Source organism: Mytilus galloprovincialis, chromosome 10, assembly GCF_965363235.1.
Source record: "Mytilus galloprovincialis chromosome 10, xbMytGall1.hap1.1, whole genome shotgun sequence".
In the NCBI taxonomy this organism is placed as follows: domain Eukaryota; kingdom Metazoa; phylum Mollusca; class Bivalvia; order Mytilida; family Mytilidae; genus Mytilus; species Mytilus galloprovincialis.
The window spans coordinates 11058092-11202270 of record NC_134847.1 but is presented as its reverse complement, the minus strand read 5'-3'; the positions used below and the strand labels follow the sequence as shown (position 1 = coordinate 11202270).

General features: G+C 32.6%; 4 protein-coding genes across 18 annotated transcripts; 2 read left to right on the top strand and 2 right to left on the bottom strand.

Moving 5' to 3' along the window:
• Positions 1-46417: 46417 nt before the first annotated feature.
• Positions 46418-97700, bottom strand: LOC143049829 (uncharacterized). Of its 15 annotated transcripts, none has more exons than XM_076223556.1 (20): positions 97008-97700; positions 84339-84442; positions 78032-78064; positions 76057-76174; positions 73538-73563; positions 72893-73033; positions 66726-66821; positions 65896-65954; positions 64658-64807; positions 61353-61436; positions 60512-60562; positions 56513-56612; positions 55831-55983; positions 53048-53153; positions 51648-51733; positions 50605-50677; positions 49372-49460; positions 48554-48623; positions 47828-47968; positions 46418-47268 (listed from the first exon to the last, which is right to left on the bottom strand). In XM_076223556.1, exons 1-20 carry the CDS (start codon positions 97440-97442, stop codon positions 47167-47169), a joined length of 2217 nt encoding a protein of 738 aa, XP_076079671.1. In that variant the 5' UTR covers positions 97443-97700; the 3' UTR covers positions 46418-47166. The 15 variants fall into 15 exon arrangements, with proteins under 15 accessions (XP_076079671.1, XP_076079679.1, XP_076079684.1 ...); XM_076223564.1 differs by lacking the exon at positions 97008-97700 and adding an exon at positions 89131-89342; XM_076223569.1 differs by lacking the exon at positions 97008-97700 and adding an exon at positions 86250-86357.
• Positions 97701-100055: 2355 nt separating this feature from the next.
• Positions 100056-112395, top strand: LOC143049828 (3-oxoacyl-[acyl-carrier-protein] reductase FabG-like). Its single transcript, XM_076223555.1, has 9 exons — positions 100056-100208; positions 100733-100866; positions 102389-102481; positions 103520-103605; positions 107090-107183; positions 108937-109006; positions 109547-109583; positions 110576-110639; positions 112134-112395. The coding sequence occupies exons 1-9, from the start codon at positions 100163-100165 to the stop codon at positions 112290-112292; spliced, it is 783 nt and encodes a 260-aa protein (XP_076079670.1). The 5' UTR covers positions 100056-100162; the 3' UTR covers positions 112293-112395.
• A 10949-nt stretch (positions 112396-123344) lies between these two features.
• LOC143049827 (3-oxoacyl-[acyl-carrier-protein] reductase FabG-like) lies at positions 123345-135902 on the top strand. Its single transcript, XM_076223554.1, has 9 exons — positions 123345-123426; positions 123885-124018; positions 124716-124808; positions 125901-125986; positions 127527-127620; positions 128506-128575; positions 131959-131995; positions 133190-133253; positions 135427-135902. The coding sequence occupies exons 1-9, from the start codon at positions 123378-123380 to the stop codon at positions 135583-135585; spliced, it is 786 nt and encodes a 261-aa protein (XP_076079669.1). The 5' UTR covers positions 123345-123377; the 3' UTR covers positions 135586-135902.
• Positions 135903-139815: 3913 nt separating this feature from the next.
• On the bottom strand, positions 139816-141061 carry LOC143048964 (uncharacterized). Its single transcript, XM_076222803.1, has one exon. It carries the CDS (start codon positions 140713-140715, stop codon positions 139900-139902), a length of 816 nt encoding a protein of 271 aa, XP_076078918.1. The 5' UTR covers positions 140716-141061; the 3' UTR covers positions 139816-139899.
• Between the last annotated feature and the right edge of the window lie 3118 nt (positions 141062-144179).

The window sequence follows — 144179 nt, the reverse complement described above, 5'->3', positions numbered from 1 at the left end:
CATTTTTTTTAAAACTTATGACAAATCTTACATATAAGATTGAAGGGAGGGGTACATATGCTGCCCTAAATATAGAAGTTGTGTTATGCTTAAATTCTTAAAATACTTAGTTAACAAGTAAACACAATGAGATACCACATTTTTTTCAACAAATTTTATAATTTTGAAAAATAAAAATAAATCGAAAAAAAGGGGGGTTGCACCATAACAAGAGTGATGATTTTTCATTTTGTACAAGTATATCTTCATTTATCATATATTCTCATTTAAAATTACCAAATTTGTGTCAGAAATGCACGTATAAATGGAAAGTTTTAGCTTTTTAAGTTCAAAATGTTTCAGTATTCATCTGTTTGGTAATCTAAATTTTGGTGAAAATTGACAATTTTTGACTAAAATTATTTTTTTAAAGAAAAAAAACCACACGACTTTCTTTTTATTTTGTTTATATATAGAATGTGGTCTTTCAAAATTTGTCAATGACATGTCATTATATTGTTGGTCTTGGGAGATAAACAGATTTAAAATTTAGGTGTTTTTGAAATTTTTCATTATCGAATTTTAACACATTTTTAAATGGTTGCTATGGAAACAAACTATTTAGTAAATTCAAAATTTTAACGTTTCTGTATAGTTTGGAGTTTTGTTTGTCAATACTGTAAATATTCATATTGTTTGAATTGATTAACTTTATTTCTATGGGACTTTAAATTCCCTTATTTTATATTTTCAAAAGGGTCTTTTTTTCACATATTCAGGCAAAATGTTGATTTGATGGTTACCATGGAAACGGGCATAATACAGGGAAATAAAGACAGAATTTTACTCATCTACCAAAGTTCTTATGATATAGGGCAAAACCAATTACTTCTGTGACATGTCATGAATCACCTTCTGCATGATTTTTACAAAGACCGGTACTTAATTACTTCGGTACCTTCTGTCTTAATATCTAGTGTTGAAGCTAATTCCTCGGTAACGAAAGAACGCTGTGTTCCTTCATCGAACAATATATTCGTATTCATTCCTTGATGTTCACTCCAAACGGGTGCTACGGCGGTTTTCAGTAATACGCTAGAACGGGATTGCATCGTGGACGAATAAAAACTTGTGGCAGTGGCAACAATTTCATTGTTGACTACGGCGTTAACTGACGTATCATATCTACTTACATTAGCGGTTTTATCAAAATACGATCTGCCGGTATTTTGGGTACATATACTAGTATGGTGATTCTTGTTACAGAATCTGCAACGAAATTGAGATCTACATTCACATGCGCGGTGCGATCCCAAGCAATTAAAGCATAAGTGCTTGTGTTTAATAATTGTTATCCGGTGTTCATAATCTGGAACTTTTAAGCATTTTGCGGGGTCGTGCATATCGTTGCAATAAATACAAGGTTTCTGCCGAATGTTTGTGCTTTGGCGGTAATCTAATCTATCTTGTGTTCGCGGGTAATCTCTCTTATCAGCGCTTGTCAATAATGACGCTATAGACGGTAAATGCTCATTTACTTCATCGGTTTCAAATCTATCTTGTATTTGCGTGTAGTCTCTATTATTGGCGATAGTCAAAAATGACGCTGTAGACGGTAAGGTGTCAATAAATACATCGGTGCGTTTCTCTCCGGCTTCTAAAATTGTGATTTCTTTCAATATCCCATATCTTAATCCTTTTAATTCCCAATTATCGGTTCCGTTTTCTCTAGCTAAGTTTTGTCTTACAGCTGACGGTAGCTTATTCAAGGTGATTGGGATGAGCAGTGCCCCATATGAATCTCCCGATCTGCCTAACGATTCTAGTCCTCTTATATATGCTTCTTGTTTGTCGTAATAATTACGGAGGCTGATAAGGTTGTATTGTGGTGCGGGAAGGTCTAACAGGGCTTGCATGTAGGCATTCGTGATTTTGTGTGGCTGACCAAAACGTTCTCTTAACAATTTTATAGCTTCCGTATAATTATTATTTGTGAGCGGTAGTCCATTAATACATCGAGCGGCTTCATTACCAAGTTGCGATTTCAAATATGTGAACTTCTGTATGTCAGTGAGTGAGGGATTATAGTGTACAGATGATTCGAACGAGTCCCAAAAAGTTTGCCACATGAGTGTTTCTCCTGTAAATGTAGGTAAGGTGAGTTTCGGAAGTTGGTGATTTTGCGTAACGTTGGGCGGAACATGGTACATTTGTTGTTGAACAGAGCTATACGTATTTTCTACTGAACTATGCTGATTTGTATTTTCCGTTGATTGATTACTCAGATTAGGTAAGGTGGTAATATTTGAAGTTGGCGAATTTGAGTATTTTTTACGAATGTGTCTTATTTTTGTATTCAGAAAGAATTTATACTCATCTGTCTGTAGAATTTCATCCTCAACATCCTCATCCTTTGTTAAATTAAGAATTTCTTCATTCAAAGCACTAATAATCTTCTGTTTTTGCGAAAGTGTTTCTAATAATTCTGTACTTTCTTCTATCTCCAAATCCTGCTCTTCTTCCGTTTTTCTCAAAAGTCTTGTTACAGCACTTTTATGGCCTGCTCTCACCGCTTTCAGTTTACTTTCCATGGCGTCACGGCACCAAAATGTATTATTATAAACAAATAAAACTCGATACTTTGCGTTGTGTTACTTTTTATGCTCAAACTCTATCGAAGGCGCCCATACAAAGGTACAAAGTAACGTCATAAACATACGACGTAAATACGGGAAACATAACGTTAACATTTGCATTATATTCTCAACACCATTATCCCCTTTTTTATATTCACTCTATGTAAATGATATAGAAATAGAATTAATCAAACAGGGTATTGAGCCATATGAAGTCAGAATGTTAAATTTATATTTGTTTATGTACGCAGACGATACAGTTCTTTTTAGTGAAAGTGTTATTGAGTTACAAAAAATGATAGATACTGTGAATGAGTGTTCAACACAGTATGGGTTACATATAAATCTAAGTAAGACAAAAATTGTTATTTTTCGTAATAGAGGTAAAATAAAAGATAACGAAAAATGGTATTTAAATGGTAAAGTAGTAGAAGTATGTAATGAATTTGTTTACCTGGGTTTATTGTTTAATTATAACGGTATATTTTCTGTAACACAAAAGACATTAACTGAACAGGGTAGAAAAGCTACTTTCAGCTTACTTAGCAAAACATATCATGATTTTTTTAATATAGAAACTTTACTATCTTTATTTGATACTTATGTTACAAGTATAATGAATTATGCCAGTGAAGTCTGGGGCTTTCATAAAGCCGAAGATATAGAAAAATTGCATTTGTATTATATGAAAAGAATTTTTAAAGTTAGAAAAGGAACTTATAATAACATGGTATATTTTGAGTTAGGCAGAGTGCCCTTGTATGTAAATAGATATGTGAAAATGGTAACCTACTGGTTGAGATTGTTAGACACAAAGAACTGTATTTTAAAACATGTATATAATGATATGTACGAATCTAGTTGTGTGAAGCCAAATGACAAGCTAAATTGGTCTTGTAAAGTACGAGATATATTATGTAAATATGGTTTTAGTGATGTTTGGTTTTCACAGAGAGTTAGAAACAGTCAATTATTTTTTAATGAATTTAAACAAAGAGTAATAGATAATTATATATCTAAAGGTTTATCATATTTTGAAAATTCGCCGAAATGTACTTTGTATCAGTATTTACACGATGGTCACACTATGCAATTTTACCTTAGTCGTCCATTAAACAGTTTGTATAGATCTTATATTACTAGATATAGAATTAATGCTCATGGACTATGTATAGAAACAGGTAGATACTATAGTATAGCCAGAAATGAACGTTTTTGTAGTATGTGTAATAAAAATGCTATTGAAGATGAATATCATTTTATTTTAGAATGTGATAAATATAATGACATCAGATGTAAATATATAAAGAGTTATTACTATGAGAGACCATCTACTTTTAAATTAGTACAACTGTTATCTGTTAGAAATGTCAAAGAGCTAAACAGCCTTGGAAAATATTTATTTTTGGCAGAAAAAGCACGTAATGGTTAGTTATTCAAATGTTTATTTTTAGTTTAATATGTCTATTCATTAATTTGTATAATTTGTGTATAAATGTTATATTATACTGTATATTATCTATTGGATATTTATATTGTGTATATCCAATAAGCAGTATTTGCTTACGGAAATAAAGTATTATTATCAGATTGATGAACGACAGGAAATTAATTTAGAGACGGCATTGCTCAATTTGCAATGAGTTTGACTGTTCATCTGGTATCTTTCGTCCCCGTTCTTTTTTCTCCGTCCGGGAAGTTTTATTCGTGAAATCAAACAACATCTTCTCAAACAGAACTTAAATATTGTTTGTCATCTTAAAACAATTAATCTAGAAAAAAACCAATGATTTTATATGCTATCTAAATTAAGCTCAAGGTATCACTACTATTATTTTTTCCTTTGAATGAAAATCTGTGCTATATTTGTCGTGGCTTGCAATTTAAGGTTTTTGTTTTTTAATTTAGCTCAGCTAGAACAGAAATTATTGGATATTGATATGAGATTGACTGCAATTGAAAAGCCAAATGGGACGAAACTGCGGGAGAGTGAAAACAGAGTGAGTAGCGATCTAGGTATATATGAATCAACACAATGAACAAATACATCTAATGTCTTTGTTTCTTACGTCTATCTTATCGAACTCTGTTTTCATATTTAGGAGGATAGATCGGCAAACCTCTCATTTCATCAATTGATCTAAAAAAATTAAAAAGATTGAAATTAGAAAAATAAAATGAGGTCGAACTCTGAACATTCTGAAATTCTATATTTATTTGAATTTCGTAAAACATAAAACTTTTACAAATCTATATATGCAAGGCTGTAAACCAAACTGAATATGCAATATCGCCATCATGTATGAGTGTAAGGGTCCATTTGTATCCTTTGGTGATGAATGATTATTGGTCTATTTAGATAATTAATTAATTTATATCTGTTTTTCCGGGTTATGTCTTGTTGCTTAGATGACTTAGTCAGGTATTTGAGACAGTCTTATAAGTTCATAGTTTATATGCTCCAACTGGTTTAAATACAGTCTTGTACAAGAAAAAAAAATTAATTTCTGAAAAACAATAGATAAGTATTACCTTACGTCGAAAACTGCTTTAACAAGTGTATGAAGATAAATGACTAGGCTCATTACTTCACAAGTTCTACTTGAAGAAGACATGTTATGATCAAAGATTGATTGATTAGTTACTGAACGTCAAGTATCTTCAATAGGAGAAGAAATCAGCAATAAAAATACAACAGTTTGTGAAACCATTTTTTTTGTAATTTATCTAAATGAAAATAAGTTTTTTATTCCCCTCGTTTAAAGAAAAGTAATTTATCTTTAATACGTGTTCATATCAACTTTATATCACATTTACATGTACATTCATGATATTAACACATTTGTACTTGTGCATTTTAGTTCAATACTTTTAAAAGATGATTTAATTTATTCCAGATACTCATACAACGTGTTACAATGGTGGAATCTCTGAAAAAACTAATAATGAATACATATGCGTCTGTACAAAGGGATTCATCGGTAAACAATGTGGATATTCAGGTAAGATATTAAATATAAAAACAAAATTAGTTCGGTGGGCCCGAAGCTCAAGTCTGGGTTTACTTTTTATTTGTGGACTAATTCTACTGGATCAGGAACGTTCAGACCACAAAAAGGATTATTTGATCCCTTTATCTATATATACTCTAGTTGTCAGAATTATTTTCAACGCAGGACACATCAAGACATATGATGTCCTGAAGTACTTGAGTTTGAATACGTCGGAAGAAAAATTATTATTCAACAAGTTATGAATACGCATTTTTAACGTGGTTGTAAGACTTAAAATTTTACTGTTAAATTATAAAGAGATTTACACAAATAACTAGCGGCTTTTCGGCAGGTTTAGGTATCAATGCTTGTGTTATAATAATTACCGTTTAGTAAGGAGTTATGTCGTTAAAGAATAGTGCGGTTCTCTGAATTGTTAGTAAGAGAAAGGAAACCTTGGTTGTGTATAGGTTTTATAAACCGTTTTTATGGCCCCGTAACGAAGTTGTCGGTGTCATATAGTTTTACCCTTGTCCGTAATTCTGTCTTTCTGTCATTCCGTCACTCCGTGATTCCACAACAAACCAGTATACGGAGTTTTTTCTAAACGCCTACAGATCAAGTTTAAGTTTCGTTCCACTCCGCTAATTTTTGCCGATATTACGGGTTTTGGACTTTGATAAAATGTTGAAAATCACAGTTATACAGACTTTTTTTTCTAAACGCTTTCAGATATTGTGATGATTTTTGGCATGTGAGTTAACCAAGATGAGTTACAGATCAATTCAAGTTTCGTTCTGCTCGGCTAATTTAAGCTGTAATTTCGGGCTTTGGAATTTTTTTTTTTAAATTACAGTTACTGAGCGTCACTGATGAGTCTTATGTAGACGAAACGCGCGTCTGGCGTATAAAATTATAATCCTGGTACTTTTGATAACTATTATTTGGACCTTTTTCTAAATACTTTCAGATATTGGGTTGATGTTTTGATTTTTTTAGTATGTGAGCTAACCATGATGAGTTACAGATCAAGTTAAAGTTTCGTTCCGCTCCTCAAATTTTTACCAATATTAAGGGTTTCCAACTTTGAAAATCGTTGAAAATCTCAGTTATACGGACTTTTTTTTATACGCCTCCAGATTTTGAGCTGATTTTTTTTATATGTGAGACTACCATCATGTTTGTGTCCACATGTGTAATTGAAATTGCAGATTTTTCAACTTTTTGAGACGGGGTCATTCGTGTCGCTTTGACACATCTAGTCTTAATTTATAGTGATGTCGTTTTTACACCGTGGTTAGGAGTTTAATTTGCTAGATTTACAAACGGTTTGTTTAAATACAACATCATAATGAAGGCATTAGTTGTAACATTGTAGAATAGATAATTCGGTTATCCAGGGAGTTTATATGTTGTAAACATGCTGAAGTTTTCATATATAAATAAGCAGGTTTACAATTGGATTTTTCGATCATTGAGATTAAATAAAACAAATCCTTAAAGCTGAGTTAAGTTGCAGTCATATAGAAATTTAAAACAAATTTGAATTTATAGACCTCTAGTTTCCCTTCAAAAGCTCAATATGACATTATAAGGTTTTGGGGTACGGGTGGCATAACCCGTTTGGTTCTTCAATGCCGAATTGAATGAGGTTATGAGTCTTAAATTTGCCATCTTCAAAATGCCATAACATTATTAAGGGATAAAAGTTGGAGTCCCAAATTTTATGTGAATTTCAAGATTTTTAGTTAGATAGGTTCAAAGTATGTTATTTACATTTAAAACACTTATGTGTGTTTCTTTATTAGCCAAAAAGATAATATATGCATTATGCAGAGATAATAAAGAAATTAACATCCTTGAAATTTTTGAAAAGGTTCGAAACCCGTGTTCACATGTAACGTTGTAGTCGTTTGTTAAGTTCTGAATGCATAACATAATAGAGTTAATCCTTTCATATTAAGTGCCCAGCTCAGGGCTATCTGGCTTGACCTTAAAGCATTTTTCAGCATATACATGAACGTAATCCATTGAGTTTGCCTTTGAGTTGATAGGCTAGTAAAATGAAATTCCCGGTGGTTATTTTTAGCAATTATTCTAGTTGATCATAATGTACGATAAATAAGTCCCAAAACAGAACATAACTAGAAAGACTATATAACAGAGGGATGAAAGATACCAGAGGGACATTCAAACTTTAAGATCAAAGAGACAACGCCATTGCTACAAAAGAAAAAAAAACCAAACAAACAAACAAACAAACATTAGTAAACAAAACGACAACAAAGAAAAAATAAGAATAAGCAACACGAACTCCAACAACAATAAGGGGTGATCTCAGGATAAAAATTGGAACAATGAACAACAACATTTGGGAAGATTGAAAACGACGTTCTGGATGGTAAAGGTTTAGGTTGTTATGGGTTAGGGTTGTTTATTCTTTAATTTTCTATGTTGTGTCATGTGTACTATTGTTTGTCTGTTTGTCCTTTTCATTTTTAGCCATGGCATTGTCGGTTTATTTTTGATTTATGAGTTTGACTGTCCCTCTGGTTTCTTTTGTCTCTCTTTTATATCCTTTTGAGGTTTAGAACTAGGATGCAAATAACTTGATGACGGTTCACGAAACGACAAGAATTTTTTTTTTAAATTTAATAGGTCATGTATTTGTTCTGTACCAATTGTTTACAAATAAAGGTAACAGTAGTATACAGATGTTCAAAACTCTATCGAACTGGATATAATGAATTTGAGATAGAAAAGTACCATGACACGTCTTATAATAATGTGAATTCACACTCAAATATAATAGGAAACAAACGACACAAAGGAAACACAACGTTAAAATGTAACACACACAGACACGAACTATAATATAACAATGGTCATATTCCTGACTTGGTACAGGACATTTTTTTTAAAGAAAACAATGGTGGGTTGAACCTGGTTTTGTAGCATGGCAAACCTCCCGCTTTAATGTCCATGTTATATATAACATATAAATGACACCACAGCATTACAGGACTACAATACAAATAAATAGGAGAACATATTTGACAAAGAAACACACGAATAAGAGCTAACAAAAGGCACCAAGTTTAAATTTTAATACCTCAGAAGTGCGTTTTATTGCAAAAATGGGGTAAAGATGTCACATATTTTCCCAGAATTTTGGCCAAAAAAAGACTGTCAATCCCCTAGAGGATACCTTTTCTGAAATTGTTTACATATATCTATCACGAATTCAAATAAAAATCATTTGTCTCTCGTCCATTTTTGTTTATAAAACTGTGTCAAAATGCGTATGAAAAAAAATGTTTTTAAGTATTCGACCGTACGGTGACATATAATTGTTAATTTCTATGTCATTTGGTGTCCTGTTGAGAGTTGTCTTATTGGCAATTATCAAATCGACCGCTACTCGACAAATTCTTGATCTCTTCTCGAGTGACTGGCTTCTCGATCCTAACTCTCAGGTAGAAAGTCAGATCGATGAAAACCAAGGTAGATCACCCCGAATATTCTTATCGATTGAGTCAGACCAGTCTCCCGATCGCTTAATTTGTCTTGATCGAGATTGATCGAGTTGGTCTGATCGGCAATGTGAACCTAGCTTTAAAGCTTTCGAACATGTTTTGTATGTTTTGGATTTCTCGAAAAGAAAAAAACACATCAATTTTGTCGTTGTTTCCGAAGGAATGAGCTGTCTTTAATTATTGACGCCAGAAAAGTGTGCAATGAGTTATTCTTCATTATTTAAGAAATACAATACTTCATACGAACTAGTCGTTGTTGTATGAGGTGAATACATAACGTAATACATGGTAATTATTTTTTTTTATTTTGGTTATACACGCAACTTAGTTGCTATTTGAAACCATGCTTTTGTTATTTTATTAGTAAAACAAAGTCAATTTGATAAACAAAAATATGGTTTTTGGCTGAGAGTCACTCGCCTGCTAGCTAGTATAGTTATACTGCCATTGTTAGACTTTGATTATTTCATTATATTTGGAATTTCTGCCTATTTTCTCATTCTAATGGGTAATCGATCCCTTTGTGTCCTTTCCTTTTTATCTAATCATTATATAATGACAAATGTTTAATGAAAATCATATGCACTATAAAAGTCTTGTCGACCGCATTTCGTTGAATAAAGAATACATGTTTGATTTCCATTTATTAAAAATTTACTTCTGTTAATGTCCCCATGTCAAAGACTTTCAGTACTTATTAGAAATGCCCCCAACAAATCGTGTAATATAAAAGTGTCCTGCCTGCACTTTCAAAATGTTTAACTTTCCCAAATGGTATTGAAATGTGTATTCACTCGAGATATGTTTGAAGAATTTTCTTCCAAGGGACAATATACAACCATCAATCAATCATATGAAGTGTCTAGTTTTACATTGTATATAATGTCCTTGTAGAAAATCATGCACTAAACAACACATCAAAATAAGGTTATATGTTTATCCCGACACGATTTATATGTGCCTGTTCGGGTTGCAGTCTGCCATACTATTGTATCTGATGTGCTTTTGTAAAATTCCCGCTGATAGCTATCAAATTGAGAATGGAAATGAGGACTGTAAAAAGGAGACAACAACCTGACCATAGAGCAGACAACAGCCGATATATAGAATTATCCAAAAAATGTCTTATGAGTTTTGCTGATTGTTACCAGTTCTTGTTCAAAACATTTTCGTTGTTGCATGGTAGACAATGTACTTGAAACCCCAATTATTGGAAGTATATTTATTTTTTTTAAATTCAAAAGATACTTTATGAATTATGTATAACCAACATTCTTAGTTTTCTCTGGAAGCACTTTTTGCAAATATTTGTTTCATAGTGTATTAACTTATATATTTTATACAGGTGGAAAAGACACATGTTTCATGGTAATTTTTCAAGATTCCCGGCAACACCGAAAATTTTGGTAGCATCAGAAAATACAACACGTCTTTCAATTCGTTATTTCAACGAGAACAAAATTCAGACTATCATTATGGACAAAAGTAATACAGAATATAATCTGAGTAAAAGTGTTTTACCGTCTGATGGGATACATGTGGCTGGAATAGAACTTCACTCAGATGAAGGAATAAATGTTTACGGATTTTACTTAAGAACCCAAGTCTCAGGGGGATATTCATCAATGCCTACGAGATTTGCCTCTACCAAATACATTATATCAACACTACCTGTATTTTATAAGTATAAAAATATGCTAGCACTTACACTGGTTTATCATAATACAGTTGTCAGTACATATTTGAACTTGAAAAGTGGTTCTATAACATATGACAACAAGCAGTATAGTTACAACGATACGATTAGAATAAGGTTAAACAAGTATGACACATTTCAGTTATCAGCTACATCAGACTTATCAGGAACCATGGTAACATCATCAAAACCAGTAATTGTTGTTAGCGGTAACCAGTGTAATATTGCAGTACCAGACAATATTCGAGCGGGTAGTTGTAATCCATTTATAGAATCAGTATTACCTACTGATCAACTAGATGATATGTTTATAACTCCGTATATATCTACACGTTTAAATATCACTGTACGCATACAGGCAGTAAATAGTACTAATCTAACTATTAAAACTGGTAAAAAGACAATATCAAAAACACTAAACGCAAGAGATTTCTTTGATTTTTATTACAACACGATCTCTTTTATTTCATCATCTGAAGACATACTTGTCACGTCATATCCACACGGGTTAAGTGAAGGCAAAGGAGATCCTTTTATGATGATGATTCCGGGTGTAAATCAATACCTTTATGAATATGACTTCGTAGTACCAACAGGGTTTGACAGCTACATAAGCATAATGGTGCAGAGCGATGCTACTGATGGGCTTTTCCTGGATGGAAATTCTTTAAAAAGTCAAAGTAGTGTTTTTAGCATTTCTGAAGGAATGAACAATTTTAGCACTTTCAGTCTGCCTATATCGACAGGGCTCCATCGCATAGAACATAAAAAGAAAGTACGGTTTGGTTTATGGATTTACGGCAATGGAGATCCTCGGGATGGTTACGGTTACCCCGCTGGAATGGCTTATAAAGCTTACAATTAAGTAAACTAATATTTTGCATAAACGAAATTGTGTTGTTGAGTTATAATTAAACATAACATAATGATTACCTTATTTCTCTACCTTGTCGCCGCGATATAGCCTTGTGCTAATGCGGCGTAAAGCAACCAACAATCAATCAAATTATTTCTCTACCTTTTTATTGTCACTATTTGATTTGTTTTGTTAATGATTTAACACCTCGAAGTCCTCTTTTTTTTCTCAATTATCAAATTTTCAGCACAGAACTGTATCTTAAAAATACACAACGGACCCATAGTGCACTATCAACAAAAATTATGTTATTCATTACAGCGCCATTATTTATATCAAAATCAGTTTTTTTTAATAATTGTATCTGGCAAAATACGTTTTAATATATATATTTCAAAACATTTAGTAATTCATAAGAATCATTAAACAAAAAACGAAATGTCATATCCATTAACTTCAAATCTTCAAAATTTGTTTAGGATTTTTTTTATACCTCAGACCATTGCCAAGCTTCAAGCAAGTGAACATAAAAAAGAAAAAAATAACAATTTTGCCTTATTTAATGTATAAACGTAAATGAAGCAAAGAACAACTATAAAACTACACATCAATCTGAAATAATGATAAAACCAAATGTTTGTGTTTGTGCATAGTACTCAATGGTCGATTAAATGTTAACCGACAAAAAACGAAAGAAGCAGAAGAAAAAACCCTATGAAACTAAGTTTAATTGAATCTATCAAGAAACACTTGTCATGAGTATTTTTGTTTGGTAACAACATAGGATCTTAGTTTTGTGAACCAACCAAGCTTATTTTATCGTCGAAGTCCCGTCTCAAGATCAAGGAATTTAGGCTCCTTGGATGAATATTTATGAAATTCCTTGAGCAATATTTTTGTGCTACGTTCTAAATAAATTAGTGACAGAAGAACACCCCTAGTCTTTGGTGGGGTTCGTGTTGTTTATTCTTTAGTTTTCTATGTTGTGACATGTGTACTATTGTTTGTCTGTTTGTCTTTTTCATTTTTAGCCATGGCGTTGTCAGTTTATTTTAGATTTCTGAGTTTGACTGTTCCTTTGGTATCTTTCGTCACTCTCTTACACCTGTAGATCACTTGAAAGACTGTTTGTTTAGAACATGCCATATTGCTCAGGAAGAGACTTTCATTTTCTGAAGACGAAATGGACTATCAGAAGCTATAACCTGTCTATCAATGAAGATTGTTCGGGAATATTAAGAGCTTGGAGATATTGAAAAGACAGAGACATATGCCTATGGTTAATATTTCTATGAATTATGATGAAGGGTTAAGGGAAAGAAGAATACGCTTATGTGTCGTATAGCGTTTAGTTTCGTGCAAAAGTTTACCATGTCATTAAGATTCATCGAAAGAAACGAAGAATTCTGATAACGTTGTTTTATTACTTATAGCGTGAATGGAGTCTTTATATCTTTAAAGAAATAGAATCTGAATCTATTTTTAAACATCAATCATTTTTAACACTCGAACTTGAACTAGTGTAGCCGATTTTTTTTGTTTTTAGCAATGAGTGTTTTCAATGGTCATGACTTTTTGAAAATATACACTACAAGTACAGATGAAAATCTATGCTAGCCTGATTTGAGATCAATATTGATCTTTTACTTATTTTTTTCGGTCAGATGAAAGCTGATAATTCTTAAAGATCTACTATAATTCGCTGTTTTGTGAAATTTTTGTTTTTAGTTTTCAGAGTTTGTAAATAAGTTTTACCCTGTACTATATTTTGAACATTAGCCTGTATATAAGATATAGAAACTTTAAATGTTATCTCCGAAACCAGAGTAATCAATCGAAATTTATAATTTTTTTTAAAGAATTTTTTGTGTTACAGTCCTTGCAATAAGTTTACAACTCCTTCCCTTATACAAATAACTTTACTATAGTATATAGTAACTCATATTTTCTCATATTTTCTCATATTTTCTATGCATTTCATTTGCACATATCTGCTCTTTCGTTTATTGATGTTAACTTAAGACAAGTGATTTGGAATGATTCGCCTTCTCTTTTAAATAGAAAAAAAGGGGGAAGATTTAATTAGTTTTAAGACTCTATTAAATGGAATGTTTTCCTCACAATTTCTGATTTATACTATAGATACACATATCTTAATCCGTTATTATCATAGTAAACATAATAGTACTTTTTTATTAGTATAATTTCCAAATGATGTGGGAGAATTTGAGGGTCGAAGCATTGTTGGAAATTTACATTGCACTTTCTGTCCTCTATTATTGTTATTCGAAAGCAGAGATTACTGTTATTCGAAAGCAGAGAGTACTTTATCTATAACGATAGTTATTTCGTTTGCCAGTAAAGTATTTTGTACATAGCAGATGATTGTTTTGAAGAGATACATCGACAAATTAGACTGTTCATTGACACAACTGTGGTGGGTAATAAGACAACGCAGTCCGTTCGGTCTTCACCAACATCCGAAGGCCCCGGCATGAAATATAGTAATGTATTTATACTTAAGGTGGCTCGGGACTTTTCGACTGCGCATAATTTCACGCATGAATTACAAAAGTATTTGTCGTAAATTCGATATAATTTTTTTAAATATTTTGATTGATTAACAAGGTTAAATCATTGTAGTTATGTGACTGAAAGAATATTTTCGTTATTATCCGTATTTGTTAAAGGGTCAAAATGACATTTCTTCCATTTTCACCATTTTCCCGCCAAAATTTGGGTTTTAAGGCAAATCATTTTTTTTCCTTATCGGTGACCTATGTTTTTTATTGGCTCATTCTTTGAAGCTATATTCCAGCTTTTCATATTACAGTTTTGGACAAATTGTCATAGAACGTTTTTTTGATATTCCGATAAAAATATATCAACACCTGTATTTTCCCTATCATTTATTTGAAAAATGGTCTCTTTTACATACCTGTTTAAAAGTAAAATTTTGAGCTTAAATGGTCCGTGACCCCCTATTTTTTTTCGACCAATTTGATTCATTTTCTTTAAAGAATGAAATAACCAAAAATCCGGCACTTCTAATAGAAACTTCGAATAGGCCCGAGCCACCTTAAGCGAGTACAAAATAAAATGAACATTACATAGAGCTATCAACAACAACAACTGAATTTCTGGCACTTGCGAACATGGTGGTGTCAAACATTTCTCAAAGCATATAACATTATCTTGATATGTTTAAGTTGTGTAACATCTATAAAAAACTATAAAAAAAAAATACGTTAAACAGACACGACTAATTTAATCATCGCAGAAAGCAACTAACAAAAAGCCATCAACAAAAAGCACCGATCAAAAAGAATATTACATATATTCATATATAGTTCAAATCTTACTACAATACACACATACATCGTGTTAAATTAGACTTAACTATGAAACAGTACCCTTTCAATGGTAGTAAGGTTTAATATTATAAACAACCTAAGAGAAGCATGATTGTTCGCTATCCTAAAATTCAAACATTAAAATCATAAAGTCCAATTAGTGTTCATACCTGTATAACATCACATATTCAGTCATCTTTAACTTGTTTAAAAATAGAACCAACATGAATCAGTTGGGATTGGATGACTCTTGCGTCTTATATAAAACAGACTCAACATATTGGTTCTGGTTTCATTGTTGAATATTTTATTCAGGCAGATATCAAGATCAGGTACGGTTACGGAAAAAAGATTATACATGTTTGCAAAATAAGTATTACCAATTTACTATGGTCGCTGCTAACGATCTTAAAATTCATTCAAATGTCTTTGTTTAATACAAAAACAAATATAAGACTGTGACAATTGGACGATGATAAATAATCTGTTGAAAAAGTGTTTATTTGTTTGGATAATGCAGTCTCATTTTATTTTTTGAAGTCGTACCAAAGTTCGTTGATCGAGCTTGCTGCTTTTAAGTCATTTGTAAATATCATTGAAATAATATTTTTTTCTCTTGTTCAAATTGCTTTTAATGACATAATTTAGTATGTTTAGCTAAACAGTTTAGCAAGCATCAAATGTATGTAATCTCTCAGTCAAACTTTGTTACTTAATCTTCCTCACAATCGTATCTGATGCACAAGTCCGTATTGTTGTATCTAAATGTACATTTAACTTTAAAAAGCCATAAAACAGGTGTAAAATATCCTAATGACCAACTTTGCAATTTTCACCTTTTCAAATAAAGGGTTCCAGTTTTTTCTATAGTTTTAATGTATATCGGCCCGATCAGTAATTTTACCCGAAAACACCCTGATCTGCACTCAACGTTTACTTCATGTTAATTTTCGGTGTCCTTGTAACAGACAACTGCACATCAAAATATAAAAAAAGCTTACAAAAAAACAAGGACTTGGCTTAATTGACTTTTTTGTGCTTTGCAGTTGCTCATATTCTACTCTGGTCATTCAGCTCGTTTTTGGTCAACATCAGAGTGCAAAGTCCGAATCAAACAGATGCACATGTCATCATTACTTGTATATATATATATAGATATGTGTGTGTTTAACTCAGTTATTTTATTGTTGTTGTTACTTTTGTTTATGTCACAAGTATAATGTTACTTATATGACAAATAAAGATTAGATTATTATTATTCAACAATACAGAGAACTGTATCATCGACTTACTTTTCGACATATTCAAAACAAGTAAAAATATTTTTCAATTATTTCTAGTAAATTAGATAAAAATAGAATACGTTTTTATCAGGACTGTGGATTTTTTTCCCTATTACTTGAAGTCAAGTGTTTTGTGAAGTCAAGTTGTTAGTGAGGTGAAGTGTTTTGTACTTTTTATCTGTAACTGTCCAACTCTTTTCAATAGAAACAAAGAGGATGAGTTTCTAACATTTATTTCTACTTCCTTTAAACGTGATGTTTCTACACTATTTTGATTTATACTAAAGATACATATATCTCTATCCGTCACCGATTGAAGATAGCAAAAGCTAGAGTATATTTTTACGTTAGTAAATTTATTTAATGATTCAAATTTTGAATTTATTTCTATCAATCAAAGAGCATATATTGATAAAACTATCAACATTTATAGTTCGTATCTTTTCGGAAATTTACAATACATAAGAATTCCTCCTTTCATATTATTCAAACGTAGTAAGTGAGTTATCTATAACAATGCTAATGATAAGTGCTAGTCAAGTCAATATCTTGCAAATAACAATAATACCTCCTATTTACAAACACATTACAATCGTTCTAGTTCTCTCATCAATGAAGATTCAATAAAACTGATCAGTACTAAAAAAACAATCATTTCAGTGAATAAAACTGCTGTTTTGTAAATCATTTACTACCAATTTAGTACATACACCACGGCCAACCCTAAAGGTTATTTCATTAATATTCATTTAAATGTCTTTTTGAAAACCGGGACAAAAGGACAGTCGTAATCGGCCTATGCAAAATGAATTAATTTCTTTATATAAGGTAGTCGTGTGTTGGGTTTTTTTTTATGTTATCCTAATTACTGAATCTTTGACAAATCAATACAAAATAACTGACCATTTCTAAGCCAATAGCAAAATAGGGGAAGCAAGAATCACCATAATGTCTACCAATACAAAAATAGTAGGACAAACATATAATATTCTGAACAGATAACTAATAAGTTAAAATTTTATACTATCTTAATTTAATATTACTTTCAGAATTGTTAAGGGCATTATTCGGTTTGTCCAGACTCCAGGTCGTTTATCTACACGTGTTTGTAGAAGGGAAGTTCGTTAGTTAGGAATGCTACTTCTCCATTGAGAGTTATATGTAAAATTGTGATTGAAATTAGGAATTTTCTCTTGTTCTTATTGTTTTTGATATAAGTATTTAGTTCATCCATTAATTTTGAGTTTGCGATGTCCTTGTTACAGACAGATTAACATTAAAGTATTGAAACACATTGCTTATAAAAATGACTTGACTTCTTAAACTTATCATTTTTGTGAATTGCTTTTGCTAATATACAACTCTTTTGATTTAGTTGTACTGTAAATTCAGAAATTATTGCGTGCATTTATTATTGCGATTTTGTCATTTTAGACTTAATTGCGATTTTAATTTTTACGATTTTGAGATAAGTCCTGTTTAATTCATATAAACTATTTCAAAATGCGAGTTTAAATTATTGCGTTTACAACTCTGTCGCGTTTTTCGCTATAATAAAAACCTCGCAATAATTTCTGAATTTACAGTAACCTCTTGTATATTGCTCAACATCAAAATGCCTAATCCAAAAAGGATGTCGTCCGTATATATAAATATATATAAAAGGAGATGTGTATATAAATGAAAAAAAGAACATGTTGTATAATTACCAATAAGACAACTCTTCATAAGAGACCAAATGACACAGAATTAACAGTAATAGGTCACGGTACAGCCTTCTACAATGCATCTAGCCCATACCGCATAGTCAGCTATAAAAAGCACAGAAATAACGAAAAACAAATATGATATACAGCAACCAACGACGACCACCGAATTACAGAAACATACATACATACAGAATGTGGCGGGATTAAAAATGTAAGCGGATTCCAACACTTCCCAAACCTGAGACATTGGTATGATTGCCAATTACAGGCCAAATAACGTACAAAATACAATGACTTTATGATTCACCAATACAGAAAACTGACTTATATATATTAACATAGTAGTCCACATCATCGTTTATTCTTATTAAAACAAGTTTACATCATATTTCAAGTGTTCTAAGTAAACTCGATACAAATAAAAATTAGTTTCAGGACTGTGAATTATATTCCTTGTAAACTAAATAAACTTTTTATCAGTAACTGCCCATCTCTATTTTTCAATGTTTAACTATTGTTCTGACCTCCTTTAAACGGGATTTTGTCCCCGCTACAATTGATTTTTACAAAAGATACTCATGTTTATATCCATCACGATCATAGTTTGCTAGATAATGAGATAGCGTTCAAATTTTTTTTTTACCTTCTAAATACTTACAAGTTGAAAATATCTTTCTAGACTTATCACCAAAAATATTTAAGAAGTCTTAATCCTTAAAAAATAGTAGATAAAGGAAGATGTGGTGTGAGTGTCAATGAGACAACTCTCCATCCAAATAACAATTTATTATAGTAAACCATTATAGGTCAATGTACGGCCTTCAAAACGGAGCCTTGGCTCACACCGAACAAAAAGCTATAAAGGGCCCCAGAATTACTAGTGTAAAACCATTTAAACGGGAAAACCAACGGTCTTATCTATATAAAAAACGAGAAACGAAATGCTTTACTCGTGCGCATGAAAAAACAAGTAAAAGCAACAAATTTTGTAATGTTTGGAGACTATTCTGGATCTAGACATGGGTTACGCCTTACTGATACTCTTCAACACTTTGAAACTAAATCAAGTCGGGTCCGATTACATTATTTTATGATTTGAAACCGCTTATAACACAGACTAATTGCTGCAAGAAGATCCATTGGTAGCCTGCAGCTGGTATCTGCTCTTAGGTTGGGTTGTTGTCCTTTTGATATATTCATCATAGTGATTTCCATTTTCAATTTTAATTAAACTGCAGAGACATGTCGGACTGTCTATCGGAGACACAAAGTCGACGATATAGCAAACTTTGGATGTTGATTTATATGATCGATTTAATGAGCTATTTTGAAAACAACTTGGACTGTCTATTGACACAACTTCAACATCAACAGCAACAATGCAGCCTTTATGGCCTTCAACAACAAAAAACTACAAAAATGACCCTCAAGGCCTAGGTAAAAAATTTAAACCAAACCAACACCTTTTTTCAAGCTGAAACATTTTGCGAAAGAATTAACAAAAAAATGCAACAATCAATGAGTAATATGCATTTACCTGACATCAGGGATGGGGTAATCGTAATCTGTAATCGTAATCGATTGTCATTGATTACTTTTTTTTTCAGTAATCGACTGTAATCTGTAATCGAAGATATTTTCGATTACATGTAATCGTAATTTAATCAATTACAGCAAAAATCATGATGTCATCATCGATTACTTTTCGATTACATTTCGATTACTTTAGTAAAATAGTTTGATGAAATATAACTTCCTTTATTAAATGAAAATATGTATGTATTCATCACTTCATAATACAGATAAAATAGAATGTACAAATGTATTGATATGACTAAAGAGTTTATAAACTGCCATATTTCTATCTATTGTCTCAAGCTGCATTATGATCAACCAGATCCCCAACCAAAATTAACTTTATATCTAGCTTTTGAAACATTTTTTTTATGTGCTTGTCAATAATTTAACTTGAGACCTTTTATATCGAAATATAAGAAAATAGATTTGAAATAAGAAAATATTTAAAATAAGAATTGTGTCTGAAGTTTAGTTCTGTATTACATTAAACAGTTAAAGAAGTAAACTTATTTGTAATAAAATTCCTTAAAGCTTAATTTCCAATAAGAGTTCTGTACTTCATTAAAGGAGTAACGTAGTAAGCTTAACTGTATTAATATTCATTAAATCATAATTTTCCACAAGAGTTAAAATTTAAGCTAAGAATAGATAAACAGTTGATTTCTTATAATGTTATGATATACATGTATACAAAAATTTAGAAAATACACACAATCCTTTTAACAATAAACCAATGGCTATATATTGAAAATCTTTTCAGAAATAGATATATATATCTCTTTGACACTATAAATATATATTGTTTATAATTTGATTAAATTATTAACAAACTTATTGTCTTTCCTAATCAGATAATCAAGTCTTCTAATCAATTAAATACAGACTTTTTTTTTCATTTCATTAACTGTATGTTTTTTTAATGAGATTTAAATTATTTTGCCCCAGGTTATACATTGTACTCTATTAGCAGTTTAATAACTTGTAATTAGGGTAGTTATCCAAGCAAAAGGATAAATTCTTGCATGTCATTATAATTATAAATTTTGATCTTTAGAATTAGCTGAACTAATTAAATGTATTTTATTTCGTTTGATATTTGTAGTTATCATTTATAGATGGAACTATTTCGTATACTGGGTTTGTAACAGTATGTATACTATTTATAAATTTGATGATAGGTGCATAAGGCACGAGAAAAGTTTTGGCGGTTTTTACGGGTGGGGTTTAATGGTACTATATAAAGTTTGGCATTTAAATGTATTAGTATCGAAGGTGCACGCAGTTACGTCGAATTGAAGTTGGTCACATAGGTATATATGCAGTTACTGCCATGTTTATTGTACGTACAGGCGTTGGAGGTATTAGCCGAGGAAAAAGAAACGATGCGAAAAAGGAACAATGTTATATGTCATGTATTTATATATTGTCTCAATCGAAGAAATATGTACAATAGAGTAAAATAAAATATTGTATCGCAAGAGAAAATAAGATGTTACAGCGAGCAACCAATCCTATATCTGTGTTTGTATTGTTTATAGCCTATTGAATTTAGAGATTAAATACTTTAAATTCGGACGAGCAGGGCGATTGAGAATTTAATCGTTTTACTTATTTATATTTTTTCAGAGAAATCATTCAACATAGTTAATAACTATGCTAAGAAAAACTGTTTTAATCAATAAAAAATTAGGTGATCGATTATTATTCGATTGCACAAAAATCCCTCATGTAATCTATTATTAATCGATTACATTTGTCAGTAATCAAATATAAGTAAAATTCAAGAAAACCAATAAAATATACGTGTGGATAGAAAGATGGTTGTTATATGCTAATTAATAAAATTGAAAAAGGAAATGGGGAATGTGTCAAAGCGACAACAACCCGACCATAGAGCAGACAACAGTCGAAGGCTACCAATGGGTCTTCAATGTAGCGAGAATTCCCACACCCGTAGGTGTCCTTCAGCTGGCCCCTAAAAATATGTATACTAGTACAGTGATAATGGACGTCATACTGAACTCCGAATTATACACAAGAAACTAAAATATAATCATTTGTTACTAAAACTTTGTTTGGAAATCGATATAAATTGTATGACTATTTCGAATTGTTCAGTTTCAATACAGTAATCAATGACTTTCACAACAAATATATAAATCTAAAATGCTTGTAAATTAATGTTTTCTTTACAAAAAACTCGATGAACTTGGGACATTTCACAATAAAAATCATACAGCGACATTTGTCATCAGAGTCAAATCGTTAACAAGCATACCACTGCCACTGCCCAGCTTAAAGCATCTTCCGAACATTTGAAAGTCCCTACCATGTACTGGTTACCGAAATTACACAAAAAACCATTTAAATTCCGTTTCATCTCCGCTTCCAGTAAGTGTTCTACTACTAATCTATCAGTGCTTCTAACCACCTCCCTTACTACTATCAAAGAACTGGTTATTAACTTTTGTAATAAAGCTTATGAAAATAATGGTATTAATTATTTTTGGAGTGTTAAAAATTCTTTAGAGGTTTTAGATAAAATACATGCTTTCAATGGTCCTTACAATTCTGTTGACAGTTATGATTTTTCTACTCTGTACACTACACTTCCACACAATCTTATAAAGAAAAAGTTTTTGTATTTGATAAAATGGTCTTTCGAAAAATCTCATTGTAATTTTATTTGCTGTAACTCATTTAAGGCCTTTTTCTGTAACGAAAAAAGAAAGTATGCTAGATACACTTACTGGAAATGTGAGGATATGATTGAAGCTTTAAACTTTCTGCTTGATAACATTTTTGTACGTTTCGGCGATAAAGTGTATCATCAGGTCGTAGGTAATCCTATGGGCACCAACTGTGCCCCTTTAATAGCAGATTTATTTCTATATTGCTATGAATCTCAGTTTATGACCAAACTCAGTAAAGACCCATCATTGTTACATTTGGTTGATACATTCAAAAATACCTACCGTTATCTGGATGATATTTTTTCGTTGAATAATCCAGAGTTCTCTAAATATACTTCAGAAATTTACCCAAACGAACTTACTTTAACTAAATCTAACATAAACAGCAGCAGTTGTCCTTTTCTAGATTTAGACATTTCAATTTCAAACGGGAAACTTCACACTAAAATTTACGACAAAAGAGACGATTTTTCATTTCCTATTGTTAATTTTCCTTTTTTAGACGGCGATGTGCCTTTGGCTCCATCATACAGTGTTTATATATCGCAACTCGTTCGGTTTGCCCGTGTATGTTCTGATGTCATAGATTTTAACGAACGTAATCAATGCATCACTGGTAAATTGTTGTGTCAGGGATTTCGATACCATAAATTACTTAAAACTTTTACTAAATTCTTTCATAGATACAAAGATTTGATTAGTAAATTTGGCTATACCTGTAGAAAGCTTATTAAAAATGGTATTTCACATCCTAAATTTTATGGTAATATTGTACTTAAAGCGAGGAAATCACTATGTGATCCTTGTAAACTCATCGAACCTTTAAACAAACTTATAAGTAAGGGTTATCGTACCTATATTGTAATAAGATCTCTGAATATAGTTCACATTGGCACTAATATTGATATTGTCATTAGCAAATTAAAACATAACTAAATTTCATTATCTTTTGAGGCGAGATGTATAGAGACACAGACACGTTAACTTTTATTTCTATAGAAGTCGCTCTTCACTATACTACTACCTGTCGATACATTTATTTTTGGCATTGCACAAGTCATGTCTTCTTTGACTATTAATGACGTTAAAATACTAAATCCCTGTGATGTGTTTTAATCGATTTTAGTCTCTGATGCATGGTTTTTATTATTTATTGGTTTTGGCTTTTAACTAGCTGTCATAACTGCGAGTACTCTCAAATCGTATTTTCTTGTTAATTCGACCTGTTGATACTGTTTATAATGCTTTTTGTTATTTTTTATTTATATGGATCTTGTCTGTACACCAGCTTTCATTATTTGTAATATCTTCAATTTTTCACTTATTCTTACAACATTTGTATAAACTTCAAGATTATAAAAAAAAAGGTTTATTTCTAAAGTGAACATTGATTAGTTAAATATTTTTCAGTCATGTCCTGTGTTTGAATTTGTTTGTTAGCTTTTTGGTCATGAATGTTTGTCTCTAATATTTAATTAACTGTGCATTTGTATTCAGAAATCGCAGATCAAATTTATTCGTTCATTGTTTAATCATACGTTTTTTGATTGAGTTAAGTCTGCCAATTGATATTTTATCGTATGTTTTTCTTTGTTGTGATGTTATGCTATTGTTTCAGAAAAAGGGAGAAGGTTTGGATCCATTAAAACGTTTAATCCCGCTGCAAATGTGTGCACCTGTCCTAAGTCAGGAATCTGATGTACAGTAGTTGTCGTTTGTTTATGTTATATATACGTGTTTCTCGTTTCTCGTTTTGTTTATATAGATTAGACCGTTGGTTTTCCCGTTTGAATGGTTTTACACTAGTTATTTTGGGGCCCTTTATAGCTTGTTGTTCGGTGTGAGCCAAGGCTCCGTGTTGAAGGCCGTACTTTAACCTATAATGGTTTACTTTTTAAATTGTTATTTGTATGGAGAGTTGTCTCATTGGCACTCACACCACATCTTCTTATATCTATCAATATATTTTAAATATCATATGAAACCTTAAAGTTATTTCTGTATCGTAACTATCTGTTCTTTGCGAATAATATAAAGCGGGATCATATCATGTTTTCTCTGGTCATTATATTAAATCAATTGGTTGTTGAATGTTAACTGATCGATCTTTTAGTCTCTGATACTTAGTTATTTTTAGATTTTCTTTGAACTAGCTTTCAGGAACTGTGAGTACATACACCTGGACTTTTTGAATTTTGACGTTAGGAATATATAAGTGAAGCCGTTTTCAACTGATTTGTATGGTGTGTTGATATGTAGTGCTGCAACATCACTGTCACAGGTTAAAAAAGGATTACGCGCTCACAAATATGTTAAACCTCGCCACATTATCTATGTCACTGTCCCAAGTTAGAGGCCTGAATGTTTGTTGTTGTCGTTGGTTCGTGTCTGTCATACATAAGAATTATTTATTTTTGGAAATTATATGTAACAGATTATACCCTTAATTTTCTTAATTGAAATGTTTCATATTCTTTATTTCGGGGCCTTTTATAGCCGACTATACGGTATGGGTGTCCTTTTACATTGCCAAAGGCCGTATATTTGCTAATAATTGCTAACATCCACTTCATTTTAACTTAATCGTATCGTCGTCTCATTAACAGTTCTATATATCTCTGTATTTTAGAAGTCCGTTTTAAACATAGAGTAAAATTTGCAAATAAATATAGAACTACCCATGTTTAACTTCTGTAGTTTACTCAACTGTTGACCGTTTTTTCTTTAATTGATTTTTCTTATACTGTACGAATCATTTGCAAAGGTAAAAGTTATATGAAATACACCAACACCTCGTTATCAATAAATAACGTATTTCCCAATATCTATATATATGCATTAGAAATTCTAGATCCCACCATAAAACCAGGTTCAATCCTCATTTTCGACATAATAATATGGATGTACCGAGTCAGGAATATGACACATTTTCCGTTAGTTTAGTTTAAACATATTTCATTTGCAAAAGTCGCAAAAGGGATTGGATATAAGTTTTTACAACATTAGAGACGTCCTCTACCAATATAAATTTAAACACAAAGTACATTAAATAATGACGAAAAAACATAGTAGGAATGCATGAAATACATACTACAAACGAAAATTAGAAATAAAAGAGAAAAAAAATACAATAGAATAAGGAATAATAATGAAAAAACTGGACAGGAGTTTAAAAGTAGAAATTTAGAATGTTAATTGATTGTTTTAATTCTTTGTGTTATTCTGATATAAAATTGTACAGACTTATAAATGTCTTTGTTTTGCTGAAAAGAAAGGTCACCGTCACCAGCTAATAGAAGCTCAATGGATATAGCATATCTGTCTAATTTTTAAAACAGTATTTCTCTTGCTTCGTTGTGAAAAGCGCATTCTAAAAAATAGTGTATACTATCCTTAACAGGGTGGCCACAGCTGCATGCGGGACTGGGTTTAATATTAATACAATGTAAATCTGATTTTACAGAACTGCACATATTTCTCAAACGTGTATGAATGATATTAAGTTATCTATCCCCACACCTAAAATCGGAAGGTGGCTGTATCAATTTGGACTTCATCTTTCGTTTGAAAATATTTATATTTTTGGACGTACGTATGTCGCGGTTAAGGCTATTCCATTCAATAGTAGTGGATGGGAAAAAGGATTTTCTAGTTATGTCTAGTCTATAACCAGGTACTACATAACTATTACTGTTTCGCAAATCGTAGTTAGATACTTGACCAACAAGTGAGGGCATTAAATCACAGAGATAATCCGGGGTAGTCCCATTATTTAAAGAATAGAACATATAGAGCTTTCTGGACTTTCTTCTGTCCACAAGCAATTGCCAGCCAGTTTCAAAATATATAGCTTCCCGACTAGCAAACACGGACAACCCAGTTATCATGGTTATAGTCAAGTCGATTTGTGAAATAATTGTTTAGATTATGGTAAAAGCATCAAACTTTGCAGAGTGTTATTTGAGATCCTAACTAACATTATAGCTATAGACCCAATTCAGAAAATCAAAATGGCGGCTCTGGCGGCCATTTCGAAATCATCTAAAAAAATAATAAAAATTATTAAAAAGATATAAAAAAAATATATAACTTTACCATTTTTGAAAAAAACCTTTCGTATATTCTAATGACAAAGACTATCAAATGAGGAAAATTGAAGTATTAGTGGCCATCTTAATAAATGTTTTGAAAACGTAAATGTCCAGTATATCATTATTCGCTATCCTAAATTGTTATTTGAATATATACTAAGTTTATTTATGCATTTACAACTAGTTTTGCTAATCATTTATTTATGACTGTTGCTATTCATATAAGATATATTCTCCAAGTGCTCAAATAAGGCATGCATATGTGACAAGATAAATGTATCTAAAGAATTACATAAATTCTTTTACTTGCAGTTTAACATGTAAGGCTTAGTTACATTTTACCACAAAAAAATACGTATATACAATATGAGATGTCGAAAAGTAAAAATAGGTAGGTAGTAAAATGACTGGAGCTGAAGAACTTATAAACAAATAGACTGGAAAGACTTCCGAAACACCAAGAGAGGACACGTGAGGATTTACAATGCAAAGCAACTATAAAAAGAGCAGACGAAGCCATTTGAGCTAGTAATCAGTCTTTTTTTGTTTGTTAGCATACAACTGTTTCAAGTTGATGAAGGCCAAGTAATGGGAGAAACACTCCAGAATCACAAGACAAAAGGCATTTATCCTGGTAAAGCAAATATTCAGATCAGAATATTTTTTGTCAGGAAAAAGTAAAAGTCTAAGATGAGGAACTGATTGAAAATATCAGTAATATAGCCAGACACAGTTGTGATGAATCAACAAGAACAATGATTGCGGAGAGTTGGTTTTTTTTCTTTTTTTTGTGATGAGGTATCTGACTATCATCATGAAGCGTCGACAATTATGATCAACAATAGAGTACGTGACTGTCACTTGAACTAATAACCATTGTTCTTTTAGCAAGACTCAGTGCTGGAGATTAATATTTCAGGAGCAGATATCATGCTAAATGTTTGTTATAACTGCACGACAAGGCAATAAGACAAAATTCAAAGACACAGAAGGAAAGTCAGGAATCTGTTATCCATGAAATGGGGCTTACCAAATTGACAGAAAACACTGACGGCTCACAGTCACAGTTTACTATCTTCTCCTGAGCTATTGCGGTCTTTTCTTTAAGGATCTCTATTATAATCCTAATTAAGAATATCTTCATTTTTTATATTTTCGTCAAGATGCGTTTCGGTTAAACAAATCACATCAGCTTCATTACTAATGTTTTCAACATAGTCTACTTTATTACGCATACTTCTAATATTAAGGTGAAAAATTGAGAAAAAAACACCTAAAGGATTCAAATGAACTTCTACATCATTACTTAGCATTATCAATAATAATATCACAAATGTTAACATTGGTTTCAATAGAAACAAATCAAGATATATAGAATAGCATAACGTCAAACATTTGCATTTCATAATACGCAAGAACAGTTCAAATAAATAAGTGTGTCTTTTTCTTAAATACATCATTTTCCTACAGAATACTGAATTAAGTTTACAGTGGAATTGACCTATCGACGAGCGATAATCTTGAATATCATAACCCATTGTCAAATACAAACATAGTTATACAAGAATTCGAGAGGTCTAACAATACAATAACTACATCTAAACAATATTTCGTCACTCCAGTCAAAAACATAACAAAACATATGAACAATAGTTTAGATTGTGGAAATAAATGTACAGGCTGTGGTTTAAAAAAATAGTTGTTGAGTAAACTTTGATAAAAAAAAAAACGAGAAAGCCAATAAATGCATGATACATCTGATTTTCCCCCCAAATGTAATGAAAAAGAAAGGGAAAAAAAAACCAACACATGTTTGTACAATTTTACATAGGGCGAAGAAAAATGAATAAAAAGAAATACTACATACTAAATATTTTAATTCTTTTAAATGAAGAGAAAAAGAAAAAAATGGTGTAAATTTTAATTTGGAATTAAATTTTCATATTTTGTCCTTGCAACTCAACATTGTTATTCGAGTGAACTTTTTTTTATAATTTTCGTTAGTTTGATGTATTTGTGATTTCGATTTTGCCAATTGATTAGGGACCTTCTGTTTTGAATTTTCCTCGGAGTTCATTATTTTTTTTGCAACCACGGTATCCTCAATGGTCTTGTCGCTAAGACAATAATTGGAATAATTGTATACCTTACAAAAACATATGCATTAATAAAAATAATCCTACAAAGACGATATAATACTAATAGTAGATACAGATCTTATGAATATATTCATCATATAATTAATTACTTCAAAATATTTTTTGAATTAACAGCTTCTTCGTCAACAGCAAAATCATAAAAATAGACAGTAACCATGGCAAATTACCGAATTCAGCAGGTTTATTTCCTATTCGACGAATGGTGGTCACGTGCTTATTTGCTTCAGTATAATACTTCCTTTGTTTTCATTGTAAATTAAAAGCACTACCGAAATTCGTGGTCATTAAATAGTTTAATGTCAAGTATTAAATTCGCCGGTAAATAAAGATGGCTGAAATACAAATGCAGAATTACGAAGAAATCAGAAGAGAAGATGATAACCATAAATACGTCGATTTAAAGATAGACGAGAAAAAAATGAAAATAAAACATGTGATAGTGCCATGGAAAAAATGGATAAAAACTAGCTGTCTGGCTCTAACCATATATATATTGTCAACTGGATTTATACTGACTGTTATCTATTTTACTGTTATAGGTAAGACAGAAATGAATAGAATTTAAACTGCGTGCATATTATTATTTTTGCATGTCCCGCCGGTATCTTTTTCTGTAGTATTTTTGCCAAGTGACTAGTTGCTACGGGTCTTAATATCTATTTTTATTAACATTCAAAATATCTTTCCAGAACATATAATTTGCCTCTAATTGAAGACATTGTTCTCCAAGTTGATAAACAAATTATGCATTGCAATAAATTACAATAGTGAATTAATTTATACATAATCGATGAGATGTCGATTTATAATATCGATATTTTAACAAAACTTTGCATTTTTTTGCGCTGAAAATTAAGAGGTGTATTTAAGAGGTTTTCTAATTGTATTTTTTAATCTAAGAAACAAAGAAAATTATTGTGTGCGACTGAAACCCTAAAAGAATATAAAAGGTGGCAAAGTATATCATTATTTTACGATAAATATCAAATGATTAAATGTTTAAACAATCTGCAATTTAACACATGTTATAAGTTTATGCATTGAAACCAATCTAATTGAAACTTGATATAGTTGTAAGGTTGTTTCTGCAAATGAAAGACCTATCATGTCATAGGTTTATGTTGTTGTTCCATTTCCCATAAAGTTATTTAAAGAACTTAATAATTTAATCATCAAACCGATTTAAATAGATTTATTTTTTGCAAATTATTAAACTGGTCTTTCAAATTGAACAAATGCTCTAATCAATTCGAACTGTTTATCATCAAAAACGCAAACGAACTGTACACAATCTTAACTTTATAGCATCAACTAATTCAATACGGTTCCGAGGATGCGATCATAATAGAGACATTTATTGTTTAACTGATACATTACTTTGACATTATATCCATGGGATATTTGAAATTAAATAAAACTTCCGTAATTCTTCTATGGGTATGTGTTTCCCTAAAGCCACACACAATATATATTTTGTTTTCATAACTTTAAACGCTTTAAATGCTTATATCTCATATATCCCGGTGAACTTGAAATTAAGGATACTACTGATACTAAAAGGACTACTTCATACATTGATCTTTTTCTCAATATTGACGCAGATGAACGACTTCACACGAAAATCTATGATAAAGGGGACGATTTCAACTTCCCAATTATCAGTTTCCCATTTCTCAGCAGTAACATACCCTCTGCCCCTTCGTATGGTGTTTACATATCACAATTGATACGTTATTCTCGTGCTTGTTACACTATACGGACTTCATATACAGGAGTGTGCTCCTTACGCAGACACTGCTCCAACAAAGTTATGAGGAGGACAGATTAAAATTGACACTCCGTAAATTTTATGGACACCGTCACGAATTGGTGGATCCATACGATGTGTCTTTGACCAAACTAGCTAAGGACATTTTTACCACATGGTAGATTGTGATTTGTCATTACGTCGTCTAATCTTTTAATTACCAAAACGTGACTTATTACCGATTGTGACTGTTTTGCTGAGTATGAATTCGCCTTCCTATAAGACGTGTTACGGTACTTATCTATTCCAAATTCATGTATTTAGTTTAAATGTTTAATGTTATATTTGTAATTCTTATCGGATTTTGTCAAATGTGTTCACGTCTTTTCTATTATATTCATGTGTTGTGGTAAAGAAAATTAATCACCGTCTTCATTGATTAGATTTTATTTTGTTCAACGTAATCTGTACGATGGTTTACGTTTGAAGTTAGATTCAAAACAAACCGGACATATAATATAGTTAATTGCTACCTTAGTTGGCTATAAATAAGTATTGAAATGTGCATTGTTATTAAATTTAATATCAGTATTTAGTTCAAATATAATCTTAAATCAATCCTTATTCTATCTTATTCATTCAAATGTGACGTCATTTTTCATTTTTTGATGATCTGTTTTACAAATTCAAATGTGACGTCATTTTTTTGTCATTTTTTACAATTTCAAATATGACGTCACTTGGCGTTGAGGTTCAAACTTATTCGGATGTGCTGCATTTCGTCGGGTTATGTAGTGTATTTCGGTTGTTTCCTGTAATTAGTTAATACTTCAGTTTTATCATATATCTTTTGTATAGTCATTTTATAAAATTTACTGTTTGCAAAAGTATAAATTATTCTAAAAACAGGGATGTTCTGATACAGAAAACCCTGGCCTTTTTTGGCACAACTTTTTTGAACTTTTGGTCCTCGATGCTGTTCAACATTGTACTTGTTTTGGCTTAAACTTTTGTATCTGGGCGTCACTTGTCTTGTGTGGACAAAATGCACTTCTGGCGTATTAAAATTTTAAACTTGTTGCCTTTTGTTAGCTATTATTCGTGTGTTTCTTTGTCAATTATGTTCTCCTATTTATTGATAGTCCTGTAATGTTGTGTTGTCATTTTAATGTTATATTTCACATGGCCATAAAAGAGGGAGGTTTGGCATGCCACAAAACCAGGTTCAACCCACCATTTTTTCCTTTAAAAATGTCCTGTACCAAGTCAGGAATATGGCCATTGTTATATTATAGTTCGTTTCTGTGTGTGTTACATTTTAACATTGTGTTTCCGTTGTGTCGTTTGTTTTCTCTTATTTTTGAGTGTGAATTCACATTACTATAAGACGTGTCACGGTACTTATCTATCCCAAATTCATGTATTTGGTTTTGATGTTATATTTGTTATTCTCATAGGATTTTGTCTAATGATTAGTCCGTTTCTGTGTGTGTTACATTTTAATGTTGTGTCGTTGTTCTCCTCTTATATTTAATGCGTTTCCATCAGTTTTAGTTTGTTACCCCAATTTTTGTTTTGTTAATGGATTTATGAGTTTTGAACAGCGGTATACTACTTTGCCTTTATTTAAATGTTATTTCAAAATCTTCCAAATTATTTTCATAGTAGCTTATAAAAGGTAGAAATATGTGTTTCCTAAAAGCAGCAATTCATTTATTTATATCCAAACGCTTCTCTAAAAGGAAACAGTAACTCTCAATTTTCATGGCATTACATTGCCATGTTTGTACCTAACTCAGTTGAAGAAAGCCTGTTTTAGAACTCTTTGAATTGGATGTATGAAATATGTAGCAGTGCGCTATTTACACGCTCAAACGAAAAACGGGTCTGTAACTATTCAACGTCAATTTGTATTTCTCAAATGAAAGAATAAGAAACCACCATTACACATTTTTGACCTGCTTATTAGAAATTAGATCGTATAGATCACAACAATTATAACATTGATGTAGGACAGGAAAGAATTTCTAGACGGTATCGAGCAATGAATTACGTTTTCAAAAACAAAAATGAACAGCAAATCTCCGTCATACTATGTATAAAAATGTGACAGCCAAAACGGATTGTTAAAAATTTGTTGGCATAAAATACCATTTTACAAATTGATTGATTTCGGTTCTCATAAAGGAGTTGAAATAAAAATTATTATTCCATTGCATTTGTATATAACTTAATGAAAAAAAGAAGCACGTAACTGATATAACTTATAGCTTACTATAAGGATTTGGTTTACCCCATTAACGATACTGTTTATATCACAGTCCAGTGTTCTCTTTTGAAAATAAAAAACACAATAATTTTTATGATAGTTAAATAAATTGTTTGGTGATTACCACAACAAATATTTTAACCAATTAATGAAAACCTAATTTATAGATTTTAATGAACGATAAATTGATAAGTTGCTATTTGGTGTAACACATTTTCCCTGGTTAAATTCAGCCCAGCTACAGCAGAAGTTTGCAGATATTGATATGAAATTGGCAGCAATTGAAAACATAAATGGAACCAAATTGCCGGAAAGTGAAAACAGAGAGAGCACAAATCTAGGTAAATATGGAATCATATCATACGGTGTGTGTAAGAAAGTTTAATTTAAGGATCAGTTACATTTTATGAAACTATCACATATCTACTTTAACCAGATTTGACGCAAAAAAGAATGTCGTTAGAGTCCAGTGGTATATTTTGCTGATGAAAGTGTATTTGTCTATTTAGGTTAATTCATTGTTGTATTATTGTGCACTTCTTAGGTGTCTCTGACTGTATCCTTATTTTTGACATGTTTTAAATCCCAATTTATATGATTTATCTAATTCACCAAAAGTTCTAAATTAGTAAAAGATTTAATAAAAATTTGTTGAAAACTTCTGATACAAAAATCACTTTCCCAAGTTTTTCATTAAAGAATCCTTAAACAAGTAAAGAAAATAAACATTGTAATTACTAGAAGTAATTGGTCATACAATTTCCAAAGAAACAATATTTAAAAGGAAATAGAGAGATTTTTATTTTACTTTAAAATGTTTTGAGTGATGAAGCCAAAACAAGAATGTATACATGCTATTTTCCTGAAGGGTATGTAATGCACGGCCTTTAATGCACTACATTTAATCTGCATGTTTTCATAGTCAAATACTATGATAGTTAGGTATCCCGAATAATCCAGTTGTTATATTTCACTCACTTGAATCGGTACATTATTTCTTTTGTATTGTTATCAATTTGATCTTTTCTAAAAGAGATAACGCAATATAATTTTGTCTTTAATACATTTATTATTTCCATAATTTGATCAATGCTTATTGAAATGTTCTCTGAAAACATTGTTTACATTAAATATCAAAATCATAGTTGAACAAACATGTTTATTTATGTATTGCCACAGATAGTTGACATCTCATTCATTATTCCAATTTCACATTCACTTAAAACATATCCTCACGTTATGGAATATATGGTGAATCATCTTTGTAATAGATCCCACAATTAATAACGAATCACATTTTAAGCCACAGAAACATGTTGGTTGAACTCACATTACATTCACTATATCTCCTACTTGAATTCCAGTTTTGATTTGTTTTTAATCTTTAACATAACTAAATCCCGTATTATGAAAATTGAATTTCCTTGAGTGAACAAAGCATTTTATGCACAAAAGTCATACTTATATTTTAGGAACACGTTTTATAAATTTAAATGTGACGTCACTTTGGGCGTTGCATTGAGTATGGCTAACAGTGCTGTGATTTTGTAATGTATTCGTTTTTATTCCATAGCTAGTCACCACTTCAGTTTAATAATGTATATCTATTATATAGTCATTTTATAAAATCAGGTTGAGCTATGGGTAAAGGTACACAGTAATACCCACATTCTAGTCTCAGTGACTTATAAAAATTAATTTTGTTTACAATGTAGATTATTTTTGCTTGATTTTCAATGTTTTGAATTGGATTTTGTCTTGAAATAGTCCATTTTCTGAAGAAATCGACATGAATTTTATTTTATATAATTTTAAATTTTTTTAGCAGGTAAAACATATGCTGTCTTTTCTTTGATATTCTGAAAGCATTTTTTTAAAAACTATTTTCAGGTATTTTATTTCACAATTTTATCATTAAATTCAGCTTTTTAATCACTTACTGATTTTTCCCCTGTAGAATTCATACAAAATATGTCGTTTTTGTGTATTTCATATTGCCATGGTTTGATCGTCTCTTATGCGTCTTTACTCGAACAAACGAACGTCTTATGCCTGAAATCTGTATTAAGTTTATCTATTATTAAAATATATTCAATCTATTCCAGACAATTGTACAATGACTTACAATGGTGAAATCAAAAAAAGGTGTAATAATAGTAACCAATGCGTATGTGCAGTGGGATACTTCGGTAAACATTGTGAATATTCAGGTAAGATATTAAAGGGGAAAATAACAGTATATAAACTTGGTCCGTTAGAAGCACTATTCTGGATAAAACTAAAGCAGAAAGTTTGTCCTGTAATATTTCTTAAACACATCAACTGCTTTTTGACAATAAATGACATAGAGCATTTTTCTAAGTTCAGTCTGGACAGGGGCATTTTGAACAATACTTTCTTTTTACTGTAGACATATCACTATAAGGTACTAAAATTACTGAGCTGATATAAATTATTACAAGGATCCTTTTGATTTGAAGGTTCGTAAAATAATATAAAGTTTTAATTTCGAGGTAAATGAAGGATTGAACACCTTACTTTCTGAACTCATTTTTTCGTCCTGTTCCGGCTCATGTCATTCGAAAGTTACAGGTAATCATAATTTATGTTTTTAGTGTGCGTCCTCTAAGTTAAGATTCTAGCTGAGGTAAAGGACTAGTGGCAATAAGGCCCTTATTTGGACCAAATATAACTGCATATTTAAAAATTATCCTACATAGTTTCAAATTTATTCTGACAAATTCATATATTTTGTAAAATTTTGAGATTTTCCTTGTTTTTCATACGTATATTTTAGATTAACGCATCCAATAATCAACTTTGAGAGCCGTGGTGTAGGAGTTAGTGCACCGGACTACTAACACAAAGGTTCCTGGTTCGATTGCCGTTCCGGGATGAAAATTTCAGAGACTTAATTTTCAGCCCTCCCTTGACATCATTTGCGAATATGGTCTTGAGGAAATGATGATAGTCCATCGGAAGGGAACTATAAATGGTTGCCCCGTGTTAAGAGAGAGCCTTATCTCTTGCACGTTAAAAACCTTGTAGATTTTCAAAAATGCAGACTAATGCCGCTACAAGGCAAATTGGAAAGGGATTACTATAAGTTGTAAAACTTGTATCCAAATCCACTATAAATAAATACGTTTAAACTAATCAACTTTGTATTTAGTGAGATTATGTCTAATGTTATAAAAAAGCTTCTCTTAATTTATTGTTTTGTTTCTTTGCTGCTCACAATGTTTCCACAATGGGAATGACGATTGAAAACTACTAACTTTCCGTATTTTTTCTCATTTTCATGAACAATGCATATATATTGACGTAATTGTGATGTCATCAGATAAATCATAAAAATTTCCTCATTAATAGTTCTTGATTCGTAGCATTTTTCAAACATTATGTGTCAATTTGGTATAGTTTTCAAACATTTCATTTTCTTCGGCCAAACACTGGCCTTAATGCCCCTATTCCTTTAAAGTAAATCTTATCTCGTATACAAGGAGTGACACGGCACCTTTCAACCATGCAAATTGAAGGTGTGAACTCAAAACAGGGAAGACAAATATCATTTTGTTAAAAAAAAAATGCAAGCATATGCATAAAATATTCCATATAAACCAGAATGAATTATGTATGACATAAACTTTATAGTTCTCTGTTGATTCTTGCAAATCATTAGTTTTATTTATTTATTATAGATGGAAAAGGCACAAGTTTCATGGTAATTTTTCTCGGATTGGGTGGAAGCCTCAAACCCAAAATTTTGGTAGCATCAGAAACTATGGCACATCTTTCAGTTTTCTATTTCAATAACAATCAAAATCAGTCTGTTACAATTGACAATATTAATTTCGAATATAATCTAACTAGTAGTGTTTTACCGTCAGATGATATACATTCGGCTGGAGTTGAAGTTCATTCAGATATCAGAATGAATGTTTATGGGTTTTTATATGACGGGGCACATTCTGAAGGATTCTTGTTAATGCCTATGCGATTCGCCTCTACACAATACATTATACCAACCACACCATATGGATATGGAAAAAAATATCTGGCGTTAACAACAGTTGATCAAAATACTACTATCAGTATAAATTTGAAAATGGAAAGTGGTTCTTTAACGTATAAAAGCAAGCAATATATTAACAAAGACATTCTTAGAATTGTGATGAACAAATACAACACTTTTCAGTTGTCACATACTTCTGACCTATCAGGAACCTTGGTGACAGCATCAAAACCAGTTGTTGCTGTCAGTGGTAATCAATGTAGTTATGCAGGACCCAACAAAGGTGCGGGAGGTTGTAGTTCATTTATTGAAGTAGTATTACCAAGTGATCAACTAGATAATATATTCATAACTCCACATTTATCGACACGGTTGAATATTACTGTGCGTATACATGCAATTAAAAACACTAAATTGACAATCAAAATTGGAAACAAAAATATTTTTAGAACACTAGACGCAAGAGATGTCTTGGAGTTTTATTACAGCACGATTTCTTTTATTTTTGCATCTGCTGACATTCTTGTCATGTCGTACCCACATGGTTTAAAGGAACGAAAAGGAGATCCTTTTATGATCACTATCCCAGGAGTAAATCAATATCTTTATGAATATGATTTCGTGGTCCCAAAAGATTTTGACAGCTTCATAAGCATAACGGTACAGAGCGATTCTATTAATGGTTTTGTGCTAGATGGATATTCTTTCAATACTCGAAGTGTTTTTAGTATTTCAGAAGGATTAAATCATTTCAGCACTTTCAGTATGTCCATATCAAATGGGTTTCATCATATTGAACATAGAAAAAAACTTCGATTCGGTTTATGGATTTACGGTAACGGAGATATTGACGGATACGGGTACCCAGCTGGAATAGCTTATAAAAACTTTAATTAAGTAACCTTCATAGGTTGCTTATAAAAAATGTTTAGTTTTCTTATAATTAGGCATTTCAGAAGAATTGAATCGTTCCAGAATATCAAGTATGTCCTATGTTATTAACAGGATTTTATTATATTGAACTTAAAAACAAGTTCGTTTCGGTTTATTGGTTTACGGCAACGAGTTGTTTCATAGACACGGGCACCAAATTGAATTGAAATAGCGTGTTCAATTTTCAATTAAGTAAACTTTACATTTTTCATATACTGATATTGCTTTGTTATCTTATTATTAAAAATTACGTAATGTCTACTTCTTTTTTTGTTTTGCTTGGTCAAACTTTTAAAACCTTATGTGATCATAAAAAGCTTACTGGTTCCATAATACAGGAAACATTTTTATATATTTTTATTTTACCGAAATAGTACTGACAATATAAATACAAAATGTCAAAACTATATTTTTCTATTTTCTAATTACTTTGATGTTTTATTTGTTTACCTTAAATCATTCAAAACCAGCAACCGGACTTCAAAAAGAAATATTTTTTGTCTCTTCATGCATGAAGGGAAATAGAAGTAAAAAAATACCAGAAATTGATCGACCCTAACGAAATCAAAACAGAAAAAAAAGTTTTCTTGAGGTCCATAAAAACTTGATTAACACCGTAGTTGGCTGTCCCAAGTCAGGAACTATGTTTGTAGTTTTCGTATGTCATATCTTCATGATCTTCGTCATTTAAATGTGACCCAGCAAATTGGACTATTTTCTGGATTTGTAATAAGATAAACAACAACACGACGGGTGCCCCATGTGGAGCAGAATCTGCTTACCCTTCCTTTGCACCTGAGATCAACCCCAGTTTTCTATAATGTGTCTTCTGTACAATTATTTGTCTGTTTGTCTTTTTAATTTTAGTCATGGCGTTGTCAGTACATTTTCGATCTATGAGTTTGACTGTCCCACTGGTATCTTTCGTCCCTCTTTTTGAACAATGTGGTGTTAATAGTAGATTCTTGCATATATTTTGGACTATTTAGAGAAGGATATGTTGTAAATGACCGACCTGTATATTGCATGGTGGGACTATTGGTCTTAAAGTTAGCTATGTCCTTGGGATGCTGTATCAATATATCTTCTACCCATCCACATTTAATCATGTGTATTGCACATGTTGCAGAGGGATATTAAATTACAAGTTTATTCGTATAATATCGTTGCATTTCATCGTATCACTGTGCATTTTACATGTTGTTATTTAAACTTTTAAGTCCTTCTTGTTTGTTTTCATAATAATCTTTTTACTTCTTATTCGAATTATTTAAAAAAAAAACGTCAGTGGCATGTTATTTCTGATTACAGTGCCACTTTTTTGTTCCATGTTTTCCCTGCAAACCAATGCGTATTATTGTGCATATATACTCCCTCAGGCAAAAATGACCTAAGTTGGAATTTGCTAAATTTGTGTGTTTCTACTGGTGACTATATGGGTCATCAATAGGTTCTTATACATTGTTATACTTTCTGGACTTTCAAACATTCGGCTTTGAGTGTTCCTTATGGAGGTAAATACAAAAGAGCGCTTCGGACGCATTTAATTTATAACGTGTTGTTTTAATTTTTTTCTGAGCATTGGCATGTGCTTGACGACGTGCAATATGATGCCACAACGTTAAGTGAATATATCGTCCTAGTTCATGACATCACGTATTCCACAACGTTTTATTTTCCCCCTTGAAATCTGTATATTCCGTCCGTTGTTTTATAGGTTCGGAGATACACATCAATTTTGATAAGATATATACAAATATAAATACCTTGTAGTTATAATCCAGTTAAGTGGCCTATTTACCTATACATGCAACAGAAGACCTATTCAATACATCTTTGAAACTTCAAATAAACTTAATAGATGTTTAAAGATGTTTAAAATGTGTGTTTTACTGTTAAGTATGTTTGGCAGGATTTCAAAAACGACCTGATGGGATAAGCTGCCTCATTGTTTGTAAAAGTTTCCTTACTTCCTGATTTGTTAAATGAGAGTCAATCGAGCAAAACAGTTCAAAATGGGCTTTATAGAATGGACTATCTACTGAATTCATTTTACCGACAAAACCAATTCATGTGGTTTAATATCTAGCATGTTTAGTACGACAAAACCATACGCCCAGTCCTATCAATCAAGCTTTTGACAGTATTAGATGGGCAATTAAAATTGCTAGTTAAATTTCTCCTACTGATTCCGATTTAGTGAAAAATATTCTGGAAGGTGCCAAGAGACGTCTATCAGTTCTGGAAGAAGAAGAAAGAGCCTTTATGTTTAACCCCGCAACATTATTTATGTATGTGCCTGTCCCAAGTCAGGAGCCTGTAATTCAGTGGTTGTCGTTTGTTTATGTGTTACATACGTTCATTTTTTTACATAAATAAGGCCGTTAGTTTTCTCGTTTGAATTGTTTTACATTGTCTTATCGGGGTCTTTTATAGCTGACTAAGCGGTATGGGCTTTGCTCATTGTTGAAGGCCGTACGGTGACCTATAGTTGTTAATGTCTGTCATTTTGGTCCTTTGTGGATAGTTGTCTCATTGACAATCATACCACATCTTCTTTTTTTATATTTTAACTCCAGACATGCTTCGCAGATGTTTGATATATTTACTGTGTTGATGAACTATATAACCAGCGTTCTATTTGAGCTTGTTTGTTGTCGTATTCTGTTTTTTTTTACGTGTGTCCGAATTGTTGAATCTTAAAACCTGTGATGTTTTATTTTATATTCAGAAAAGTAAAGCCGATATAAACAGAGATGATTATAGAATAGTTATTGTCAGAACTGTATCATATATCATGTAGTAGCATGCAGTGAAGTTTAATACAGAACGAATGTTGTTACAAGATAATTAACTGTTTAATGTTCTTGCTTCGATAATTCGAAACAGCTATATCCTACGACAACCTTAATATTTTTGGTCAATTCCCAGATGAAAAGGAAAGAGGAAAAAGGAAACAACTTGTGTCTGGTTCATTTAATTTTGCCATTTGATTAAGGACTTTCCGTTTTGAATTTTCCTCGGAGTTCAGTATTTTTGTGATTTTACTTTTTATCTATCGATGAAAATTTGGATTTCTTCAAAATAAACATCTTGCAGATTTGTGACTAACCAAGATATTCATAGGCTCCTATTGATACCTTGTCTATTAACTAATAAAGTTTATAGAGCAGATACTGAATTTGATTATTAATAATTTGAAAGTTATGTTAACCAACATATCAAATTGTGCATTGCATTACATTTCATAATTCTTACACGTAAAAATTTATTACAGGATATTTGGAAATTAAAAAAAAAATTTACTGTGTTGTTCTGGTACTTATAATACATAAATACTTTGAGGGATTTAAACTATGAACAGGGGAAAACCCAAGCGACTTCCAATTAGACACACTATTGAAAAAATAACATTAAAATGGACTTTTTATGTATTCATCATCCATTGACTGCAATCTGTATCATTATTCATTGCCTTTTATAAATGGAGGTATTGATGCTTTGGTGTATTTTTCTTTTCACAAAAGTTATGTGATACCGTAATAGTTTTCAAAGGTACCAGGATTATAATTTAGTACGCCAGACGCGCGTTTCGTCTACATAAGACTCATCAGTGACGCTCATATCAAAATATTTATAAAGCCAAACAAGTACAAAGTTGAAGATCATTGAGGATCAAAAATTCCAAAAAAGTTGTGCCAAATACGGCTAAGGTAATCTATGCCTGGAATAAGAAAATCCTTAGTTTTTCGAAAAATTCAAAGTTTTGTAAACAGGAAATTTATAAAAAAAAAAAATGACCACATTATTGATATTCATGTCAACACCGATATGTTGACTACTGGGCTGGTGATACCCTCGGAAGGAAACGTCCACCAGCAGTGGCATCGACCCAGTGGTTTAAAAAGTTATCAAAGGTACCAGGATTATAATTGAGTACGCCAGACGCGCGTTTCGTCTACATAAGACTCATCAGTGACGCTCATATCAAAATATTTATAAAGCAAAACAAGAACAAGGTTGAAGAGCAGTGAGGATCAAAAATTCCAAAAAAGTTGTGCCAAATACGGCTAAGGTAATCTATGCCTAGAATAAGAAAATCCTTAGTTTTTTTGAAAAATTCAAAGTTTTGTAAACAGGAAATTTATAAAACAAAATGACCACATTATTGATATTCATGTCAACACCGAAATGTTGACTACTGGGCTGGTGATACACTCGGGGACGAAACGTCCACCAGCAGTGGCATCGACCCTGTGGTTTAAATAGTTATCAAAGGTACCAGGATTATAATTTAGTACGCCAGACGCGCGTTTCGTCTACATAAGACTCATAAGTGACGCTGATATCAAAATATTTATAAAGCCAAACAAGTAAAAAGTTGAAGAGCATTGAGGATAAAAAATTCCAAAGAAGTTGTGCCAAATACGGCTACGGTAATCTATGCCTGGAATAAGAAAATCCTTAGTTTTTCGAAAAATTCAAAGTTTTGTAAACAGGAAATTTATAAAAAAAAATGGCCACATTATTGATATTTATATCAACACCGAAATGTTGACTACTGGGCTGGTGATACCCTCGTAAATTAGAACATAAACTAGTGTAAACAACTTGTGAACACAAATCTATATTATTCTATAGTTTTGCACTTGAAAAGCTGCTTTCATTTTTGATTGATTGACGAATTTAACTTTTCTTCAAGATATTCTAAATTTTAACCGGTATTATTATGACAGGTTCATTATATTCCTCTAACACTTGTTTTCCTATACTCTTTTAAATGTTTGAAAAAAGTAGCTGTCTCTGATTTGTTGACTTTGGAATTACTCCTTACAATACACACACGGCCTGGTAAAATTATCGATCCTTTAAATAAACTTATTCTAAAAGGTTACCAATTCAACACTGTAATAAGATCATTGAATATTGTTTTTATTGGTATGAAAAATAACTTTGTTATCAGTTAATTAAAAACAAACTAAATATTACTAGTATGTTTTATACATATGCACATTCATGGATTTCCAATATGTCTGACTGTTTATGACGTCTTTACACTGGATGTTGGATGTGTACGGATTGCTTCTTCAGTCCTAGATACTTGATTTTTTATTAATTTTTAATGACTTTGAATCGGCTGTCATTTAACTGCGAGTACTCTCAGACATGTACCTAGTGTCTTTTTGTTATTTGGATGTACATGTACCCGGCAACGTCCACTTGCATTTTTGTCCATCTGATGAGTTATGCCTTTTTCAAAAAATTTTTATAGTTCGTTCTTATGTTTTACTGTTATACCACTGCCTTAGGGTAAGTGGAGGGTTGGTTCCAGCTAACATGTTTAACCCTGCCATATTTTGTATGTATGGGCCTGTCCCAAGCCAGGAGGCTATAATTCAGTGGTTTTCGTTTGTTTATGTGTTACATATTTGTTTTCGTTCATTTTTGTGCATAAATAAGATAATCAGTTTTCTCGTTTGAATTGTTTTACATTGTCATTTCGGGCCTTTTATAGCTGACTATGCAGTATGGGCTTTGCTCATTGTTGAAGGCCGTAAAGTGACCTTTAGATGTTAATTTCTGTGTAATTTTGGTCTCTGGTGAAAAGTTGTCTTATTAGCAATAATACCACTCCTTCCTTTTTTGTATATACCAAAGATGGTAGGAATTCTAATTTAAATTGCTGTGTTTTGCTGTTTTGTCAGGTTTGTGTATCTTTGACACATTCCCCATTTCCATTCTCAATTTTGGAACTTTTGGATTATAGCTCTTCATCTTTTATATAAGCTTTGGATTTCAAATATTTTAGCCACGAGCATCACTGAAGAGACATGTATTGTCGAAATGCGCATCTTGTGCAGAAAAATTGGTACCGTTATTGTTATTATTATACCAAATCAGTGTTCTAAGACACAGGTCTATTCTTCAATGGTTGCCATTGAAACAATATGTTGTCTACCTTATTTACAGCACAAAAGCCTTTAAAACCATTTGTAGTTTAGTGAAAATGTAGAGAATCCAGTAAAACATAAGATTGTATCTTTGAGTAACTAAGTTTTCTCCAAAAATGTGGTAGAATATCAATAAATGGCGATAACTAATTTAAAAAATAGAGTAGTAATCATAATTTTGTTGGCTCAAAATTTTATTGCATCTCTTTAAGTTTTCAAAATTAAAGGCAAAATCGGGACTTATCATCAACAAGGAGCAACAAAGGCAATAACTGCTACAAGGACTCCGTCTCGCCTTACTAATTCAACCTTGACGTCTTACATTCTTATGCCATTACTTTTCCCCTTTGAATTGTTTAACATTTGTCATTTCGGGGCCTTTTATAGCTGACTATACGGTATGGGCTATGTTTGAAGGCCGTAAGATGACCTATAGTTGTTTATGTATATGTCATTTGATCTCTTGTGGAGAGTATTCAAAGTTTATGTTTTTTTTTTTCATTTTTGGCAAGTTAGACAAAACAACTTGGTCAAAAGTTTATTTACAAACAAAACCTCAATAAAGGATTGTCTAACAGTTTCAAGGTAATAGACATTTCAGTGTAAATGGTTTTACACTATTCATTTTTGGTGCCTTTTATAGTTTGCTGTTCGGTGTGAACCACGGCTCCGTGTTTAAGAATGTACTTTGAACAACATTAAAACGTCTCTTTTTTTCGTTCATTGATTTCTGAAAAAAAAACAAGCTTCGTGCATGTATTGTGAAATCATGCATGGAATTATGGAATCGTGATAAGTTTTTTTACGGTTGATTAGGGCTAACAACAAAGATTTACTTGTCGTGCAATCTTAGGTTGGTCTTCATTAATACCTGATTAATCTCTTCTAGATAAAGAACCAGAAGAAGAACCGGCAACCAGTCGAAGGTTGTATGTAAATGTTTTTGCTTGTGCTGTTTAACATTCAATATTGTGAAGTCACTTTTATTCATGAGAAACAAATGTTCGTGATTATATGTAAATAAAGGCAGCACTATTCAATTGTCATAAATGGATTAAGCGAAAACAAATCCAGCTTTCAAACTCAAACCGAGGGAAACACTTCAACTATAAGAGAAATACAACGGACCAACGAAAATACTGAACTGCAACAAAACAATCGGTAATGTACACACAAATAAACTATTTGATGACAACTGCCATATTCCTGACTTGGCACAGCACATTGTCAGAAATAATTGTGGGTTTAACCTAGATTGATGGTTAGCAAAACCTCTCGCTTATTTGGCAATGAGATCAATACCGAAAAAATTAAAACATTACGTGACAAGAATACGATACAATTAAACGCAAGAATACTAGTACTCAGGACAGAAAAATACATAAATATATTTAAGTTCTACATTACAACAAGTAAACCAGAGAATTACAACGGGCACCTCTCATGAATTTATTGCAGTACTGCAAGAGACCACAAACGAAGTATAAACCGCGCCATGCAAATGTACCAACGCCACAAAAAAATATTTCTTTGATACCATGAATTTAAATGTTCAATAAGAGACTGTCATACAAGTGAGAGGTTTAGCTAGCTATAAAACAAGGTTCAATCCACCATTTTCTACATTTGAAATTACCTGTACCAAGTCAGGAATATGACAGTTCTTGTCCATTCGTTTTTGATGCGTTTTGTTATTTGATTTTGCCATGTGATTATGGACTTTCCGAATTGATTTCCCTCTGAGTTCAGTATTTTTGTGATTTCACTATATACATATTTTTCGGCGATTAAACACTTTGATTAAACAACGCAATCAATACTCCATTTTAACATGTTTTTTCCTGAATTTTGATATAAGTTTTCTTTTAAATAGATAAATTGATAATATATGTAATAACGTAAACATATTGCAAAAGTGGCGGTAGATACCATTTGTCGATGAGAGACCGACGAACCCATGGCAAACTAAAAACCGAAAAAAACTGTAAAAGAACGAACAAATCTGCAAAACACTCTTAAGACAAAAAAACACACACCACAAAGAACGCTAGAGGCCATAATTAAACGCTTTTTTTTGTTCATTTGGCTATTTTCGGCCAACCAATTTTTCAATTCGATAAAGCTATTGTGGAATGATATAATATTCTACTTAAACAAATATGTAATGAGTCATACTTCTCTGTCATAACTCTAGAATGGATTGTATGGCCAAAACTCCTCTCAATTCCACGGATATACATTAAAAGTTATGTTATACTAATTAAAACACCATGAAATACAACTTGATACACGTGCACATAGCAGTATTATTGGAATTTTCAGGATTTTGATGCTTCTTTAAATACTTAAAGATTTCAAATGTTTTCCTTTACTTTCAGACAAGCTTTTTTTCAAGAATTGTTAGGACACAAACGCGAATAACTAAAGCATGTAGTAAATTCGAATCATCGGAAAGCATGATTGCAATATTGTTAGGTTTTCCCTAAAGCTGCAGGGATAATAGTACTCTGAATATGAAATAATACATTTTATAAACTTTTTTGGGGAGGATCAATAAAGATATTTGACAAAAAAATATTGGGTAATGTGTAACATTAAGATTCAGAAGAAAATTAAGAGAGAAGATTACGAAGCCACTTTCAAAATTACTGGATCAATACCTACATATATTATATAAAAAAAACAGGTAGAGGAGGAAGATATTTCTATCTTCAAATGCATCTTTGGTTGATGTTTTGCCTGCCAGAATAAAGTATGTCTATATGTGTAAATCTTGAGTCAGGAAAACTGAAGAACAAGGCATGTTATTGATTTAAATTGTCTTGTTAATAGTAGTTCAATTATGTTTAATGCTTCTCTTCTCAACAAATTTCTGTAAAACCACTAAAATGTTCTTATGTTATTAAAATAACAGTCCTGTGGTAAATAAAAGAAAATCAATTATTTTCAAAACTTTATTTTACGAACTTTACAAGTACACTTAATTTTAACAAAGGTCATCATAAAATTGATGTCAGCATTCTATCAAAATGAAACGTAGACAAATCATTCTCAATTTAGTATAGATGTCCAAAAAACGAAGAATAAAAAATGAACATAGGTATATTTTGGAATTTTTATAGCGACATCATTCGTGTCATGATTAAGTACCCAGAATCCAAGAATGATGAAATCTATTGATAACTAGTATGAAAAAAACATGTAATCATAATGTAGTTCAATACGATTATGAAACAAATGTACTTATACTGTAATTTGATCATTTCCAACTATTAAGTAAATTCCTATTCAAAACATCTCACATGCGGTATTACTCTATACATTTGATCTGGTATTATCAAAACGGCTACGTAATTGAGTGGGGTAATTCATGAAAAAATCAACAAAAATACAAAGTAGTGTTACTTATCACCTGTGTACTTCCCTTCAAAAGAAAAATGATAAATTATTACTCATTAACTAATCATACAAAAAAGTATACAAAATAATAGCTTGTTTTTAACATGGATATAATAAATACATGGTTTGATAGAGCAATCAATACATCACAGAAATAGCATTGTCATAATTCTACAATACTAAATGAAAGACAGTTGTAGAAATAGTTTATATCACAGTTGAAAGAGTTTTGGTATGTCTAAAAGTCCACATCTGAGTTGAGCGTTATCAGTTATTGATTTTTTCTATGGTCACATTCGAGTTGGTTTGGGGAGTTTTTCTGTTTTCCGTAATGATAAAAAGTATGGTAAGTGAGCGAGGTACTCTACTTTTGATATCTGAACACCATCAGCCTGAAAAAAATAATATACATAATAATAACTGATTGTCAAAACGAAAGGTCGGCCAATTCAATTAGAAATATGTAATCCTGGGGTCTTGTACATCATATCATTTAATTCACGTGGACATGTCAACCAAGAAAATATAATATTTTATGGATGGAGATCTCAACTGATTGTAGGGTATTTAAATTTTTTCAAATGTCACACAGTCGGGATGACCTCTGCAGGCTTACACTATTTACAATACCATTCAAATCATTTTGAAAATACAAATAAGCTAATAAGTGGCCTAGTGATAGGTATATCAAACAATTATATTGGAAAATTATCAAATGATAGAAGTCAGGATGTACCTCGAAAGCAACTTGTATATTATTTAAATAATTTTGATATAATAAGTTAGCTTATATACTCATATTAAATTTTAAAAAATGAAATATTTCATAATAACAGAATAACACAGTATAACACATGCCAAAAAGTCTTTGAAATACTACCAAACATTTACTCAAGCTGGTCAATTTTATTTGTGGTCATGCAAGTACAGTAATAGAATAATTATCCATACCGGATCTACAACATCTATTATAGTGTTCCATAACTGTGTTTCAGAACGTAGGTCTGTCTCTATGGCTGCACAAAGTACTTCCTGTAGCGAATCTGTTGATATTATGCCGCTCTGATGCCTATCTACTGTCTGGAATAAATCCTAAAAACGACAATAAGAAATATATTAACATAAAACTGATTCATACAAGTGGGAGGTTAAGCTAGCTTCAAAATCAGTCTTAAACCATCGTTTTCATTGGAAAATGCATAAACCAAATCATGAGTATGGCAGTTGTTTTTCTATTCATTCCATTGGTTGATTAAGCTTATTATATAATTATATCAGTTGAAGGGACTAATTTATTAAAAATTTACCGTGGAGTTTGGTTTTGTTACTGAACTATATCTACTGATGTTTTAATTGAATAAGTAGTCAACAAAGGTCTATCCACATTGATCAGACACTTTTGTCATTGCGTGTGTCAAACCCAGCGTTTTTTTTTTTTTTCTAAGCTAAAATTGATTACACATTTAAAATATGTGTTGAATATTGCGGGTGTAAATACCAACGTAATACAAACAAAGCTTAACTAAAGTAGTTCTGCTTAACATGTCTACGCAAAAACTTATAAATAGTTATCAAAGGTACTAGGATACCTTTCCATTGTGAACTATTGGAATTTATTTTGAGAGCTAAATTGGGAACTGACTGGACCTACTGCTTTCGTTAAACAAAGATACTTACTATAAAGCTAACTATATTATGATGAAGTTCGGAAAAATCAAGACAAGTGAATGCCTCCTTTGCAGCATCTCTGCAAAAAGACAAAAGTAAGACGATTCAATTACTCTATACCATTAAATTGGTCTATTGACTGTGCATGCATTAGTAAGTTTAAACATTATCATTACCATTACATATGTGCAATGTATATGATTGTTCCTTTAAGTTGCATCAATGTTTTCGTAAAATATTTATCATAATTTAAACAATACGTGGCTCACAATGTCATGTGCAATAAACCTGTAAATACAGGCACTATTATGGGTAACTAATTCATATTCGAGTATTCGGTTTATTAGTGTATGAACAGCCTTGAAGTATGCCGTATTATTTGAATTAAATATAATATATACATCTATTGTTTATAAAATTAGCTGTCGATAAAATATTGAACTGTTCAACATACCAAAGTTTGTTTACCCCCCACCCCCTCTTTAGCAGAGTTTGTCTTACTAATATTTGGCACAATTTTCAAAATTATCGACTCTTGATACTCTTTACATTTGTACTTAAATTGGTCTTCCTACTGTTTTAAATTGAGCGCCGTAGTCAAAATGCGCATCGTTCAGAGTATTATCTTTTTAGACTTGTATCTTTGATCAGTTTTTTTTAATCCTTTTAACCTTTTAAGTTTGTATTATATAACAAAGCAATTCCAACTTTAATCTTTGGTTCTGATATAAAGGTGCAATAAAGCTGTTCTTAACCAGAGATATTTTTTTCTTTGTCAAATACATCTTCTAAAAAAAAGAGGTGTAATCCTTTATACGTGTACTTACTTTTGATCATTGACCACCTTCGTTAGAGCTGACATTGTCATAAACTCTTCTATACCAAAGAATGTACTAGAACTTGTTATATCATAAACCTACAAAAAACATACTGAATTAAATTTGACGAAATGGATAACAAAAACAGTCTTTCAATATATAATAATTCAAAAAAGTTATCTTAAATGCAAAACATTTGACAAAAAAAAGTTAATAATATCGCAGATGTATTGTTGACTTTTAAATCAATATTTTATCCTATGTTTATCCGTAATAATGCGACTTTTAATTCAATCTATTAGTTATAAATCAGGTACGTATGCACTCGGCGTGTTGACCAATTTAAAGGAAAGGAATATCAACCCTTAAAGTTAAACAGCTTTTACTGATTTGATCCCGAAAAACATCATTCGTATAAGGTAAAACCGATTAATCAAATAGGTTAACTTAAAAAAATATTTTTAAAAAATCGCTCGCTGCCTGTTTATATTATCTTTTCATATCATATTATATATGGCCGTTTAATCTCATTGATTTTTTTTTATTGAGTTGAGCCATTCTAACTGATATGTTATAGTGTGTCGTTCTATGTTGTGATGTTACACTATTGTTTTCGAACATGGAGAAGGTTTGTTATCATTAAAACGTTTAATCCCGCTGCAATTGTTTGCACCTCTCCTCAGTCAGGAATTCGTGGTTGTCGTTTGTTTATGTGCTTCATAATTGTTTCTCGTTTCTCGTTTTTTAAAAAGATTAAACCGTTGTTGGTTTTCCCGTTTGTATGGTTTTACACTAGTAATAATTTTGGGGGCCTTTATAGCTTGCTTTTTGGTGTGAGCATAGGCTCCGTGTTGAAGATCGTACCTTGACCTATAACTTTTATAAATTGTGACATGGACGGAGAGCTGTCTCATTGGCACTCATACCACATCTTCTAATATCTATATATAGATGGTTAATTAGATGACGCCTATACTAAAATACACACATGCATTGATAATTGTTTACTTTATAATTTGGATGCCCGTTTTAGTATTTTTAAATCTAATAAAAGAATTTGAATCAAATCGGGAACTTGAATTTGAAAACTAATTCCCTTTCAATATTAGTTTTTTGTACCATTGTCCTGGCTCAGCCTTGGTTTGCGAATTTATTTTTTTTGAAATGCACATTACTTCTATTAACATTTTGCATGTAATATCTTGTCGATATGAAATACTCGGTTTGTTAGTATTTATTTACCTGTTTAAGAAATCTCTCCTGCGGACTTGATAATCTTGGTAGCTGTGTTTGTACTTGGTTATACATGAGATGCCTATAAAATAGATGTGTAATACATAAATTTAAAATGGTGGGTTGTATCAACATAACACGAACTGAGAGAATTAACAACACCACACTAGCATCTATATTCGCTTAAGAGACAAAAGGGAGAAAGTAATGAATTGAACAGATATAAAAAGAGAATATAGTAAAACAAAACACTAACAAATAATAATACATACTTTTGTATTGTTGAATATCCTTTGGCAAAGCTTGCAAAATTAAAACAAATCCATATAAGAGGGTCTGGATGGGCGGGGGGGGGGGGGGGGGGGGGGTCTGTTATTCTGTAAACATTTAATTTTTACCCGTTTTTTCTCTAATCTTCAAAAAATTAACTCCTTTTTTCTCTAATCTTCAAAAAATTAACGCCTTTTTTCTCTAATCTTCAATTTTTTTGCCCGTCATTCTCTAATCTTCATTTTTAAGGGCATTATTCTTTAATTATCTAACCCCATCCTAACCCTCATATAACGAAATGAATAAACAAAAGCGCCAAGAACATGTGACATAGAATTATCATAATTGTAAACAAAACAAAAATAAAATCACGACTTCTTTCTTATTTAAGAAAAAGATAAAAATTGGACGACATATAACTTGAAAATGTCTGACCTCTTAAAAAAGAAACACATATTATTACTATGTTAAAACAAACTCCGCACGAGTCCGTCATTGTACACTAAATTCTATATATGGACATGATGTATGATAAACATAATTGAACGAAGGAAGGCTTAAAGCCAGGACAGACTTATTGCGTTTCATTAATGAGAATATGCTTAAGTTGACTCATTCTATGCATGTTTGACCTTACTAAGCAGGCTAAAATAGAAGCACATTAAGCTTTATGTTAATACTTTAATGTCAGACGATCATTATGTATCCTTTGTCTTAAGAATGTAAAAAGTGAGAGATGTTTGTATTGATTTTGATTCAGCATTTCAGATTCATATACATACCCGTCTGAATCTGTATCCAGTTTTTTAAATGTTTCTTTTAATAGTTTTTGTTCGTCCTCTGGAAGTTTTCTTGAGAGTTCTGATCCCTAAATCAGAACGTGTAAAGATAATGAAATAGTATTTGGGTCTTACATTACTTGACAAATATTAAAATAGGGGAAATCTTTGTAGCAGACAAAACGTGCTTTGTAACCTTTAGCATTATATATAGTAAAGAGATCAAAAGTTACAAACACTCTTCTTCAATGAACCTGAAAATGAAAGATTCCAGAAATTCTTTCACTTAGATTTGATATAAAAGATAGTAAATTATTCAACATTGATATAAGTTGTAACTAGCCGACGTATAGTTGAATTCTAAAACATAGAATACATAAAATGCATAATTGATTTAGGTACAGCAGAACAAGTCGAAACTTTTTTCATCAAAATTTATTAGCAAAACAAATCGAATCGATAGCCTCCTGTATTAATTTTGATTAGAAAATACTGCTAAAACACAAGATTCGATCATGGGTTAATTATGTTGTCTCTATTTAATTTTGTTTGTTCAGAAACTGCCATTTGTTACCATTATAAAACAACTCACAGTAGGTCGCAATTAAGGGAGGGGACACACTACACTTGATGAAAGCGACTACATTACACAAAACAAATTATTTTTTATCAGTTATGTTTAATAATTGTGAACTTATTTTATTGAACGTTATTGCAAGACTGTTGCCTATACCTAAATTTCAACCAGAGCTTGATACATGTAAGTTTTTTTTTTTACTTTTCATTCACATATTAAGGAGTTATTTTTTAAGAGGACAAACACAACTTTCAAAGATTATTTTGATATCTGAAACATTTATTTATTGTGATCATATAAGTAATAGTATTTGATAATGTCTTCTGATGTATTGATTCAGAAGTGGACACATCATAACTTCATCTTAAAAAAAGCAAATCACATAAATATAATTGAGAATGGAAATGGGGAATGTGTCAAAGAGACAACAACCCGACCATAGAGCAGACAACAGCAGAAGGTCACCAACAGGTCTTCAATGCAACGAGAAATTCTCGCACCCGGAAGCGTCCTTCAGCTGGCCCCTAAACAAAAATATACTGGTTCAGTGATAATGAACACCATACTAAACTCCAAATTGTACACAAGAAACTAAAAGTTAAAATAATACAAGACTAACAAAGGCCAGAGGCTCCTGACTTGGGACAGGCGCAAAAATGCGGCGGGGTTAAACATGTTTGTGAGATCTCAAACCTCCCCCTATACCTCTAGCCAATGCAGAAAAGTAAACGTAACATTACACAATTGCTTTTTTTCCAAACTTCGAAAGAACTAAGATTTAGTTCATTCATATTTCAAATGACGAGCCATAACATTAATTAATTACCTTTAATGGATTAGGGGTAGCAGGTTTAAATGGTGTTTCAGGTTTATTAAGTAAAGATGCTGGTCTGTCTCTGGCTGTTTCTAATGCTTCAATCTCATCATCCGCACTGTAAAGAAAACAGGTGAATAAATTTTATTGTCGAATTCAATATGACAGTTGTTGTTCATTCGTTTGATGTGTTTTGTCATTTGATTTTGCCATGTGTTTAGGAACCTTCTGATTGAACTTTCCTCGAAGTTCAGTATTTTTGTGATTTTACTTTTCGCCAGTATTAGCTCAAAGAGGCATTCAGAACGCATACGCCTTTAATGGTTTTGAACTCATTTCTAATCCAGACTTTAAATAAAATATAGTGGTATAATTGCTAATGAGAAAACTCAACAATAGACCAAATGACACAAAAATAAACAACTATAGGTCACCGTAATGCCTAATACAATGAGCAAAGCCCATATCACGTAGTCAGCTATAAAAGGCCCCGAAATGACAAAATGTAATTCAAACAATTCAAACTAGAAAACTAACGACCTAGTTTAAGGACAAAAAATGAACGAAAAATAAATAGGTAACACATCAACAAACGACATTCATAACTTATACAAGAGGGACGAAAGATACCAAAGGGACAGTCAAACTCATAAATCTAAAACAAACTGACAACGCCATGGCTAAAAATGAAAAAGACAAACAAACAACAGCACACACGACACAACATAGAAAACTAAAGAATAAACAACACGAACCCCACCAAAATACTAGGGGTGATCTCAGGTGCTCCGGAAGGGTAAGCAGATCCTGCTCCACATGCGGCACCCGTCGTGTTGCTTATGTGATAACAAATCCGGTAAATAGTCTAATTCGGTAGGTCAAATTCAGGAAAGGGAAGGGGATTGTAGTTACGACGTAAGGAACATATCCGATATCATTTGTGATACGGTTATTCCATAACGGTCAACCAACTCGTGATGGCGTCCGTAAAATTTACAAAGGGATGATTTCAACTTCACCATTTTGAACTCTTGGTTTAATAGCTTCCTTGTGAGCAGCAACCCTCTATCAAGAAAATCATGATAGGAAATGCAAGCACGGGAATCAATTGGGAGATATATACCCCGTATGCAGGTGCTGCTGGAATGTTGCTACTTAGAAATGGAAAGTTCACAATTGGAAAGCTGAAATCATCTCTTTTGTCGTAAAGTTTTGTTTTCAACCGACCCTCATTGTCAATTTCTAGATGTAAGTCAAGATATGAAGCCGACTTAACTGTATCTGTAGTATCCTTTATCTCTAGCTCGATTGGATAGATGCGTTCCACATAGTCACCAAATTTTGAATTATTTAGTGAAAGAACCTCATCTATATAGCGAAAAGTAGAGTTAAAGGATAGTGCTAACTTCTTATCTTTCTTCCTAAGAAGTTCCTGCATGAAGTCAGCCTCATAATGATAAAGAAACAAGTCAGCAATTAGAGGGGCACAGTTTGTTCCCATTGGAATGCCGACAGTCTGTTGAAAAACACGTCCTCCGAACGTAACAAATATGTTGTCAATCAAGAAATCAAGCATCTTGATAATATCAGTTTCAGAGAATTTTTTGTTCGAATCAGAGTGATCCTTTACAAAGTAGGATTTATCCCTCCCTAAGACAAGATACTTGTATCTACGTTGGCCATTCTTTTTTACGAAGCAAAGCAATACCAACTCTTTCTATTTGTCTTTTAGTTTGGAATGTGGAATACTAGTGTACAGAGTAGAAAAGTCAAATGTTTTAATACTGTTACAAGATGAAAGAGAGTTAGATTGTATGTACTCTAAAAGATCTTTGGAATTTTTAAGTATCCACATCTGATTCACGCCCCCTCTAGAATAGGCAGTTTCACAATAACTTTGAACAATTTAGACGGGTCTACCGATATCTTGATGTTAAATAATCAAGAATTGTTGGGCATACACAGAAGTGACTAAGTGGAAGGAATTTTTTTTACCATAACTTCCACTGTTAATTTTATTTCTGATTTGCAAAACACATTCCGTTGCTCAACGAGGTTTGAAAAGTAAGAGAAGGGGCATGATTTCAGACCAGACACAGGCACGTGTTTAAAGCATTTAAGTCAAAAAGTCGGTAGGGCCTAATGAACGATGTACAAGATAAATCGTTTACATCCACATAAGCCGTAAATAAGCAAAAGACATATAAATGGTCACCGTATGTATTCAGCAACTGACAGATTTTCATACAATAAGTTCTAAGTGAAATTTACTGAAACAATCAAAGAGCTACTATGAACATAGTCCAAATAATTATGACGTCTTGAAAGGCTATTATAATTTTTTTCTTTGACGAGTCGAAGTAAGGCGTCAAAGAAAAAAATTATAATAGCCTTTCAAGACGTCATAATTATTTGGACTACTATGAACACAAATCAAATATGAAAATAAGATCTACGTTAAAATTCTTCATTTTTTTATGTTTGTTTATCATGTTAATATAAAACATGTATTATTAAATAATTTTCATAAGATTATAACCATAATAAGTTACTGTGGATTCATTAATTTTCGTTGGAATACCAATTTTCGTCGATTTCGTGGGTACAGGGAAACTAACAATTTAAATTTTAAATATTCAGCGAATTGCACATTTTTCTAAAAAAAAAAAGTGAATGCAGACTTTGACAAAACCTGGAAATTAAATATCCACGAATATGCAAGTGTTTTTCAAACCACGAAAATTGGTACCCACGAAAATAAATGAATGCACAGTATAACTTTATTTATTACGTACAGATCAGCTTTGAGATCTATTTCCGAAGGATATGGATCCTTCATTGGTTCCAAAGGTCCTGGTGTCTCCTCTGTAACATCGTGTGGTAACCGTGGCGTTTGGCTTGCCGATGGAATGTCTACTCGTTTTACGTTTTCACTCTTTGGAGTTACCCTAAATCAGACGAAAAGTTCTCGTTAATGACATAACTATATTGAATTTCTTAAAAAACTTCATTTTAGGTTTGTGTGAAATTATTTTCAATTACATCATATCTATTAAACACGTCTTCCTGTTCACGAAACTATTTGACCCTTGGTGGGTGCGTTATGAGACAAAAATGAAACGATTCAAATAAAATTTGATATTTAAATCAATAAATGATTTTTTTAAGTGTATTGTTCCCTTATACAGCCAATTGTGAAGACTTTATTTTTACTTGGTCATCAAATTTCTTAAGCATTTTCCCATTAACCAATCAAAATAAAGATAGAGATCTTTTAACAAATCAAAATAACGTCAGCAATGCATTAACCAATCACAATAAAGATAGAGATCTTTTAACAAATCAAAATAACGTCAGCGATGCATTAACCAATCACAATCAAGATAGAGATCTTTTAACAAATCAAAATAACGTCAGCGATGCATTAACCAATCACAATAAGGTACAATCCGAAAATAATCTTTTAAAACTACTTACTTCAGTCCTTTTTGTGCATTACTGTCTGGGAAACCTGTGTAGTATTTATCTTTCTGATGTATATTTGTTCTTGACCGTCGGAGGTAAGCGGGTGTCATGCCTAAATCAATTATAATTAGAAAAAAAAAATATCTTTTACTATAAAAATTTCTATTCGTGTCAGGGAAAAAGATAATTACTCTAAAGAATTCGTTTGGATTTGAAATTAAATTTTACGAAAGAATAGTCGTTCGAAGAATTTTGTTTTATTCACTTGATATTGAAATTAGTCGAAAGTGACAACTAACTTTATTGTAAGTTATCGGATCGAAATGCCATTGACTGCGACATAATGAAAGGATATAATATTGAATATCCATACTTCGTTTGGACAATCACATCAATTATATAAACAATTTTGTTTTTTTTTTTCTGCGTAAAATAAGCATTTAATCTTATCCCTATTGTGTGTAAACAACGTAAAATAATAATGCATCGAGTTATTGTCGTTGATTTTTCTAGATCGGATGTGGTCGAAAATGCAACGTGATTGAGTAACTGATATTAAAGGACAGGCAAAATAATGAAACCAATTTATTTAAAAAAAATGAAACCTCTACGAAATATATAAGTCACTTATAACCCGTCAAAAAAATTAATTGCCTGTGCTAATACAATTCATACTCAGATTCGTATCCTTTTAATTCAAGCACCCTCAAAGTTAAATACAAAAACAATTTGCATTTAATATTTTTCTTAGATAAATTTTAATTTTAAGCATGTAGTTGATTGATTGCTGCTATCTGCATTACACACATTGTATATATATATACTAGAATAAAATGCAAAGAAAAAGACTAGACTAATTCGACCATGCTATTAGTACGAGTAATTAAGAAAATAGAACCACAGTACTTTCAGAAGTCAATAAATAATGCAATGAAATGAATGCATGCAAACAAATATCATAAATGGTTATTAACTTTCATAATTGTTAATGTATACTTACACAGAATGCCAAATCGATCGTAATTCTTCATCTGTATTTACTCTACTCAAATAGTTATCTATTCCATGTATTTATCTTTTGGTCATTTTTATACCTCGTTTTAATGTCACATTCATTTATTCGAGATGTATGGAGTTTGAAAATGGGTTAATATAAAATATATACGTTAACTTGAATGGCATTATCGTATTACTTTAATATTACCACAACGTTTAAACCTGTAGAAAGTGTTGGGAAGAAATCTTAAAGGTATATGCTTGAATGCATTCAAGTGTTAATAAGCTGCAATTGTGTAATAAGCAGAATTAAGGTCATGCTTATTAACAAAAAGAAAAGATTTACCTGTTTAAATCAGAACTATAATTTTATTCATATCAACACTACAACACACAACTGTGTTCACAATTAATGTTGACAATAAAACGAAGACACGCACGTGAACATTAAATGTTGATACACACAGTTAACTAAAATACCATTCTGTATACATGTAATATTCTTAAAGGCATACAAGATTTTATAATACATTCCACAATGCAATGCAGAATTTATTTGTCAATTCATATATATCCACATATCTCTCTTTCTTTCTCATTCCTTCGACATCGTCTTTCAATTTTTTCTATTACTACGTATTGTCCATCTATCATTCTTATTTTTCTCCTATTGACCTTTTTTTGCTCTAGAGTCTTCAATAATATTACTAAAACAGGGATCTTTGAATTCACATTTCTTTTACAGTAATTCAATATCGTATTGTTGACACAAGGAAATGCTACCACAAGGACTATTCTACTTCTTTCTTGTGGTTTACTTGTAAAGGCAAGCATACATGTATAAATCTGTTATGACTGTATACACAGTTTTGACTACTGGATCCCGAATATTGTCATGTTTACTTTTTATGTCTGTTTTGGGTTGCTCTTCCAATTTTGTCAATATAACGGAAATGTCATCTACTTGTATACAAGTTAGAGGTTTATCTAGCTATAAACCCATGTTTTATCAACCTTTTCCCAATTTTTCCTCGGAAAATGACAGTATCAAGTCAAGAGCATGTTCTATATGTCGATAACGTTTGATTTTAACGTTTTTATGATCTTAATTTACCTTTGAGATTTTTAACTAACGGAATACTCAACAAAAAGTGATTTACAATAAAAGTAAGTCAATTTCAAATAAAGTCTTTAAAAGTAATGACAACCGAGAATCACAAGAAGAATAATTCATCAAAATACAAAATTATTCTATAAATCTTTCGTTACAAAACTGTAGTCGAAATGATCAATCTAAACATAACTTTAGAACAAACAAAAGTCTGATAATTGTATACTCTATACATAGCACCAGGAAAATATACAAGTAAAAATTAAAAAAAAAAAATAAAATAGGATTATTTTCTTGCAGAAATTTGTAAAAAAAAATACGTTTACACTTTCCCAAAAATAATTGAATATCAGAATAACCTGCACGCTCTGAATAAAAATCACATCAAAATCATGCTGTAAACAATACTGATGTACCAAAAATTGCACCAAACAGGATTAACCATGTATGTACATTATACAAATAAATGCAAGCAAAGTGCAAACGTGCTGAAAACCTACATTTTCAGCGCTATTATTGATAACTTATAAGCACTTGTAATGGAGCTGATAAGGCAGTGATTTAAGCAAAGATAACCAAACTATCTCTGTGCAAAGCAGATGAAAGTAACTTATAAATCTAATATAATGTTTATGTGAGGTAGAAAGACAGGCCTACATTAAGAAAAAGTGTTCGTTTTCATTCATTTTGAATATACTGGTACACTGAAACGTATGTACAGTTTTCAGTTAAATACGTGAACAAATGCTAACTTTGTAACCAAATTACGTTTTGAGAATTGAGATTATGCTCGTTTACAGCACTTAATTATAAGAAGAGATAAATATGCAGCTTCAAATAGCATATAAATATTTAATAAACATTCGTGTTTCAGTAAACAGAGACTTCTATAACAACTCGAAATTTCCTTAAACTTCTTTCATCGTATTACCCTACTAATGTATTATTAAAGAGCTTGATATTCGATTACCGGAAGGACGAATGCGTAGTAGTTAGACAAACAAGGCAGTACACTTACTTATTTGTCATAGTTAAGTGTATACAAAATACATTGATATTTTCTCCCATAAGACGTTTCAGATTCTTTTGTATAATATATAGTTTTAAATAGAGAACTATGATACTAGACATATCCAGGAAATGCAAAGCGTTCACGTATATACAACTGTAAATCCTGAAATAAGGTGTTCTCCGTGTAAAGCAAATTTCAAACAAAAGCTGTACTTCCAAACAAGAATATGCAATATGACTATAATTTGGAGGGGCAGCTTCATATGGATTTGTTTGTTAAAAAAGGTTTCTACAAAAAACATAGTTGAAGGCTGTTGCATTTCTTGAATTCACAACGACTTTACATAACACTAATGTTGTTTGTACATCAAAAGAAAAGAACTTAATATACTGTTCGTAAATTAGATGGAAAAGCCCTTCCGTCATATAATACTGTTGTAAATTAGATGGAAAAGCCCTTCCGTCATATAATACTGTTCGTAAATTAGATGGAAAAGCACTTCCGTCATATAATGCTGCACACAATGCTGATTAGTTTCACAATACTGGAAAGTGTGGAACAAATGTACCTGACCGGATCACTGATCGTGGTGTCCATGGTCCTTCTTCGGAAAATCTTTCAACTCTTCCTGGGTTAAACTGTTGCACTTTTGAGAATAGTGGCGATTTCCCATCAACTACATTCAAAATATACGACTTAATATCTTTCTGCTCTCTTCTGATAAACTAGAGCTAAATGAATGTTTAGTTCAATCTACTAGTAGGTAAGCATACAGCAGGTGTTATATTGAGCTAAACAAATATGCGACACTCCACATCAAAAACAAGAACGTAAAAAATCTCGTGCGTTGAAGTCATCATTGTTTTAATGTGCGCATGCGTTATATACATACACGACATTGTTCTCTTGTTCGACAAATGACCGATTTTATTTAGATCTACAACTGTAACAGAAATTTTAATATCGTGATTCCATTTAAAAAAATCAACAAATAATAGCATAAAATACAAGATTGTGATAAAACTCGAGGACGAAGATATCAAACTGTTTAACTAAGTATATCTACTCCAAACAAAAAGTCTGCAATTTGATGCGTTACGTCAACCTGACACCAATACGTTACATCTATATTTTCGAAATCGTTTAAAAGGTATAAGGGGCGTATAATAAAAAAATTGATCAATTCAGATGAAAAAATCATACAAACGATTTTTAATTTTAGATATTTGATTTATTACAATAAATTAACAGTCTTAGTCTTTCCTTATTACATTCCAATGATGACTTTCATTTCGACTTGAACAATACAGAAAAAGCTTATACACATACATTGCAACAAAATTTTCCCGATATTTGTGCACAATTCTATTTAATCTATTGCATTGTTCTTCAATAAAAAAATTCTATACAAATGACATGACATCCATAACTTATAAAAGTATGATATCTATGTCATTAGTAAAAGACAGTTATAGGTTAGATTTAGTATTTTGTACTTTAGGAATGTGTTGCTGCAAGTTTTTATAGTAAAACTAAGGCTTAAAAGCAGAATTTAAAAAGTGAAAACAATCAAACAATATACAAAGACAACATGATACATAAAAAATATATTTATTGCCATCACCAAAGTTATACATAGGGCGTTAGCATCAACCAAACAGCATGATCAATCATTTCTTTCTTAAAGTTCAAAATGTCAAAGTTTTTTTATGAACGACTTGATAAGATCAAACCTGTTGGTATGCTTATTCTAGCTTTAATTTGATCAACTGTGCGCTTTTCTTTGGACAGTAAAACTGGAGACGATGAACCAAGGCCTGAATGAGGAAAGAAAAAGCACCTGGTGAGTTGTAAATTTTTCCAAACAAAATGAAAAATATTTCATGATTTAATGTTGAATTTTAGCAATATGATTTCTAAGTTTCTTTAATCATTCATTCATTATATTATTTCACAAATAAAACCAACACGATTGTTTTAGTTCTTTGAAATATCATGCCTGTGATTTGGTGAGCTATATCGCACACTACGTTTGGTTTCAGAACGAATGCATACATCAACGAAATGTTAACATTAAGGCGTTGTAAATGTCGCTAACCAGGTCTAAATATTTACTGTATTCTCAATTGCTGTTTATCTGTTAAAAGGATATCAAATAGAAAAGTTAGATACTATATCGTCAGAATCTATATTTCCCTTTTTGATGTCAGCAGTACTGTCTCTCTTTGGACATTTGTTGTAAAGTGGCGAGAGAGGAATATTTGAGTTAGTTTTATTCCTTTTAAATAGATTTTTAATATAAAATTAAAAAATCAATTTGTATTTACATGATTTTCATCTTGATATGAGTCGAGTTCACTTTAATTTGTAAGAAAAAATCCATCAACTGGTTATAAAAAAAAGAATTGGTCATCTTCGAAACAGAAAGACGAGTGTCAAATAACCATAAAATTTTAAATATATTGTCTTTCCAGTAAAGGTCCAGACTAAGTTGGGACACTAGTAAATGCTAACTCAAGTGAGTTATTTAGAGGGGTATTTGTTAGAGTACTTAAAGTGTCTTGTAACAAAACATATCAGACATTTATTATAGACCTTGTCATTTAAATAATTTGTACATTTTTTTTCCATTTCGATCTGAATCCAAACACTATTAGGGCCAACAGCATATTTTTGTTAAAGTTCACTCTCAGCCTCAAACATTAGTGCTCGTATGTTACATGATAGCATTAAGTTATTACTCGATTAATTTAACTTGAATGGATGTAGATGATATTGATACACAATCCTGGGATATTCAATAAAAAGAAGAAAAATAATGATGCTTGCAATAGTTATCTAAGATACCAGGATTATGATTTAGTACGCCAGACGCGCGTTTCGTCTACATAAGACTCATCAGTGACCCTCATGTAAAATAAAATTATAAAGCCAAACAATTACAAAGTTGAAGAGCATTGAGGATCCAAAATTCTAAAAGTTTGCAAATGCTACTTCACCCTTACGAGTATCTACCCATTGATTTCGATTCATTTAAGGGGATTCACATGTATATCGGGAGATCATCTTTGGCTAAGTAAGTTGTTTTAAATGATATGTGTGAGCAGCTGTATACACTGCTACTTTTGCTTAGGTACTATTTCTGTACTGAAAATCTATAGTACTAGACATTTGCTTTTAATATTAAGTACTATTTCTTTACTTTAAAATTATTGTAATATTTAGGTACCTGTATTATATAATACTTGTTTTGTCTAAACATTTTGGTATAAAAAAATATCCACAGTGATCCCAATATTCCATGTTTGAAAATCATAACTTTAAGAGATATGAAATAGACAAACTTTCAAAGTGCTGAAAATTTAACGGTGTAATAACATTAATAGAAATATTGTATTACTTAAATTTCAAGCACAAATGAAGTACTGTTAAACACAGATACCTAACTATTACAATAATTTTAAAGTAACAAAATAGTACTGAATATTAAAAGTAGATTTCCAGTACTACATTTTTGGTACAGAAATAGTACCTTTGCTAACGCTGCTGTGTACAACTGTTTCCTGTATTCATCAATGCTTATTCGATCAATCCTGTGAAACAAAATTGAACTGGGGATGATTACCCTTCTGGACTATTTAAGATCTTCTCCGGTTTTTGATTGAGTTTGTGTTGCTCAGTCTACGCTTTTGATGTTCATAATCCTCGATTTATATCCAGCCACACCCAATCAAGTTAAATTCCAATAGGTTATGATGATTAATGTACGTTTAACGTTGTTGTGTTTACACAATATGAAAATTATTAATTTTATTTTGGTATGATGTTTTCTTTGAAATAATAATACATTAAAACTAATTATATACCGTCATTTTAAGTTCAACCAAATAAAACGAAACTCTTAAGAACAAGTTTAATGTCCGTATATTGATTAAATCCACATACCCATTAAAGAGTATTTCTGGGTTAGGCCTGAATATAGATGATTTCGATAAAGTCGTTGTTTTACTGAACATAAAGGTTTGACCTGGGATATTTCTTCTATTGTTTGCTATCTTTCGTTTTGTCAGATTTTTTATGGAGTTCTCCTTTTCGAATTGTCTTGGAGTTTGGTATTGTTGTTATTCTTGTATACAATATTTTATAAAACCGATAAATCACGTCAATTTTGCGCCCATGACTTGAGAAAATCAGATTACAAAAATAACCCAGAAGTTCTCTTTCACTTAATTTACTTATAATTGGTTACTCACCCTAAAATATCTCTCCTCCAATTTTGAACATCATTTACTCGAATACTATATCATTCTCAAAAGTCACGTGATAATAACGGTCGTCCATTGAAAATATAATGCTTCTTCAATTCGCTTCAATCACATATAACTGTTTAGCCATCGATATGTAAATGAATGACGACACGTTTAAGATGTAACGAATTAATATTTAAAGTGCATAATATATATATGTATATATAAACCTGTTTTGGCATGGCTGCTACGACAACATAATGCATGGAGGTTCAATTTCAAAGATAAAAAAGTTTTATACTATTTTTTTTTATCATCTTGTCAATATATAACCTTCGATTGACAAAATTTGAGCTAGAGTTACTTCACTTATGTCACCATGTACGAGGTATATGTGAATAAATTCCTTCATAAACTTTTTGACTCACCGATAGACATTAGAATGTTTTTTTGACAACTTTGATTTCATGACGCCTATTTACGATAAAGTTATCACGTGACATGATATCGATAAGTATTGTTTCTTCCATAGAACATTCCTAAATTACGTTGCCATTGCAGTCATGCCCAATCAGATCGGACTCATTCAGTAATAGAATACATTATCGATGTTTGAACGAAGATGATAAGCAGCATCTCAACTCATTTTGTTATTGCTTGCATTCATTTCACATGCTATGTATGGTCTATTTTTAGAAAAGGAAGAAAGTGTTAAAATGCAAAAGCAGAAAAAAAACAGTGTTATTAGATACAACCACACCACTCAAATGATTTGATTCAACTGTAAGTACCTATAGTCGAAGATCTATTACTAATTCGTGGTAATTGGCTCTCATTTGCTCGTTTGTTTCCGATGTTTGTTCTAGATTTTAAGAAACCAATATCTGTATCAATTGTGTGTTTTGGAAGACGTTGAAGAGATGCAGGTGCAGAACTAAATACTGAAATGAAGAAGAATCACTACATATAAACATGAAATCATCTTTTGAGAATCTGTAGTTAGAACGTCCGGATTGTAAACGGAACTTCATCATTTTTTTTTATAATATAGGGTAAGGAAATTTGATTAAGAACAACTTCACTAAAACAATTATCAAATAAGCCACAAAATGACTAACGTGTCTGAATACTACAGGGTCTTAACGCGGTTTACAGAAAAGGAAATGTTGGGAACCAGGACAGAATAAACGACAGAACAGAAAAATAGGCAAAAAAAGAGAAGAGGGTAATTTTATGATAAACTACAAAGAATGGCGAACAGTTGGCAAGTATAGAGAAAAATTATCTAAAAGACTAAATTATAAATCCAGACCCTCATAGTTTGGACATACGTCAAACAAAAAAAGCCAAACTTTCTAAGATACATAAAAAAAAGTTAGAGATATTGTACTTTTATTCCTGGAAATATTCGCTTGACATCGTTCACATATGTCACTAAAAGGTTATTTCCGCGATTTAAATACAAAACAATTCCAGATTTTATTATCTTGAACTCTTTAAAACCTTATATAAAAAATACAAAGAATTTACAAAGCAACCGTTCATGAGTTCTGTAACACACAGGTAAAAGTCATTAAGCATATTTCAGACTAATGCGGAGGCACACGCAGGAGGGAAAAGGGCGGTAATACCACTTTGGAAAGGAATGAAGCTATTTTGGCGTTCCTCCGTATATCTTTCAACACTCCGCATAGTTTGTAAAATTTGGTCTTGTTGGTCAACTTGTATAAAAATGAGACATCATTCTCCAACTGATTCACAACTATCATCGCCATTGGTTTGAGATAGTATTATATTAAAAGGGCACTAGCATAGAATTCTAATAGAAATTAAGTTCGAGTATTTTTTCATCAAGTTAGATAACAAAAAGCACACAGATCTATGTTATTTTCTATCTAGCTTAAGGTTTTTTTTAAATCAAAACCTCGATTTGTGTCCCGGTTTTGCACAGTTTTCATTTTGTTTCAATAATTAAAAAAGTCATGATCAAACCGGTGATTTTAGAAATCGAAGCTTGATCTTTACTTACAGTCGTCATCTTCGTAATCTAAAGTGGGTTGTTGTCTTGGCTTTAATGATGCATGCTGACTGAAAATATAAAAATATACTGTAAAGTACGATGTTTTAACTTGGGAGTCTCAGGGTCCAATTGATATAAGCATTTCATGAACTGTATCACTAACATGTCAACACTGAGGTTGGGAGTTTCGGGGTCCAATTGATATAAGCATTTCATGAACTGTATCACTAACATGTCAACACTGAGGTTGTGAGTTTCAACAACATACGTGACGGGGAAGTACGACTTCCGTCTTAATTAACCAGGATTGCCAGTTTTCCTGTCAAAGATCGGTGGTTAACTATGGATTCCGCCACAAATAGAAATTGACCGATATTTTGGTCAGAAATGCTGTAAGTGAATATAAAAAACAACAATCATTCAATAAATCGATGTGCACATAGTTATAAAAAATGCATATTCATCATGCTCGTTGATCATCATGTTTGTCGACCCCCCCCCCTTTCCGGTCGACCTCTTTGATTGGGTTTATAGTTGCAATATTCTGAATATTGTGTAAGTGGATCATGTCGATATTAACTTGTAAGAGAGCAAGATTTCATATCAGCGTTTTTTAGTACTTTTCGTTCCTCTCATCATCATCATCAGCAGCAATTATATTCTGAATGTATTGATATTTTGTTTTTGTTTCAATATATGGAATATATGTTACTGGGCCTTGTTAGAACAGCAAATAAATGACAAAAGTCAGCACATGGAATAGTAGACAGCTAGCGGAAGTAAACGACGATCCAACTAAACACGTAATGTATTTAATGACAATGGGATATTATACTCACTCTGGTAACGTGAAACCTCTCCCGTGGAACAAGTCACGTGCATTCTGTGGCATTATTAATGATTTCAGCTTTTGTATTTCCCTTTGAATGTCGAATCTACAATATGAATAAGAAAATCATATTGAAACTTATTTTGTATTATCATACTTTATCACATGTAAGTCACTCACTAAACTTATTTTGTAAAGATTTTTTTTTTCGCTAGAGAGGTGAGAAAGTTTAACAAGGAGTGATTAAAAAAAAATCAAATCGAAGATAAACAGACAATTTCATGGCGTGTCGTGTCAGAAGTCTATGAAGTTGTTTCGCACAAGGCAGTCGTTTTGTCTTGTCCAAAGTCTGACGTTTTGTCCCGGTTTAATTACAAGGCAGTCGTTTTGTCTTGTCCAAAGTCTGACGTTTTGTCCCGGTTTAATTACAAGGCAGTCGTTTTGTCTTGTCCAAAGTCTGACGTTTTGTCCCGGTTTAAGCACAAGGCAGTCGTTTTGTCTTGTCCAAAGTCTGTCGTTTTGTCTTGTCCAAAGTCTGTCGTTTTGTCTTGTCCAAAGTCTGTCGTTTTGTCCTGGTTTAAGCACAAAGCAGTCGTTTTGTCTTGTTCAACGTCTGTCGTTTTATCCTGGTTTAAGCACAAGGCAGTCGTTTTGTCTTGTCCAACGTCTGTCTTTTTGTCTTGTCCAAAGTCTGTCGTTTTGTCCCGGTTAAAGCACTAGGCAGTCGTTTTGTCTTGTCCAAAGTCTGTCGTTTTGTCCTGGTTTAAGCACAAAGCAGTCGTTTTGTCTTGTCCAATGTCTCTCGTTTTGTCTTGTCCAAAGTCTGTCGTTTTGTCCCGGTTTAAGCGCAAGGCAGTCGTTTTGTTTTGTCCAATGTCTTTCGTTTTGTCCTGGTTTAAGAACAAGGCAGTCGTTTTGTCTTGTCCAATGACTGTCGGTTTGTCCTGGTTTAAGCACAAGGCAGTCGTTTTGTCTTGTCCAACGTCTGTCGTTTTGTCTTGTCCAAAGTCTGTCGTTTTGTTCTGGTTTAAGCACAAGGCAGTCCTTTTGTCTTGTCCAACGTTTGTCGTTTTGTCTTGTCCAAAGTCTGTCGTTTCGTTCTGGTTTAAGCACAAGGCAGTCCTTTTGTCTTGTTCAACGTCTGTCGTTTTATCCTGGTTTAAGCACAAGGCAGTCGTTTTGTCTTGTCCAACGTCTTTTGTTTTGTCCTGGTTTAAGCACAAGGCAGTCGTTTTGTCTTGTTCAACGTCTGTCGTTTTATCCCGGTTTAAGCACAAGGCAGTCGTTTTGTCTTGTCCAACGTCTGTCGTTTTGTCTTATCCAACGTCGGCCGTTTTGCCCCGGTTTAAGCACAAGGCAGTCTTTTTTCCGTTTCGCATGTTAATTAGCTTTTAATATATGTGTGCCATTCCTATTTGAGCGTCCATAGAGTGAACATGGGCAATAACTCGAAAGTAGATCGAAAAAAATATTCCCTTGAATTTAACAGTTGTAGGTAATTAATCCTACATTTTATGGCAGTAAAACCATTTCTGTGTCATAGACATATGTCTTGGGTATTTCAAAACACCATTATTTTTTATTTGGGATTTCTATAAAAAATTTTGTAATCTTGAGGTTACATGGTGACTAAACCTTGTACACAGATAAAATAAGGGGAGAAATTTGATTGGTTAACTTCCAATGATGGTTATTTTCTTATATGCAATGAAATGTTATGTGAATTTTTTTTCTATAGAACTGGACAGGATAAAACTTTTCTCATGCCAAGTATTTATTCATTTGAAACAAGGATAAACTCTGCACATTTTTTTGAAAAGTGCAAATTTAACAAAGACTAATAGGGGAAAATCAATGGTGGTATTACACCTTCCAACACATACAAGCGATATAAAAAGGGGTTTTCAACCATATGTCTCCATACAAATGCATTTATAAGTTGTCTAAAAAAGGGGGTTACAACCGCCAATACATCCCCGTTGACACACCACTGATTGCTAATTAGATAACTATACACCAGAGTCCACATTACAGTGGATGTTAGCAACAAAAGGTTATCACCTAATACTATGGATATAAGCAACAAAAGGTTATCACCTAATATACTATGGATGTAAGCAACAAAAGGTTATCACCTAATATACTATGGATGTTAGCAACAAAAGGTTATCACCTAATATACTATGGATGTAAGCAACAAAAGGTTATCACCTAATACTATGGATGTAAGCAACAAAAGGTTATCACCTAATATAACTATGGATGTAAGCAACAAAAGGTTATCACCTAATATACTATGGATGTAAGCAACAAAAGGTTATCACCTAATACTATGGATGTAAGCAACAAAAGGTTATCACCTAATACTATGGATGTAAGCAACAAAAGGTTATCACCTAATACTATGGATGTAAGCAACAAAAGGTTATCACCTAATATACTATGGATGTAAGCAACAAAAGGTTATCACCTAATATACTATGGATGTAAGCAACAAAAGGTTATCACCTAATACTATGGATGTTAGCAACAAAAGGTTATCACCTAATACTATGGATGTTAGCAACAAAAGGTTATCACCTAATATACTATGGATGTAAGCAACAAAAGGTTATCACCCAATATACTATGGATGTTAGCAACAAAAGGTTATCACCTAATACTATGGATGTTAGCAACAAAAGGTTATCACCTAATACTATGGATGTAAGCAACAAAAGGTTATCACCTAATATACTATGGATGTTAGCAACAAAAGGTTATCACCTAATACTATGGATGTAAGCAACAAAAGGTTATCACCTAATATACTATGGATGTAAGCAACAAAAGGTTATCACCTAATATACTATGGATGTTAGCAACAAAAGGTTATCACCTAATACTATGGATGTAAGCAACAAAAGGTTATCACCTAATACTATGGATGTTAGCAACAAAAGGTTATCACCTAATATACTATGGATGTAAGCAACAAAAGGTTATCACCTAATATACTATGGATGTAAGCAACAAAAGGTTATCACCTAATATACTATGGATGTAAGCAACAAAAGGTTATCACCTAATATACTATGGATGTTAGCAACAAAAGGTTATCACCTAATACTATGGATGTAGGCAACAAAAGGTTATCACCTAATATACTATGGATGTTAGCAACAAAAGGTTATCACCTAATATACTATGGATGTTAGTAACAAAAGGTTATCACCTAATATACTATGGATGTTAGCAACAAAAGGTTATCACCTAATACTATGGATGGAAGCAACAAAAGGTTATCACCTAATACTATGAATGTAAGCAACAAAAGGTTATCACCTAATATACTGTGGATGTAAGCAACAAAAGGTTATCACCTAATACTATGAATGTAAGCAACAAAAGGTTATCACCTAATATACTATGGATGTAAGCAACAAAAGGTTATCACCTAATACTATGGATGTAAGCAACAAAAGGTTATCACCTAATATACTATGGATGTAAGCAACAAAAGGTTATCACCTAATATACTATGGATGTAAGCAACAAAAGGTTATCACCTAATACTATGGATGTAAGCAACAAAAGGTTATCACCTAATACTATGGATGTTAGCAACAAAAGGTTATCACCTAAATTACTATGGATGTAAGCAACAAAAGGTTATCACCTAATATACTATGGATGTAAGCAACAAAAGGTTACCACCTAATACTATGGATGTTAGCAACAAAAGGTTATCACCTAATACTATGGATGTTAGCAACAAAAGGTTATCACCTAATACTATGGATGTACTACTATGGATGTAAGCAACAAAAGGTTATCACCTAATATACTATGGATGTTAGCAACAAAAGGTTATCACCTAATACTATGGATGTTAGCAACAAAAGGTTATCACCTAATACTATGGATGTAAGCAACAAAAGGTTATCACCTAATACTATGGATGTTAGCAACAAAAGGTTATCACCTAATATACTTTGGATGTAAGCAACAAAAGGTTATCACCTAATATACTATGGATGTAAGCAACAAAAGGTTATCACCTAATATACTATGGATGTAAGCAACAAAAGGTTATCACCTAATATACTATGGATGTTAGCAACAAAAGGTTATCACCTAATATACTATGGATGTTAGCAACAAAAGGTTATCACCTAATACTATGAATGTAAGCAACAAAAGGTTATCACCTAATATACTATGGATGTAAGCAACAAAAGGTTATCACCTAATATACTATGGATGTTAGCAACAAAAGGTTATCACCTAATATACTATGGATGTAAGCAACAAAAGGTTATCACCAAATACTATGGATGTAAGCAACAAAAGGTTATCACCTAATACTATGGATGGTAGCAACAAAAGGTTATCACCTAATACTATGGATGTTAGCAACAAAAGGTTATCACCTAATATACTATGGATGTTAGCAACAAAAGGTTATCACCTAATACTATGAATGTAAGCAACAAAAGGTTATCACCTAATATACTATGGATGTTAGCAACAAAAGGTTATCACCTAATATACTATGGATGTTAGCAACAAAAGGTTATCATCTAATATACTATGGATGTAAGCAACAAAAGGTTATCACCTAATACTATGGATGTAAGCAACAAAAGGTTATCACCTAATACTATGGATGTTAGCAACAAAAGGTTATCACCTAATATACTATGGATGTTAGCAACAAAAGGTTATCACCTAATATACTATGGATGTAAGCAACAAAAGGTTATCACCTAATATACTATGGATGTAAGCAACAAAAGGTTATCACCTAATATACTATGGATGTTAGCAACAAAAGGTTATCACCTAATACTATGAATGTAAGCAACAAAAGGTTATCACCTAATATACTATGGATGTAAGCAACAAAAGGTTATCACCTAATATACTATGGATATAAGCAACAAAAGGTTATCACCTAATATACTATGGATGTTAGCAACAAAAGGTTATCACCTAATACTATGGATGTAAGCAACAAAAGGTTATCACCTAATATACTATGGATGTAAGCAACAAAAGGTTATCACCTAATATACTATGGATGTTAGCAACAAAAGGTTATCACCTAATATACTATGGATGTTAGCAACAAAAGGTTATCACCTAATACTATGAATGTAAGCAACAAAAGGTTATCACTTATATACTATGGATGTTAGCAACAAAAGGTTATCACCTAATACTATGAGCAAACAATCATGCCGTATATCAAGCTACATGAGAAAATAACAAATTCTGCCATTTAGCAAGAAAACAGATGGACATTTCAGAATGATCCTGTACATCTCTATGAATAAGAAGATCTGGTATAGTCGCCAATGAGACAATTTTCCACCATGCAAAGACCTAATGACGTAGAAGTATGCAACGATAGCATTAATGATATAAGTCTTCATTCATACAAACGTGCAGTGATTAAATTTGTGACGCATTAACTTAACTGCAGAATTACACGCTTAACTAATTAAAAATTTATATTCATAGTATTTACGTGAATGGTAAAAAGATACAAATTGTGTCGACACAAGGTATATCTAGAGGATTAACCTTGTGACATATTCTATCAATCTACAATCAAACGGGTTACAGAATACCTATTGTTTGTAAACACACATAAAAGATCTTTTAACTAAAAAGTTCATCTTTAAATCCCCTTCGATACCGAGTTGACCATTATGTGCATTAATTAAAATCATAAAGGTGGATAATTATACTACTGGAAAAATTACAAAAGAAAATTTAATCTTATAGACTACCGCGTGGAGGCTATTATTCTATATTTTTTTCCATTTAAATTAGCATGTTTTAATTATAATTTGATAGCCTTTATATACACTTCTAGCCATTGATATGTATGTAACGTATGGGGTTGCCCTATATGTATACCACCTTGAATATCCCTATAACATCAGCTTATTATATCACCTTTAGTTTCTCCCTATGAGCGTTAACTTTGAAGATTGAAATAGTAAAACAAATACCTTGTTTTTTACCAATTGTAATATTTTTAACGTAATTAAAACAATATTTGTTTTGTGTAATATTAACCCCCTTTATTTGTTTATACTTACTTAACATACCATTTGAGATGTTACAAAAGCAAGTTTATAAATTAGGCAAAAAAAAGGGCTTCCTAATTGACGTTGAACCACTTACCGTTCTGTCAGGTCCACTCGTTTGCCTCCCATTAACAAATCGAGTTGTGCTCTATGAGGAAGAACCTCACGTCGTCTTTTTATGCCACGTAATTTTTCCATGTATTCTAATTCGGCCCTTAGTCTATCACGCTGGCTCAAGCTACAATAATGGGGGAAATATTGTTAATATAAAATTAAGAAAATGTGGCATGGTTTCCAATGAGATAACATTCCACAAGATACCAAATGACATAGAAATTAATATTGTTTTTTTCAAATAAATTTTAATTATGTAAGAAAATGATCAGAAACAGTCACGGTTGCAATATATACTATATTTCTTCCATTTACTTGAGGATATTAGTATCCAGTTTTTTTCATGTAAATGCGTTATATATAATACTAACTTATCAAAGAATTATATTTTACTTCACACATTAGATAATACTGAAGTTCTCTCAAATTGTTTACGTTTCCATTAATCTTCTTTAAAATATTTAACAAAAATTTAAATAGTTATATAACTTTGCCTACTTTCAAAAAGTATCAAATGCAATCTTTGACCATTCATTATAGCTGCTGAATATTGCCATTATAATGCACGTGTACAGACCCAGAGTTGACTAGTAGAACTAGTCTCATATACGACAATTGCTATACTTACGAGTCTAATGTTTTTGATCCTGCCCACTGAAAGAAAAGAAAATGAATAATGTGTTATGAATTAGATGATATATGACATTATACATGTAAGTGTGGTATAAAATTTAATTATAGGCATGCATTGATTGGTATGTTTCGTGTTAAAGTTGTGAATCTTTCTAAAATTATAAAATGTGATCAAAGTATGTATGGTCTATCACTGTTATGGATCAGGTAAATCTATGAGTAATTTTTTAAATAGAAAAAATAATGAGTTGGACCTAGGTAAAGGGAAATAACTCTCAAAATCATCAGTTCGTTTGTGTCAACCATTTTCATAAATATATTCTAAGCTTCAAGGTTACATAGATTATTTCCAATCTGTTTTCGGTAAATGCTTAAAATATACATACATGAAACTTTTTCAAACGCATCACTGATTTAAAGTGTTATCCCCCTGAACTAAGGTCTACCCAATTGTGAAATACGTAAACATACACTTTCTGTGCCTATTTATTAGAGGGCTTGATATATACATGTCTTGAGAAATTTTACTGAAAACACATTAAACTATTAAATATAAGTTGTTGATAATAATTTGCATCAAAAGGTAAATGTTCGAATGAATATTGCGACGGTATGCCGTTGCGAATTCAAGACGGCTGCCAATGTGAATAATATTTTAACTGAATCTTTCAATAGCGCGATAATCTGAACCATAAACAGTAATGCCTTGACAATTCAATTTATTCACAAAACACAAAGTGTTGTGAAATATAAAAGTCGTTTACTTAAAACCACACTTTACTAGCATCTATACAAATGTGAGCATGTTCTACTATACCTTCAGAGCGCCATCTGTCTGCAATAATAGAAAAGTCAACTATGACAGAATGCAGTGTTAGAGGGGTATATGTGTTAAGCGTCTAATGGATATAACAGGAAAGAAGAGGCAAGCTTTCTACAGATACATGTAGGAGGTTCTGGGTTGGTGTAGGAGAGGGGGTGGGGGTAGGATTACATCATTTTTTGTATTCTATAATTTGTCATGTCATTTTTCTATATTTCAACTATACTGTCATATAGGACATTAAATTATCTTGCAGATTTACTATAAGTTATATATTTTTTTAATTGTTCAGATGACATTTAGTGGGCAACACATAAAGGGAATAACTAAGGAAATAATTTTAATGACTATTTTTGACTATATATTGCAAATAATTCATGCGATCTAGATTTATTGAGTACCAAACCCATGAAGAATTTTATTCACTTGTAAACTGCGATTAGCAATACCATGAAAGGTCATAAAATTATGAATTTTGCAATTAGGTTTAAGAATTTTTGAAGACGTCAAGAAGGAAAGGTTGCGAAGTTATATATACAACTTTCACATAGCGTATGATGATACCTTTAATAGTTCATAGTTTAATTTCAAATCAGCATGTACTTTTCGGTAGTATTTGTAAACTTTAAAAAAATAGGTTGTCCTTTTTCCTTTTACTAATAATAGCTAATAATTTATTTACAATTTATCAGATGAAAATTGAACGTGTGGGTTTTTTTTTATGAATTACAGACAGTATACAAAAACATTAATGTAAGTGTGAAATGGAACAGGCAATAATACACCAATTGAATTTATCGACCCTTAATCGCAGAATAAATCTTCAATGGTATTTGTATACGTCGAGTAACAAGTAAAGAAACTACAAACATATATGACAGATTATAACAAGAGAGCATTCTAATACATGTAAGCTCTAACATAGCAAACATGTATATACTAAAGTATTTACATAGATTAGTGTGAATATAATTTCAAATTGCTTGCTAAATGTCCGATGACGAAGAGTTGATAAGAATTCAGGACGACGTTTTTACAGAAAGATATGTTCCAGAAAAACAATCATGATGAATAATGAATAATTTCAAGTGAACAAATGCATTGTAAAACTTATTAATTCAGTCAAGTGTAAAGACATGTAGTGATGTGTTTTAAGTTTTAACAATTTGTGTATTCATCCTTAAAGCATCTAAGCAATAATTCTACCATTTTTTAACAGTAATATTTTCCAAATGGGAGACAGTATCTCACAATTAAAAATAAATTAATCCTCGAGAAAATTGTACTCGAAAATGTTAAACCTAAATATTCGCTTATATGAATTATATAACAACAAAAAGAATGAAAGAGTAAACGCAAAAATTATTCTGCTTACATCAACTGAATTAACATCTATTTATGTTCTCATGACTCTATACTCTACAAGAGTCCATGTTTTATTGGAAATTATTCTTAAGAGTAACACAATGATATCAAAATTATATATGCCATTCACAGAAAAACACTTAGTCTAGAAATAGGTGTTTATAGTATCCCAAAAGGAAACGTATGACATAATGTATACAACGTTTATCGTAAGAGCTAATCTGAAATCATTTCAATGATTTTTTTAAACGCTGTGTAACACCTGCATCAATTTTTATTCCTACTGAAATGAGATACATCACAATACTATTTGCAACTCTACTTACTTGATATCTATCTGTATGTAAAATAACTCCACGTTTTGCTCCTAGGGTATATTCATATCCAGCGAACGAATCTAAGTGACGTTTTGGAACTGTAACTTTTTTCAGTAATGTCGAAGACCTAAATAACAGTAGAAACATATTAAAGTAAGCATTACCTTGTCCGTAGGTTGTGATTGTCTTATAGGAACCAGTTGCCGTCCTGTTACAACTAATGATTTGTTCTCTTTTTGATAATAGGGGCACCAGTACCTTGTCTCCATTTATATCCAGTTCCACTTTCCAAATGCACAATATATTGACATACGTTCATTAAAATCTATTGCATTTTTTAAAAATCCCATTTACATTCTATTTGCTCAGATTTTGACTTTGTTTGCATTGGTGACATAAACCCATTTAACCATCTTTACACAATATATAATAGATCTTCTATTATACATAAATTATTCAGTGTTATTGAATTTTTATATTTTCTTTTAATCAAACAGTTATAAAATTTAAAGAGACAACTTCAGTATTTTTTTCTCTCTAATATATAAAGCCTGTAATATAATGCATATCGCAAGACATGGATATACGACACCCAAAGAGGGGTTCGTGGGAAAATTGAAATGCTGACTTATGCTGACGGAACGATACAATTTACATCTATATCAAATGATGGTAAATACAGTTGCTTATATCATTAACATTTATGTCCTTTAAATGAAATGAAAAAAAACTATAATAAAAATAATGTTATTCATAGTATTATATACTTTAAAAGTACTGGAATTTCTTGATTTCTAATACGGTATCAAACCTTTTACGAGGTTTTCTTTTAGTATTTTTTTTTTTATCCCCGATTCCATATTTGTTTTAGATAATATTTACGTAAGTGGACATTTCCCCCCTCAATCGGAAAAAACAAATACGAAATACATTTAAGTAAGCATCACGCAAACAAATTCACACTTTACTGTATCAGACTCTTAGATATTAGGATAGAAATTGTGTGTACGACAGACGCGTTTCGTCTATAAAACTTTAAGACTCATCAGTAATGCTCGAATCAAAAACATTAAAGAATAGGCAAAATAAAGTACAAACTTGGAGAGCATTTAGGACCCAAAATCCAGAAAGGCTATCGAAAAAAATTCTAAACTGTGTATTTAAAATTATAACGATTTAACCTTTGATAATTCAATAATGCAAGTCAATATTGACGGTACATATAATATGCTTTTACTAATAATTATGTAGCCATTTTAAGACTCGCACAAAAACACATAAAAACATATAAAAAGACATATGTTCAAATTTCATGCGTTTAACAATATTATAAAAAAAACCATCAAATATAATTCCAATTAAATTAAAAACTATAATTAACATGCTGTTAACGAAATAGTGTACATGCATCACAATTTAAAAGTTTGGTTATCGTAATAGTTTCCGAATTTATTGGAAAACAGGAAACCTTACAGTTTGTACATTTAACTTGCATTGGATTTAGCAGCGTTTCTCGATAACTAGTATTATTTTTCCTATAAAAGCTACGAAATTAACCTATTTGAGCTAAACAGTACGAATGCCTGTATTCCAAGTTAAGCATGCTTCAAAGAAACAGCTCATGTTTTACTCTTTTTTTCCGGTAATTTTAATAAAACGTCTTTTTGAATAAACACCCCAGCCAAAATGAATGTTGGCATTTATGCCCGTCCACTATGTGGGTAAGTACAAAGCACCTAAATGATGACTTTCAGCCACACTATAGTCTGACATGCTTTTTATTTTATTTTACAATAAGAATAACATACTTAGAATTTTTCCTTTTTCAATATTTTTAACAAAATCAGAAAAAAAGGTGTCCACGATGCGCTAAAACTGCGAAATCGACATCTGTGAAATCGACACGAGTTGAACTATTTACATTTCACACATGTTCCTCAGTTCTTAAAATGTCTTGTTATATCACGCACTCCATTATACTTACTCAGAGTCCAAACCATGGTAGCTATACGGGCGCCTATATGTGTTACGAATACATTATGAAAAAATTAAAAATTGTACTCTACATGGTATGGGCAAGCAATATTTATATCATCGGCATTTTTTTAATCTGATAGTCATACAGATCATGTTTCCACACGTCACTTTAAGGGATCTGAGTAATTATGTAAATTCTACCTTCTTTCCAGGTTCGACCAATGATTTTTCGACCAATAAAGTTCTAGTCTCAAACATTTTCAAGGTACGGTACCATTGCGAAAAATCCCGAAAATGTATTCAGAACAAAATTAAAATGAAATAGAGCATTATGGAGCATTATGGAGCATAACATGGATACATGATGTGTATTCCCATCTGGTTGACTTATATGTATATGTATATAATAACATTTATTATAGTGATCTTTATAGATCACTATAATAAATGTTCTTGTGTAATAATATATATATATATAAATACATGCATGTACCACGAAATGTAACATAATAATAAGTAAAACATATGTTCTTTCATTGACTTATTGCGTAATTATAAAGCAATAGATATAACTCAAGTTCAGACATAATTATATGCCTTCATTGTTTTATCCCTTTACAAATAGTCTTGAACCAATACCGTTCAAACTAAGCAATCATGCAAACTGTATCCCACTTAGCATGAATTCCTTTCTCCAACAAGCTCCCACAATAATGAAATCATTAAATAAAGTAATTTCATGATATGCATGAACCCGTTTTGCTAATTTGCAATCCATAAGCATAAACATAAACTTGATAATAAATATTTAGTAAATAAATGTTATGCTGAAATGGCAATCTTGATCTGAACCGATCTGCAAATACTAGTACCCCCCTCTCCCTCCCCCAAAAAATGAACAGATTAGAGGAAACTACGTCTGTTCGGATTTTTTTTCAGAGTGCACACCGGCTTTTGAATAAGCAATAGCGAAATGGCCAAACAAAGAATGACACAGATTTTGATTGTTGGTCAGCCGAAGGTCTTGCAGCCGATTGCATTGAGTGTGTAGGTAAACGTAATATCTTTTGTTAAATTCCTTGCTAGCTGAACCGTGAATTCATTCTTAGGTTAGTAAACTTACCTATTTTAAGAGTAGACTAGTCTGATAGATAACCAATCTATCTGTCTGTAAGACTAGGCTATTTCGAAAAAAGGTAGTATATCTTAACTCATAATGACTCCACGGTTCAACTAGCAAGTAAGCTAACCAAATATATTACCTTTACCTAAACACCCAATGCAATTGGCTGTAACACTAATTGACAATCAGTTGACAGATGGTCAAAATATTCGACCATGATTTTATTCATCGTTTTAACTTCAGGCCCTTCAGATTCAGATCAAAATGGCCTCATGAGCATAAAATCTATTTACATCGGCTGTACATTAAATTCAAATACATGTAAGCAAGTATAAAGCCTCATTCAAACAACAAAAATTATAAACACAAGCAATTGATTATAATGACAGGGGAATAAACATTTCGTATAACAATATATTTTCTTACATGTAGGTTTGTCATATATAAAAAGACAACACTTTGAAATGGACTCAAAAGCTTAATATGAGTCTACTGGATAGGGGCTTTCCATTTCTTTACTTTAGTTTTTAACCATTTTCCCTCTCCTTTGTGTTTAAGGATGTACTTAGGTGAGGTTAGGTGAAAATTAATAAATCAAGAATTTAAAATTGATACTAAAAGCCGGTAGAGCATTCGAATTCATTAAGGAAAAAAATAGCTAAAAAAATCATAGGTCATGGACCTCCTTTTCAAGATATTTGAGATTTAAAATATGACGGGAAAAGGCTGACACGGACTTTTACCTTGTATTTGCATTGGTATTATTTGGGTCTCAAAACAAAATAAGGAAAATCAAGAATCTGCTATAATTTTGGTAAATGACCTTTCATGAGATAAGTCTTATATTAAAAAATAAATGGATGTTATGGGTCAAAATATTTTACATTGTATTGTATGTAAAAAAAAACAACAAGGAGTCCGACAAAATTCCAAAACCTCACCACACCTAAGTACATACATCCTTAATAATTTTTGTATAATTTTTGTCCATTTTTATCTTTCTGTAAACCCCACCTGCACGCTTCTTCTGTAGAATTACTGCTGCATACATATCGAAAGACCTGATAAAAACTGACCGCCACAAAATAGCCCAAAAGCGGTGCTTAAAAGTGGGGTTAAAACATCACAAATCAAAAATCAAATAAAATTATATTGACAGATTTTATACTAGGGACGGTAATTTCTAATAAATTGGAATGAATTAAGAAAAATGTATGCGTTATTTTCATAACAACAATTTGCTCATTGTCCTTTGCAGACTCCACTCTGAGTGATAATCAGACCAATGAACTACGTATTAGTAAAGACGACTTAAAAGACAGAAATTACCGTTTCTTCCTTTGGTATGAAATACAGAATGTCGTAAGTTTGAAAAATATCTTGAATACATTATAAATAAGGCAATTAAGAGATGCTGAAATGTTTTAACAATTATAATTGCAGTTTTCATTTCACGTATGTTCGACGATTAATAGTTCTTGATTTCCCGGTGCATTATTTTTAATAATTTTTTTTCAATAATGCGTTTTTTTAATTTATCAATACGTTGCTTACAGGGAAAAGATCATGATTTAATTTCCCCTTTTGACATTTCAAAGTTTATCTTTTGGCTAAATATCTATTTAACTTTATTAATTATTAAATAATATTTCGGATATATAGATATATTGGAAAGGACAGTTAGTAAATGAAAATTAATAATTAGTTCATCAATTATTACCGTTTGTACCTTTGAAACAAAAAGTAATATCATTTACTGTAATACAACATTCTTAACATTCTTAAAGTCTGATATTAGTGACTGTTTGTTTGAATACAAAAGCATCATGTAAGTACCTTGTATATCTTTCATTCCAAAGTGAGACATTTTATATAAAATATTTGTATATACAGTTACTGTAACATAGTACATACATGTAGATACTACGCAAAACAAGAAAATTATCAAATTCTTCAACAATATTGAAATATCTTCAAGATATAAATTTTGTTTAAAAATAATTCAATCCAATTCATTTGAAGGTTCTTACGGGTGTATTGGCGAACTATAATATTGATATAAATGTAATATTGAACTTATTATGTGGACAAAAGAAAGAAAAGGAAATGGGATAATAAAACTTCAAAAATGTTTTTATTTAGTTTTTCAACTTTATTAATCAAATTTTTTTTTTCTTCAATATTTACAAATGCACCACTATAAGGTAGAGGGAATAAAGGGTTAAGGATGGTTTTTTTTGTCATCTGCTTGACCAGAATATTTGCTTTTCTCAATACATTAGGAATCCGGCAGAATATTTTTTTTACAAACACCCCCTCCTTTGAAGTTAAATGGTCATTCTTTTACGAGAAATTGATATTTTTCTGTTTGTTTTGTATTTATCTTGCATGATTTAACACAAGTCTAAAAAAAATACTCAATATGTCACATCACACTTCAATCAAATCGGCACAAATAAAAATGTTCATTTCTTAAACAGCTTTTTCGCAGCAACAAAATTTAAAATGCTGAATCTTGAGCAGAGCATAAAAATTAGTTAACTATATCTAAATCAGTTCACAGCAGTAAGAAATTTACCGTTGGAACCTAAAACAATTAAAACAACAGAAAATTTAGTAAAAATTATAGTTGCTGAATTCTAAGCAGAACATAACATTAGTTAACTACGTATATATATATATATATATATGTAAATCAATTCTCAGCAGTAAGAAATTAACCGTTGGAACATGAAATAATTAAAACAACAGAAAATTTAGTAGAGATAGAGTTGACTGAATTCAGGAGAAAGCAGCACAGAAACAAAGTTAACTTCGTATATATATTTAAATCAATTCACAGCAGTAAGAAATTGACCATTGGAACATATTAAAACCATGATTATACATTTGGAAGAGAACATAAAAAGTAGAGGACAAACAAGCTCACAAAATAATAAAAAGTAAACCACGTCGAACATTTAATCTTAGTATGTACTACATGGTTTGGTATACATGTTTTTTAAACCAAAGGAATTGAACATAAATAAATTAAAACAACAGAAAATTTAGTCGAGATAGAGTGTATACACTTTGAGACCCCCAGACGTTTAAATGTATGCAAACATTAGACATGTGTATACATTAAGCATAAACTACAGATAAATAAAAGACACTCAAGTTTGACAAGCAATTTAAATGATTAAGGTATTTAAATGAAAGATTTGATAAATAAGTATAAAATACTAATCAATAAATAACCAATGGTACTTTAAATTGTATAACTATATCAAGGCCTTTATATTAGCAAGTCACGGGATTTGAATCATTAAAGCATTTTATATCATTTATCAACTAGAGCTCATGTCTGTCACCGAAGAATGTATTACAAGCATTTCGAATATAGCATTGCAAGTTAATCCTCCGATTAAATTCCATATCGACAAGCATCTACTCCGCAACTCAATCCAAAAAAAAAGGAATAAAAGTAAGTTTCCTTTGTGCCAAAAATTAGTGCGTGCATTTGCACTAACACTCATTTGTTCAAGTGATACGCTTCCGCCAGCTGTTTCCAAAATGCGTATTGTAAAATTTTGTATAGTAATTGGTGCGGCAAAATTAGAAGAGCTATGCCATGAAAATGTTTCGATTATTGTCCAGCATTGTACTACATGTTGTTGCAAAACAACCATTTATACATGTAAATCCATTACAAACGATCTTGGTGATAAGATAATTGTGTTTCGTTTCTTTCACATTTGAATTGGACTATTTACTTTCAATGGAATAACTGTACCGTTTGTAAGTCAACAACTGAGTTCCTCGAACCAGAAGTAGTGCAAAATTGAGATTTAATATTTATCATAGTATGAATGTAAAAATTAGCACAAAAAGAGTTCCTTCGTGCTTAAAGTTTTATAATCTCAGCTTGCCAAATTAAAGAGTTCCTTCGTGCTTTTATAATCCCAGCTTGCCAAATTATAAAATATAGAGTATATAGAATGTTAATTTATTATTTGTATCGAATTATTTACACTCGTATTGTCATTTTCAATAAAAAGACTTTTATCAGTTGTAAATGTGTTGATTATCGCGAACTGAATAAAATATCGAGTGAATTATGTTATCCTTTCACACGAAAGAACATCTATAACATACAGACATCCAGTTTGTAAGGATTTAAAGACTAAATCTTATGAAAAATGATATAAAGTACCCGTCGGTTATTTTGATATCCTATACAAATATATAATAAGGCAAGTATTTCTTTCAAAAAGGTTTAAACATACTCTCTTAATTATTGTGAAATTTGAAAGTGAAAATTAAAAGTTAATTTGTACTAATAACTTCAGAACATGATTTTACTTTTGGAAGAGGACTTAAAAAGTAGAGGACAAAAAAGCTCACAAAATAATAAAAAGTAAACCACGTCGAACACTTAATCTTATTCTGTATTACATGGTTTGGTATTCAATTCATCGAAATAAACAGTGAAGAAGCAAAGAAAAATTTCAGATTATTTTCAAAAACTAGCATACTAATTTGAAGGTATATCTGTTTGATTAAATTTTTTCTGCTATATCTCTTAAAATATTTATTTGGAATTTTTCAAATAACTGTATATTCAGTACTGTCTTAAGCTTAATATAAAAGCTTTCTTGTGTCCTTCGTCATGACATGCGCAGTTGAACAAGCATTTGAATCTAAATACATATAATAAATCATAAAATGCATCAAAGTTTATCTGCTCCATTTTGAAGCACATATAATTTCTACTGTATTAACTCCTACTTGCAGATTAGTATCAATGTATTGAAGTTGTGACATGCTAAGATAACCTTTCCTCATATGTAAACTTTAAGCTAAATCATATATCCCTAATACATGGATGCCCCACTCGCACTTTCAATTTCTATGTTCAGTGGATGGTGAAGCTAGGGTCAACACTCGGAGTTGGCATTAAATATTATAAGGAACATGTGTACTATATATGTCTAGTTGTATGGACTGCAACTTCAAAAACTACTAGTTCATGGACTAAAACCTTTATCTAAAAAAAATAACCTACAAATGTAAAGTGGTACAAACGGACGGACGAACGAATGGACAGACGGACAGATGCACAGACTGAAAAAAAGACACATAATGCTCCAAGGTGGTGCAAAACAATGTTTATTTAATACTATTTCATTCATAAAGCATGCATACTTACATAAAATTCTGAGGTTGGTAAGGTACAGGATCTGGGTTAACATTGTAGTCTACATCATCGGATTCTCTCGGGCGCCCAGTACTGGTGTAGGACATTTGCCGATACTGAAAACAAAAGTATGGGCATGTATATGAAATAAGATCTAGCATAATAGTTTATGAGAACACTATCTAGCTGAAGATGCTATAAACAACTATAAGTCACTAAATGACTTTCAAAGAGCGAAACGGATACATGAAATTTAAAATGGAAATGGGGAATGTGTCAAAGAAACAACAACCCGACTAAACAGCAGAAAACAGTCGAAGTCAACCAATGGAAAGTATATATAGCAAGCTATAAAAAGTCCCGTATGAAAAATGCGAAACAATTTAAAAGATAAGAACTCACATCTTGCGTATCTTGTACTAATGAATATCATGTTAATATCAGATTTACAGAGTAAATTCTAGATATTCGATCTTGGTGACTATTTATATGTGAGAGGCGCAAGGAGTTTTTTTTCTGGATGTTAGGTTTAAACCTTTAGTAATATTTGCTGGGAAATTGCATTTGGGCCTTCATTTTTTCGGGAATTCGAGATTTACACCTATCGGAACTCAGGAATTAACGATTTTTAGGGATCCGGCAAAGGTTAAGAACGTTTATGTTTTTTCGGGAATTCACCTCAGTCTGTATAAAATATGAAATACAGCAACCGACGGGTTTAAATGAAATGCATGCTCGACTGATTGATTTATTGGCGTTTAACGCATCTTTCAGCACTGGTGTGCTCTTTGACCAGTTTTTATTGGTATAGGAAACCGGGGGAAAAACGACCTTATTTATGAAAACTGAAAATCGCGGTCAATTTAGTTTGGAAGCGAGCACACCTTCCACATGCGGGATTAGAAATCACAACCTCACTGTTGACTGGCTAGTGATACAGTAGTTTTTCTACTTAAAATACTCGAACACCGAACTCTTGGAACGCATGACCCTGGCTTTGTACAGTCATTTACAGAATATGATTTGATTTTAGCTTTAACATGTTTAGAAGCGCATTATCCTGATCTATCCTGATCTGGAGTAATTATATTATATTTAACAATATAACATATAACCAGTTCAAAAGGATGTACATGTATTTTAAGGATTCTTGAAGTTTGGTACATTTTTGAAAAAAAAAAAAAAAAAATCTTACGAAATGCCGGTCTATTGTACCAAAATTTTAATTTTGTCATCTTTAATTATGTTTTATGGCATCGACCGTTTCCCTTAGCCCATAAACAATAATGAAATATTAGGTATAACTTCGAGCGTACCGACATTGTCGAGGTCGCGTAAATCCAAACCGAGTGAAAGGTTCCATGGCAATAACAGAAACAGAGCGTTATGTTACTACTCTTAGAATAAAAGAGATCACACAATCATATTTAAAAAGACATAAAATAACTAAATATGGCTCTTCTTTAAAGCGAAAATACAGGAAGTCATCAAAAAAATTAAGTACAAAAAACAAACAAAAAATATTTTAAGACTATGAGTATACATCCCTACCTCCGGCACTTTGAGTTTAGTCCCTTCAAGAATGAATGTAGTGATTGGCCCAGACTGACCAATCGTCTGAGGGTACAAATCATGGATGCTTAAAATAGGGTCCTCCATCATCTCCATCATTTTTATACCCTCTTTCCATCAACACAGTGTTAGTAAATCGACATTAAAACTATCCGTCGTCTCAATGTCGGCCATTTTGAATTTGTATTGTTTCTCTGGCTACAGTTCTTTGTGGACTATGAATAAGTTATAACAACGATTGAATTGACTTATAAAAAATGTAATATGATATTTAAGATCTTTGTCAGCAGTCAGTGCATGACAACGAGGCTGAGATAATGAACCTGTCAATTTAAAATTTAAATTGTTTACCTTCGTGGATTTCCGTACTTTGTGGAAGTAAATCATTCCATAAACGTTTGATGAAATTGAAAACGATGTTACTTTTGTTCTGCAGTATCAGTAGTTATAAAATATGCATAATTGCCGTATTATGACTAATGAATGCACTTCAAAAATAATAAGGTGAGACGAAGAAATCGATATAAAAAATAAAATACAATTGAAAAAATGAAAAAAAAATAGAATTTCCATCCATGTCAACCGGTTTAAAATTCAGATTACTATTAAAATTTCTCCCTATTTCGATTTTTTCTCATTAAGTAATTAAAGAAAACATAATTTAATCGGCCATTGGCAGCGTTAAATTAAGACTAATACGGTAATTCATAGCAGCAAAACGTCAAGATAAGTAAAATTAACTTTATAAATTTTGCAGTTTTATTGATTTATGTCAAGTTATATCTAAACAATTTAAATTTTTCAAAGCAATAAAATGAAATATTGTTTGAATTTTAACAAGTATAACACATGCAGTTACTTGTAAGCGGAAAATTATATATACATGTTGTAACATTAAAAGTGTGAACAAATAGTACTTGATTTCGTTTGAAGACCACTTAATGTATTTTGGGTTATTTTAAGGCTTCCGCGTAAATCATAAAATCTATGTGGTAAAACATAGCTTGATAAGGTACTTATATACATACCTACAAGTGACATGTTACTAGTATGATAAGTAAAACATCTTAATACGGGATATAATAAAGAATCAGTAAACTAGATCGAATATCACAGTAAGAGACGGATAAAAAAAAATCGTAATATTTTTTTCTCTCCAAGAGTAAATTACAAATACGTGTCTCATGTTAATCTATATGCATACAGATAACGCAATCTCTAATAACAATAGATATAAGAAGATGTGGTACGAGTGTCAATGAGACACCTCTCCATCTCAGTCACAATTTGAAAAATTATACCATTATATGTCAAAATACGGATCTCAACACAGCTCATTGGATCACATCGAATAGAAAGCTATAAAGGGCCCCGACAATGATTAGTTCACGCCTTTCTGAGAATATCTAATAACTCAAGTCTTCAAAAATTGTTTCGAAGGTTAAAAAATCTTATAATATTAAATATTTCACAAATTCTAAGAGGACGCTGATGTATTTTGTTTCGCTATGTATACAAATTGGCAAGTCTTCGGAGCAAGTAAGAGTCTGCCTATGGTATATTACCTTGCCTTTGGTTTTACCCGTGCAATGAACTTTACGTCTTTTCCAGCTTTACTGTGTTGTTAGATTGCTGTTAATCGATGTATGTTCAAGATGTTATTTTATATATTCTCAAGTGTATGCCAGGATGGATCTTTGAAATAAGGTCAACATTCAATTTGATTATCTCTGTTTAATAGAGTCGTTGAGTAATGATATATTTATTTTCGTTCGACAAATAAACTTTTGACATTTTTCTCAACTGATTAAATATCGCACCGTTTGGCCTTGTCAAAGTGTGCGCTCATTCGTGGGACATTAATTTGAAGAGAGCAGAAAAAAAGTCATATAACAGTTTTGAATAAACTCATCATAGATACCAGGACTAAATTTAGTATATACGCCAGACGCGCGTTTCGTCTACAAAAGACTCATCAATGACGCTCGAATCCAAAAAAGTTAAAAAGGCCAAATAAAGTACGAAGTTGAAGAGCAATGAGGACCAAAACTCATAAAAGAAGAGTGTTTAGTTCAAAAATGGTCAAACCAACACACCATATTATAAAGATCGCTTTGTTGTTGTGTATTTAACGATCAGTTGCAAATATATCATGAATGTCAATGCGAGCATAGTAATTATAATAACTTCTACTTTTTTGAACTTTGGTGGATAGTTCCTATACCACATTTCAGCCCTTTTGAATATAACCAACAGGGAAAGGCGAACAGACAAATAACAGTTCGTTAAACACTAAACAGACGAGTTTTTTTTAAATACTACCATTAGGCAACATCATTTTAAAAATCAACTGATTGTTTTAATCTATTTATCATCAGTTATAATACATAGATATAGGAAGATGCATGTGGTGTGAGTGCCAATGAGACAACTCTCCATCCAAATAACAATTTAAAAAAGTAAACCATTATAGGTAAATGTACGGCCTTCAACACGGAGCCTTGGCTCACACCGGACAACAAGCTATAAAGGGCCCCAAAATTACTTATGTAGAACCATACAAACGGGAAAATCAACGGTCTAATCTAAGAAAAACGAGAAAAGAGAAACACGTATAAATTACATAAACAAACGACAACTACTGTACATCAGATTCCTGACTTAGGACAGGTGCAAACATTTGCAGCGGGATTAAACGTTTTAATGGTACCAAACCTTCTACCTTTTTCTGAAACAATAGCATAACATCACAACATAGAAAAACACAAGATAACATATCAATTGGCAGGCTTAACTCAATCAAAAAAACGTAAATTGATAGTCTAATTTGAAAAAAGAAGAGACCTAGCTAGCTCAATGGCAATGGTCTAACAGTCAATCAATACTGTATCAATACTGCATCACAAGCCTGTCAACAATGAGGTTTTGAGTTCGAATTCCGCACGGGGCAGGTGCGCTAGACTCCAATCTTAGTTGACTAGATCTCGAAAGTCGATCGTTCTAACCGGCTTCCTTCACCAATGAAGAATTACCGCCACGAATTTGCTCATAAGTGCTGAAAGTGACTTTAGACAACCATCAATCAATCTATTTGAAAAAAAAAAAAACGAAAATTTCAAAAACGAAAATGTTAAAAAAACGCTTGAAACATGGCACAGTAATTAATTTTCAATTTGGTGTGTGAAACTACAAAATGTAGACGAGTAATGAAATGATACGTAATCATGGTTACCTGATTTTCATAAAGTTTTGAATCCTGACTATGTAGAGATGGCAATGTGATCGGTCTAATAATATCCTCAGTTCGATCTCCATGTTTGTCAGGCCACTTTTTAGATCCTTTTACACATAGAAACCCTAATTTCTGCGTCATGACTCCAGCCGAGTCATTTTGAAACGGATACATGAATATTCACATCTGTTTTTACTATCTCTATGTTCACAAGGTAAACTGATATAGCTGTTATATCATTTGGTTATATAGTATTTTGGTTTAATGTCCTTGACGAAAACATTTTACATATTGAAAGATTTAAAAGAGCATATTGTCAGTTATTTAATTTTACTTTAAATATATATAATTATCTATAGAAACCGTTTAAAGTGACTAGAAATGACAAGGTAATTAATGTGTGTATCGATTACCTAATGGCCAATTACGGCGTAACATCTTGCAATTGGAAAAGAGGGGGAGGGGAGTTAATAGTACCAATAAGGTATGAAATAGCGGTTCATTGGGTATAGCATGTCAATATGTATATATTATATCTTACGTTTTATAGCCAATCTTTAAACTGTTAAATGAAAAGAGGACATGGTTTTCGTCTTAATTCTAAATGTAAAATGAAAATGCTAATGTCTGATCTTGCAATCGTAAAATAACAGACAACAACGTAATGTCTACTAAAATAAACAAATATAATTATATAACTTGAGTTTAAAAAAAAAGCAGTGAAACTTCTTGATAATGTAAACATAAACACCTGGCAGGATTGTCAGCTTAACAAAAAAAAAAAAAAACTAAACTAAAAAAAAAAGGATAACGATGGTGGCATTTTGTTTTCCATTTTTTGATAGAATAAGTAAGAAATGTATTTGCATTCGGCAAACCTCGTCAAATTGCATGAGCTACCCTACGATCTGTCGAGATTTTACTGAATGATTCATTTGGTGCACATTCATATGAATTCCTTTCTTGGGCTTTTCCTTGAAACGTTTTCTTAATATTTTTTAAAAGTTCAAATTGAGTGAATGTAAGCAATTGTATATGCAACTGTTCGGCCCCAGTTTAAATATCTAGAAATGATTTCGAAACAAGGCTTTCAACTCCCTCAGGCAATGACCAATCTTGAACTACATATTTCAATGTACACGTATCGTTCAGCTGCACAGTCACACGGTACAATCGTATGTAAACAATTGCAAATTCTTTAATTTCAATGATAGATATAGTGAAAACATGAAAGATTTTAATGAAATAGCCGATATGTATTAATTCACGCCACAGAATCCCTACATAAAGTACATTAAGATGCAAAGGATTATCAGTAGGGCACATACATGTACACGTCTTGTAGCTCATTGCAAGACCAAGAGGGTCTCTATCGTCGGTTAAAAGTGGAATTATATTCTGTACTAGATGACATATACCGTTATGCCTTGAAGAACTAACATCTATCGTCGGTTAAAAGTGGAATTATATACTAGATGACATATAGCGTTTCGCCTTGAAGAACAAACAATATAAAAAAGGTCAATCTAATTAAAAACCAATCTCTCATCGCTCCCGTTTTCTGATTTGTCGCGTGGGAGATCTAACGAACCCCGCTTTGAGGTCACATCTGAGTGAACTAGAAGTTATGAATTTATAATGATATGCAAATGAGTTGACGACGTATCAATAAGCCAATCAAAAAGTTTATGGATTCTTTGGACTGACGATTTCTTCGTAAATAAAATGAGTTACATCCCTTTACCTCACAATAAACTTTCAAGAACTTCGAAAACTCATTTTCATTGGTCGAAAAAGGCACACCTACGAGGTCACTCACATGTGACCTCAAAGCGGGTTTCGTTAGATCTCTCACGCAACATATCAGAAAACGGGAGCGATGAGAGATCGGTTTTTAATAAGGTTGAAAAAAAGATCTACATGCATGTATAAATGTCTACATGTGTAAATGTATAACAGGTATAAATGTTTTACAAATATCGTTATGGGTTGAATGTGGATCAAAATGAGGTACTAATATATAACGTCCTTATATACAAGAGACGACTTCAGTAAATATTAATCCGATTAGTACATAAAAGGTTATAAGTATTATTGTTGATCATAGATTAACCCAAGGTTTCATGTAAGTAATTGACCTACATGTCCTAATCGCAGACGTCAATATCCAATAGATTAAAATAACAATGATGATAATATTTACCATAATAATAAATTGATTTAATTCCTATGATAAAAAAACCGTAGAATTAAAATACTGGAATACTGCAATCGCTCCAGTTTAATACCATTAATCGAAAGTACGTCCATTATTTGATGTATGAACATATTTACAAGTAATTAACCAGTGGCGTAGGCAGGGCTGAAATGATGTGGATACCGAATTTTTGGGACCATTTTATGCATATTTTTTTCTGACATTTTCCCCGTATGCTAGAATCCGACACTGACTAAATTTTTGTTCAATTTCAAAATACCCACCAAAAGATATTTTATTTCCAACACCCAATCCTATATATATTCGACAACTCAAAATCAGACCAATTACAGCGGTACATCTGTACCCTCCTTTCCCGAAATTTGAGCCTCCGAATGGGGTTTTGATTACTTATCTTGAAGTGATACAGGGGACATGTAAATACCGGTCATCAGTCTGTCCGGTCTTGTTATCAATGTCATGTGTACAATTTTTGCCATTTTTGTGAAGTAAATATCATTAGCAATGTCTTTGACACTTGCGAAAATAATCTTAAACAATTATGCCCCTTGGAAATATAAATTATAATGAAAATCCCATTGCATTTGTTCTGAAGCACTTATTTCTCGAGATATTAATTATTTTTTTATTTAATGCCCTTGTATCTTGGATAGATAAAATATGTGCGATGCGGGGACATTGGGACTCTGTTCTTTTATTGAAAATAAAATTAATATTTGTACCTACATGTAGATGAAAAGGGTATTTCTAAGCCCAGGAATGATAAAACTCCATGATCACGGGGAACGACATCAGGGTATGATGGTGAAGTTGTTAACATTAATATGTCATCGCTCTGCTTGGCTCCATTTCAGACCAAACATGTCCGCGGGTCTACGTATCTTTATCGTCTGCGCCTGCCGTAGCTGACTGTCACAAACAGAAACTGGGTGTATCTGTGACTGTGAAATGTGTTGGCCTGGAACCACACACATACAATAAACAGTACGACAAGTCTGCACGGACTCTGACTCTGGGACTAGCTCTTGTAACAAAAGACGACTCTGTATAGCGCGATGTACAACTTAATAAGTTCAGCATGGAATACAATTGTACAGAGCTAGAACTGCTCAGTGCAATACTAAATCTGATCTGTCACATCAAAATAACAACATAGTTTATATAACAAACCAAAATTACTTGAATAGACTTGACAAATATTTCTCTAAATGAGTGAGAAAATTCAACTAAGGGATTACAGAAAAATTAACACATATATGGGTCATTTTCAAAAAATGTCGAATTTTGAAATTGAAAAATTTATTAAAAGTTACTTATTCAAACAACCCTCTACATAAGCAAATCAGAACAAACAGTACTTTAAGAACAACATATTAAAAGATGCAATCTTAATGATGTTATACAAGAATATCTTGAAACATTTTTTGATCGGTGGTACAATATTTTGTCTATCCTGTTACCATTTTCAAAAGACATTTTGGGTTATTAAGAAAAGGTTTAGATAAAATGTTAAGCTTGTTTTACGTAGCCAACTAGATGGTTTTCAAGAGAATAAACTTCTATTTATATTCATTATTTGAAATAATAGATTATTTGCCAATTTTCCAGGTTGTACTGAAAAATGCCCCTAAAAAATGGTTTTCAAAGGTTGTAAAAATTACCACCAGTAATGCAAGTCTAAAATAGCAATTTATATTGTTCGGCTTTTTTTCACCCTTTAAAACAAACCCAACATCAAGTAAATCCCTCATAAGTTAGTTTACTTTTCTCTTTATTTCATTGGAAACAGGAATGTACGTTTCTGATATATCACTATATAAAAGTCTATCCTGTTACCTTTTTGTCTATCCTGTTACCGATATCAGTATTGCACATGCAAATGCTTAATTAGGAAGATTAAGACGTTATAACCTTAAGATGAGTTCAAACAACGAAATATTTCATTCCTTTTGCACCTATATGCTAAGATAAAAAATTTAACGACGTTTTTGTCTACAATTGTCTATCCTGTTACTGTAACCATAGCAACCATAGTAACAGGATAGACATAACAGGATGGACAAATTTCTTCGTTTTTGATTGCTGTTGTGAAATAACTACTCCCTTTGGTGACGTGACTATGGTTTTCTATTATGAATTTGGTTTCAAACACGTTATTGCAATGAAGTAAAATGTCGCTAATTGAAAAACAAATTAAAACATGAAATTAGATTAGCTTAATCTTCTAAACTTGACTTAAATCTTGCACAATAAAAATAACAAAATCCTTAGTGAAATATTGCAAATATAACAGTGATTTTACAAAATCTTTTATAAAATGTCCGAAAAGTCTCAAAATCAAATTTTTGTTCATTTTCCCACTCTGACATGACGACGCGCAACGACATTGACTTTTAATGATTTTCTGCCGTTTTATCCTTCATGTTTACATAAACTAAATAATCCTACAGGAAAGACTACGCATACTGTATCGGGAATGATTAGACACTTTTCTCATATCCCTACCCATGTTACATTCGGATACCATCATGTGGATCTGCTGCGATCACTGTCACATGTAATTATATAGTTATTTAAAAAACATTTTTTTTTTTGGGTCAAAATGATGTGGATGCTTGAGCATCTGAGCATACATGCAAGCTTCGCCACTGTAATAACCTTTATTCAATTTTTTTTTAATATTTGTATATCCTTTGAAGACAAAATGTTTATATCCTTCGAACATCTGGCCAACGGCAGTACACATCCTTACTCAAAGTCGAACCAATTTAGCACCTAACCTTCCAATGTGTTAATTTCACATTTTTTACTCAATTATACAGTATATACATGTACATAGCATGTGTTATTTAACGTAAACACACTAGTTATTACTTGTGGATTTCATATCAGCTAGTTACACATTTATTTAATTTCTATTGTAAGGACTTTGAGCTTGCTACCAGTAATTGTAAGTACTCTCAGATCATGATTTCAGCTCTCCAATCGAAAAAGTTCTATTTATACAGTCTAGCAACATGTTACCAGCGCTTGCATTTGGTACATAAGTCTTTTTTTAGTTGACACGTATTACAGACTAGGGGAATAGCTCTGGTAGCATGGATGGAGGCGATTACATACGGACACATAAAAACACGTCAGCTTCCATTTCTACATTTTAATCAGACAAAGATGATCAACAAACATAAATACAAAATACTGACAAAAGGGGAACAACTCTCTCTTACAACAGAAACATAATCTGACCATACATACTGATATGTACAACACACTATATTCCAGGGATCATTGCCTTTCAAATCATATGTTTTTCTTTTGCCGTATCGGAATAACAAGTTATAATTTGTATGTAAGTTTTCGATTTAAAGCTTGGCTGCATTTGCGCAAACTTACATCAGTCTTTTGTTGAAATCGAATTGTTACCCCTATAAAATGCCTTTCGGTTGTAGCATTGTCGGACTGTTGTCACATTGAAAGAAATCCAACATCTCCTTTTTATTTTCCGATTTTTTTGTCAACGAATAACACTTTACAGCTAACTGAGAGGGTCTGTGTGGGATTAGCAGTATAGAAAATAAAAGGCAATATCTGCAAAAAACAAATGTCAAAAAACTAAAAGAATAGAAAAGATAGGCCAACAAATAAAGAATAGAGATTAACGTTGTGCTATGATAGTGAAAAAATGGGAAAACATATAAAGTATTAGAAGAAGGACACACAGAATACAAATATGAAATGTCTCTATCCATAGCCAAACACTCGTTCTAATATTAAAAAAACAAGGAAAGCTGCAAATAACATTTTTTGTTCTCTTAAGTCGATAAAATCTGGATATTTTTCTATTTAAAGCCGCTGCATTTATTTGCACGTGTCCCTAACCTGTTATTCAGTTGGTGTGGTTTGTAGATCTATGTGGTTTGAATGGAAAGTTGTCTCATAAATATATGATCTTCTTCTTTCTAAAGATAGCCTCCAAATGTATTTTTGTATAACTAGATTAATGTCTCATCGACCTATTTTTCTTTTACTTGATTTATTATGAAACTATACTTTATTAAGTTTCTTCGTGTCTCTAGTAAGAAAACAAAATAGTCGTGTTTTAGGAATTTGCCCGGTAACCGTCTCAATGTTAAACAGTAAGAATTTTAAACTAGTTAATATTGGTATTTTGACAGAACTATATCCGTAAGCTTTGAGACAAATCAATAATCACAGAAATACAATCAAGGGCAAATATTTAATCATGGTATAAGCTTACTGATAATGGGGAAATGTTTTTCTTAAACTTAAATTTATTAAACTTTACAAGCTATATGATTGTTCTTCGGGTTATAGGAATAAGGTTAACCTTTAATAGTAAATATCTGTATATCTGCAAGTCATATAAGTAAACATAGTAATTTTCAGATTTCAAATTTAAGTTTTCTGAACCGATTCGAAGAAAAAGGGAGATAATTCAAATTTTTTACTAAATTTCGTTCATCTGTTCGTTTTGTCACATATTTGTCACATCGTTAGGAAAACGAATAAAAGGAGGCGTCAATGAGACAACAACTTACTTACAAAAAATGTTTCTTTCCGAGTCTACTGCACTAAAGTAATTACTATTTAGAACTGAAAGAGGCTAACGTATTAAAACTAAAGACAACTTTGAAGAGAAACATGACTTCGGACAAGTACATCAACATATAGCAGGTTTAAACCATTTGTTATATCTCAACCTTCCCTCCTCTAATCTAGATCTGTAGACATGCACAAGGTAGATAGGTAAAAAAAACATATGAACAAAATAAAAGCAAGATTATAAACACTTTGATGACGATATACTTGATATTAATATAAAAAAAGAGGTTTTCAGGTAAAAATGCAGAAGTTTTCGGGAATGAGAGGGGGGGGGGGGGGTATGCGAATGCCTATCACAATAGCTTCAAGCAACCAGGGAAAATCTTTAAGATTTATCAAAATTCAAAATGGTCCTTTTTCTTTCGTCTATCGTTCTCTTGTTTGGGCAAAGAAACTCTGGTATTTCTATTACGACGACATTGTATGTAAATGTATGACAGTTATATATTAATGTCTACTTATAAAGACTTGTTATGGGATACCATTTTATTTAGAAATATATTGGCTGAAAATCTCTACCCGAAAGCACGGACCTTAACCTATTCCTAGTTAACGAAATTCCATTCGCAAATGAACCTTAACCTTGTACCGACACTCTCCGCTCTAAGTCAGTATATCGAGTGCACTATATATTTGTGAAGATGAACGGAGTTAACTCTGCGATAAAACTGATCGAAGGGTTGAAGTATAATCTTCAATGGGAAATGTCAACAAACTATTAATTGACCTATATCAGATCTATACTAGTGTCTGTTCAAGATGTAATGGATAGCAAATCAATATCTCTTCTTAAAAAGGGCATTTTATGAGGGCACTGGCTACTGTCAGAATAGTATTGTTACATTCATAATTAATCGGTTCCTCACCCAACCATGCATTCCAGTAATTAGTCTCCAATGTAGAAATGTAGCAATAACATTTTCTTATTGTTACATTTCAATGTAACCGTAGCCAGCGCCTTTTATAAAACCTATAGCCCTTAGGGTATTTTAAGAGTTACTGAGAATAATATAAAAAGATGATTAAGAGGTCTTACCTTGGGATTGATGTTAGACACCCGTGAAACCGACAGTAACGGAGCTGATAAAGAAACAGGAGGCAACTGAACATCCTCAAATCTAGCTGGCTTCATTGGTGATGGTGTTTCATACGCTTTACAAATGTCTGTAATATTGGTTTTCCAAGGAGTAACACTTGTGCCTCTCACAGTAATAACAGTTGAACGAGACGTTGTTCCTGTTGATGGAGAGTCACTGATGGCAGAATCCCTGAGGTTCATCGGAGATGGACCTTTCCATAATTTTCGTCTTATTCCATATTTCGGACTATGTTGAGGTCCATGAGAACATAACCATCCAGACTTATCAACTTTTGCCTTCGCAGGAAGTGGCTTTAGCGGAGAATTCTTCTTTAACACATTATTCGTTGTTACGTTTTCAACGAATGTGTTAGCCGGTTGTATTAATTCCATATCAAAAATATATCCCGAATCGATTTAAATCTATACGGAAAATCCAAACGTAAAGATAATTTTCTTAAGACATAGAATGTATATCTATTATGTTCCGAAGTGACAGGAGGGATTAAAATATATCTGCAAAATCGATTTCAGGTAGTTGTACATTGTCGACATTTCTGTATGTCGATTTCGCCATTATGAAATTAACAAACAAAGTCTTATATGCATTAATTTAAATATTTCTTTTCGAACTGTAGATAATCCGTATTTATGTTGGCATGTGTATTGCTACATACGCATGCGTGAACTTCCCTTTCATGACAGAAAAGTGTCCGCAAAGAGGGATTAGTTGTTATTGATTCAAGGAGCTTTTAAATTGAATAAAAACTAATATTTGAATAATAAAACAACAATTAAATTTACTTTTTACATTCGTCAGATATAGAAATGTACAAACTAAGCTTATTTGATGGAATTATACCGTTTTAAATTTTTTCAATAGAAGTTTCTGGTTGTTGACTTTTAAATGCATTATTATATTCATAAATTCCGACCGAGCGTGTCAATTTATACATACTTAAGATGCATATTGTTTAGTTTTCACTTATATATTATACAAATAAACAAAATAAATGACTCTCCTTGACTTATGAGGCTTACAATACGTAAATAGAATTATAAACCCACCAACAACTGATCGAAGGATGGATGGATGACTGTTTCTAGTCTAGAAGCAATACATAACAATTAAGGGGTCAATTAAGTCAACGATAGAAAAAAAAAACGATAAGTCAAACAATATTGCCTAGAAAACACAAAAAAAAACTTAATATTGATCAATATGGACGTACAGCACCCCAAGCCGAAAGAGGGGGACTTATTGCACTACAAGGGTCGTCAGTTCATGCTCCAATAGGGACACCAACCAGTGGCAGATTTAAATGTTCGTTTTTGACATATTAGTAACATCGTTAAAGGAAAACAAAAGCTGAAGCCCGCTTTAATTTCGGTTGCTGGATTTTTTTACTGTGTTGAAGAACCGTAATCTGTTTTCTGCTCTGTTGTCGAGTTGTTGTTTCTTGGATACATTCCCCGTCTTCATTCTCAATATTACAGAATGGTTGGTTTTTTTTAACCCTCATCGGACAATTATGCCCCTTGTTCCTCTTAGCCTGGATCCGCTACTAACCACAACCTCTACTCGTAAATTTCTACCTGCGATAAGTCATATTGTAATAAATCATAATGCACTGGTGTCATGTGCTGTTAAACATATCGTGTGTCAAATCTTAAGGGAGTTGGCTTCTCAGTTTCAAAGTAATTAGCTTTTCAAAACACTAGTTTATATTGAAAGGGGATTAATAAAGGAGTCCAAAGAGCAAAAAAATATATAGGTTACCGTGCTTGTTTTCGAGATATTAGCCATTGAAATTTTGGCGGGAAAATATTCTCTCTTGACTTTTCATAGCTTTATCATCGACAAGTTGAAGCTCTCAAAAACTGTTTAAAAGTAATTAAAATTTTATCAGACTTCAACAGAATATAAAATAAGTATAAAAAATCAACCATAAATTCAAAGACCAGTAAACAGTACATCCTCAAATTTGAATGTTTATAGACTTACAAAAAATGTACTTCCTCTTTCCTTCTAATATCAGTGACGGATCCAGGGGGTAAGGGGTCCGTGAGTTGGAACACCCATCATTTTTGACGATCATTTCGTAGAATTGGGACACATGGTTACCCCCTTTTTATCCTGGGTTGGCACCCCTTCTTCTGTAAAAATGGCACCGATTCCAAGGATTAGATCTAAAACGAATATCATCGCATAATATTTATCAATTTCGCTTACCATGAATGTACGGAATAAATAATAAATAAAATGTACATGTATGTATTAAATTATTGTATTTTTATTATCAGCATATTTTAAACATGTACCATGTCAGGCGCGGATACAGCTATTTTGAAATAAATATTCACATAAATAAAAAAATAAATAAAAAACTAGCAATCATAATTAACAAGCAAAACAAAGAAATCTAATGAAAAAGGGGGGGGGGGGTGTTCAACTTCAAGACCCCTTCCCCTAGATCCGCCAATGCAAGCAGCATGACGCGATATCTTCCATTACATTATACATGTTATACATGTATATACTTATAAATTAAGGGCCTAGCAATCAGAGGCGGATTTAGGGGGGGGGGGGGGGCAGGGGGCCCGCCCCCCCCCTTTTTGGGAAAAAAATTGGTTGCTTATATAGGGAATCACTGAAGCGTGACTGGAGCGGGCCCCCTCTTAGGTCAGTCAGTGGGCCCCCACTTATGAAAATTTCTAGATCCGCCACTGGCAATATTAGAGAAGTAAGCTTCTTATTTCTTCCTCCCAGACCGGAGCTGGAACCTGTACTGTTCACTTCATTCTTTTACGAAATTACGGATTCATAGTGCAGCGATAGTATCATACCTTATCTTCTATTTTAAGTATAGCTGATAAAATTCAGCTTTCTTTTTATCTAACTTCATTCTATTTTTAAGAATTTAAAAAATATATTTTTATTTCTTATTTACTCACATGTTATAAATATTTAAATCCCGTTTAGAACCTCGATCAACCTTGAACCATATATAGTGTATATGTAATGTTATAACGAGAGAAATCTGTCGCAAAAGGTGAAAATAGTATTTATATTGCGTATAAAGAACTGGTAATATTATTACAGTTAGAACAAAATGGCATCACTCGGGAGACTAGATGGAAAGATTGCACTTATCACAGGTAAACTTGTTAATATTTGTTGTTTCTTTAAATCTATTTATATAATCCGGCCCTCAGTCTTCATGGGTTTGTTGTTTAAATTTGTATGGTAGGCAAGTTTTACATTTATTGTCCTGCTTCTATGTGCATATCTCGATAGGCGTATTATATCCTTGTTAGCGTAATTTTGATTTTTCTGGTTCTGTAACAGAAAAATAATTTGATATAGTTATATATATAAGATTAGTGACAATTTTAAATCTGCAGAATTCACAATGACTGTAAAAAAAAAGAGTCACGGGCTAATATCACCCTCTCGAATTTAACTGTTAAGGTCTATGAACAATAGGAAATTAATTTAAAAGCAAAGTTAATACACGCTGTATTGGTGAGTTTTATTCTTGGTTTGAAAAGACGAATCCATCCGGAGAGGCACTCCGAACACACACATTTCATCCAAAACAAATCATCACTGACAATTAGGGACCAAACTGAGTCGAATATTATTTTATTTATTATTAATAATTATTGTTTTCGTCTTTCAGGTGCTAGTTCTGGAATAGGCCAGGGAACAGCCATTTTGTTTTCAAAACTTGGAGCAAAGTTAGCAATCACAGGAAGAAATGATGCTAACCTGAAAAAGACCGCCGATGAATGTGAGAAAAACGGCGGAGTGAAGGTAACATATAAACAAGAGGTCCGGATGAAAGTTCTACATTTCATTATCATTTTGTTCTATTTTATTTTAGGCCTATTACTTAGTATTCTCTCTTTTTTATTTAAGTGCCTTGTTTTCTTTTCTTAATTTGTGTGACCCATTTCCTTCTATTATTCCACGTCCTGAGTATTAAACTAAATTTTGGTACAAATTCTAACACTATCCCACGGGGGTGGGGGGGGGGGGGGGATAACTTCGACATTTATTTGGTAGGGGTGTGCCATTTTTGCCTCAAAAAACGTACCCATTTTAATATATCATTCACTGAAATTCAGTACCTATAGTTATATAAATATTTAAGAAAGAATGAACTATACTTATATACAATATTTAAAATATGACCCATACTTATATAAGCACTAACTCATCAAATCAGGGGACAAATTTGCGGGATTCATTTGGGAACTTATTTGAAAGGTGAACTTTCAAATGAATTGATTTAATTTAATGCCTCGTTCACACGTACATGTATTAGCCAATTCTCATTAGAAATCCACTTTTGTTAATACGAATTAAAAGTTAACGTCGTTTGGACAGTATAAAGTGATTTTGACGCGTATTGTAATTCGAATTAGAATTGACGTTAGGACGTAAAACGTTTCGAATGCGAATTAAACTAATTCGAATTAGTTAATGCGAATCGAATTCGAATTACGTGTGAACTCAGCATAATATAATAATTGACCATTATTAATGTAAGATTCTCAATAGCATATTAATATAAAGGTATTTTTGGCACATCCCCGTATACCCAATAATAGTAAGTTACCCCCCCCCCCCCCCCCCCGTGCACTATCCATACTCTCTTACAAGCATCCACTATTCACTTTTTTAAGGTGTTCAGTAGGACATTTCGGTTATTTCAATATTTCAATACCATATCTCTAATAATTCACTAGCTTTCACAAATAATATGAAAGTTCAAAACTCTGGATCCATTACACGATATTTCAAGACATTTTGTTCTATGCTTTACTCTACATTCAATAGACTCGATATTGTTAGATAAAGTTATCTTTCTAGTTTGACTTGTTTTACATTGTTATTTCGGGGCTTTTTAAAGCTGACTTTGCAGTATGGCTTTGCTCATTGTTGAAGGCCGTAGGGATAGTTGCTAATTTCTGTTTCATTTGGTCACTTGTGAAGAGTTGTCTCATTGACAATCATACCACATCTTCTTTTTTTTTATATTGTATAAATATTATACCAATTGTTGAGTTTAGGAAGTTAATTTTTTAGAATAACATGTGCGATTACAAAATCGAAAGGGAAACTCGTTTGATTTTACCTTTTATTTTAATGAGAGAGAGAGAGAGAGAGAGAGAGAGAGAGAGAGAGAGAGAGAGAGAGAGAGAGAGAGAGAGAGAGAGAGAGAGAGAGAAAACGGCGAAAATATAACCTGTATAAATAATATATTTAACGAAATATTATTTTTTCAGTGGTATTTTTAATCGCAGTTTAGAATTATAATTTTTTTTTCCAGCCATTAATGATAGTAGCTGATTTGTCAAAGGAGGAGGACACTATTCGGGCTGTGGAAGAAACTATTAAATTTTATGGACAACTACATGTTCTTGTAAGTATAGAAGATGATGTTTTATTCCCATTAATGAACTCACAAAAAATATATGATGGATTAAAGAAAACAAGTACCGGAACGGAAACGACCACTGTACGGAGTATGTGTTGAACTTACATGTACTCTATGCGAACAGATCCGATATCCCATGACCTGAATATGAAATTAAGATTTATTGTCTTTGTATTTGATCCTTGACAAGTTTTCGCTGTCAAGAATACTTGCATATTTCGATGTATTTTGTTTTCTCTCGTATAGGAATCTTTTAAATCTTAACTAATTGTTAAACCATTAAAATATCGTTGTTGGAGACAAAGGGCAGCTTAACAGAAATTAAATAAAATTTCAGAGAATAATTTCAATATCATGCTTTTTTACTTTGATTAAATAATAAAAGAAAATATTCGATCCATACAAACTTTTAAGGTCTGATTCCTTTTAATTGTCGGCTTTGGAATATACTTTTAAGTTTACAATCATGCTCTTCGTGTTAAAACACAATTTCGTTTTGCGCATATGTTGGACTCACAAAAAAGACATTTATTGTCGAAATGCACAACCTGAGAGTGTTCTGACTTAATACTAAACATTTCAATGTTTCATGATACGTGAAATTGGTAAAACTATATTTTGGCATAATTAAACATGTACACCATTTCAATGTTTCAAAATACGTGAAATCGGTAAAACTATATTTTGGCATAATTAAAAGTGTACACCTGTTCAGTGTTTCAATAAACGGTCTGTATGGTACAAGTACAAGAACACTCAGGCTAATTTTGCAGAGCTTGTATGCTGATTTAAACACAAAAAAAACGAACTCTTGTGAAGAATTATCTCATTGGCAATTAATCATACCACATCTTCTTGTTTCCTAGTTGAAAACACAAAAAGGATATTAATATCAGGCGCCTTACACGCGGATATAACCTTAAAAAAGATACACAGAGTGTTTGCATTGATTCTGCTGGAACATATCTTCTCTTAACGCTTATGGTTGTTTTTGAAATTTAATTTTTGTTTTTGTTTATCAAGGTTAGTTCTGCGGGGATTGTGGAAGTTGGGAGTGTAGAAACCCAAACATTAGAACAGTATGACAAAGTTATGAATATCAATGCAAGGTAAGATTGGTTTTCAATATAATTCAAAACTTTCGTAGTTTTTGTCGAGCCTGCGACTTTAGTTGCAGAGAGGTCGACATAAGGATAGTGATCCGGCGGCGGCGGCGTTAGCTCACTTCTTTAAAGCTTTATATTTTAAACTAGAACACACCCGCGAAATCGCGGGCATATACAGCTTGTAAACTGTTGTAGGATGAATTTTTGTAAAAGATATTATGACTGGAGAATTTCATATAAGGTATCAAAAGCCCGCTCCCTTTTTTCCGCAGTCCGTTATGTGTTTCCTTTCTGTTAAATTCAATTATTTTTGGTGTTTCTTGCCTTATACCGCAATTATTCTTCCCCTTTGCTACAATGCATTTTTTGGTAAAAGTCAAATTAGATTAAAAATTTGCATCGCTTCAAACATGAAATAAATGAAACTGCTTATAGACCATTATTATTCTAATAAAATGTGCTTCTAGGACAATCCATTAGTGCTTTTCCTTTTGAGAGCCCTACTAACATGTCAATGGTAGGATTTAAATCTCGTATAAATGACTAAGGCTCATTTGAGGGGTGGTCTGAGGGGCCCTGATACCGAAATCCCCGGGCTTAAAAACATGAAATCCCGAGGTGCGTATTTTAACGAAATTCATATCCCGACATCCCGAAATAAAAAAAAATGTTCCCGCATCCCGTAAAGATCAACCCCGTAACCCCGAGCTATAAAAACACCCAATCCCGACGTCCCGAATAAGTCCTGCCTCCCTCTAATCTCTAACCTACTTTCATTTTGGCCAAATCACTACTTTCACTTTCAACAATAAATTTGTATGCCCCATTTATGGAAATTATATTGTCTAGTCTGTTCGTCCGTTCGTTCGTTCGTCCGTCCTTCTGTCTGGCTTCGGGTTAAAGTTTTCACTTTCAACAGTAAATTTTTATGCCCCATTTATGGGAATGATGTTTTCTAGTCTGTTCGTCCGTTCGTTCGTTCGTCCGTCCGTCTGTCCCGCTTTAGGTTTTTGTCGAGGTAGTTTTTTGATGAAGTTGAAGTCCAACCAATTCAAAACTTAGTAAATATGTTCCCTATGATATGATCTTTCTAATTTTAATTAAGAGATTTTACCCCATTTCATGGTCCACTAAACATAGTAAATGATAGTGCCGATGTGGCATCCGTATACATGCACACATTCTTGATCATTCTTCTTTCCACATGTTTTACTTATTTCAATATATATGCAACTGGTATATGACCCCTTAGATAGTAAATATTTCAGAAAAAAGCCGGTAGACAGAATACAGAGAGTCTGTATATTATAGTAGTATAATCGTAGTTTACAGGTGGATAAATGCGAAAACATAATTATCTCTAAGGAGGTATAATAGTTGTAGTTCTTGCGATCTAAAAACCATCAGATGGAGAACGCTCTGATTGGCTTATTTATTTTTCATTTTTGTAATCTATCATACGATTGGATGTTCTTGTGTATGTTTAAAACTAAACTGGACCCCTGCTGTTGTTTCAATCTTATCTACACTTTGTGTCGAAGTATCAATCAGCGGGTGGCCAGTTAAGTTTAAAACCGGAAGTCTGATCTATGACTAAAAGTCAGTCTGATAACGGAAACAATATCCGGACACCTATTTTGTCGTTTTTCTCCCAAAATAACTCAATCTGAATAATCATAAGAATGGATGACAAATGCGACTATGCCTGTTACCTAAAGTACACAGAGGCATGATGATTAATTTATTGTGAAAGGAAGAGTAGCGACACACAAAATGAGGTCTTCTCGTTTAATAGTATAGAAGGTGAAATAACTGGATGCTTCATAGTTTGTATATAGATGCCTCATGTTACCATGTTTCCGTCAGTCACATGTCCAATGTCCTTGACCTCATTTTCATGGTTCAGTGACTACTTAAAAAAGTTATGTTTTTTTGAAATGTTAAATTCTCTCTTATTATAAGTAATAGGATAACTATATTTGGTATGTGCGTACCTTGCAAGGTCCTTATGCCCGTTAGACGCCAGTTTTCACTTGACCTCGACCTCATTTAAGTTTTTGTGGTCAAGTCCATAACTAAGATAATATCAGCAATGGGTCTTGTATATTTGGCGTATGGAAGGACTATAAGGTGTACATGTCCAACTGGCAGGTGTCATCTGAACTTGACCTCATTTTCATGGTTCAGTGGTTATAGTTAAGTTTGTGTGTTTTGGTCTGATTTTTCTTATACTGTATGCAATAGGTCTACTATGTATTTGGTGTATGGAATGATTGTAAGGTGTACACCATGTCTAGCTGGCAGGTGTCATCTGAACTTGACCTCATTTTCATGGTTCAGTGGTAAAAGTTCAGTTTTTGAGTTTTGGTCTTTTTTTTATTTTATATATATATGCAATAGGTCAACTATATTTGAAGTATGGAAATATTTTATGATCTAATTGCCAGTCGCGCAAGTTTTATTTGACCATGACCTCCTTTTCACGGTTTATTGCTCAGTGTTAAGATTTTGTGTTTTGGTCTGTTTTCTTAATCTATAAGCAATAGGTCAACTTTATTTGTTGTATGGAAGAATTGTTAGTTCATGTCTGCCTGACATTGTCCTTCTGATCTAGACCTCATTTTCATATGGTTCATTGGTCAATGTTTAGTTTTCTTGGTCAGTAATCTTAAGTTTATGTGACAGTTGTAATAAAGCTTTATATTTAGGACTATCAACATAATATCAATGATTAGTAAAGAAGGCGAGACATTTCAGCGTGTGCACTCTTGTCTTTAACAGGGTTTCATTTTATTACATGTATTCGTTTACTTTATTACACAACTATGTGTTCCATATTAAAAACTTTTATAAATCGTTCTTATTACTGTAAGTCAGAGTTCCATACCACACAGCTTTGTGTTCCATGTGTATTCACGTTTTCATTTTGTTTCTGTAGGCCAGTGTTCCATACTGGTTACACAGCTATGTGTTCCTTATTCATTCACGTTTTATTCATGTTTCTGTAGGTCAGTGTTCCATACCACACAGCTGTATATGTACTATAGTTCTAAAAACGTGTATTAGTTCTTGTGTCTGTACGTCAGAGTTCCATATCGAAAAGCAATGTGTTCCCAATTCATTCACGTTTTATTCATGTTTCGGTAGGTCAGTGCTCCATACTGGTCTCACAGCTATGTGTTCCATATCTATTCACGTTCTACTCATACGTGTATTTATGTAGACCAGTGTTCCATACCATACAGCTTTGTGTTCCATTTTTATTCACGTTTTATTTATGTTTCTGTAGATCAGTGTTCCATACCACACAGCTTTGTGTTCCATTTTTATTCACGTTTTATTTATGTTTCTGTAGATCAGTGTTCCATACCACACAGCTTTGTGTCCTATATTTATTCACGTTTTATTCATGTTTCTGTAGATCAGTGTTCCATACCACACAGTTTTGTGTTCCATATTTATTCACGTATTATTCATGTTTCTGTAGATCAGTGTTCCATATTACACAACTATGTGTTCCGCATTTAGAGAAAACTAAAGGCAGCATTGTAATTGTCTCAAGTGTTAACGGTATACGATCGGTAAGTCATTTGTTTTCAAATTAATTGCAACTATAACAATTATCATGATAGATATTGGAAGATGTGGTATGAGTGCCAATGAGACAACTCTTCATCCAAATAACAATTTATAAAAGTAAACCGTTATAGGTCAAGGTACGGCCTTCAACATGGAGCCTTGTCTCACACCGAACAGCAAGCTATAGAGCCCCCAAAAATAGTAATGTAAAACGGTAAAAGAACAACCCGTAGCCGTAAAAATACAATATTAAAAGTTAATGAATAAATCGGACTAATTAAAGAAAAATTTCGCGATTTCGCGTTTTCACCCTATAGAATATGAAGGGCGAAAACGCGAAAACACGAAATGCTTTAACCGGCCACCATAAAAATCATCAATTTTGAAAAAAAAGGTTTGTCATATCCTACACAGGTACATTAAAATGAGAATGATTTTGTCATTACGTATACTTGAGCGTCTGTGTGTATGAAATCTTTCGTTTAGGAATACCAAGAAATTTCTTTAATTAGTCAGATAAATTTATTATTTTGTATGTATTTTTATGGCTACGGGTTGTTCTTTCCCATAGATGCAGACTATATAATTCTTTGCTTGCGACAGACTATATGTTAATCAACATCTTGGAGGCCTTATGCAATTCTTCGTCTTACCTTGGCTTCAGAGATGCAGAATCAACAATAAAGGAGGGGGGTAAAACATGTCAAAACCAAAAATGTTTAAATAACAATTTATAAAAGTAAACCGTTATAGGTCAAGGTACGGCCTTCAACATGGAGCCTTGTCTCACACCGAACAGCAAGCTATAGAGCCCCCAAAAATAGTAATGTAAAACGGTAAAAGAACAACCCGTAGCCGTAAAAATACAATATTAAAAGTTAATGAATAAATCGGACTAATTAAAGAAAAATTTCGCGATTTCGCGTTTTCACCCTATAGAATATGAAGGGCGAAAACGCGAAAACACGAAATGCTTTAACCGGCCACCATAAAAATCATCAATTTTGAAAAAAAAGGTTTGTCATATCCTACACAGGTACATTAAAATGAGAATGATTTTGTCATTACGTATACTTGAGCGTCTGTGTGTATGAAATCTTTCGTTTAGGAATACCAAGAAATTTCTTTAATTAGTCAGATAAATTTATTATTTTGTATGTATTTTTATGGCTACGGGTTGTTCTTTCCCATAGATGCAGACTATATAATTCTTTGCTTGCGACAGACTATATGTTAATCAACATCTTGGAGGCCTTATGCAATTCTTCGTCTTACCTTGGCTTCAGAGATGCAGAATCAACAATAAAGGAGGGGGGTAAAACATGTCAAAACCAAAAGGCAAGAACAACCCGTAGCCATAAAAATACATACAAAATAATAAATTTATCTGACTAATTAAAGAAATTTCTTGGTATTCCTAAACGAAAGATTTCATACACACAGACGCTCAAGTATACGTAATGACAAAATATCACGTTTTTTCACGAAATATTTATAAATTTTTAGTTTTAAATCATCTAAAAATATTTTCTCCTCGCTTCGCTCGACACTAAATCATCAAGAATTGAAGATAAAAAAAACAGCTGATCCTCTATATGTTAGCATATGCCTTACTAAGATTTTTTTTATTACCATCTCACCTCATGTTTTTCGACATTATGTTAATAGTCAATGGAAAGGCCTATAAACAAGATAGCATATATATTTTGTTGGCAAAAAAATGAAAATAAACACATTTAAATATTTGTTTTTCAGTTCCCTGGTGTCATAGCTTACTGTATGTCAAAAAGTGCTGTAGATCAGTTTACAAAATGTGCAGCCCTAGGTAATTATTGTTATGTATTCCAGAAAAAGAATTGAATTAAAAACTTGACAATAATTGGTATTTGCTTCCTCTCCGCTTGACATTCGCCATATGTATTTGACAGTGAGAGCAAAGACTGCTCACCCGGAGTAAAAATGATATTTCCGGATATGATGATATGTTTTTATGTATAAACTGTTACACATTATAAGTTGTGAAACAGTTCGTTTCGATCCTGCATGATCAGGGTATATGTTAAGTACAAAATGTGTTTCATGTTTATATCACATGAGTATGTTCACGTCCTGTTATGCATGTTATATTTGCCACTAGACGTTCTCATAAAGTCTTTAATTCATCCAGTAAAATGGCTGGAAAAATAAGATATCAAGCAACGAGATATCAATTAAACATGCTCGAACATCATTCTATTATGAACTGACACGGGGAAACAATTCAGTATTCACTTAAGTGGTGAGGTTTAATGGGTTGATCTGTTTGACATTGGTATGCTTCAACATTTTTATGGAAATGTAAATGTTTATGTAATTAATTTTTCAGAACTAGCCCCAAAGCAAATTAGAGTAAACAGCGTAAAGTAAGTTTATCTTTAATATGGAACTGTGATTTTTTTAGTATTCAATTGGAATTCATTCTACATAATTATGGGAACCTTCTGCACAAGCAACAAATAGTTACAATATATGAGTTTAAGTCTATAAGCAATGACAAAAGGCCATCTGTTTGTCAATGTCATCTTCGCTAGTTATTGAACTGGTTACGATCCACTTCCCTCCTCTCCTCTTTTCTTAAATAAATATCATTACCTTGTGTCTCCGAAATTCTATCTCAATCCGCCGAGGGTGGAGAGGAGGGAAGTGGAATGTAACCCTTGAGTAGCGAAGATGGGTCAATGCATGTTAATGATACACGAATTCCATGCCATATATCAAGGCTCCAATGTGCAACGTTGAGCAGGATATGGTTACCTTTTTGGAGCACTAGCTGGAAAGAGTCCTGGGTTTTGGTGGGCTTCTATAGTTTGTTATGTTGTATTTTATATACTGTGGTTTGATTTTCGTTGTTTTTCTTCTTTTTTTGTCACGATATTGTCAGTTTGTTTTTGACTTATAAATTTGAATATTATACCTTTGGTATTTGTTACCGTTTTTTTTTAATAAAAATTAATGATGTGCGCTTTGAACAATAACATTTTCAGCTACCATGATATTAATTAGTGCTATTATAATAAATGAGATTCTCGAATTAACTGTAGGAGGTAAGTCATGTCTTTTAGTATGCAACACTCCACCTTATTAGATGATCTTTCAATGGAAGGAATAAAATTCTATGAGTGTTGATTTTAACGACCTTAATTATTAGGGTCTTGCTCGGTCGGTACTGGAGCAAATAAGTTACGGGGGGATGTAGGCCGTACATTGACCTATAATGGTTTTATACTTTTATAAATTGTTATTTGGATGGAGAGTTGTCTCATTGGCACTCACACCACATCTTCTTATATCTATATTTCTAACTGTGCAGAACAGTACTTTACATACTTTTATTGTAATTTTATTTTTTGAACAGTCCAGGAGTGATAAAAACAGAAATACACAAGAGAGGTGGAATGGATGAAGAAGCTTATCAAAAAGTATGTTAACACAAAATTTCATGGGCGGAACATTTGGGCAAGTGTTTCGGGTTTGTGTGCGAGGTCCTCAATTGTATATGCACAATGTGAATGGTTTGATATTAGGGTAACGTTTTATCTAAGGTCAAACTTACTTGATATTTTTTTTTCGAAAATTGAAAAGACATTTGAATGTAAAGTTAACTCTTTACAATTGTAATATATATTGACCCAATAAGATATATATGGGTACAGTAAATTCCATATGAGTGAGTGTGAAGGTCGAATCCCCATATATCTGGATTTACTGATCCATATAAACTTCTTTACCATTCTAACATGTTAGGCATTCCATCTTAAAATTTATTATTCCTAGGAACAAAGGATAACACAGATTTTGAATGAAAACTGGGGAGGGGGAGGGGGGTTACAGAAGTTGGAAGATTCTTCCTGTGGCTAAGTAATGGTCTTATTTGGAGCATACGGTCTTACTATTTTTATGGCCCCGTAACGAAGTTGTAGGTGCCATATATAGTTTTACCCTTGTCCGTAATTCCGTCATTCCGTCAATCCGTAATTCCGTAATTCAGTCATTCCGTCAATCCGCAACAAACCATTATATACAGAGTTTTATTTCTAAACGCCTTCAGATATTGGTCTGTTTTTTGGTATGTGAGTTAACATGATGAGTTACAGATCAAGTTTAAGGATGTTTGCTTGTCATGAATTTTTGTCAGATTTTCGAAATCCTCTGGTTTTATCCATTTGAATGCCTTAAACAATTTTGCCCATGAACCCCCATTTTTCTTTTTATAAATCTTTTACATGTATAATTATAAACAATTTGTAAAAGTTTTATAAAATTTTTATTTTTTAGTAGTTTTTGAGAACTCTAAGTGGTCAATGATAAAGCCATGAAAAATCAAGAGAGAACATTTTCCCGCCAAATTCCAATGGCTAATATCTCGAAAACAAACACATTTTTTTGCTTTTCTTATTCCTTAATTAATCCCCTATCAATATATACTAGTTTTATGGAAAGTTATTTATTTTGAAACTGAGCTGCGAACTTCTTTAAGTTTCCTTCCGCTCCTCTAATTTTTACCGAAATTACGGGCTTTGGACTTTGATAAATTGTTGAAAAGCACAGTTATACGGACTTTTTCCCTAAACGCTTTCGGATATTGGAATGATATTTGGTATGTGAGCTTACCATGATGAGTTACATATCAAGTTTCGTTTAGCTCCGCTAATTTTTGCCAAAATTAAGGGTTTACAACTGAGGAAAATTTTATTATTATAGTTGTTTACAGTTATACAGACTTTTTTTTATACGCCTCCAGATTTTGAGTTGATTCTTGATATGTGAGACTACCATCATGATTGTGTCCACATGTGTTATTGGAATTGCAGATTTTTCAACTTTTTGAGACGGGGCCATTCGTATCGCTTTGACATATCTAGTTCATATCTTCATTTAGTAATGTCCTAATAATTTGTGACGCTTTTTTTCAGTTTTTGGAAAGGACAAAAATAACACATGCTTTAGGAAGACCGGGAGAAGTACAGGAAGTAGCTGGTATGATTGCTTTTTTGGCTTCTGACGATTCCTCCTTTATTACGGGAACACAAGTGCCTATTGATGGTGGAAGACATTGTATATGTCCTCGGTGAAAGGAGAGTTTAGTAACCAAGCAATAAAGAAGAGACAACCAACATTGTAGTACAACATGTTCTTGGTTCATCAATAAATCATTCCTTCATTTAAAACATTAAAGCTTTTGCATATTGTTTTTAGATACTATTTCAGTCAACTTCTTATAAGATATACACAAGAAGATGTGGTATCATTGCCAATGAGACAACTCTCCACAATCTTGAAATCTTAAAAAAAAAGAAGAGACCAAATGACACATAAATTAACAACTATTTGTCACCGTTCGGCCTTCAACAATGAGTAATGAGCAAAGTACATACCACATAATCAGCTATAAAAGGCTACGAAATGACAAATGTAAAACACTTCAAATGAGAAAACTAACAGCCTTATTTATGCACAAAAAATGAACGAAAAACAAATATGTAACACATCAACAAACAACAAGCACTGAATTGCATGAATATACATATATACAGGCTCCTGACTTGGGACAGGCACATACATTGTACATACAGAATATGTCGGGTTGAACATGTAAGCGGGATCCAAACCCTCCTCCTAACCTGGGGCAGTGGTGTATCAGCACAACATAAGAACGAACTATAAAAGCCAATTTATCAAAAAAATATTATCCAATGTCAGGCTAAAAATTGTGTAGATCGTGAAAAAAACATGATATTTTGATTTTTTTTTACCAAAGAAGTCCCCCCCTGAATGTACCTGCACTGCGAGGTAAGTTTATGCAATGAGGTAAAACGTGATCTCCGGTATTTGTCGATTGAACTTTAACTTGCATGGTTTTTTTAATCAAAGATGTTCAAATAAGAAGATATTCGTATTGTTTTGTCATAGATTATACCGTTATTTTTCTCAATTCAATTGTTTCATATTTTTCATGTTGAAGCCTTTTTCTTGTCGTCTACACGGTATATTTTTTTCTCGCGGTTGCCTGTAATTGCTTACAATACATTCTCTTCATTTTGACATGGGTGGATAATTGTCTCATTGTCAATCATACATGCACTACCTCTCCTTATTTTTATATTTCACGGAATGTTGTTATATTTTTGTACGCTTAGCGCGCCTCAATGAAATACACAATACGGAATCTGTCTTTTAAGCAGTTTATTTAAGCTATAATCTACAAGTGTTTAACTTAATTGTCCTTCATTGACAAGTAGTCTCAAAGTCTATGATTTTTTGGAAATGATCAGGTATAATTTTGAGATTGATATCATTTGATTATCTGTTGCATTGTAAATATCAATGATGAACAAGTGTTCCATACAATTAGTGGAAGATATTAGCAAGCAAAATCCAGGGAATTGTGCAAATGATGATACAAGCATGAAAATTAGCACGGAGCATAATTATGATATACTTTTTAAGAAAAAACTGCTGGCCATGAAAAAAAAATAAAATTTCAAGATGGCCACGGACTTTTCAAAAATGGCTGATTTCTCAAAATCTTTCTTCAAAAATACTTATTTTTCTACAAAACTTGTCTGTTCTTTGACCTTATTTTAGTGAAAAATATTATATGGTTTAGTGGCGACATTCCTTGCATTTGACGTATTTAATAGAAATAGATATTAGACTCTTGCGCATGCGCGAAAATGTGACAAAACTCGCACATAAACATTTGAACTATTTACTATTTACTTGGAGCTTTTGGATTTTTAATGATATTATGAACTGGTTTGATAAAATTATTTAAGGTTATGAAACAAATACGTTTATCTATTTTGCGCATGCGCAAACTATTTATAGACATACAGAGCGATTTGCACCCACTACCAGGACACACTGATGTAAATCATAGATCATGTAACAGAGGAGGATTTGAATTTCGTAAACAGATCTTGGTCGTCATTTCATTCCTCTTAAAAAATATACTCTTCTATTCAAGTAACTGTTACTTCTATGATGCCACTGTTTGAAAACACGCCCATTCAGTTGCATTGATCAATCATACGATGGATAGGTGAACAAAGTGGTTAAACTGTCAAAATCCCGGCCAATCATCAATTATAGCTGCAGATCAACCACTCTTGGTATTTGGTAAGTAAGTTCAGTATTTGTACGGAGAAGATAAGTTTATCGTTATGTTTGGTGGAATGTACATTAAAATGGCTTGTAAAATTCATGGAAATGTATTGCCTGAAAGTGGATGGACTAGGCCTCACTGAAGCCGACATTGCAACACCTAGAGCGTCATATTATTTTCATATATATATTCAAATGAACCTAGGTCTAGACAGATATAACTGCGTGTGTTTTGGTTGAACCATTGATGTATAAACGCAGAAAATATATCTCATAATTCTGTGTCGTTCGATTATTTGATAGACTGGTGCAAGGAAAGAGGGTCATCTCGATCACATTAAAATATCTGTTGTTCAATTATGAATTAAGAACTTTTGTTTACTCGGTGGTACGCCCATTTTATGAGTCAGATATCGTAACTCACGAACAGTCCATATCAAGCATGATACCGTATTTTTTTGTCCAGATCATGAAAATTATGTTCGCCGGTTATAGATCCATCTCCAAGATATGGATTTCCTTCACGAGCATCACCAACAAGGTGCCCATGGTAATTTCACTGTACGTAATAGCAGCAAGTTTTTTTCTTATATCACAATTGATCAGGCACAAACACAGAATAATGCAATTGTGAAAGGCGATGTTGGTGCCACCGAAGATCCCCTTGAGACGGTGGATGGATAGATGAATGTCAGTAGACTGGTAGATGAATTTGAACGAAATAGTGGTTTTAGTCATTCTCAAACAGATAGACGACATCATGAATACTCTACGAAAGCACCAAAGGATTTTTTTTAAAAGAGTCAAAGGCTTTCTAAGGTGATGACCGAGTTTGGAAATCCATCTTCTGATTTTACTTTTTTCTAGAACAGTCGTAAGATTTGTACAACATTGATTTTTATAAGGAAATTATTGACTCGGAGGCAGGTGAGATATGTTTATAAACTCCAAGGTATTGGGTCCGAACAATTCAAAGATCTTTTAAAGTAAATGCAAAACGAAGGAATATCTGCTTTCTAAAACCAAATAAAAAAGAACAATTTCCTATTGTAGCCGTAATACTGGAAATGGCTATGTCAAAAATCCAAAGCTGAAGAACATGAAAAGTGATTGCGATCTCTTTCCTAGACTTTTCATTTCCTGTCAAAGTAGACAGTTTGACTTGGAAGACTTTTTTATCCATGAAAACAAAATTACTTCTCTGTTTTTGTCTAAGGATGTCACTTTCGTGTTGTTCGTGTTGTTCGTGTTGTTTATTCTTTAGTTTTCTATGTTGTGTCATGTGTACTATTGTTTGTCTACTTGTCCTTTTCTTTTTTAGCCATGGCGTTGTCAGTTTATTTTCGATTTATGAGTTTGACTGTCCCTCTGGTATCTTTCGTCCCTCTTTTTAAACAGTGTTATTATATCGCAGCAAATGGGTATACTTGAAACATTGTGCGATTTGCCATCAACTGATCCAAATCCTAACGCATTTACCGTTTGGGGGCCAGCAATGGTCAATTCCAAGCCACCACGTGCAAAACTATTTGATGATTATGCAATCGATGTCATACTGCCTCACATAAAACATTGCACCGATAAGTATTGCAGAGTAGACATTGTATTTAATTTAAGGGCTAGAACGAGAAAAAGGCAAGGTACTGGTGCTAGACGGAAAGTTGTTGGTTCTGATAGAACTTCAAGGATTTGGAGTTGTCGTCTTTGAGAAGATGACACCAAAACGGAATTATTCAAGTTTGTTGCCGACAGAATTGCTTCTTTAGAGACTTATAAAAATGTTAATATTACTCAAGGTGAAATATTCTTTGAAATTTCAATATGGATACTTGATCATACTTCCCATTTATCCCTTTATAACTAAGAACAAGCAGATACACGTATGTTTGTCCATGATAAGCTTGCTGCTGAAAATGTTTGATAAAAGTAATTTTAAGTAGTACTGCTACAGATGTAATAGTATTAGGATTGCAGCTCTCGCAGTATTAGGTATGGACAAAGTGTGAATAGGTTTTTGAGGGAATAAGAACTTTCGATAGCTTCATGTAGCAGCTGCTATTATTTCCTTCTATGCATTCTGTGAATGTGACACTGTGTCAGCATTTGGTGGGAAAGTGAATAGGTCAGCTTGGCAGACATTGGAATTATTTCCAGATGTAATGGATGTTGTTGCTCGCTTAAGTTTTGAATGAAGACAGATACCGGGACATCATAGAAGCATTTGCTTGCATCATGTACGGCAACATCAACATTTGCTGTTAACAAGGCACGATTTGAATCTTTTGTCAGGAAGCAGCGCCCTTATGATCCTATCCCCGCTACATCGAAAGAGAAGCATATCAAGGTGGGTTCAACCGGGTGTGTGCATTCGACAGGTACACATACCAAGTCATGAACACTGGGTTTGGATGTGAGAAAAACAAACACTGACAGATGGAAACCAAAATGGACTTCTTTGGCTGCATTTGCACCCTCGTATCAAATACTTTTGAAAGTGGATGCAAAAAATGCAGCGTTGTTGATAACTGTAAACGATTCCGTTCTGGCCTACCTTGTACGCGTTTGTGTGTTGGCATTTGTCAGATAATTATCCGGAATGCCGACTGCCTTTTCTAACCAAACTAGGTATTTGAACTTAACGAATTAACTGACATCTCTTTTAAATTAGAAGAAAATGAAAAAAATGAAAAACATAATGAAATTTTAAACGTTTTTGTCGCCACTTTGGAACCGGAAGTTACTTTTTCGTCGTGTATGTATTGTGTCATCGTACTTTAGGAACAGTAATCTACGTTTTATAAAAACTTGCACTGGATTATACCTACAACACAGCTTTCAAGGGACTCACGAAATCTAGCCGTTTTCAACGTTTTTGCCACCATTTTGGAACCGGAAGTAACTTTTTCGTGTTATATATATTGTTGCATCGTACTGTAGGAACTGTTATTTTCGTTTTATCAAACTTTACTTTGGAGTATACCTATACAACAGCTTTCAAATGATTTACGAAATGTAGCGAATTGGATATGACGCCATTTTTAAAATGAGCGGTGGCCATCTTGAAAAAATGAAAATTTTTGATGGCAAGCAGCTGATTTTTTTTAATTATCGTTTAGTCAACCTCTATACCAAATTTCATGCTTGTATCACGATTTGCACAATTATCTCCACAATATCTCCCACTAAATGTAGGTATAGTATATTCATTCCTTTTGATTTTTTGTGGGTTTTTTTCTTGATTTTTTGTTGTTTATTTGTTCCGTTTGTAATGATTTTTCAACGTTTGGTACTTGTAATATTTGCCTTTAACAGTTTTGGAACACAAGGGTTTGAACAGACATTATAGGTTAGTCTTTATATATCATGCGTGAAGGAAATTTAGTTCAACATTATGTTGTTTTAGTCTTGTATTAATATTCTTAATTTAACAAGCAAATTATTGTTTACAGAAGAACAAAACCAATCCTTGCATGTTATTTTTTATATGATATATATACACTCATATCTACTGTAAGGCTTGAACAATAAATAGGAATTGTTTACTCATTGGAGGATCCAGGAGGGGGGGTTCCGGGGGTTGGAACCCCCTTTTTTGGACGAGCAATGCATTTTAATAGGAGCATATAGCTGGAACCCCCCTTTACTCTGGGTTGGGACCCCCTTTTAAAACGCCCCTGTTTCTACTTCCGATAATAAGAATATAGAGTAAGAATGAAGGCCGTAAAACAAATCAATATTTAGTATATTTCAAACAGACTATGAGGAATCATAAAGGGATATCAAGCGCGTATCATGATCCATTATGAAAGGGGTCAAACACCCAAAGCACCCGTGTGGGTCCATCAATGGTGAAATGAATATGGCAATAAGGACATAACTAATTAATATCCAAAATGTTTGTATAAAATATGTCGGGGAAGGCGTGTGAATTAATGGTAGGTATCTAGGCAGGACACACAGCTATTATATATTTTGTTTAGCCTAATATATATTCATTGAGAATGGCTCGAGGTCGCAAAGTAATTGTCAAGGTAAACATGGTATAGACCAGTCATATATGTCTGATAGTCTCAAACGTAAGAAGTTTATCTGTGTCCGACAGAAAGGTCAATCAAAATGTCATGAAATAAACATGATACTCCAGGTCATGGTACATATTGACCGTCCCATGTCCGAGGTTAATTAAGGTCCTAATGCTTCAGATTCTCAAATAAGGCCTATAATAAAATGTTTGAACAGGAATTCTTATAGTAATATCCATTTAAGTTATTGAAAAGAAAAAAAATATATATATATCTGTTCGTAGTTGATTCATGACACCAGAATTCTTAATGGGGCATTAACTGTCAAATTAAGGATAACTGATTTGATTCAAATACTCATATTTGATTTACAATATACTGAAACCAATACCCGAATTACAAAAAGTATGAAATAGATATTTATCAACGCATAGACTCGATAATATATAACAACATTTCGTGTCTATTATAGTCTAAACGCCATATATAATTAACCATCGAGATGACTATCAAAGACAGCCGACGATCAAATAACCGATATACACATACATATAAAAAGATTGAGACCACGTGCAATTGAATTTTTCGAGATGTCCATGTTCTAGGTTAAACAAATAAGTTAATCATCATTTTTACCTGTATAAGAATGATTTCTTTTGTTGGTCTAACTAGTCAACAAAATGGTTCATGTTTGGTTTTTATACACTTTCAGTGTTGACACTTTTCCCCTTAATAATACATGCTCAAACAATCTCTAGATAAGTGGTTAAATTTAAGGTCATATAAACCCATCAATAAGGTCGAATTATTCACTTTTAAGTGAGAAATTCGTCAGCAATATTCCATGGCTTTTTTGACAAAATTGAACTAAACTGCCTGCTAAAAGCGAATTATAAATTCACTATTTCACTTTCATTAAACTTTTTTTCATATATTGTAGCTAATGTCCCTGTAAAGACTGTAAAAAAAAACCCTAAAAGCAATGACAATGAACCTTTATTGCTAATCTTCATCTCAAAGTCAAATTCGCGTCTTCATGTCAAATATACGCACAGCGTGCTGCTGAGTATGATAAATAATTGAAAACGCAATATTTTGAAAGAAGTAATTTAATTTGAACTTTTTAATTTGTCTTCTAATTCTAATATTTTCTTATTCTTTTCCTTATTTTCATATTCTAGGTAGTTGATTCTATTTTCAAGTCTGCTGAAATTTTCCATGATTCCAGCGTCTCCAGAATTTTCACTGCTGTTTTCCATTTGTAACTGCTTTTCCAGATCTGAAATTTTAAGTAAGCATTACATTGTACCCCTTCAAAAATGAATCCCGTCAAACTATGGCTGTACCATTAGCATCAAGCCATTTACATTTTACTATTTTTTGTGCCGTTTTACCTCATACCATTTTTTCCCGGTTAACGGTACAAATATAATTATGTTCGGATTGCCACTGAGACAAATATTCACAAGAGTCCAAATGGGGTAGACATTACCAATTTTAGGTCACCGTACGGCTTATAAAATTTATGATAAACATACCGTATAATTATCTATAAAAGGCCCCAACATGAAAGATGTGAAACAATTCAAATAAGAAAACTTACGGCCTTATTAAATAACAATTACAATTAGCGAAAAACAAATATGACAGACATGAGCTAACGACAATTTAAAAAAAAAAATTTTTTTTTTTATATATCTTTTATTATTCTGTCAAACCTTTGCAATTACAATGGTATACAGACACTACAAAACATCAACAATGCAGACATAAATACATAGTAGTTAGCCACGAGGGCACTCATAGGATTTTATAGGTCTAATGAAAGTACACAGCTTTCTCAATTAAGATTTTTTATTCAAATTCATAATTTTCTTAAACATTATTGTATTTGGATCATTTACATATTTTTTATCAATACGTTTGTTTCTTTTTATTGACATCTTTGTGCACATCATAATATAATGATACTCATCTCCAAGATTTTTAGAATTACATAATTTACAATTTCGTCTATCTCTCTGAATAGTTGTTCATCTCCCAATCTCAATGTGTAATTTATGGTTGATGGTTCTAAATTTGCATAAAGTATAAATATCACGAAATTCTAAAATATCAAAATAGTTCTCAAAGCCAAAAGTATCCTTAAAAATTGTATGAACCACTGATTCCAGGCTCCTGACTGTGGACAATCACATCAAGGATGTTGGGATTAAAAATCATTTGTGAGCGCTCAATCACGACCTCAATCAAAACTGTGACAATGGTGTAGCAGGACAACACTAAGAACAAACTGTGAAGAGCATTTGCAAAAGGCTTAACTCACTCGAAACACATACACATACTACCATATAAATCATTAAACACAAAGCATCGATAGTAGAGTACTCGCACTTACTGAAAACTATTTCAAAGCCAATATTAACAATTAATAAATAAAATGTAATCATCTTCTCTCAGACTGATTGCTGTATGTTTTGTTTTGTTTTTCCTTGTCATTTTTTATTTGTCGTCTAGTTATTCGCACAAGTTTTAGCAAATTATGTGGACTGTATATTTTTTTATAACCTGACAATGTCCTTAATTTTTTTTTTTTGGCAACTTGTTATATAAATAATATTAACTTTAATTTAAGGTTGTACAAAAAGGGCTACCATGCATTGGACGGTTATAAACATTGTACGCAAGTCACGTTGTTTTAATAATAATAAACAATTATATTTAAAAAGTATACAAATTTTCTTGACAGGTTACACTTACCCCTTCTCCCTTTGGTCGTACCATTCACAGCCCTTTTTAAGAGAAACACAGACCGTTTCAGTTCTAAAATTTCTTTCACCATCAATTCCTCCTTGGTCATAGTTTCACCGGTCAACAGAAACATTTCGGTCTCCAAAAAATGAATAGCTTCTGAAAGTTCACTATTACTTTTTCCATCATCGGCATTCTGTGGGTTGGCTCCATGTAGCTCTCGGGTGTTTACGATTTTAGCATTGGTGTCTGAGCGCAATGCTCTAAAAAGCTCCCTTATAGTTATTTTGTCACAAATCCCAGAACAAATGAAGGAAATGACACAAATGCTGAATAGTAAATGACGTTTCATTATCATCCTTGGCTTTATTTTGGAATCAAATCTCTTATCAGTCACCAACTTGACTTAACCTTAAACGAAGATATGTAGGTGCTATGTTGATAATAAATAGGTCCTGTAATACGTATTCGCCGATATCTGTGACCTTAATACTTTTACAAATCTTAATCGATGCTAAAAAAGTGAAAATAAAAGCAGTCTAAATGCACCATTGAAAGTTTGTCGTATCATTAACGAAACCAAGAACGTTATATGGCCTATAATTGCTTATATCAACTTACTTGAACTCTGCAAAACGGATTATTGAACATGTCTAATCGCCAATTACACCATATCTACTTAATCTTCATATTTATTCGGTCGATTGTTAGACTAGAGAAAATTAATAATGTATTAGTTGAAACAAACTAAATTGACCCCCCTCCCCGAAGTAAAATAACCAAAACAACTCAAAAACAAAAACAAAAACAAACAAAAATAAAACAAAAACAAAAACAAATTATATATAACCAAAACGTTTCTGACATAAAAAAAAAAATGACGATATTTGTTGAGTTTTTTATTAATTTTTTTTTAGGCAGAATGGGATACTTTGCAAAAAAAAGGGCAGCCTCGATGACAATTTACGGAAATGTAAGTCAAGATATTATTAAACTAATTAAAGAAAAGCAGGACCAAATGAGTGAAAAAGAAAGGGCAGGACAGAGAATACAACTAAAATATATATGTATAGGACACAATTTGTCATCCTATAGCCCCCCTTCTCCCCCACCCCCGATAAAAATCAAATTGTAGAGAAGTTCTCGTTAATATGTTGAATTTTTGGAAATATTGAGGATTTTTTTTTATCGCAGGGATCGAGTAAGTACCCATACATTATTATATTACCTGAGCTGTACCAGAGATACATTTATACGTAGTTCCTACATGACATATGTCTCTGGCTATATTTTGACAGAAAAAGGTTATGTGTGCAAATTTTCATGAAAACGTAAATAGTGCAATTTTTTAATTTGATAAATATATGTAGCAAAAATGATGTTTTTTTTTTTCAAAGTTACATTCATTAACCGTTTTTTTTTTTTATAAATATGAGTTATTTCTGAATAAAAAATGTAGACATTTTTAGGATACTTATAAAAACAGAAATTACAAATTATTTAACAAAAAACAATTTGTGTTTATCTTTTAAAACAATAAAGTTATGTTTTTCTTTCGAAAGGGAAAATACGGCCACAAATCCGATTTATGAGCAAATATACAAAATTTCTACCTCATTTTACTCACATGAAGGTATATATATTTTATTACATATTTGATTTAATCAGGTAAAAAATAGTCTATATGGAAATTTTTATAAAAATGTAAATATGGGATCAAAACTGTTATATGTATCATATGCCTGTGATGAGTTTATTTAACACCACTGAAGCGAAAAGTGAGGGCCCTCATGGGGTTTTTGATTATGTGATTACTTGGCCGTTTTTTTAATGATTATTTGATTATTAAGCCAAATATTTCATGATTATTTGATTACCTAGGACTGTATTTTTAGTTTATGATTATTTGATTACTAAAGATAAGCAAATATTTAATGATTATGTGATTATATTGGCAAACAAATGGTGATTATGTGATTACTAGGACCCCCCCATGAGGGGCCTCAAAAGTTAAAATATTTTTTAATGATATTTATTTGGCGTTTAGAAATTATATCATTAGACGTTTGAGAGGGGTAACACAGTAAGTATCATATAGAAAATACAGTATGATGTGAACTAATAAACGGGATTATTTACTTCGATTAATCATTTTCCTTAAAGGCTAGGCCTGGGTGCACGATTTGGCCTGCAAATACAAAATGTCTAGGCTATCCGTAATAGTTTCTTTCCGCAACCGAACTTGGTTTGTCAGTTACAAAAAACGAAAGGTCAAGAAATATGGCGACAACACTTGGAAATCTTGCTGGCAAAGTTGCTTTAATAACCGGTAAACAATCACATCTTGACAACTAATAATGTTAACTTTTTAATTGGTTTCCAAATATTTAAAAACTCTATACACTTTTAATCTAGAAATTACTTTGCAACCAGATATATTATCGTCCAGCTGTAAATTACATGTATATGCATGCAATATTTGCCACTGGACGTTAACAGGATTGGACAGATAATCATACATGGGTACTATTCAAAATTTTAGATATATTACAAAATCATGTATCAACAAAATTTAACGGTGATAAAAATGTATTTCATCCACAACACTTGTTTCTATCCATGGGAAGCACAGGCACTTGTTTCTATCAATAGGAAGACCCACTATCAACGTATATTTACTGAGAATGAAACACAAAAGAAACTTCCAGCACCTCAAAAATATAAGAATAAAAAAAAATATAAATATTCATGAATTCTGTGCCTAATAGATTATTATTACATTATCAGGAGCGAGCTCTGGTATAGGTGCAGCTACAGCAGAATTGTTTGCTAAACTTGGTGCCTCATTAGTTTTAACTGGACGTAAGGTGGACAATTTGAAAGCTGTTGGTGAAAAGTGTACCCAGTGTAGTGGGAATACAGTAAGAAATTCTTAGAATGGCCTTATTAATCATGTTAATAACAAAACAATTTACAAAAAACAAATATGACAGACATGTACCAATGACATCTACAGAGTCCTGACTTAGGACATGCTCATATAGAATGTGAGCATGAGAGATTTAAAAATGTTTATGAGCACTCAACCATCCTTTAAAAGCTGGAACAGTAATGTAATAGCTCAACATAAAAACAAACTAAAGTTAAATTAGTCAAAGTTTAAGCTGTTAATTTTCTTGTTTGGTCTCCTATGGAGAGTTGTCTCATTGGTAATCATACCAAATCTTCTTTTTTATAAATACCAGTTGCAATGGGCTTAACTCAAATGATCTCTCCCAAAGCAAAAAATAACTAACATAAAATATATATATGCCACATATTTTGTGGTTCACTAAACAAGGAAGCTCAAGCCAGTGTAAGGATGTTTAAGGATAGTGGATCAGACATTTATTAGGTATTCTATCTTTTATACTGCTTTTACTTTTAGTTCAAGATCACAACTAAAAATATGCCATAAATTTAATTTGGTTTAAATGCTTTTAAACATGTTCAATATTTTTCTTTCATATATAACAAAATATTTCTTTGCTTAGTCTTTGAAATGACAAATGAATGAGTGAAATTGTTTTATAATTACTTTATATAGCTCAATGATGATGTTCATGTTTTTTTTCTCAGCCATTACTGATACCAGGTGATTTGAGCAAGGAAGATGACACCAAGAACTTAATGAAAATAACAATAGAGCATTACAAGAGGCTCAATGTACTGGTATGTTGTCAGGGGCGGATCCAGCCATTCTAAAAAGGGGGGGTTCCCAACCCAGGATAAAGGGGGGGGGTTCCAACTATATGTCCCCATTCAAATGCATTGATCGGCCAAACAAAAGGGGGGGTTCCAACCCCCGGAACCCCCCCTCTGGATCCGCCACTGGTTGTTACAAGTTGGATCTTGTCTTGCAGATGAGGTTTATGATTATGCGATTATTTGGCTGTTTTTATAGTGATTATTTGATAATCTTTGTAGGACTTTTTTTTATAATTTGATTATGTTGTTGGTAAATAATTAAGGATTACAGGATTTATATATTGGCAAAAAATGAGTGATAATGTGATTAGTTAGATACTTAGGGGCCTCATAGATGGAGAAAAACTTCAATATGCAAAAATAGCTGTGTTTGGGACTTTTCCATGTGTTAAACATTAATTTTCCTTTAAGATATAAATCATGTAAATGTATCAAAATACCATATATATATATGTAATATTGAAGGGACATTAAGAGTTCCTTTTAATATATTTATTTCATAATACATAAAGACCAACTCTTAAAAATTCAAGGAAAAGGAAAAAATGTCCGATAACTTTATAAACTGTACATTTACTGTACATTGAAAACACAGTACTTTGACCTATAATGGTCTACTTTTATAAATTGTGACTTGTATGGAGAGATGTCTCATTGGCACCCATACCACATCTTCTTATATCTAATTAAAGGTCAAATTTAACTTTATTGTAATATATATATATATATTGTATTACGTATACTAATAAAAGAATAGTGCTGGCAGCTGCTGACATGTAATTTCATATTTTTGTAGAGCACATTTAGCACAGCTTAAAAATAAACTGTATTTGGCTATTTTATAGATAAAATTTAGTTTTCAAAATTAACAGGATTGATAGTAAATGTGGGCAGGCATAGTCGGAAGAGGTAAGCACTCCTGTTGAAATATTATGGCCTGTGGTTACTTTTTAATTAGAATTTAATTCATGGAGGGGTAAAATAATATGTAACTTCTGCCATCCTGTCTTAAAATTCCTACAGCCTTGTGATAACAAAGTTTTTTTTTCTCTTCAGGTAAACTGTGCAGGTGTTATAGAGCTAGGAAGTATAGAAAATACCAGTTTAGACCAGTTTGATAGGATGTTCAACATAAATGTTAGGTAAGTGTGGCATTTAAGTATATCTTTATATATGTACTATCAAACCTCAGTGGCAGATCAAGTGGAGGGGTTCCCATTTTTATACGCCCGTCGTCTTTTAGACGGGACGTATTATGGTATACCGTTGTCCGTCCGTCCATCTGTCCATCTGTCCGTCTGTCCGTCTGTCAATCCATCCGTCCGTCTGTCCTTCCGTCCGTCGTCCACACTTCGGACAATAACTCAAAAACACTTTCACCAATTTCCATGAAACTTAAGTGAATTGTTTATATCTATTGACGTAAGCTCCCTTTCGTTTTTTTTTAATTTCAGATTTTAAGTTTTGGATTTATGGGGCTTTATTCATAAAAAAGGGGGGATTTTCAACACTTCGGACAATAACTCAAAAAGGCTTTCACCAATGTCCATAAAACTTTGGTGAATTGTTAATATCTATTGATGTTAGCTCCCTTTCAATTTTTATAAATTTCAGATTTTAAGTTTTGGATTTATGGGGCTTTATTCATAAAAAAAGGGGGATTTTCAACACTTTGGACAATAACTCAAAAAGTCTTTCACCAATGTCCATGAAACTTTGGTGAATTGTTTATATCTATTGATGTAAGCTCCCTTTCAATTTTTATAAATTTCAGATTTTAAGTTTTGGATTTATGGGGCTTTATTCATAAAAAAAGGGGGATTTTCAACACTTCGGACAATAACTCAAAAAGGCTTTCACCAATGTCCATGAAACTTTGGTGAATTGTTTATATCTATTGATGTAAGCTCCCTTTCAATTTTTATAAATTTTAGATTTTACATTTCCGTGTTATGAATTTTTATGCTTAAAAAAGGGGGGATTTTCCAATTTTGGGACAATAACAACTTTGATAAATTGTTTATATCTATTGACATAAGCTCCCTTTCCATTTTTATAAATTTTAGATTTTGTATATATATTTCTAGTTGATCATATAAATTCATTTAAAGCATAAAAGACAAGTTAAAAGAGCAACGGGCGTATCATGCGCTAAAGCGCAGCCCTTTATTTTAATATCAATGCAATTGAATGGGAACAAATATTTGGAACCCCTTGCTTTGTCCACGTTTGGAACCTGGCCCCTCCTTTTAAACATTGCTGTATCCACCCGGAACATTTAAAATACAATGAGGACTAGAGTAAACAGACCTTAAAAGAGAAGTAACTTTTGTATAAAGTTTAAATGCATAGATTTAACTATGGAAATGGGGAATATGTCAAAAAGACAACAATCCGACTGAACAGCAGACAAAAGACGAATACCACCAATAGGTATTCAACACAGCGGAAAAATCCTTCACCCAAAAATAATCCTCAGCAGGCCCCTAAATAAAGTTGTGTACTAGTTCATTGAAAATGGACGTCACACTAAACTCTTAAACATATAAAGGAACTTAAATTAAAATACATTCAAGACTAACAAAGGCCAGAGGCTCCTGACTTTGGACAAGTTCTATTTTAGCTTTAATCGTTGTTGAGGTGCTAATCTGACAGCCTCTTGTTTTTTTTTATATATTTTAGATCAATATATCATCTAACCATGTTAGCAGTGCCACACCTTGTAGACACCAAAGGAACTATTGTCAATGTTTCCAGTGTAAATGGCATGCGATCAGTAAGTGTTAATAGTCTTCATCACAAATTTATTTCATTTAATTAAAATTGTTGGAGATAAAGTGAAAGCTTGTTATACAATCTGAAATATCCATTTATATTGTATTTACAAATTCATGCAAATTTATAATTATTATAAGTATCAGAAAATTACTGGGCTTCAGAATTTTACAATTTGAGTAAACAATGTATATATAGTTTTTTTTTTTTTTACTTTTTCATGATTTCCAAATGTAAGCATACTTACCTTCCCCTTGCAATGTTGATATACAGCAGAATCTTAAATCATTTTCAATCACCAACAGTCAAAGTATTTAACAGAGAAAACATTTTTTTTATAAAACATTTTTCTATAGTCTTGATTGAAAGAGATAAAAATAGAATATAATACATTGTCTTTAGGTGTTAGCTTTCTATTTATTTCTGGTAAATAATATTGAGAATGGAAATGGGGGAATGTTTCAAGGAAACAACAACCCGACCAGAGAGCAGACAACAGTCGAGGCCACGAAATTGTCTTCAATGCAGCAAGAAACTCCCGCACCCGGAGGTGTGCTTCATCTGGCCCCTAAACAAAAATGTATACCAGTTCAGTGATAATGGATGTCATACTAAACACTGAAATATACAATAGAAACTAAAATTAGAAATCATACAAGACTAACAAAGGCCAGAGACTCCTGACATGGGACAGGGGCAAACATGTAGCGGAGTTAAACATGTTTTTTGAGATTTCAACACTCCGCTATACCTCTAGCCAATGTAGAAAAAAAACAAACACGCAACAATAAACATAGTAAAACTCAGTTCAAGAAAAGGCCTAGTCGGATGTCAGAATAGGTAACAATATACAAATAATAGTAATCCATTGTTTTCTTCCTTTCAGTTCCCTAATGTTCTTTCGTACTGTATGTCTAAGAGTGCTCTAGACCAGTTTACAAGATGTACAGCGTTAGGTTTGTATTCATTTTAAAGGGCCAATTTATTCTATATACTGTTGATTTATTTATCTTTGTGGATGTCAATTTTACGTGGATTGAAGAGAAATTGTATTTTTTGGTGTACATTTTGAAATATTATCCAGAATGCATTAAATTCTGAAACAGAGAATAAGTCAACCAGATAGATAAAGGCAACAGTACTAAGTATACCGCTGTTCAAATTTGTTTAGAATTGTTTTCACACACATATATATATATATATATATATATATATATATATATATATATATATATATATGAGTCTGAAAGATTGTGTAACAATACCGATGAATAGATGGAAAACAAAACACTAAAAAGTGTTGAATATCATTGCACAAAGATGGAAAAACTGAACAGATGATATAAATTATTCAATAATTGCAAATATTTCGGCTCAACAAATCAACAAATGGCCTTCTTCGGTGACAAAAGTTTTAACAATAATGAAATATAATGTATAAGGTGTAAACATAGATCACTAATAATACAGGTAAGTTTTGGTCGATTGATTTTAATCCAAAATCCTGAATATAATAATATAAACACTAGACTGTAAATTTAATTATTTCTTTCTATTGATTCCATCTGGATGGAGGACACCCAGTGTTTTTATCCAAAACCTCTCCCGATTTTCTCTTTGCCTATGTTGCCATGTACAATCCTGTTCGATCACAAGGATCTTCATGTGATCAAAATCTTTCAGATTGTGATCTGGTAACCTGAAATGTTGGCTGACAGGAATATACGGTTTTTTTGTGAGGTCACTCCTGTGGCCATTGAGGCGTTTGTGAAATGGCTGCATAGATTCACCAACATATTGGAGACCACATCTAGGACACTCAAGAACGTAAATCACGTTTGAGCTTTTGCAGTTGACATTGCAGAAGATCTTGTATGTCTTTTCTGTGGTCTTACTGTGAAATGTTGATGAATGCTGCAATTGGTTGCAACATTTGCAGCGCTTATCCCCACAAGGCTGACAATTACCTACAGTATGGTTAGGTTTGGAAAGGTCAGCACGGACAAGTATATTTCTCAGGCTGTTAGGTTGTTTGAAGGCAATCATGGGCGATTCTACCTGCTCCCTAAAATTCATAAACCTGGTAACCCAGGTAGACCAATCGTCTCAGCTAATGGTCATCCCACAGAAAAAATATCCGAATTCGTTGATTACTATCTTCGACCTCATGTAGAAAACTTGCCATCTTTTATTAAAGATTCTACAGATTACTTACTAAAGATGCAGGATTTAAACCCTCTACCTGCCAATACTACTCTTGTCACTATGGATGTCACCTCTCTCTATACGAATATTCCCCATGCGGATGGTATTGAAGCATGTAGAGAAGTTTGGGACTCTCGATCTCTTAAAATTCCACCTACTGATTGCTTAGTTGAAATGCTTACTATGGTCTTGAAAAAGAACAACTTCACATTCCACGGAGAACACTATTTACAGACAAATGGCACTGCTATGGGTACAAAAATGGCTCCATCTTATGCCAATATATTCATGGGTAAATTTGAAAAGCAACTGCTGGAGTGCTCCATCGAAAAACCGCTTTCCTGGTATCGATTTATTGATGACGTTGACATGAAATGGGACAAGGGAGACCAAAAATTACAAACTTTTATAACAAATGCTAACAATCAACACCCTACCATCAAATTCACCCATGAAACATCTAATTCCACCATAAACTTCCTTGATACATCTAGCACCCTCTCTGTAGGTATAATAAACACAGATATATACTCTAAACCTACAGATACTCATCAATACTTGTCGCCTGAAAGTTGCCATCCCCCACACTGCACGAAGAGCATTCCATACAGCCAAGCTCTAAGAATAAGGCGAATCTGCTCCTCTGAAGACACTGCAAAACAACGTCTGGGGCAGCTTAAAGGACATTTGAAAAGAAGGGGATATAAACACAAAAACATCAAAAATAGTTTTCGAAAAGCGGAATCCATCCCCAGAAGCAGTCTGCTAACTTACAAAGATAAACAGAAAAGTAAAAGAATCCCATGTGTGCTAACCTACCATCCATGCCTGAGAAATAGTTTCAAGACCATTCGTGATCATTGGACAGCAATCGAGAAACATTCGAAGTTATCCAAAATCTTTCCTGAGCCTCCCATGATTGCCTTCAAACAACCTAACAGCCTGAGAAATATACTTGTCCGTGCTGACCTTTCCAAACCTAACCATACTGTAGGTAATTGTCAGCCTTGTGGGGATAAGCGCTGCAAATGTTGCAACCAATTGCAGCATTCATCAACATTTCACAGTAAGACCACAGAAAAGACATACAAGATCTTCTGCAATGTCAACTGCAAAAGCTCAAACGTGATTTACGTTCTTGAGTGTCCTAGATGTGGTCTCCAATATGTTGGTGAATCTATGCAGCCATTTCACAAACGCCTCAATGGCCACAGGAGTGACCTCACAAAAAAACCGTATATTCCTGTCAGCCAACATTTCAGGTTACCAGATCACAATCTGAAAGATTTTGATCACATGAAGATCCTTGTGATCGAACAGGATTGTACATGGCAACATAGGCAAAGAGAAAATCGGGAGAGGTTTTGGATAAAAACACTGGGTGTCCTCCATCCAGATGGAATCAATAGAAAGAAATAATTAAATTTACAGTCTAGTGTTTATATTATTATATTCAGGATTTTGGATTAAAATCAATCGACCAAAACTTACCTGTATTATTAGTGATCTATGTTTACACCTTATACATTATATTTCATTATTGTTAAAACTTTTGTCACCGAAGAAGGCCATTTGTTGAGCCGAAATATTTGCAATTATTGTATAATTTATATCATCTGTTCAGTTTTTCCATCTTTGTGCAATGATATTCAACACTTTTTAGTGTTTTGTTTTCCATCTATTCATCGGTATTGTTACACAATCTTTCAGACTCATATAATTTTTCCTGTTTGTGTAGTATTGTCAATTTTGATGATCCAATACCTATTAAGTTTACTGGTTGGTAGATTCGTATAGACTCTATATATATATATATATATATATATATATACAAAGATCAAATTGATTTAGAGCACAACTTGATAGCAGACAGACTTTTCTCATTATTTATTTAAAATAAAAATTCACCATATACAGAAAAAAAATGCATCAGATTAGCTCCCTTTTTACTGCTTTTGTAAAATTGTGTTTTATTCACAAGTTAATTATATATTTAAGCTAAGATTTATTAAAGAATGGGTGTTGGAAACTATGGGACAAATTTAAATTAATTATTTTTATGAATAAACTTTTTTATATAAAAGATTTGTTTCAAAGCAAAACGTCAATGATCGCCTATTTGCTCTTTTTTCAGAGCTGGCTCCTAAACAAGTCAGAGTAAACAGTGTGAAGTGAGTATTAACATTTAATCAGATGAAACCCCAAACTACTTAAATTGGTCACAGGGTCAGAGGGGTTCTGATCGGATCATCCTGAAACCCTGGGCTAAAAAACATGAAATCCAGAGGTCTAGAAATTAAAGAAATTTAAATCCTAACATCCCAAAATTCGAAAAAAGAATTCCTGGACCCCGAAAGGATCAATCCTGATATCCTTAGCTTAAAAACACCCAATCCTGACGTTTGGAAAAAGGTCCTGCTCCCCCCTCATGAATAGAAAATGGGATTAAGCAAAGGCATAGTAATTATTCTCTATATATAACAGACGACAGACACACAAAAAACACTAACACCACTTTAAGCATATTCAAATATGCAGACAGCCCATTTTACGGCATGGAGGCCAGTTAGTATATAATATATAATCATGACATATCATGAAATAAACATATAAAACAGTTAATTGGCACTTTCATTCACCAATTATATGTTAAAAAAACAGCAACATATTGGAAGCTGCATGTTTGATAATAAACTCACCATAGATATTGTATTTACGCCAGACGCGTATTTCGTCTACAAAAGACTCATTAGTGTCACTCAAATCCAAAAAAGTCAACAAGGCCGAATACAGTATGAAGTTGAAGAGCATTGAGGACCAAAATTCCTAAAAGTTTTGCCAAATACAGCTAAGGTTTACAATCTATTCCTCAGGTAGAAAAGCCTTAGTATTTAAAAAATTCAAAAGTTTTGTAAACCATTTACCCGTCATTGATAGTCAACCAGGAAAAGCGCTGCATTATGAAAACCTGTAACCTAAGTCAAATGGTTGAAAACGAAAACTAGTTATACCAGTATTTTCCAGAAACACAAGAGTTCATTTGATATAAAAACATGATAATATTGATCTTTACTGTATTCAAAATAATACCGGTTATTGAAAGCTGAAATCTTACAATTGACCTATAAAAAATTGTATTCACTTACTATGATGTCTTCCTTCCTCTGATCATACCTAATTGTGGTTCAACTGAAATCATGCTCATGGAAATTATCATCAATGATATATTTAATTTGCATAATATGGTGTCTGATAAATTTTAATATGAAATATTATTCTTGATAAAGTTAAGAACCTGTTACCTTCGTATGTCTTTTTTAAAGAAAATTTATGCTAAACATTCACTAAACTATGTTGTATTTCAGTCCTGGTGTAACAGTAACAGAACTACAGAAGCGTGGGGGTCTAGATGAGGAAGCTTATGTAAAGGTCAGTGATTCAATTTACTTAGTACGACTGTTGCCACATGTGAAACAGCATTATTGAACAAAGGGTTAAAAGTTGAGATTAATTATTGCAATTGCCGGAAATATTGCCCACAAATAATGCTATCAAAATTTAAAATGGGAGTTCTTATTTAAATGGCAGAACCCATCCTAATGTAAATTTTAGCAGTAAAAAAGACATTGCAAAAATTCAAAATTTTTAGCAACTTTTTACAACAGAAAATACATGTAGGCATAACAAAAACAAGTGTACTCTGTCAAAATTGTATGGTATCTATGGTCGAAACAATGATCAATTGATGGCTGTTTAACATCCAGTGTCATACATGCTGTCTCAGGAGGATAACATGGGACTGTCTTATTTGATATCAAATATGGATTTGGTTCTTATCCTACATGATGGGTCTGGTTTTGAAGCAAACATAAAAAATTGTAGAACTTAAATGAAAATTATACTTTATAAATTTTGTGCTTCCAAAGCACTGTTCTGGAAAAACATAAATAAGATATGATTTAATCTAAACATTTTGAAGTCAGGGATGTGAGATATGTAGAAACAATAAAAGCTGTATATATATATGAACAAGAGGGACACTATAAAAACCCAAGTTTGTCTGAAGTCACTTTTGCTTGAGGGAATTGGAATCTTACAATGTAGTTAAATCACATTAAACTAAATTCTATTTTATCAAGTTATTCTTATGTTTTTAATAAAGGAAGGACCAAAAGACTAAAAGTAGTTTATCTAATTATAGTTATAGAAAAAAAAGTAAGAACTGAAAAATTTATCTAGACTTCTCAATTGTTGTTTGGAAATTCTGCTACCCATAAGGCCAATTAAAATTAATTGCCAGATTTTCATCCCTGCCCGCCCCTTTGAAATCGTCTCGCCCCGATTTATTTTATTAAAACAAAATACGATTTCCGGATTTTGTTCATGTCAGTTACCAGGAACCTTCGATAATTTCTTTTCATTCAAAACTTCCTGTTTCAAATTTCATTTTTATATTTCTTTGAGTAATCTAACGAAAAGTCGACCTATTCTGCTGCTCTATGATGACAGCATTATCTATCGAGAATAGAGATTGATAACGAGAAGGGCATGAAATATTTGAGTTTCGAGTAAATCGCCTTGTCCATGAACGCAAATTGCGGTAGTCACAAGTGATTCGAAAACTGTGTTTTTTTTCTTTATTTATACAATGACTTTGTGTCAGGAAATTTGAACTGTGAATGATATCCAAAGCGCAAGAATCGTAGAACAAATTGGTACAAAAACATGAATAGATTAAAGAAATTGACACAAGCATGAACTTGTTAGATTTCTGACCGTATGTTGAGAAAAAAAAGTTGACAAACACGCATTTTATTATAACAAGCCCTTATATTTACCCATGGCTGTTGTTTTTGTTGACAAACAGCAAACACCCTCTGTAACTGGCCCTATACCCTTAATTTAGTCATTAAACAACAACTTCTTTTTGGTTAAGTTCATGTTTTACATCATAATTACTTTCAACACTGAGTTTACATTTTATTCTGTACTTATAATACAAGTGTTGCATACAATTGTACCAATACATTTTATTGATTTTATGGGGACTACAAACCATTGCTAGAAAGTAAATAAATTTGGTGTAGGAATAGTCCAACTGAAGCATGTGAAGAGAACATTTCTCTTCTTTTTAATGTATACTATAAATAGGTTTCTAAAGCGGCAATTCCATGTATAACAGTGGTTGCCAATCAAGGATTTTTATTTAAGAGTTTAAAAAATAGTGTAGGATTCTTTAAACGGTATGTATATACATAATACAAGCTTGTTTCCACTAGAATATACCCCGCGGTATGAAGAACTCGTGACGAGGGTTTCATATGAAATAAAGCTTAAAAAAAAAAATCCTCCCACCCACCCCATTTTTTACAAAAAATTTGATGAAAATCTACTAATTAATTTTAGTTGGCCTAATGCAATTTTCATTTTGCAGTAGCTATAGGCAGTAAGAATACCATCACAACACATTTTGTACAAAGTTTTATGGATATTTTAATCTGAAGTCATGATGCTAAAAAGAATTTTTTTTACTGAATACCTAATTCTTATATTTATTTAAAGACTTTGTTATTTTCACACATGTCCTATCTTTTTTTTCCAGTTCCTAGAGAGATCTAAGGAAACCCATGCTTTAGGTCGCCCAGGACAACCAGATGAAGTGGCAAAGGCTATTGCCTTCTTAGCCTCAGATGATTCTTCCTTTATTACTGGAGCATGTGTACCTGTTGACGGGGGAAGACATGCTATGTGTCCAAGATAAAATAATAGGTCAATAACGGCTGTATTTGGAAGTTCTGTATATTGAGTGACTGTGTATTACAAAATTTTGACAATATCTATTTGTGTAATAAAATTTACACAAGATTGAATGTCCCCTTTGGTATCATTCATCTCTGTTTTAAAAGAATTTTTGCAGATTTGTTTTTAATTAGTATAAATGAAAAGTACAACATATATATTTTTTTGTTTATGAAATCTTAATATCCAAAATTAAATTTGCTAAAGTGTGGCCTTATATTTTGTAGGAATTTAAAATAAATATGATTTTTCGAAAAAAAATGGAATATGTATACTTTTTTTAAAAATCCTTGTATGTTTTAAACTAGTCACAAGTATGTAATATTAATGTACCAGGTAGATTCAATATTTACAGTAATATTTTATGAAGAGTATCATACAGCATAGTATTTTGCTTTTTTTAAGTGGTTCTTTTTTTATTGCAACTACATGTCGAATAGAGTATATGTTGACATATACTACCTATACTATTAAATGGTATGATAAAAATCAAAGGACAGAGTTAGAATAAGAATAATTGTATCTATCTATTGTGTCTTTTCTTTATTCAGGATAAATGAAATTTGTGATTTAAAGAAAATAATTTAAATATATTTTTAACAAGTGTGAAATCTTGTTCTCTTCTTTTATATATTTTTTTTATCAATTACTTTCCACAGCAGTCATCACATCAGAAAACAGTAGTTGTCCTTATCAGTTGTCAGATCAGTCAGCAGTTAGTGTTCTTGTCAGTTGTCAGATCAGTCACCAGTAAGTGCCTTGTCAGTTGTCAGATCAGTCACCAGTCAGTGTCCTTGTCAGTTGTCAGATCAGTCACCAGTCAGTGTCCTCGTCAGTTGTCAGATCAGTCACCAATCAGTGTCCTTGTCAGTTGTCAGATCAATCACCAGTAAGTGCCTTGTCAGTTGTCAGATCATACACCAGTCAGTGTCCTTGTCAGTTGTCATATCAGTCACTAGTCAGTGTCCTTGTCAGTTGTCAGATCAGTCACCTATCAGTGTCCTTGTCAGTTGTCAGATCAGTCACCTGTCAGTGTCCTTGTCAGTTGTCAGATCAGTCACCTGTCAGTGTCCTTGTCAGTTGTCAGATCAGTCACCAGTCAGTGTCCTTGTCAGTTGTCAGACCAGTCACCTATCAGTGTCCTTGTTAGTTGTCAGATCAGTCACCTGTCAGTGTCCTTGTCAGTTGTCAGATCAGTCACCTGTCAGTGTCCTTATCAATTGTCAGATCAGTCACTAGTCAGTTTCCTTGACAGTTGTCAGATCAGTCACTTGTCAGTGTCCTTGTCAGTTGTCAGATCAATCACCTGTCAGTGTCCTTGTCAGTTGTCAGATCAGTCGTCAGTTCAGTCAGTGTCCTTGTCAGTTGTCTCATCAGTCGTCAGTTGTTGACCATTTTATCAGTTGTCAGATCAGTGACCTGTCAGTGTCCTTGTCAGTTGTCATAACAGACCTCAGTGGTTGTCCCTGTCTGTTGTCTGATAAGTCGTCAGTCGACAGATATGATATATAATATAGTATAGATAGGTAGAATCTGTAAATAGCATAAATGATGAGCAATACAAGATCTACAACAATGACAATATGATCTAACACATTGGATGACTCCTTATAGGAGTTATGGCCCTTAAGATGGTACCCAACATCTTCACTAAAATTAATTATGCTCGTTTAATACTAATAAATTTTTGACAAAGTACTTACTTTGAGCCATTGACAAAAATATAAAAATTTCAAAAAATTTGAACTAACCAATTTTCAGAAATATTACACTGATTATATAGCAGTTTTACAACCACTTATTTTGATCATTGAGAAGCTTAATATTCCCTTAACAACACAATGTAATTTAAACGTTTAGCTGATTTTACAGAGTTATCTCCCTGTAGTGTTAGGTACCACCTCAAACGAAATGTTTTGTCTACTATCAGTATCATGATGGATTGATGGCTGTTTAACATCCAGTGGCAAATTAAATGCATATTCAGGAGTAGAAAAATAATTATATGACATGAATATAAATCTAGATTGATTCTAGATCGACACGCTGAGTTGAATTTTAACATGTTAGTTCACAGTGATAGAATCGATATATCATTTATCAGCAAATGATGCCATGAAAACTCTTGATAAAAAATGTGGTATCTCTTGATGTTATAAACATTAAAATTGAGACAATTCAAATTTTCCGCAAAAGGAATTTTAAAACATATCTGGAATTGAGACTACATTCGGGAACTTTGAATTAATTTAGGCAGTACAAAAATCATTGTTTATAGATCATCTATTGTTCCAAATTGAAAATGAATTTGGTTAACTTAAACTTAAATGTTAAGATTGCTTTTAAATTGATGCAATACATTGCAATCAAATTTCGTATCATAAAAAGAAGAAGATACCAAGAGACAACTAAAGTTATAAGTCGAAAAAAAAAGATAACGTCATGGGCCAGTACTAAAAACAACTGTCACGTACCGGGGGTACGCAACTGCGTTACTCTGGGTTTCGTACCAGAGTCGTTTCTCTGGATACAGTCAAGGCTTAAGAATTGGTAGCGTTATTTTATCAACTGAATATTCGGATTCTCTTTATATTGATGCTGGGCGTCAAAATTAAGTGGGCTTCGGGTATCAGACGATAAATGCCAAGGATGATAATTATAATGACATCCCGGTTTATAATGCTTTATTTAATATCTTGATATACTTTTGCTTAGCCAGTGCTTACTAAAAGCAACGAATTATTAATATACTGAGCCAGTGCTTTACTTGTAGCCACTGCTTTATATCTACTTTATTTGGGCCAGTGCGTGTGTTGGACTGTTTGGTCTGAGTCACTCTTTGCTCTTATTCAATGCTTCCCCGTCTGGAAATGCTTTACCTTGTATACCGCTAATGCTTCTCTCTGAAGCCACTGCTTCTTCAGCAGCTATACTTAATTAATCACTTGGCTCCTTATTCAGGACCACTGCTTATAATTCTTATTCAGAACTATAGATTAATCTCACCTTTCTTCTGTCTCTTGTTAACAATCCAACTGCTCAGCTTGAATTCCAAACCCAGAACAAACTGAACTGTGAAAACCTTGGTATATATAGTAAATTGTAGACTCGTCCATACAATAGATTATTCCAAAAACGACTTTATCACTAAAACGTTTTACAACACTTAAGCATATATGATATAACAAAGCACTATTGTGACGGTTATATACTTTGTAACAACTGATCATGATCGTGGGAATTCCGGATTTGTAGGTCAATTCCTGACCCCAAAACAATTACTACTCACCCAGTAAAATATAAACAAATCGAAAGTGAAAGTAAAACAATGTGTAAATAAATGAAGGGAATGAATGATATTTCTTTCTGTTGGACTTTACAATTGGATTATAAAATAAGCAAGAATCAGGTAAGTTTGCAAATTCATCACATCACCCACGCCTCCAAGAAATGCGTCCCGGCATTTACCAAAATCAATTGAGCACATCTACATCAAGTGGACATTTTTCAGTCCCAAACTCTATCCGGGTATTGCCTCGAGCCATGTCATTCAAAAACCACTTTCTAAATATCATTAAACAACTGTTACTTCTTCAGTAACTAATCACTAAAACAATTGTTACTTATTCAGTAACTAACCCCTAGAACAACTCGTAGATGTATAATCTACCCGACATGACAAGATTCCCACTCAACTGTTTACTATTACTTAACATGGGCATCAACTTTAGAAGTTAACTTTATCCTAAGAACCTCTAAATCGTTTTCCCATCTGTATTTCAACTATGCATGCTGACAGATTTTTGAGCAACCAAATTTTAACCATGAAAACCAACAAGCCGAAATGATACATTTGAAAACCACTGAAAACATCACAAAGCCAAAACCGGTATGAAATAATTTTGCCTAACAACCGGCCACTTATGGACCACTCAAAGAGCTTATTGAGAGGGATCTTTAACGTGCACAAAGCGTGGTACTCCTTGAACACGGGACCTCGGATTTAACGTCCCCATCATTATAATATATTCAAAGAAACAAGGCATTATATATACTAGTAAACAACAAAACACAAAATTTTTCATAATTCTTGGAAATCTTTTTCCTTTAACAAGTAACTAAATATCTGTATTGTCTATTCCTCGCGAACATTCACTTGTATAGAAATCACACTATAAAGCTATCAGAATACGTATCCCGTCGGACTGATCACTGAATAATTCTGTCAAGCCTACCTGGCTATGGTATTTGTATGTTTATTACATCAAATATCACTTCATTTTTTCCATATTTCAGTTTCCTCTACATCTTTTCCATTTTCCTTGTATCTTCTCACCACTCTTCTTTCAACCAGCATTAACCCAGAGGTATCCACTGGCCTGACAACCTGTGCTGGTACAAGGCTTGGAATGGTTCTAGTCTTAGTTGTCATAACAGTTCCTAAGTCCATAGGCGAGGACGAGAACAACGGTGGTGATGGGTTTGACACGGAACTGTCATCTGAATCAGTATCCATCATTCTCGGTATTAGAAACGAGCTTGACACAGGAGGTACCACTACAGTTGCAGTTGTGGTTGGCAACCTAGGCAATGCAAATCTCTTGACTATTGGCTGTGGCCCTAACGAATTCTTTAGGGTATCTAGTAGTCTCTTCTTTGAAGAATTAGCCACCGGTAGAGGAGACGTGCTCTTCCTGACTACTCTGCCTTTGATTAGTGATCCTGTAACCATCACTGATGTACCTGTTGTGCTTTTCGTGGACTTTGTAGGTTCTCCAAGGACATCCGATAGGGTGCCTGGATTTTGTTTCTCCCATTCACTATCGGTATCATCAATGGCTGACAAGGATGCTGCAGGTCTCCTCCTCTGGTGCCTCGTAAAATCACTCTTCCTGCTTGTTGCATATGGACACCAATCACATAAGTACTCTTCTTCTGAAGACCTTCTCTTTGCACATCCTATAACATGATCCTCCAATTCCTTCTCTGTTTGGAACCGTATTTGGCAAACAGGGCACCTCCATCCTTTCCGTGGTGTCTTCTTTGTGTTAGCCATCTGTAATATAAGAGAACTCATTGTAAATATATACATGTATATACAAAATTAAGTGTTATGTACAGTTATACTTTCTATACACGTTTCATTCATTCATCATTTTTATTTATATTTTCTTTTACTTTAATCTTGAACATAATCATTTAACCAAGTGGGAGGCTTCCTTTCCCGTCTTAATCTTGGTAAATTAATGTGTTCGTCTTGTTCAATGGTCTCATATCTATTCTCAAAATCAAATTCAATTGGGGCACTTTCGTCAACAACTTGGGCTTGATCGTTCATTTCGGATACCTGATTTGACGGCTCGAGCCCTTGTAAACGCTCACCTAATAATGGTTCACCTAACAACCGTTGATCCTTGCATCGTCTCATGCGATCAACATGAATCACTTGTGGTCGGCCCTTTCTGCCACAATTAACTAGGTAAGTTACATCTGAGTATTGTTTTAGCACTTTAAAGGGACCCCGCCAATAACTTGTAAACTTAGGGGATTGGCCAAGCTTACGCACAGGAAACAAAACAAACACTTTATCATTTTTATTAAATTTATTCCAACTTAAATGTTTGTCATGATATTGCTTCTGTCGAAGCATTTCTCTGTTAACATGATTCTGTACAAACTGGTGGGCGTCTTCCATTCTTTCCTGTAACTCCCATACCCACTTGTTAGCTGGAATAGACTTCACTTCCCTTGGGAGTTCGTACTTAATATCTACAGGAGTAGCTACTTCTCTTCCCATCATCATACGGTTCGGAGTGCTGCCGGTTGTTTCGTGTACAGCTGTTCTGTAAGCCATCATCACATAAGGTAGAAGCTGATCCCAGTTTGTGTGATGTTCGTCCACGTACGCACTTAGCATTTTTACTAGAGTACTGTTGAACCTCGCAACCATACCATCGGATTGTGGGTGATATGGGGTTGTACGGGTTTTGCTGATTTGTAGGAGGTTACACATTTCAGAGAAAAGCTCACTCTCAAACTGCCTTCCTTGATCTGAATGAATCAGTGTAGGTACCCCGAATCTGCAAATAATTTCTGTTACTATGATATTTGCAACCGTCGATGCTTCCATGTTCTCCATGGGAAAGCTTTCTGTCCATTTTGTATAGTAATCAGCTATCACCAGTATGTATTTATTGTCGTTGGCGGTTTTTGGCAACTCGCCCAAAATGTCGACGGCTATCCTTTCCATAGGAAAGCCTGACCTTTGAATCTGCATTGGCGCTCTCTTTCGTTTTTGTGGGCCTTTCCTTCTTACACAGGTCTCACATCCTGTTATGTAGGCCACCACATCACGACGCATTCCAGGCCAATAAAACCTGTCTTTTAATCTTCCTAATGTTTTTCTTATCCCAAGATGGCCCGATGTCTTATTGTCATGGCTTGCTGTAAAACGACGCGCCTTTCTTTCATGGGTACGATGACGCGTAGTTTGCCTCCCGTGCTTTGCTCTTTGCACAATAAACCGTTATCAACTTTCAATGTTTCGTATTGCGACCATAAACTCTTAACTGCATAATTACATTCCCCAATTTCTTTGAAAAGCGTTTTCTTGCCATTTAATACCCAAATCTTTATCAAGGATATGTTTTCATCCTCTTGTTGTAGCACCATCAGCGTATTATTTTCGTCACTCCCATCATTTGTACAGATAGCTGCTTCATTCACCTCTATAGGTGGTGCTTGTGTAACAACATTAACACGTACTAGTTTATTCTCCCAATCGTTTTAAAAGCTACATTGTTTACATGGCATTCTGCTAAGTGCATCAGCATTTCTGTGTTGATTTCCAGGTCGGTGCTTAATTTTCATGTTATAAGAACTAAGGACTTCCAGCCACCTCGCAAGCTGTCCTTCCGCGTTCTTATGTTCATTAACCACTGCAGAGAGCTATGGTCGGTTCTGACAACTAACGTTCTTCCATACAGAAAATGCATAAAATGCTTAACAAAATGAACTACGGCGAGTAACTCTTTTCGAGTTACGAAATATTTACGCTCGTTCTTCGAAAGTGTACGGCTACCATAAGCAATAACCGTTTCTTTTTCGTCTATTTCCTGGGACAGGACTGCTCCAATTGAAGACTGACTTGCGTCTGTATCGAGTATAAAAGGTCTCGAAAAATCTGGATGTGACAGTATTGGCGCTTCGAGGAACTTGGATTTCAATGTCTGAAACGCATCTTGACACTCCTCTGTCCACAAGTATTCGCGACCCTTTTCCGTTAATTTGTGCAAACATTTTGCAATGCCTGCAAAATTTTCAATGTATCTCCTATAATATCCGCACAGGCCGAGAAAAGAGCGCAACTCGCTTACATCTTTCGGTTCTGACCATTGCTTAATAACCTCCACTTTTTGTGGATCCGTTGCTACACCATCCTCACTTATTACATGTCCAAGGAAGGACACTGATTTTGCAAACAACGAACACTTTTTGGGTTTTAACTTTAACCCGGCGTCAATCAATCTATCAAAAACCTGTCGCAATTTAGTTAACATCTCTTCAAAATTTCTGCCGACTACAATAATGTCATCCAAATACACGAAGCAAATGTTCCACTGTAGTCCAGCCATAAATCTTTCCATTAACCGCTCAAATGTTGCCGGAGCACAGGCGAGCCCAAACGGCATTTTACGAAATTGGAAAAGTCCTCGCCGTGTCGCGAACGCAGTTTTAGGGCGGTCACTCTCTTCTACCTCTACCTGCCAATAACCTGAGCAAAGGTCTAAAGTTGAGAACCACTTGTTGCCAGCTAGCTGCTCCAATGAATCGTCTATTCGAGGTAACGGATACGCGTCTTTTACCGTAAGGTCATTGAGTCGACGATAATCGACACAGAAGCGAGTCGATCCGTCCTTCTTTTTCACAAGTACGATCCCTGATGACCAAGGCCCTTCAGACGGCTCGATCACGCCTTGTTCTAACATATTGTTAATATGTTTGTCAATTTCGTCGCGCATGGCTACCGGTGTCCGCCGAGGTGGTTGTTTGACGGGATAATTTGTTCCGGTGTTGATGCGATGGCGTACAATACTAGTACATTCGCGATCGTTATCGGACAGCGCAAAAAGCGACTTGTATTTCTGCAAACAGTTAGTAACTTGATGTCTCTGTTTCTCAGTCAAATTGGAACTTGCTTCATTGACCAGCTTCTGCAGTTCGTTGTCCAGTTTTGGATTTTTGTGTTCTTTACTGGTGCTTTCAGTCATGGTGATGACATCTTCTACTGGACTTATTTCTCCAACAATGGTTCCGGCTCGTATTGTTGTTACATTATTTGAAACATTAAGCAATCTAATTGGCACATGTTCTCGTGCTTCAACCAGGGTCTTTGCCAGTAAAGCGTTGTCCCTTTTTACAAACTTCTCGCATGGCTCAATAATGCCTATCTGCAGTTTACTGGTTAACGTATCATAGTCATTAATCCTACCAGCTTCTGTTCCTGGTGGTATACTGATATCCTCTGCGGCTGAAATTCTGTAACAGCCTATTTTT

Bases quoted from the DNA above. Each gene is read 5' to 3' on its own strand.
- LOC143049827 (XM_076223554.1), top strand. From the start codon at position 123,378: ATGGCGACAACACTTGGAAATCTTGCTGGCAAAGTTGCTTTAATAACC. The intron at 127,621-128,505 runs GTAAGTGTTAAT...TCTTCCTTTCAG, and splicing joins GTGTAAATGGCATGCGATCA to TTCCCTAATGTTCTTTCGTA. The intron at 131,996-133,189 runs GTGAGTATTAAC...GTTGTATTTCAG, and splicing joins GTCAGAGTAAACAGTGTGAA to TCCTGGTGTAACAGTAACAG.
- LOC143049828 (XM_076223555.1), top strand. From the start codon at position 100,163: ATGGCATCACTCGGGAGACTAGATGGAAAGATTGCACTTATCACAG. The intron at 103,606-107,089 runs GTAAGATTGGTT...ATGTTTCTGTAG, and splicing joins GTTATGAATATCAATGCAAG to ATCAGTGTTCCATATTACAC. The intron at 110,640-112,133 runs GTATGTTAACAC...GCTTTTTTTCAG, and splicing joins ATGAAGAAGCTTATCAAAAA to TTTTTGGAAAGGACAAAAAT.
- LOC143049829 (XM_076223556.1), bottom strand. From the start codon at position 97,442: ATGGAATTAATACAACCGGCTAACACATTCGTTGAAAACGTAACAACG. The intron at 53,154-55,830 runs GTACGTAATAAA...TTTTCTTTACAG, and splicing joins ATAGATCTCAAAGCTGATCT to TGCGGATGATGAGATTGAAG. The intron at 47,269-47,827 runs GTATGGATAATT...TATTTTTTTCAG, and splicing joins TAATAGATGTTGTAGATCCG to GCTGATGGTGTTCAGATATC.
- LOC143048964 (XM_076222803.1), bottom strand. From the start codon at position 140,715: ATGTATATATTTACAATGAGTTCTCTTATATTACAGATGGCTAACACA.